The 144,179-nt window shown below is 46.7% G+C and overlaps 5 protein-coding genes across 9 annotated transcripts in view; 3 read left to right on the top strand and 2 right to left on the bottom strand.

Moving 5' to 3' along the window:
• Window positions 1-4,421, top strand: part of EHMT2 (euchromatic histone lysine methyltransferase 2) — an 18,420-nt gene extending 13,999 nt beyond the window's left edge. For all 4 annotated transcript variants that reach the window (XM_069746395.1, XM_069746393.1, XM_069746394.1 and 1 more), the window contains 4 exons: window positions 213-299; window positions 3,250-3,328; window positions 3,591-3,766; window positions 4,031-4,421. In XM_069746395.1, coding sequence (XP_069602496.1) covers window positions 213-299; window positions 3,250-3,328; window positions 3,591-3,766; window positions 4,031-4,211 — 523 coding nt within the window. In that variant the 3' untranslated portion in view covers window positions 4,212-4,421. The remainder of the gene's footprint in view (window positions 1-212; window positions 300-3,249; window positions 3,329-3,590; window positions 3,767-4,030) is intronic.
• Window positions 4,422-26,812: 22,391 nt separating this feature from the next.
• On the top strand, window positions 26,813-89,598 carry SLC44A4 (solute carrier family 44 member 4). Its single transcript, XM_069746390.1, has 22 exons — window positions 26,813-26,906; window positions 51,818-51,866; window positions 51,980-52,053; window positions 57,988-58,066; window positions 59,937-60,036; window positions 60,120-60,236; window positions 61,884-61,944; window positions 68,673-68,790; window positions 69,015-69,098; window positions 71,738-71,850; window positions 78,349-78,471; window positions 79,203-79,302; window positions 79,384-79,476; window positions 82,132-82,234; window positions 82,691-82,947; window positions 84,263-84,357; window positions 85,030-85,133; window positions 85,526-85,599; window positions 87,128-87,198; window positions 87,440-87,534; window positions 87,689-87,773; window positions 88,141-89,598. The coding sequence occupies exons 1-22, from the start codon at window positions 26,891-26,893 to the stop codon at window positions 88,260-88,262; spliced, it is 2,133 nt and encodes a 710-aa protein (XP_069602491.1). The 5' UTR covers window positions 26,813-26,890; the 3' UTR covers window positions 88,263-89,598.
• Window positions 89,599-90,692: 1,094 nt separating this feature from the next.
• Window positions 90,693-105,852, bottom strand: LOC138661580 (coiled-coil alpha-helical rod protein 1-like). The gene is made up of 11 exons (XM_069746389.1): window positions 105,686-105,852; window positions 104,079-105,241; window positions 102,088-102,195; window positions 101,407-101,481; window positions 101,221-101,325; window positions 98,278-98,415; window positions 97,885-98,064; window positions 97,592-97,798; window positions 95,172-95,369; window positions 93,132-93,225; window positions 90,693-92,714 (listed from the first exon to the last, which is right to left on the bottom strand). The coding sequence occupies exons 2-10, from the start codon at window positions 105,237-105,239 to the stop codon at window positions 93,133-93,135; spliced, it is 2,265 nt and encodes a 754-aa protein (XP_069602490.1). The 5' UTR covers window positions 105,240-105,241; window positions 105,686-105,852; the 3' UTR covers window positions 90,693-92,714; window position 93,132.
• A 5,378-nt stretch (window positions 105,853-111,230) lies between these two features.
• PPT2 (palmitoyl-protein thioesterase 2) lies at window positions 111,231-122,020 on the bottom strand. Of its 2 annotated transcripts, none has more exons than XM_069746387.1 (9): window positions 120,983-122,020; window positions 116,799-116,969; window positions 116,210-116,366; window positions 115,394-115,489; window positions 113,433-113,540; window positions 113,220-113,303; window positions 112,984-113,068; window positions 112,837-112,891; window positions 111,231-112,511 (listed from the first exon to the last, which is right to left on the bottom strand). In XM_069746387.1, exons 1-9 carry the CDS (start codon window positions 120,995-120,997, stop codon window positions 112,368-112,370), a joined length of 915 nt encoding a protein of 304 aa, XP_069602488.1. In that variant the 5' UTR covers window positions 120,998-122,020; the 3' UTR covers window positions 111,231-112,367. The 2 variants fall into 2 exon arrangements, with proteins under 2 accessions (XP_069602488.1, XP_069602489.1); XM_069746388.1 differs by having other exon boundaries at window positions 121,198-121,869.
• A 20,825-nt stretch (window positions 122,021-142,845) lies between these two features.
• Window positions 142,846-144,179, top strand: part of LOC138661576 (carnitine O-acetyltransferase-like) — an 18,227-nt gene continuing 16,893 nt past the window's right edge. The window contains exon 1 of the mRNA XM_069746386.1: window positions 142,846-142,997. Within this exon, the coding sequence (XP_069602487.1) occupies window positions 142,953-142,997 (45 nt within the window). The 5' untranslated portion in view covers window positions 142,846-142,952. The remainder of the gene's footprint in view (window positions 142,998-144,179) is intronic.

Raw genomic sequence — 144,179 nt, 5'->3', positions numbered from 1 at the left:
GAATGAACCCAGCCACCGCCACAGGGCACAATTTCCTTATTTTGCTGATGATGTCTCCATTTGTGATTATCGCTGTGGATTGTTGATAATTTGTTCACACTTTTTATTTTAAAAAATGAATCCCTGTTAAAGGTTGGAATATTTATAGGGGGGGGTCATTCCTTTCTAGTTACGGAAATTTGACAATGAAATAACCGAAATTTCCATTCCAGGGTTCGGCTACAGCTGTATCGTACAGCGAAGATGGGTTGGGGAGTGCGAGCGCTGCAGACCATTCCCCAGGGATCCTTCATCTGCGAGTGAGTATCCGGCTGACGATGCTCCTTATAATGTAGGAATCCCAGAGTCCTGGATGGTCAATCTCCGTTATTATTCTGCTTTTATTAAGCACCGTGGATGAGGATTTGCAGTTTAGAGCACAATTTAGCGAGGCTGCAGCATTAGCCGACACACACATCCTCTAAACTGAACTAAAGCTGAAAAACAGCAGAATAAAATTGTGGCCTCCCCACAAAGAACGACTGAGCGGAGCCTTAAATGTACCAGGAACTTCAGACTGAAGTGGTTATCTTCCGTCTCGGGCACTATGGACCTTGTGGCGTCTGTGGCTGGGGATCTTGTGTCGTCTGGGGACCTTGTCTGGAGCTGCGGACCTTGTGGCGTCTGTGGCTGGGAATCTTGTGTCGTCTTGGGCTTGCGGACCTTGTGGCGTCTGGGGCTGCGGACCTTGTGGCGTCTGGGGCTGCGGACCTTGTGGCGGCTGGGGACCTTGTGGCGTCTGGGGCTGTGGACCATGTGGCGTCTGGGGCTGCTGACCATGTGGCGTCTGGGGCTGGAGACCTTGTGGCGTCTGGGGCTGCGGCCCTTGTGGCGTCTGGGGCTGTGGACCATGTGGCGTCTGGGGCTGTGGACCATGTGGCGTCTGGGGCTGGAGACCTTGTGGCATCTGGGGCTGCGGCCCTTGTGGCGTCTGGGGCTGCGGACCATGTGGCGTCTGGGGCTGTGGACCTGTCTCTTCTGGGGACCATGTGTCGGCTGCGGACCTTGTGGCATCTGTGGCTGTGGACCATGTGGCGTCTGGGGCTGTGGACCATGTGGCGTCTGGGGCTGGAGACCTTGTGGCGTCTGGGGCTGCGGCCCTTGTGGCGTCTGGGGCTGTGGACCATGTGGCGTCTGGGGCTGGAGACCTTGTGGCGTCTGGGGCTGCGGCCCTTGTGGCGTCTGGGGCTGTGAACCTGTCTCTTCTGGGGACCATGTGTCGGCTGCGGACCTTGTGGCATCTGTGGCTGTGGACCATGTGGCGTCTGGGGCTGTGGACCATGTGGCGTCTGGGGCTGGAGACCTTGTGGCGTCTGGGGCTGCGGCCCTTGTGGCGTCTGGGGCTGGAGACCTTGTGGCGTCTGGGGCTGCGGCCCTTGTGGCGTCTGGGGCTGCGGCCCTTGTGGCGTCTGGGGCTGCGGCCCTTGTGGCGTCTGTGGCTGTGGACCATGTGGCGTCTGGGGCTGGAGACCTTGTGGCGTCTGGGGCTGCGGACCTTGTGGCGTCTGGGGCTGCGGACCTTGTGGCGTCTGGGGCTGCGGACCTTGTGGCGTCTGGGGCTGCGGACCTTGTGGCGTCTGGGGCTGCGGCCCTTGTGGCGTCTGGGGCTGTGGACCATGTGGCGTCTGGGGCTGGAGACCTTGTGGCGTCTGGGGCTGCGGCCCTTGTGGCGTCTGGGGCTGTGAACCTGTCTCTTCTGGGGACCATGTGTCGGCTGCGGACCTTGTGGCATCTGTGGCTGTGGACCATGTGGCGTCTGGGGCTGCGGACCTTGTGGCGTCTGGGGCTGCGGACCTTGTGGCGTCTGGGGCTGCGGACCTTGTGGCGTCTGGGGCTGCGGACCTTGTGGCGTCTGGGGCTGCGGCCCTTGTGGCGTCTGGGGCTGTGGACCATGTGGCGTCTGGGGCTGGAGACCTTGTGGCGTCTGGGGCTGCGGCCCTTGTGGCGTCTGGGGCTGTGAACCTGTCTCTTCTGGGGACCATGTGTCGGCTGCGGACCTTGTGGCATCTGTGGCTGTGGACCATGTGGCGTCTGGGGCTGCGGACCTTGTGGCGTCTGGGGCTGCGGACCTTGTGGCGTCTGGGGCTGCGGCCCTTGTGGCGTCTGGGGCTGCGGACCTTGTGGCGTCTGGGGCTGCGGACCATGTGGCGTCTGGGGCTGGAGACCTTGTGGCGTCTGGGGCTGCGGCCCTTGTGGCGTCTGGGGCTGCGGACCATGTGGCGTCTGGGGCTGCGGACCATGTGGCGTCTGGGGCTGGAGACCATGTGGCGTCTGGGGCTGTGGACCTGTCTCTTCTGGGGACCATGTGTCGGCTGCGGACCTTGTGGCATCTGTGGCTGTGGACCATGTGGCGTCTGGGGCTGTGGACCATGTGGCATCTGGGGCTGGAGACCTTGTGGCGTCTGGGGCTGCGGCCCTTGTGGCGTCTGGGGCTGTGGACCATGTGGCATCTGGGGCTGGAGACCTTGTGGCGTCTGGGGCTGCGGCCCTTGTGGCGTCTGGGGCTGCGGACCATGTGGCGTCTGGGGCTGCGGACCATGTGGCATCTGGGGCTGGAGACCATGTGGCGTCTGGGGCTGTGGACCTGTCTCTTCTGGGGACCATGTGTCGGCTGCGGACCTTGTGGCATCTGTGGCTGTGGACCATGTGGCGTCTGGGGCTGTGGACCATGTGGCGTCTGGGGCTGTGGACCATGTGGCATCTGGGGCTGGAGACCTTGTGGCGTCTGGGGCTGCGGCCCTTGTGGCGTCTGGGGCTGTGGACCATGTGGCATCTGGGGCTGGAGACCTTGTGGCGTCTGGGGCTGTGGACCTGTCTCTTCTGGGGACCATGTGTCGGCTGCGGACCTTGTGGCATCTGTGGCTGCGGACCTTGTGGCGGCTGGGGACCTTGTGGCGTCTGGGGCTGTGGACCTTGTCTCTTCTGGGGACCATGTGTCGGCTGGGGACCTTGTGTCGGCTGGGGACCTTGTGGCATCTGGGGACCTTGTGGCATCGGAGGCTGGGGACCTCGTGGCGTCAGGGGTGGCGGACCCCGCAATCCTTGTGGATTGTGAACCTCCCTGCATCGTTTTTCATTTCTGATTCCGTTTCCATTTGTAAATGCAGTTATATTTCCAGCACTGATCCTGGATTACACTCCAGAGCTGCACTCATGATTCTGCTCCCTTTCTCTGCGCTATAGCCCCTTAATCTCTTCTTCCACCTGCAGATACGTGGGGGAGCTGATCTCCGATGCAGAAGCTGATGTGAGAGAAGACGATTCCTATCTCTTTGACCTGGATAACAAGGTTAGAGCCCTAGACTGCGGTCTTTTCCATAGATGTTTAGGTCTTGGCAGCGCTGATTCATATATATTGGGTAACCACACATGTACATTACAGGGGGCACGGGTGGTCTGGTACCCTGTATATCTGTCGTGTAGATGGAGGGGATCACACGTCTGGGGATTCTGGGACCTTGTGCCCTAAATAAGGTGTATGATGGTTATCCTGTCGCCGGTGGTGCGCCACGTCTGCCGTCAGCGCTGACCCCCTCGCTCTTCTTTCTCAGGATGGGGAGGTGTACTGCATAGACGCCCGGTACTATGGTAATGTCAGCCGCTTCATCAACCACCTGTGTGAGCCCAACCTGATCCCCGTGAGAGTTTTCATGTCCCACCAGGATCTGCGCTTTCCCCGGATTGCATTTTTCAGCGGAAGAGAAATCCGTGCCGGAGAGGAGCTGGGGTAAGCGGAAAGTGACAGATTACATGTAATTTGGGTTATTCCTTTTTCTCAGCCCTCGGAGACCTCCACCGCACATGTATGGTAGCTGAGCCGCCGTCCGCTGATATCCTCGGCTATTCCCGCTGTCACCAGGAGGTGGAAAAACAAAATCTCCTGCAGACTTGAGTTAGCCTTGGTGTGTCGGAGGCAGACCTCCCCACTCTGCAGGTCGCCCTGTTATTAACCCCTGGCACTCTGTTTTCTTCTTCTATCTTCCCTCTCCAGGTTTGATTATGGCGACCGTTTCTGGGACATCAAGAGCAAATACTTCACGTGTCAGTGCGGCTCGGAGAGGTGCAAGCACTCGGCAGAAGCCATCGCCCTGGAGCAGAGCCGCCTCGCTCGGATTGAGGTTCCCGATTCTGTGCCTGTCTCTGCGGCTGCACCTCCTCAGACTGTCTTATAGGTTAGACTGCTTACCAGAGCCTAGATGAAGTTACCCTGCAGACGTCAGAGATCCTGCAGAGCATCACACCGTTCACCACTGTCCTGTCCGAGGATAAAGTCATCATCATGCAGAGCTTTTCTCTGCTCGCCATTCTCCTGCCTGATCATTGTCTTGTAAATCGTCCAACCTCATGAGTACAATAAAGATGTTGACTTTTTTATATATATACATAGGATGGTATGCGCCATGTAACGCTCCTTTTGTGATTGTCAGCAGCAGCTGCGAGCAATCCACGGATGTACGGGACGGCCGTGTTGTGTGCAGAGCAGTCAGCTCCGTTGTTTGCAGAGCGCTCTTCCGCATCGGTCGTTTCTATCAGTTTAGATTCCCTTCAGTTGTGAAATAAAGTAGATGGTGAGTAGGTAGGAAATGTTTCTTTCAGCAGCGATTATTTCATCCGCTACAGTTGTGAGTGAGGAGCGCGGGCTCTGCATCCTACATGTGTACACGGGAATATCGCCGCGGGCTCTCCATCCTACATGTGTACACGGGAATATCGCCGCGGGCTCTGCATCCTACATGTGTACACGGGAATATCGCCACGGGCTCTGCATCCTACATGTGTACACGGGAATATCGCCGCGGGCTCTGCATCCTACATGTGTACACGGGAATATCGCCGCGGGCTCTCCATCCTACATGTGTACACGGGAATATCGCCGCGGGCTCTGTATCCTACATGTGTATACGGGAATATCACCGCTGGCTCTGCATCCTACATGTGTACACTGGAATATCACCGCAGGCTCTGCATCCTACATGTGTACACGGGAATATCACCGCTGGCTCTGCATCCTACATGTGTACACGGGAATATCACCGCTGGCTCTGCATCCTACATGTGTACACGGGAATATCACCGCAGGCTCTGCATCCTACATGTGTACACTGGAATATCACCGCTGGCTCTGCATCCTACATGTGTACACGGGAATATCACCGCAGGCTCTGCATCCTACATGTGTACACGGGAATATCACCGCTGGCTCTGCATCCTACATCTGTACACGGGAATATCACCGCGGGCTCTGCATCCTTCATCTGTACACGGGAATATCAGGAATATCACAGCGGGCTCTGCATCCTACATGTGTACACCGGAATATCACCGCTGGCTCTGCATCCTACATCTGTACAGGGGAATATCACCGCGGGCTCTGCATCCTACATGTGTACACGAGAATATCACCGCGGGCTCTGCATCCTACATGTGTACACGAGAATATCACCGCAGGCTCTGCATCCTACATGTGTACACGGGAATATCACCGCTGGCTCTGCATCCTACATGTGTACACGGGAATATCACCGCGGGCTCTGCATCCTACATGTGTACACGGGAATATCACCGCTGGCTCTGCATCCTACATGTGTACACGGGAATATCACCGCGGGCTCTGCATCCTACATGTGTACACGGGAATATCACCGCGGGCTCTGCATCCTACATGTGTACACGGGAATATCACCGCTGGCTCTGCATCCTACATCTGTACAGGGGAATATCACCGCGGGCTCTGCATCCTACATGTGTACACGAGAATATCACCGCGGGCTCTGCATCCTACATGTGTACACGAGAATATCACCGCAGGCTCTGCATCCTACATGTGTACACGGGAATATCACCGCTGGCTCTGCATCCTACATGTGTACACGGTAATATCACCGCGGGCTCTGCATCCTACATGTGTACACGGGAATATCACCGCGGGCTCTGCATCCTACATGTGTACACGGGAATATCGCCACGGGCTCTGCATCCTACATGTGTACACGAGAATATCACCGCGGGCTCTGCATCCTACATGTGTACACGGGAATATCACCGCGGGCTCTGCATCCTACATGTGTACACGGGAATATCACCGCGGGCTCTGCATCCTACATGTGTACACGAGAATATCACCGCAGGCTCTGCATCCTACATGTGTACACGGGAATATCACCGCTGGCTCTGCATCCTACATGTGTACATTGGAATATCACCTCGGGCTCTGCATCCTACATGTGTACACGAGAATATCACCGCGGGCTCTGCATCCTACATGTGTACACGGGAATATCACTGCGGGCTCTGCATCCTACATGTGTACACGGGAATATCACCGCGGGCTCTGCATCCTACATGTGTACACGGGAATATCGCCACGGGCTCTGCATCCTACATGTGTACACGGGAATATCACCGCAGGCTCTGTATCCTACACGTGTACATGTTTCACTCTAAATAGACACTGCGTCTAAGAAGAGCATTTTATTTAACTTTTTTCTACACCAGATTTGCATCTGAGAGACTGTATCTGCGCTGCCACTGTGCCCAGATGATCGAGCGGGGTCTTTATGTCTATCTAGATTTTCTATCTACTGGCTAACACGGTACCAAGATATACAGTGGGGCAAAAAAGTATTTAGTCAGTCAGCAATAGTGCAAGTTCCACCACTTAAAAAGATGAGAGGCGTCTGTAATTTACATCATAGGTAGACCTCAACTATGGGAGACAAACTGAGAAAAAAAAATCCAGAAAATCACATTGTCTGTTTTTTTAACATTTTATTTGCATATTATGGTGGAAAATAAGTATTTGGTCAGAAACAAACAATCAAGATTTCTGGCTCTCACAGACCTGTAACTTCTTCTTTAAGAGTCTCCTCTTTCCTCCACTCATTACCTGTAGTAATGGCACCTGTTTAAACTTGTTATCAGTATAAAAAGACACCTGTGCACACCCTCAAACAGTCTGACTCCAAACTCCACTATGGTGAAGACCAAAGAGCTGTCAAAGGACACCAGAAACAAAATTGTAGCCCTGCACCAGGCTGGGAAGACTGAATCTGCAATAGCCAACCAGCTTGGAGTGAAGAAATCAACAGTGGGAGCAATAATTAGAAAATGGAAGACATACAAGACCACTGATAATCTCCCTCGATCTGGTGCTCCACGCAAAATCCCATCCCGTGGGGTCAGAATGATCACAAGAATGGTGAGCAAAAATCCCAGAACCACGCGGGGGGACCTAGTGAATGAACTGCAGAGAGCTGGGACCAATGTAACAAGGCCTACCATAAGTAACACACTACGCCACCATGGACTCAGATCCTGCAGTGCCAGACGTGTCCCACTGCTTAAGCCAGTACATGTCCGGGCCCGTCTGAAGTTTGCTAGAGAGCATTTGGATGATCCAGAGGAGTTTTGGGAGAATGTCCTATGGTCTGATGAAACCAAACTGGAACTGTTTGGTAGAAACACAACTTGTCGTGTTTGGAGGAAAAAGAATACTGAGTTGCATCCATCAAACACCATACCTACTGTAAAGCATGGTGGTGGAAACATCATGCTTTGGGGCTGTTTCTCTGCAAAGGGGCCAGGACGACTGATCCGGGTACAGGAAAGAATGAATGGGGCCATGTATCGTGAGATTTTGAGTGCAAACCTCCTTCCATCAGCAAGGGCATTGAAGATGAAACGTGGCTGGGTCTTTCAACATGACAATGATCCAAAGCACACCGCCAGGGCAACGAAGGAGTGGCTTCGTAAGAAGCATTTCAAGGTCCTGGAGTGGCCTAGCCAGTCTCCAGATCTCAACCCTATAGAAAACCTTTGGAGGGAGTTGAAAGTCCGTGTTGCCAAGCGAAAAGCCAAAAACATCACTGCTCTAGAGGAGATCTGCATGGAGGAATGGGCCAACATACCAACAACAGTGTGTGGCAACCTTGTGAAGACTTACAGAAAACGTTTGACCTCTGTCATTGCCAACAAAGGATATATTACAAAGTATTGAGATGAAATTTTGTTTCTGACCAAATACTTATTTTCCACCATAATGTGCAAATAAAATGTTAAAAAAACAGACAATGTGATTTTCTGGATTTTTTTTTCTCAGTTTGTCTCCCATAGTTGAGGTCTACCTATGATGTAAATTACAGACGCCTCTCATCTTTTTAAGTGGTGGAACTTGCACTATTGCTGACTGACTAAATACTTTTTTGCCCCACTGTATATCTTTCCTGTATGTCTATCTAGGAAGTGAGGGCGGGCCTTTCTGTCTACAGGAAGTGAGGGCGGGCCTTAGTGGCTACAGGAAGTGAGGGCGGGCCTTAGTGGCTACAGGAAGTGAGAGCGGGTCTTTGTGTCTACAGGAAGTGAGGGCGGGCCTTTGTGTCTACAGGAAGTGGGGGTGGGGTTTTGTGGCTACAGGAAGTGGGGGTGGGGTTTTGTGACTACAGGAAGTGGGGGTGGGGTTTTGTGACTACAGGAAGTGAGAGCGGGCCTTTGTGTCTACAGGAAGTGAGGGCGGGCCTTTGTCTACAGGAAGTGAGGGTGGGCCTTTGTGTCTACAGGAAGTGAGGGTGGGCCTTTGTGTCCACAGGAAGTGAGGGCGGGCCTTTGTGTCTACAGGAAGTGAGGGCGGGCCTTTGTGTCTACAGGAAGTGAGGGCGGGCCTTTGTGGCTACAGGAAGTGGGGGTGGGGTTTTGTGTCTACAGGAAGTGAGGGCGGGCCTTTGTGGCTACAGGAAGTGGGGGTGGGGTTTTGTGTCTACAGGAAGTGAGGGCGGGCCTTTGTGGCTACAGGAAGTGGGGGTGGGGTTTTGTGTCTACAGGAAGTGAGGGCGGGCCATTGTGTCTACAGGAAGTGAGGGTGGGCCTTTGTGTCTACAAGAAGTGAGGGCGGGCCTTTGTGTCTACAGGAAGTGAGGGCGGGCCTTTGTGGCTACAGGAAGTGGGGGTGGGGTTTTGTGTCTACAGGAAGTGAGGGCGGGCCTTTGTGTCTACAAGAAGTGAGGGCGGCCCTTTGTGTCTACAGGAAGTGAGGGCGGGCCTTTGTGGCTACAGGAAGTGGGGGTGGGGTTTTGTGTCTACAGGAAGTGAGGGCGGGCCTTTGTGTCTACAGGAAGTGAGGGCGGGCCTTTGTGTCTACAGGAAGTGAGGGCGGGCCTTTGTGTCTACAGGAAGTGAGGGTGGGCCTTTGTGTCTACAGGAAGTGAGGGCGGGCCTTTGTGGCTACAGGAAGTGGGGGTGGGGTTTTGTGTCTACAGGAAGTGAGGGCGGGCCTTTGTGTCTACAAGAAGTGAGGGCGGCCCTTTGTGTCTACAGGAAGTGAGGGCGGGCCTTTGTGGCTACAGGAAGTGGGGGTGGGGTTTTGTGTCTACAGGAAGTGAGGGCGGGCCTTTGTGTCTACAGGAAGTGAGGGCGGGCCTTTGTGTCTACAGGAGGTGAGGGCGGGCCTTTGTGGCTACAGGAAGTGGCGGCAGGGTTTTGTGGCTACAGGAAGTGGGGGTGGGATTTTTGTGTCTACAAGAAGTGGGGGTGGGTGTATTTTTTCTATACAGGAAGAAGGGACGGGTCTTTTTCTATACAGGGCTTTGTGTCTCCAGGAAGTAGGAGTAAGCCTTTGTTCTTATCCATGAATTAGGTGCAGGGTTTTGTGTGTTTAGGAAGTGGGGGTAGACCTTTTTTTCTAAAAAAAAAAAAAGGGGGTGAGGCTTTATGTCTACAGGAGTAGGGGTGGGCCTTTGTTTTTATATGAAGTGGGGATGGGCCTTTTTTTCTAGGAAGTGGGGATGGACCTTTGTTTTTATATGAAGTGGGTGTGGGCCGTTGTTTAGGAGGGGACGGGCTTTGTATCAACATGAAGTAGGGGTGGGCCTTTCTATAGAGGAAGTAGGGGCGGGGCTTTGTGTCTACAGAAAGTGGGGGTGGGCCTTTGTTTCTATACATGAACTAGGGGTGGGCCTATGTTTCTATCCTTGAAGTAGGGATTGGCCTTTGTTTCTCTACTGGAAGTAGGGGCAGGCTTTGTGTTTACAGGAAGTGGGGGTGGACCTATGTTTCTATCCTGGAAGTAAGGGCAGACTTTGTGTCTACAGGAAGTGGGGGTGGAGCTATGTTTCTATACAGGAAGTAGGGATGGGCCTATGTTTCTATCTTGGAAGTAGGGGCAGGCTTTGTGTCTACAGGAAGTAGGGGTGGACCTATGTTTCTATCCTGGAAGTAAGGGCAGGCTTTGTGTCTACAGGAAGTGGGGGTGGACCTATGTTTCTATACAGGTGGTGGTGGTTAAGAGCACTGAAAATGACCTGATAGTTACTAATAACATAGGACGAGCTCTGAGACGTGGGAACTCTGCTGACCGCAATCCTTAATCCTATCACACCACACTAGAGGTAGCCGTGGAGCGCTCCTGACCAGACCTAGGCGCCTCGGGCACAGCCTGAGAAACTAGCTAGCCCTGAAGATAGAAAAATAAGCCTACCTTGCCTCAGAGAAATTCCCCAAAGGAAAAGGCAGCCCCCACATATAATGACTGTGAGTAAAGATGAAAATACAAACACAGAGATGAAATAGATTTTAGCAAAGTGAGGCCCGACTTACTGAATAGACCGAGGATAGGAAAGATAGCTTTGCGGTCAGCACAAAAACCTACAAACAACCACGCAGAGGGCGCAAAAAGACCCTCCGCACCGACTAACGGTACGGAGGTCCTCCCTCTGTGTCCCAGAGCTTCCAGCAAGCAAGACAAACCAATAAATGAAACAATGAAAACCCTATATTAAGGGTCACCAATCTAACCCAAGAAGAGGTGCGAAACCGGCTAAATAAGATTAAAATAGATAAATCTCCGGGTCCGGATGGCATACACCCACGAGTACTAAGAGAACTAAGTAATGTAATAGATAAACCATTATTTCTTATTTTTAGTGACTCTATAGCGACAGGGTCTGTTCCGCAGGACTGGCGCATAGCAAATGTGGTGCCAATATTCAAAAAGGGCTCTAAAAGTGAACCTGGAAATTATAGGCCAGTAAGTCTAACCTCTATTGTTGGTAAAATATTTGAAGGGTTTCTGAGGGATGTTATTCTGGATTATCTCAATGAGAATAACTGTTTAACTCCATATCAGCATGGGTTTATGAGAAATCGCTCCTGTCAAACCAATCTAATCAGTTTTTATGAAGAGGTAAGCTATAGACTGGACCACGGTGAGTCATTGGACGTGGTATATCTCGATTTTTCCAAAGCGTTTGATACCGTGCCGCACAAGAGGTTGGTACACAAAATGAGAATGCTTGGTCTGGGGGAAAATGTGTGTAAATGGGTTAGTAACTGGCTTAGTGATAGAAAGCAGAGGGTGGTTATAAATGGTATAGTCTCTAACTGGGTCGCTGTGACCAGTGGGGTACCGCAGGGGTCAGTATTGGGACCTGTTCTCTTCAACATATTCATTAATGATCTGGTAGAAGGTTTACACAGTAAAATATCGATATTTGCAGATGATACAAAACTATGTAAAGCAGTTAATACAAGAGAAGATAGTATTCTGCTACAGATGGATCTGGATAAGTTGGAAACTTGGGCTGAAAGGTGGCAGATGAGGTTTAACAATGATAAATGTAAGGTTATACACATGGGAAGAGGGAATCAATATCACCATTACACACTGAACGGGAAACCACTGGGTAAATCTGACAGGGAGAAGGACTTGGGGATCCTAGTTAATGATAAACTTACCTGGAGCAGCCAGTGCCAGGCAGCAGCTGCCAAGGCAAACAGGATCATGGGGTGCATTAAAAGAGGTCTGGATACACATGATGAGAGCATTATACTGCCTCTGTACAAATCCCTAGTTAGACCGCACATGGAGTACTGTGTCCAGTTTTGGGCACCGGTGCTCAGGAAGGATATAATGGAACTAGAGAGAGTACAAAGGAGGGCAACAAAATTAATAAAGGGGATGGGAGAACTACAATACCCAGATAGATTAGCGAAATTAGGATTATTTAGTCTAGAAAAAAGACGACTGAGGGGCGATCTAATAACCATGTATAAGTATATAAGGGGACAATACAAATATCTCGCTGAGGATCTGTTTATACCAAGGAAGGTGACGGGCACAAGGGGGCATTCTTTGCGTCTGGAGGAGAAAAGGTTTTTCCACCAACATAGAAGAGGATTCTTTACTGTTAGGGCAGTGAGAATCTGGAATTGCTTGCCTGAGGAGGTGGTGATGGCGAACTCAGTCGAGGGGTTCAAGAGAGGCCTGGATGTCTTCCTGGAGCAGAACAATATTGTATCATACAATTATTAGGTTCTGTAGAAGGACGTAGATCTGGGTATTTATTATGATGGAATATAGGCTGAACTGGATGGACAAATGTCTTTTTTCGGCCTTACTATGTTACTATGTTAACTATGTTAATATAGCAAGCTGGACAGAAAAAATAGCAAACAAAAGTAACACAAGCAGAACTTAGCTTATGCAGGGCAGACAGGCCACAAGAACGATCCAGGAGAGAGCAAGACCAATACTGGAACATCGACTGGAGGCCAGGAACAAAGAACTAGGTGTAGTTAAATAGAGCAGCACCTAACGACTTAACCTCGTCACCTGAGGAAAGAAACTCAGAAGCCACAGCCCCACTCACATCCACCAAAGGAAGCTCAACTACAGAACCAGCCGAAGTACCACTCATGACCACAGGAGGGAGCCTGACCACAGAATTCACAACAGGACCTATGTTTCTATACAGGAAGTAGGGATGGGCCTATGTTTCTATCCTGGAAGTAGGGGCAGGCTTTGTGTCTACAGGAAGTGGGGGTGGACCTATGTTTCTATACAGGAAGTAGGGATAGGCCTATGTTTCTATCCTGGAAGTAAGGGCAGGCTTTGTGTTTACAGGAAGTGGGGGTGGAGCTATGTTTCTATCCTGGAAGTAAGGGCAGGCTTTGTGTCTACAGGAAGTGGGGGTGGACCTATGTTTCTATACAGGAAGTAGGGATGGGCCTATGTTTCTATCCTGGAAGTAAGGGCAGGCTTTGTGTTTACAGGAAGTGGGTGTGGACCTATGTTTCTATACAGGAAGTAGGGATGGGCCTATGTTTCTATCCTGGAAGGGCAGGCTTTGTGTTTACAGGAAGTGGGGATGGACCTATGTTTCTATCCTGGAAGTAGGGATGGGGCTATGTTTCTATCCTGGAAGTAAGGGCAGGCTTTGTGTTTACAGGAAGTAGGGATGGGCCTATGCTTCTATCCTGGAAGTAGGGGCAGGCTTTGTGTCTACAGGAAGTGGGGGTGGACCTATGTTTCTATACAGGAAGTAGGGATGGGCCTTTGTATCCTGGAAGTAAGGGCGGGGCTTTGTGTCTACAGGAAGTGATGGTGGGCCTTTGTTTCTAAATAGGAATTAGAGGCGGAGCTTTGTACAGGAAAGTGGGGGGTTGTCTACTGGAAGTGGTGGTGGCTCTTTGTCACTCTACAGGATGGGGGAACCATTCTTTCTAAAACTTGGGGCAGGTCTTTGCTGTTCTGCTCCTGTTTGTCAAAATGAACATGAGCGTTACAGTGTCCTGAACTGAACGGTAATGCAGATAAAGCCCCAATACTGAACCTTAAAGGGGCGTTACTATCTCACATTGTATATGGCAAACCTGCAGGAACATGGCTGAATGGAGAGGGGGTGCTCAAATCTCTGCGCTCACATCTATGGGGTCCTGATAAAACCCGCGCAGGTTGTGGATCGGCAGATAGGAGAATAATGGAGCATTCACATAACTGTATACCAGCCGTATGTTACGGTCAGTATTAGGGCCGCCATTCCTGGGCCAGTCACATATGAGGCTGTGAATTATGTCTGTATCACAGATGGTTAAATAAGGCTCCTTAAAGGGATAGTCGCATCTTAAAAGTTTATTGCTTAGCGCTTGTAAATACGATTTTGCATTTTAAGGAACATTAAAATTTTCAGCCTTTTGTGCGAAAATACTTATTACAGCTCGTCGCAGGACATGCACTATTTTTGGGCGTCTTCTATTTGCCCCTCCTTGTAGTTCTGTGGCCACATCCTCTGTTAATAAGTCAGCGATCAGCCCTCAGTCCCGGGATCGAAGTCATCTGCACTTTATGGTAGATGAATCTAGGGCATGACATCCGCGCCGCTCTTCTCTTCCTTGTTGGGACTTTTGTTGGTTTTGGACTTTGCTTATTTTGTGTTTTTATACGAGAAGTTAACATAGTAATATAATAATGCACGTACAATGCACGTATGACCCAACGTCAGGCCGAGCCAGATACATGCTGCTCCCCTGTATGTGGCTGCATGATAGCGAATACATCCTGTAGGATAGACAACGGTGGTCTCGAAAGCTGAGCAAAAATATTTGCATGACTCTGGTCCAGTGGTCATGTCAGGAGTCCGAGGCCACCAGATGTGGCCACCCAATGTGGATAAACAAAGAAGTAAGACAGGCAATTAACAGTAAAAAGAAAGCATTTGCACTACTAAAGCAGGATGGCACCATTGAAGCTCTAAAAAACTATAGAGAGAAAAATACTTTATCTAAAAAACTAATTAAAGCTGCCAAAAAGGAAACAGAGAAGCACATTGCTAAGGAGAGTAAAACTAATCCCAAACTGTTCTTCAACTATATCAATAGTAAAAGAATAAAAACTGAAAATGTAGGCCCCTTAAAAAATAGTGAGGAAAGAATGGTTGTAGATGACGAGGAAAAAGCTAACATATTAAACACCTTCTTCTCCACGGTATTCACGGTGGAAAATGAAATGCTAGGTGAAATCCCAAGAAACAATGAAAACCCTATATTAAGGGTCACCAATCTAACCCAAGAAGAGGTGCGAAACCGGCTAAATAAGATTAAAATAGATAAATCTCCGGGTCCGGATGGCATACACCCACGAGTACTAAGAGAACTAAGTAATGTAATAGATAAACCATTATTTCTTATTTTTAGTGACTCTATAGCGACAGGGTCTGTTCCGCAGGACTGGCGCATAGCAAATGTGGTGCCAATGTTCAAAAAGGGCTCTAAAAGTGAACCCGGAAATTATAGGCCAGTAAGTCTAACCTCTATTGTTGGTAAAATATTTGAAGGGTTTCTGAGGGATGTTATTCTGGATTATCTCAATGAGAATAACTGTTTAACTCCATATCAGCATGGGTTTATGAGAAATCGCTCCTGTCAAACCAATCTAATCAGTTTTTATGAAGAGGTAAGCTATAGGCTGGACCACGGTGAGTCATTGGACGTGGTATATCTCGATTTTTCCAAAGCGTTTGATACCGTGCCGCACAAGAGGTTGGTACACAAAATGAGAATGCTTGGTCTGGGGGAAAATGTGTGTAAATGGGTTAGTAACTGGCTTAGTGATAGAAAGCAGAGGGTGGTTATAAATGGTATAGTCTCTAACTGGGTCGCTGTGACCAGTGGGGTACCGCAGGGGTCAGTATTGGGACCTGTTCTCTTCAACATATTCATTAATGATCTGGTAGAAGGTTTACACAGTAAAATATCGATATTTGCAGATGATACAAAACTATGTAAAGCAGTTAATACAAGAGAAGATAGTATTCTGCTACAGATGGATCTGGATAAGTTGGAAACTTGGGCTGAAAGGTGGCAGATGAGGTTTAACAATGATAAATGTAAGGTTATACACATGGGAAGAAGGAATCAATATCACCATTACACACTGAACGGGAAACCACTGGGTAAATCTGACAGGGAGAAGGACTTGGGGATCCTAGTTAATGATAAACTTACCTGGAGCAGCCAGTGCCAGGCAGCAGCTGCCAAGGCAAACAGGATCATGGGGTGCATTAAAAGAGGTCTGGATACACATGATGAGAGCATTATACTGCCTCTGTACAAATCCCTAGTTAGACCGCACATGGAGTACTGTGTCCAGTTTTGGGCACCGGTGCTCAGGAAGGATATAATGGAACTAGAGAGAGTACAAAGGAGGGCAACAAAATTAATAAAGGGGATGGGAGAACTACAATACCCAGATAGATTAGCGAAATTAGGATTATTTAGTCTAGAAAAAAGATGACTGAGGGGTGATTTAATAACCATGTATAAGTATATAAGGGGACAATTCAAATATCTCGCTGAGGATCTGTTTATACCAAGGAAGGTGACAGGCACAAGGGGGCATTCTTTGCGTCTGGAGGAGAGAAGGTTTTTCCACCAACATAGAAGAGGATTCTTTACTGTTAGGGCAGTGAGAATCTGGAATTGCTTGCCTGAGGAGGTGGTGATGGCGAACTCAGTCGAGGGGTTCAAGAGAGGCCTGGATGTCTTCCTGGAGCAGAACAATATTGTATCATACAATTATTAGGTTCTGTAGAAGGACGTAGATCTGGGGATTTATTATGATGGAATATAGGCTGAACTGGATGGGCAAATGTCTTTTCGGCCTTACTAACTATGTTACTATGTTACTATGTAGAATCTCCTGCCTGAAGCATCGACAATGCCTCTTCCACTTAGTAGGTTGGGTCCAACATAACAGTGGGGGGCCGACTATTCATAATAGGTGCTAGGGGTTGCTGAGGTGGCTGGACCAGGGGCGGCTGACATGGCTGGACCAGGGGTGGCTGATGTGGGATGACCAGTGGCGTAGGAAGGGGGGTGCGGGGGGGGCGGTCCGCCCCGGGCGGCACAATGCTGGGGGCGGCCGGCGCTGCAGAAGAAGATAAAAAAAAAAAAAAAAAAAAGACGCCCCTTTAAATCTTCGGGCGGCGCCGTCCGCCGCCACGACCAGGGCCAGCTCCCCCCACCCCCGGGTCCCGCCCCCGCCCCCCGCTCTATACTCACCTCTCCTGGTTCCTGCGGCGCCGGCAGCTGCAGCCTCCTCTGACTCTGCGACGTCTCAGAGCAGAGGGCGCGATGACGTCACTACTGTGCGCGCCGCTCTGCCTCTCTGTCCTGAGCGTCGCAGAGCCGGAGAGACGCTGACTGCACCGGACCTGCGCTGGGAACGGGAGAGGTGAGGATTTTACTTTTTTTTTTTTTTCTTTATTTCTGACTGTCTGGGGCTGGGGCAATGCTGGAGACCATGGGGCAGAATGCTGGACACACTGGGGCAATACAGGAGACCATGGGGCAGATTGCTGGACACACTGGGGCAATACTGGAGACCATGGGGCAGATTGCTGGACACACTGGGGCAATACAGGAGACCATGGGGCAGATTGCTGGACACACTGGGGCAATACAGGAGACCATGGGGCAGATTGCTGGACACACTGGGGCAATACAGGAGACTATGGGGCAGATTGCTGGACACACTGGGGCAATACAGGAGACCATGGGGCAGATTGCTGGACACACTGGGGCAATACAGGACACCATGGGGCAGATTGCTGGACACACTGGGGCAATACTGGAGACCAGTGGCGTAGGAAGGGGGGTGCGGGGGGGGCGGTCCGCCCCGGGCGGCACAATGCTGGGGGCGGCCGGCGCTGCAGAAGAAGATAAAAAAAAAAAAAAAAAAAAGACGCCCCTTTAAATCTTCGGGCGGCGCCGTCCGCCGCCACGACCAGGGCCAGCTCCCCCCACCCCCGGGTCCCGCCCCCGCCCCCGCCCCCCGCTCTATACTCACCTCTCCTGGTTCCTGCGGCGCCGGCAGCTGCAGCCTCCTCTGACTCTGCGACGTCTCAGAGCAGAGGGCGCGATGACGTCACTACTGTGCGCGCCGCTCTGCCTCTCTGTCCTGAGCGTCGCAGAGCCGGAGAGACGCTGACTGCACCGGACCTGCGCTGGGAACGGGAGAGGTGAGGATTTTACTTTTTTTTTTTTTTCTTTATTTCTGACTGTCTGGGGCTGGGGCAATGCTGGAGACCATGGGGCAGAATGCTGGACACACTGGGGCAGTACTGGAGACCATGGGGCAGAATGCTGGACACACTGGGGCAATACTGGAGACCATGGGGCAGATTGCTGGACACACTGGGGCAATACAGGAGACCATGGGGCAGATTGCTGGACACACTGGGGCAATACAGGAGACCATGGGGCAGATTGCTGGACACACTGGGGCAATACAGGAGACTATGGGGCAGATTGCTGGACACACTGGGGCAATACAGGAGACCATGGGGCAGATTGCTGGACACACTGGGGCAATACAGGACACCATGGGGCAGATTGCTGGACACACTGGGGCAATACTGGAGACCATGGGGCAGAATGCTGGACACACTGGGGCAATACTGGAGACCATGGGGCAGATTGCTGGACACACTGGGGCAATACAGGAGACTATGGGGCAGATTGCTGGACACACTGGGGCAATACTGGAGACCATGGGGCAGAATGCTGGACACACTGGGGCAATACTGGAGACCCTGGGGCAGATTGCTGGACACACTGGGGCAATACTGGAGACCCTGGGGCAGATTTCTGGACACATTGAGGCAATGCTGGAGACCCTGGGGCAGACTTCTGGACACACTGGGGCAATGCTGGACACTGGGGCAGATTGCTGGACACACTGGGGGTAATATACTGGACACACTGGGGCAATGCTGGACACTGGGGCAGACTGCTGGACACACTGGGGAAAGGCTGGACACTGGGGCAGATTGCTGGACACACTGAGGGCAGATTGCTGGACACACTGGGGGTAATATGCTGGACATACTGGGGCAGATTGCTGGACACACTGGGGGTAATATGCTGGACACACTGGGGCAGATTGCTGGACAACATGGGGGTAATATGCTGGACACACTGGGGCAGATTGCTGGACAACATGGGGGTAATATGCTGGACACACTGGGGGCAGGACTTGAGGCATGGGCAGAATGTAGATACGGGGCATGATTGGAGACACGGGGCAGGATTGGATCATGGGGCAGGACGGATACGATGGAGGCTGGTGGGGCAGGATGGGGAGATCATATGGGGTAGAATGGATACTCATGAGGGCAGGATACGACAACATATGGCTGGAGCCAGGAATGAGATAAACGGGGCCAGGGTGGGGAATATTATTACCATAGGGGATAATTAAGGGATATTGTTACTGCAGTGATGTATTTATTTTATTTTTTGAGTATACTGTTTTAAATGGGGGGGCTGTCCTGTTACTGTGCAGAGTGACACTATATCACCTTTTTTTCTTCATGTGGTGTAATGTAGAAGTTGTGAAAAATTAAGTAATGTGTTCTGCAAGCGGAGCTCGAGATAACTGTGTTATTTCCTGCAGAAACGAGTCCTGGCTGGAAGGAATGATGGCGGTCTGTGCTGGATAAAAGATGAAGGACTTCACCTAGAGACGTCACTGGTGAGTCAGTGTTACCTATACACTGACACTATACACTGTATACTATATAGAGGTCCTGTGTATAATGTCACCAGTGATCTCTGTATTACCTCTACACAGACACTGCATACTAAGTACAGATCTCCTGTGAATACTGGCACTTATGGTGATAGTATTGTGGTTTTTTTTTTTATTACTGATCAGTATTGTAGTATTCAGTCACTATGTGGTGGTAATATGTGGTCTGGAAATGGTGCGGTGGTATTTGTCCCTTGTATGTAGTATTATTCGGTCACTATGTGGCCTGGTCATGGTGTGGTGGTATTAAGTCACAGGTGTGGCATGTGGGGGTGACACCATTAGGCCCAGTTTAAGTTCTACAAAACAGGAAAACCATTTTTGGTAACCTTTGTGTGTATTGAGCTGGAGGGGGGGTGGGATGGGGGGGGGGGGCGCCAAACTCGGGAACAGCCCCGGGCGGCAAAAGCTCTAGCTACGCCTCTGGGGATGACCAGTGAAGGCCAACACAGCTGGACCAGGGGTGGCCAATGAGGCTGGACAGGGGTGGCCGACGGGCCTGGACCAGGGGTGGCCACCGGGCCTGGACCAGGGGTGGCTGATGTGGGATGAACAGGGGAGGCCAATGCGGCTGGACCAGGGGTGGCCAACGTGGCTGGACAGGGGTGGCCGATGGGGCTGGACCATGGGTGACCCTCGTGGCTGGACCAGGGGTGGCCGACAGGGCTGGACCAAGGGTCGCGGACAGGGCTGGACCATGGGTGACCCTCGTGTCTGGACCAGGGGTGGCCGACAGGGCTGGACCATGGGTGACCCTCGTGTCTGGACCAGGGGTGGCCGACGGGGCTGGACTATGGGTGACCCTCGTGACTGGACCAGGGGTGGCCGACGGGGCTGAACCATGGGTGACCCTAGTGACTGGACCAAGGTCCTGCAATTTTTTTACGTTCAGCAACAGGGATGGCCCAGCGCTGTACTTGGCTTTCACCCATGGACAATGACGGGTGCTCCGGTGAGCATGCGTGACCGCCGCTCCATTCCAACGGGCGCTTCCGAGGACAGTGAGGGTCCCAGCGTTCAGACCCCACCACCGATCACCAAGTTATAGGGGACTTGTAATGTCGGGAATCATCAAGTGTGTTTCCAGAATTACAACTTATCCTGATGGAGATGGATCAGAGCTCGGTTGTCCCCGTCAGACCCAGAGCCACTATGTGACCGCAGCTCAAGAAATAAATAATAGGGGAGGACATGGGACCCCATGTTGTGTGATATGATAGAAATGTTGCGATTGATGGATCATCCCTTTAAAAAGGTCCCATCAAGTCCATGTGTGTTATTAAGACATATGGCTGTCATAGATGGGGGTCACCATTCCGGTCTCCCCTTTATGACCCAGGGTGCAATAGAGCCCACCCTGTTATAGAGCAGCACATGATGTTGTAAAGTGCTGCGGAATATGTTGGAACTATATAAATAAAAATTATTAAAGGGGTTGTCTTATCTTGACCATCTTGACTACGGTACATGGATATTGGCTACCCAGGTCTCCCCGATGCTGGCACCTGAGCTGGCAGCGCACAGTTCCTGGTAAATTTCCTAGTTAATGTGTCACAACTTTCTCTTTTTAGAATCGGGCGGCTCCGGCTCCTTCTGCCTGTAATCATTGACATGGTCATAAATATGGCTCCGTCTGACTGTACACATCTTATACACAGGCAGTTTAGGGGGCAGATCGGCTGCAGCCCCCTAAGCAGGAGCTGCTGCTCTTTATGCCTACGATGGATAGGACTTGGCTTATAAATGATGGCAGCTATTGGGTTAATCAGCCACGGAGAAATATAATGCGGATAATGATGTCATAGAATACGGTGATGTCACAATAAATGGATAATAAAGCAAAGGCTCGAGCCGCTGTGTGCTGAAAGATACGAACAAAGAGTATGAAGGAGAAACCGTCACATAGACTGTACCTATAGAATCTGTCACATAGACTGTACCTATAGAATATGCCACATAGACTGCGCCTATAGAAATCATCGCATAGACTGTGCCTATAGAAATCATCACATAGACTGCGCCTATAGAAATCATCGCATAGACTGCGCCTATAGAAATCATCGCATAGACTGCGCCTATAGAATCTGTCACATAGATTGTGCCTATGGAAATCATCGCATAGACTGTGCCTATATAGAATCTGTCACATAGATTGTGCCTATAGAAATCATCGCATAGACTGTGCCTGTAGGAACTGCCACATAGACTATACCTATATAATCCACCACATAGACTGTGCCTATAGAAATCATTGCATAGACTGCGCCTATAGAATCCACCACATAGACTGTGCCTATAGAATCCACCACATAGACTGTGCCTATAGAATCCGCCACATAGACTGTGCCTATATAATCCACCACATAGACTGTGCCTATAGAATCCACCACATAGACTGTGCCTATATAATCCACCACATAGACTGTGCCTATAGAATCCACCACATAGACTGTGCCTATAGAATCCACTACATAGACTGTGCCTATATAATCCACCACATAGACTGTGCCTATAGAATCCACCACATAGACTGTGCCTATATAATCCACCACATAGACTGTGCCTATAGAATCCACCACATAGACTGTGCCTATAGAATCCACTACATAGACTGTGCCTATATAATCCACCACATAGACTGTGCCTATAGAATCCACCACATAGACTGTGCCTATATAATCCACTACATAGACTGTGCCTATAGAATCCACTACATAGACTGTGCCTATAGAATCCACTACATAGACTGTGCCTATATAATCCACCACATAGACTGTGCCTATTGAATCCACTACATAGACTGTGCCTATATAATCCACCACATAGACTGTGCCTATAGAATCCACTACATAGACTGTGCCTATATAATCCACCACATAGACTGTGCCTATAGAATCCACCACATAGACTGTGCCTATAGAATCCACTACATAGACTGTGCCTATAGAATCCGCCACATAGACTGTGCCTATAGAATCCACCACATAGACTGCGCTTATAGAATCTGCCACATAGACTGTGCCTATATAATCCACCACATACACTGTGCCTATAGAATCCACCACATAGACTGTGCCTATAGAATCCACCACATAGACTGTGCCTATAGAATCCACCACATAGACTGTGCCTATAGAATCCACCACATAGACTGTGCCTATAGAATCTGCCATAGACTGTGCCTATAGAATCCACCACATAGACTGTGCCTATAGAATCCACCACATAGACTGTGCCTATATAATCCACCACATAGACTGTGCCTATAGAATCCACCACATAGACTGTGCCTATAGAATCCACCACATAGACTGTGCCTATAGAATCCACCACATAGACTGTGCCTATAGAATCTGCCACATAGACTGTGCCTATAGAATCCACCACATAGACTGTGCCTATATAATCCACCACATACACTGTGCCTATAGAATCCACCACATAGACTGTGCCTATATAATCCACCACATACACTGTGCCTATAGAATCCACCACATAGACTGTGCCTATAGAATCCACTACATAGACTGTGCCTATATAATCCACCACATAGACTGTGCCTATAGAATCCACCACATAGACTGTGCCTATAGAATCCACCACATAAACTGTGCCTATAGAATCCGCCACATAGACTGTGCCTATAGAATCCACCACATAGACTGTGCCTATATAATCCACCACATAGACTGTGCCTATAGAATCCACCACATAGACTGTGCCTATAGAATCCACCACATAAACTGTGCCTATAGAATCCACCACATAAACTGTGCCTATAGAATCCACCACATAGACTGTGCCTATAGAATCCACTACATAGACTGTGCCTATAGAATCCACCACATAGACTGTGCCTATAGAATCTGCCACATAGACTGTGCCTATAGAATCCACCACATAGACTGTGCCTATAGAATCCACCACATAAACTGTGCCTATAGCATCCACCACATAGACTGTGCCTATAGAATCCACTACATAGACTGTGCCTATAGAATCCACCACATAGACTGTGCCTATATAATCCACCACATAGACTGTGCCTATAGAATCCACCACATAGACTGTGCCTATAGAATCCACCACATAGACTGTGCCTATAGAATCCACCACATAGACTGTGCCTATAGAATCTGCCACATAGACTGTGCCTATAGAATCCACCACATAGACTGTGCCTATAGAATCCACCACATAAACTGTGCCTATAGAATCCACCACATAGACTGTGCCTATAGAATCCACTACATAGACTGTGCCTATAGAATCCACCACATAGACTGTGCCTATATAATCCACCACATAGACTGTGCCTATAGAATCCACCACATAGACTGTGCCTATAGAATCCACCACATAGACTGTGCCTATAGAATCCACTACATAGACTGTGCCTATAGAATCCACTACATAGACTGTGCCTATAGAATCTGCCACATAGACTGTGCCTATAGAATCCACCACATAGACTGTGCCTATAGAATCATAGTAACATAGTAACATAGTTAGTAAGGCCGAAAAAAGACATTTGTCCATCCAGTTCAGCCTATATTCCATCATAATAAATCCCCAGATCTACGTCCTTCTACAGAACCTAATAATTGTATGATACAATATTGTTCTGCTCCAGGAAGACATCCAGGCCTCTCTTGAACCCCTCGACTGAGTTCGCCATCACCCCCTCCTCAGGCAAGCAATTCCAGATTCTCACTGCCCTAACAGTAAAGAATCCTCTTCTATGTTGGTGGAAAAACCTTCTCTCCTCCAGACGCAAAGAATGCCCCCTTGTGCCCGTCACCTTCCTTGGTATAAATCCACCACATAGACTGTGCCTATAGAAATCATCACACAGGCTTGAAAAATGCTCAGTGTGCCATAGGGGGTCACAATAAAATCCACATTTTTTCAAAAGTTTAAAAGTTTATGGAGTGCTGCCTTCCTTTTTAATTTTATCTATCTATCTGTTATCTATCTATATATTATCTATCTATTATCTGTCTATTATCTATCTATCTATCTATCTATCTATCTATCTATCTATCTATCTATCTATTATCTATTATCTATCTATCTATCTATTATCTATCTATTATCTATCTCATATCTAATATCTATCTAATATCTATCTATCTATTATCTATCTATCCATTATCTATCTATCTATCTATTATCTATCTAATATCTATCTATCTATCTATTATCTATCTATTATCTATCTATCTATCTATTATCTATCTATTATCTATCTATCTATCTATCTATTATCTATCTATTATCTATCTCATATCTAATATCTATCTAATATCTATCTATCTATCTATCTATTATCTATCTATTATCTATCTATTATCTATCTATTATCTATCTCATATCTAATATCTATCTAATATCTATCTATCTATTATCTATCTATTATCTATCTATTATCTATCTATTATCTATTATCTATCTATCTATTATCTATCTATTATCTATTATCTATCTATCTATTATCTATCTATTACCTATCTATCTATTATCTATCTCATATCTAATATCTATCTAATATCCATCTATTATCTATCTATCTATCTATTATCTATCTATTATCTATCTATCTATTATCTATCTATTATCTATTTATTATCTATCTATCTATTGTCTATCTATTATCTATTATCTATCTATCTATTATCTATCTATTATCTATTATCTATCTATCTATTATCTATCTATTATCTATCTATCTATTATCTATCTCATATCTAATATCTATCTAATATCCATCTATTATCTATCTATCTATCTATTATCTATCTATTATCTATCTATCTATTATCTATCTATTATCTATTTATTATCTATCTATCTATTGTCTATCTATTATCTATTATCTATCTATCTATTATCTATCTATTATCTATCTATCATCTATCTATCTATCTATTATCTATCTATCTATCTATCTATTATCTATCTATCATCTATCTATCTATCTATCTATCTATTATCTATCTATTATCATCTATTATCTATCTATCTATCTATCTATTATCTATTTATTATCTATTTATTATCTATCTATCTATCTATTATCTATCTATTATCTATCTATCTATTATCTATCTATCATCTATCTATCTATCTATCTATCTATCTATCTATCTATCTATTATCCATCTATCTATCTATCTATCTATCTATCATCTATCTATCTATCATCTATCTATCTATCTATCTATCTATCATCTATCTATCTATCTATCTATCATCTATCTATCTATCTATCTATCTATCTATCTATCTATTATCTATCTATTATCTATCTATTATCTATCTATCATCTATCTATTATCTATCATCTATCTATCTATCTATCTATTATCTATCTATCTATTATCTATCTATCTATTATCTATCTATCTATTATCTATCTATCTATCTATTATCTATTATCTATCTCATATCTAATATCTATCTAATATCTATCTATCTATCTATCATCTATCTATCTATCTATCTATCTATCTATCTATCTATCTATTATCTATCTATTATCTATTATCTATCTATTATCTATCTATTATCTATCTATCATCTATCTATTATCTATCATATATCTATCTATCTATTATCTATCATCTATTATCTATCTATCTATCTATTATCTATCTATTATCTATCTATTATCTATCTATCTATTATCTATCTATTATCTATCTCATATCTAATATCTATCTATTATCTATCTATCTATTATCTATCTATCTATCTATCTATTATCTATCTATTATCTATCTCATATCTAATATCTATCTATTATCTATCTATCTATTATCTATCTATTATCTATCTATCTATTATCTATCTATTATCTATTATCTATTATCTATCTATCTATCTATTATCTATCTAGCTATCTATCTATCATCTATCTATCTATCTATCTATTATCCATCTATCTATCTATCTATTATCTATTATCTATCTATCTATCTATCTATCTATCTATCATCTATCTATCTATCTATCTATCTATCTATCTATCTATCTATCTATCTATCTATTATCCATCTATCTATCTATTATCCATCTATCTATCTATCTATCTATCTATCTATCTATCTATCTATCTATCTATCTATTATCTATCTATCTATCTATCTATCTATCTATCTATCTATTATCTATCTATCTATCTATCTATCTATCTATTATCTATCTATTATCTATTATCTATCTATCATCTATCTATCTATTATCTATCTATCTATCTATTATCCATCTATCTATCTATCTATCTATCTATCTATCTATCTATTATCTCTCTCTCTATCTTTCGCTCTCGCACTCAGTTCTTCTCGTGGACGGGCTCTGGGCGTGGTCAGCAGCCGTAGTGGGCGGGGCGGAGCACAGGTGTGAGCAGGGGGCGTTGCCAGGTGACCACAAGGATTGAGGAACGGAGACAACTGCTGAGCGGCCGGAGAGCGGAGACAGCGGGCGCCGGGGAAGATGGCGGAGGAGTACGGTAAGCGGAGAGCAGGCTCCGGGAGCGCTGAGCTCACCTGTGTGACCGCCACAGACCGCGGGTCCGCCCCTGTATATGTGTAACCTGTGTGCAGTCTAATCTCCGCGTACAGCGGCACCTGCCCCAGTGTGTACAGGGACTGAGGGAGGAGGAGGATAGGAGACAGCACTGATATATAGGAGGAGGAGGATAGGAGACAGCACTGATATATAGGAGGAGGAGGATAGGAGACAGCACTGATATATAGGAGGAGGGGGATAGGAGACAGCACTGATATATAGGAGGAGGAGGATAGGAGACAGCACTGATATATAGGAGGAGGGGGATAGGTGACAGCACTGATATATAGGAGGAGGGGGTTAGGAGACAGCACTGATATATAGGAGGAGGAGGATAGGAGACAGCACTGATATATAGGAGGAGGGGGATAGGAAACAGCACTGATATATAGGAGGAGGATAGGAGACAGCACTGATATATAGGAGGAGGGGGATAGGAGACAGCACTGATATATAGGAGGAGGATAGGAGACAGCACTGATATATAGGAGGAGGGGGATAGGAGACAGCACTGATATATAGGAGGAGGGGGATAGGAGACATCACTGATATATAGGAGGAGGGGGATAGGAGACATCACTGATATATAGGAGGAGGGGGATAGGAGACAGCACTGATATATAGGAGGAGGGGGATAGGAGACAGCACTGATATATAGGAGGAGGGGGATAGGAGACAGCACTGATATATAGGAGGAGGATAGGAGACAGCACTGATATATAGGAGGAGGGGGATAGGAGACAGCACTGATATATAGGAGGAGGGGGATAGGAGACATCACTGATATATAGGAGGAGGGGGATAGGAGACATCACTGATATATAGGAGGAGGGGGATAGGAGACAGCACTGATATATAGGAGGAGGGGGATAGGAGACAGCACTGATATATAGGAGGAGGGGGATAGGAGACAGCACTGATATATAGGAGGAGGGGGATAGGAGACATCACTGATATATAGGAGGACGAGGATAGGAGACATCACTGATATATAGGAGGGGGATGGGAGACATCACTGATATATAGGAGGAGGAGGATAGGAGACATCACTGATATATAGGAGGGGGATGGGAGACATCACTGATATATAGGAGGAGGAGAGGATGGATAACACGGTACCGTACCAGTAGTGGCTTTATACCTCTTTGCTTGTTGTGATGCCATGGCCTGTAATACCCGCTTGGTGCCAGGCCTGGTTGTGCTCTTGTGCGCGCCGTGTGAACGTTTCTAGGTTAGTCATCCATGATGGAACTCCCACTTTCCCATGGTTGTGTTTGCTGATGTTGTTGCTGGTGTAACTGTAGTAAATACATCTGATGTTTGGCGTTTGTGCCCTGGCATGTGTATGGTGTATATATAGTGTGTATATATATATATATATAGTGTGTATGGTGTATAGTTTATGAAAAAGTTTGGGCACCCCTATTAATCTTAAGCTTAACGTTTTATAAAAATTGGTTTTTTTTGCAACAGCTATTTCAGTTTCATATATCTAATAACTGTTGGACACAGTAATGTTTCTGCCTTGAAATCACGTTTATTGTACTAACAGAAAATGTGCAATCTGCATTCAAACAAAATTTGACAGGTGCATAAGTATGGGCACCCTTATCATTTTTTTGTTATAAATACCTAGTTTTTACTGACTTACTAAAGCACTTTTTTGGTTTTCTAACCTCATTGAGCTTTGAACTTCATAGCCAGGTGTATGCAATCATGAGAAAAGCTACTTAAAGTGGCCACTTGCAAGTTGTTCTCCTGTTTGAATCTCCTCTGAAGAGTGGCATCATGGGCTCCTCAAAACAACTGTCTAATGATCTGAAAACAAAGATTATTCTTCATAGTTGTTCAGGGGAAGGATACAAAAAGCTGTCTCAGAGATTTAACCTGTTAATTTCCACTGTGAGGAACATAGTAAGGAAATGGAAGAACACAGGTACAGTTCTTGTTAAGGCCAGAAGTGGCAGGCCAAGAAAAACATCAGAAAGGCAGAGAAGAATGGTGAGATCAGTCAAGGACAATCCTCAGACCACCTCCAGAGAGCTAGCATCAACTTGCTGCAGATGGTGTCACTGTGCATCGGTCAACTATACAACGCACTTTGCACAAGGAGAAGCTGTATGGGAGAGTGATGCAAAAGAAGCCGTTTCTGCAAGCACGCCACAGAGTCGGCTGAGGTATGCAAAAGCACATTTGGAGAAGCCAATTTCTTTTTGGAAGAAGGTCCTGTGGACTGATGAAACTAAGATTGAGTTGTTTGGTCATACAAAAAGGCGTTATGTATGGCGGCCAAAAAACACAGCATTCCAAGAAAAACACTTGCAACCCACAGTAAAATTTGGTGGAGGTTCCATCATGCTTTGGGGCTGTGTGGCCAATGCCTGCATCGGGAATCTTGTTAAAGTTGAGGGGCACATGGATTCCTCTCAGTATCAGCAGATTTTTGACAATAATGTTCATGAATCAGTGACAAAGTTGAAGTTACGCAGGGGATGGATCTTTCAGCAAGACAATGGTCCAAAACACCGCTCCAAATCTACTCAGGCATTCATGCAGAGGAACAATTACACTGTTCTGGAATGGCCATCCCAGTCCCCAGACCCGAATATCATTGAACATCTGTGGGATCATTTGAAGAGGGCTGTCCATGCTCAGCGACCATCAAACTTAACTTTACTGGAATTGTTTTGTAAAGAGGAATGGTCAAAAATACCTTCATCCAGGATCCAGGAACTCATTAAAAGCTACAGGAAGCGACTAGAGGCTGTTATTTTTGCAAAAGGAGGATCTACTAAATATTAATGTCACTTTTCTGGTGGGGTGCCCATACTTATGCACCTGTCACATTTTGTTTGAATGCAGATTGCACATTTTCTGTTAGTACAATAAACCTCATTTCAAGGCAGAAACATTACTGTGTCCAACAGTTATTAGATATATAAAACTGAAATTGCTGTTGTAAAAAAAAACATTTTTTTTATAAAACATTAAGCTTAAGATTAATAGGCGTGCCCAAACTTTTTCATATAACTGTATATATAGAGTTTCAATGGGACAGTAACCCCCTGCTGTGATGTGGCAGTGACTGGTGATGATCGGGCACTGAATGCCCGTGTGCTCAGCACTCGGATCGAGCAGGTCAGACGCTTGGACGGGCTCAACCCAAGTATAATGGAAGTCAATGGGAATCGCAATCATTTTTCCAGCAGACCCGAAGAGGAGGTCAGGGGAGGCTAGGAAAAAATTGCTGAAATGGCTAGAAACAGAGCTGAAATGGCACGGGAACATCATGGGGAAGACCCCCGGACCGGACGCATGTCTGAATCCCAGGTCGCTCCTGGGAACATTGTGGTCAGAGTATTATCACACTTTTACAGACTGATAATAATACAGACAAAACTGAAGATAAAAGGGATTTTATGGGATAAAGTTAGGAAACATTCTTTCCTGTATAATGACTTGTATACGGAGGCTTGCAAAAGTATTCAAACCCATCCACCCCCACTTTGGCATTTTTTGCGTTTGCTACCCCCAGAACAATGGACAAAATAACTGAAAACTTCAGTGTGCATAACTATTCCCTCCCCTAAAGTCAGTACTTTGTAGAGCCTCATTTTGCTGCAATTACAGCTGTAAGTCGCCTTGGATAAGTCTCTCTGAGCTTGTGACACTAAGGCTGTGTGCACACGTCAGGTTTTTTCATGTTTTTTCGGCGGTTTTCTGCTATAAAAACGCTCACATCAAGCATCCTATTATTTGAATGCAATCTGCATTTTTTTGTGCACATGCTGCGTTTTTTTTCCACGGCGGAATCGCATTCCGGAAAAAAACGCAGCACGTTCATTCTTTGTGCGGAATCGCGGGGATTCCGCACACCTAGGAATGCATTGATCCGCTTACTTCCGCATATGGCTATGCCCACCATGCGCAAAGTAAGTGGATGATGTTCGGTTGGTACCTAGCGTGGAGGAGAGGAGACTCTCCTCATGGGTCTGGGCACCATATACCTGTGTAAAAAAAAAATAAAAAAATAAAAAAGAATTCAAATAAAAATCGTGATATTCTCACCTTCCGACGGCCCCAGCAGTCCTCCCGCTCCTCGCGATGCTCACGTTCCCAGGGATGCTTTGTGGCAATGACCTGTGATGACGTAGTGGTCTCGCGTGATGCTACATCATCTGGGGTCATTGACGCATTACTGAGAACGGGAGCATCGCGAGGAGCGGGAAGGCTGCTGGGGCCGTCGGAAGGTGAGAATATCACGATTTTTTATTTTATTATTTTTAATATATTATCTTTTTTATTATTGATGCTGCATAGGCAGAATCAATAGTAAAAAGTTGTCCACACTTGTCAAACACTATGTTTGATAAGTGTGACCAACCTGTCAATCAGTGAATTGGGAAAGCTCCGGAAAAAAACCCACAAAATATCCGCAAAAAAAAAAAAAACCTGCAGAAAAAACGCATGCGGATTTACTGGGAAGGGTGTCCGGTTTTGCTCAGGAAAATTCTGCACACATTACTGAACGTGTTCACTTAGCCTTAGGCTTATTTTTCACTTGCCGCAAAAACAATACATTTCTATGGGGCCGCGAAAATTTGTCAGAGCGCCGTATGGCCGTGAAAAAATATCGAGCCTGCTCAATATTTTTCACTGCTTATGGACACGGCCCCCATTGAAGATCACCGTGAATACCGTTTTTGCCGAACGTCGTTTTTTTGTTTTCAATACTTTTTCCCTAGTATTCGAAGCCAGAAAAACGTCGATCTACAAGATTTTTGCAAAAACGGGCCGCAAAAAGCACGGCAAGTGTAAAAGGAAGCTTTAGATTGCACACAGAGGGACGCCCTCTCACAAAGCCTGTGACTTATGAAGGGAATTGCTTGAAACAGAACTTTGTAGGGGTGAATACATATGCACACGCCAATTTTTAGTTATTTTGATCCCATCAATTTAGTTTATGCCTATATTTCTCTCACTTCACCTACTCTTTAGTGCTGATGCATCACACACAAATCTGATTACAAAAATATTTAAATACGGGTTGTAATGTCATAAAATAGATAAAAGGCCAAGGGGGTGAATACTTTCACAAGCTATTGTATGAGGCAAAATTAAAAAGAGAAAAAAAACGCCTCCTCCTCCCCTTCATACCCGGGCCATGTCTCACCATAGTTCCCCGTCACCTATGACTATAGTAGACAGGGCCGGCGTCAGCACCCGGCGTACCCGGGCAAGTGCCGGGGCCCTGGCGAGACCCTCTCCCAGGGGCCCTCAGCTAGCGGCAAGTCACACAGCTGCTATGGGGCCCCTGTGAGGCAGGGGGCCCACCTGTCGCAAGCGCCAACTCCCCCGCAGCCGCTTTGAACTTTACCGGCGTCTGCCGGTAACGTTCAAAGCAAATGATGGAGGAGAGAGCGTCACCTGCGTGCACCATCAGCAGCACGTCCACTTCCCCGTCTCTTACCGCACGTCTTGAGCATTTTAAATTAGCTATATAATATATGCCTGCAAACTTTCCAGTAGTAATACAGAAAAGAAAATATGTAGCCCTGAAAAGGACTTTTTTGTTTTTAGGGTGTAGCAGTAGTATACCCATAGAATGACTGTAAGGCAATAAACCCTGTCTATATGCCTCCATTCCAAAACCTTCCCTCCTCCGCCAGCTATCCCTACACTGAATGCAGGTAACAGCACTTTTACTAGAGAAAAGACTGAGGTCGTGGAATACAACTAATACTCCCCCAATTCGGGGACTGTCTGTCACTGTGTATGGGGGCACAATGTGGTTAGCACTGGTTTATGAGGGTGGTACTGTATTGGGATGGACTTGGGTGGATAGCATTGTATATCGGTGCACTCTGTGGCCAGCAGTGTGTAAGGTACCACCCTATAGTTGGCAATCTGCGCCCAGTAGTGTATAAGTTGGCACTCCGACTGGTACTGTTCATAGTGGTAATCTGTGTGTAATGTACACAGGGGCTTCTCACAAAATTAGAATATCATTAAAAAGTTAATTTAAGTTCTTCAATACAAAAAGTGAAACTCATATTCTATAGAGTCATTACACAGAGTGATCTATTTCACGTGTGTTATTTCTGTTAATGTTGATGATTATGGCTTACAGCCAATGAAAACCCAAAAGTCATTATCTCAGTAAATTAGAATACTTTATAGCACAAGCTTGAAAAAATGATTTTAAAATCTGAAATGTTGGCCTACTGAAATGTATGATCAGTAAATGCACTCAATACTCGGTCACGGCTCCTTTTGCATCAATTATTGCATCAATGTGGTGTGGCATGGAGGCGATCAGCCTGTGGCGCTGCTGAGGGGTTATGGAAGCCCAGGTTGCTTTGATAGCAGCCTTCAGCTCGTCTGCATTGTTGGGTCTGGTGTCTCTCATCTTCCTCTTGACAATACTCCATAGATTCTCTATGGGGCTAAGGTCAGGCGAGTTTGCTGCCAATCAAGCACAGTGATACTGTTGATTGTAAACCAGGTATTGGTACTTTTGGCAGTGTGGACAGGGGCCAAGTCCTGCTGGAGAATGAAATTTGCATCTCCAAAAACTTGTCTGCTGAGGGAAGCATGAAGTGCTCTAAAATGTCCTGGTATACGGCTGCGCTGACTTTGGTCTTGATAAAACACAGTGGACCTACACCAGTAGATGACATGGCTCCCGAACCATCACTGATTGTGGAAACTTCACACTAGACCTCCAGCAGCTTGGATTGTGGCCTCTCCACTCTTCCTCCAGACTCTGGGACCTTGATTTCCAAATGAAATGCAAAATTTACTTTTATCTGAAAACAACACCTTGGACCACTGACAACAGTCCAGTTCTTTTTCTCCTTGGCCCAGATAAGACTCTTCTGGCGTTGTCTATTGGTCATGAGCGGCCGGACACAAGGAATGAGATACTTGTAGCCCATGTCCTGGATACGTCTGTGTGTGGCGGCTTTTGAAGCAATGACCCCAGCAGCAGTTCACTCCTTGTGAATCTCCCCCATATTTTTCAATGACCTTTTCTTAACAATCCTTTCAAGGCTGCGGTTATCCCGGTTGCTTGTGCACCTTTTTCTACCGCACTTTTTCCTTCCACTCAACTTTCCATTAGTATGCTTGGATACAGCACTCTGAACAGCCGGCTGCTTTAGCAATGACCTTTTGTGGCTTCCCCTCCTTGTGGAGTGTGTCAATGACTGCCTTCTGGACATCTGTCAGGTCAGCAGTCTTCCCCATGATTGTGGAGCTACTGAAACAGACTAAGGAACCTTTTTTTAAATGCTTAGGAAGCCTTTGCGGGAGTTTTTTTTTGTTAGTTATTCTAATTTACCACGATAGTTACTTTTGAGGTTTTCATTGGCTGTAAGCCATAATCATCAACATTAACAGAAATAAACACGTGAAATAGATCACTCTGTGTGTAATGACTCTATATAATATGAGTTTCACTGTATTGAAGAGAACTGAAATAAATTAACTTTTGATGGTATTCTAATTTTGTGAGAAGCACGTGTGTGTATATATAATATATATATGTGTGTATACTATCACTGGATTAGTTTTGGCTTACGTCTGAAGATTTGGATGTGTGCCCTGACGGAGTCACTGCCTATTACTCCAGTATGTCCCAACACAGTGTATTATTAGACACTTCTATATTACCGTAATTAAACACCATAATTACAGCAATTAGCCGTCAGATATGAACAGATTCTAAATAGAAAAATGTAAAACATGATATGTTATTATTAATTATTAATTTAAAAGACAAATACATTTAATAAAAAAGGCCTCCAAAGAAGGGGGGAACACAGCAAATTAAATCAATTATGTGCCAGAAAATATAAATAATTGCACTATATTATATATCAGGCGTAAGAGGAGGGGGCACATACTAATGCATAATCCAGCAAAAAACTGCTATTAGACCTAACCGGCCTAACCAGTAAAGTGCAAATGCCAAAAAAAGGTATTGTTCAATCTACAGGCTGAAGAGATGATCAGTGGGGAGATGGAAAGCGGGATATTCAAAGGGGTAAGATGAATCCCTATTATAAGCATATGATATGTATCCTGCATCGCCATCACTTCACCTTAACCGACAAATCCAGACGAAAGACATCCCTGACACGACTGAAGCAAAACTGCATGAAAAACCAATGGTATATTACCTAAGGGTAAGCTGAGTCGGGGAGGAGAAGAACAGGCTGTCCTCCTCACACCCGACGGATGCTGTTTCGCTACTCACTTCTTCTGGGGTGTATGGGGTGGATTTTACAGTTTTTTTAATTTATTTGTCTTTTATATTAATAATTAATAAAATATTACATTTTCTAGTTAGAATGTCTTCATATCTGATGGCTAATTGCTGTAATGGATTATGGTGTTTTTGGAGTCACTGCCTGCAGTGTAAGGTGTCATTTTTCTGTTTGAGATGAGCTCCAAGACATGGTCAGCTGCATCTTGGCACCTCATCACATGAATAGTTCTGTGCGTGGGGGCACTCTGTGGCTGGCACGGTGCGTGGGGGCACTCTGTGGCTGGCACGGTGCGTGGGGGCACTCTGTGGCTGGCACGGTGCGTGGGGGCACTCTGTGGCTGGCACGGTGCGTGGGGGCACTCTGTGGCTGGCACGGTGCGTGGGGGCACTCTGTGGCTGGCACGGTGCGTGGGGGCACTCTGTGGCTGGCACGGTGCGTGGGGGCACTCTGTGGCTGGCACGGTGCGTGGGGGCACTCTGTGGCTGGCACGGTGCGTGGGGGCACTCTGTGGCTGGCACGGTGCGTGGGGGCACTCTGTGGCTGGCACGGTGCGTGGGGGCACTCTGTGGCTGGCACGGTGCGTGGGGGCACTCTGTGGCTGGCACGGTGCGTGGGGGCACTCTGTGGCTGGCACGGTGCGTGGGGGCACTCTGTGGCTGGCACGGTGCGTGGGGGCACTCTGTGGCTGGCACGGTGCGTGGGGGCACTCTGTGGCTGGCACGGTGCGTGTGGGCACTCTGTGGCTGGCACGGTGCGTGGGGGCACTCTGTGGCTGGCACGGTGCGTGTGGGCACTCTGTGGCTCGCACAGTGTGTGGGGGCACTCTGTGGCTGGCACGGTGCGTGGGGGCACTCTGTGGCTGGCACGGTGCGTGGGGGCACTCTAAAATACAGAGCTGGGGTCCATTGTACTGGGTTCTTGCCTCACTTGTACCTTATCACCTCTTGGTGGCCGCTTGTGGTCGGTGCTGAGCGGTGCCCATCGGCAGGCTCCATTCTTCCTGACCCTGTTTGACCAGTTTTACTTGCCCTCCTCTCCTGTTCTTTGCTATACTGGATTCCCTGGTTCGTTCTTTTGTATATTCTCCTCTGGAGATTTCGGATTTGTATATCCAGTGACCTGAGTTTCTTATATTAAGCTGTGGGGCCACCAGGCACACCCCAGATACTTTGTACCTACCGAGGAGGAGACGCCTGTGACCTGCAGCTACGAGAGCATCCAGGATTTCTAATGCTCCACATTCATTAAAGGTTGTGAGACCACAGACGCTGAAGTGTCAGCCAATACTGGAGGCATTTGGGTGCTTGGAACTGCATTACAGTGGTCTGCAACTATCTCCTAGCATGCTGGAAGTTGTAGTTCTGCAGTATCTAGAGAGGCACAAGCTGCAGACCGTTGCCGTAACCATAGTGTTGTACCAACAAACTTATAAGTGTTTAACCAGCCATAGAGTAGGCAGTGCCAGGGTTAAATTCCTGTGAGCTGACCCCCATGGTAACGCTTCTTCCTGGTACTGTGGTTATGGAAATCCAAAAAGCTTATTCAAATGTCCTCAATAAAAACAATGTGACACCATTCACTCTATCTCTGCCAGTAAGTTTTTGCTATCTGGTGCCATCTTTATGCTTCGTCCCATCATTCATTTCCCCAGAGGTCAGGGTCTCATGGCAATTTCGGATCTTGGACCCACCACTCTTCCATCAGTGATATCTGAAGGTCGTGCAGCTGTGGTGGTCTACATGTCACCTTCCTAACTCACGCAGATGGTCAGGGCACCAGTAAAACCAGAGGTTTGGCCTAATCTCCAACCCTCCAAGAATTGCACATAACCAATTTTTGGTGCCATTTCTTAGTTGGGGTGCTTGTGGACCTCGTCTCGCCCCTCCCCCATAAATAGGGGTCAGTTCTGAGTTTACTTCATCTTGCAGTCCAATCTTTGCCCCCCCCATAGGAAGTCGTTTCGCTCTGGCAACCCATGGTTAATGCATCAACTATTTTTACGAGGCCATTTTGCAGTAAAGTAACAGCTCTGGCTTAATATCTAACTCCGTACAACACCCGTAATGACCCCGATCCTCACATTTCCTGTCTCTGGATTTCCTTTAATACCAGGCAGAAATTTCTATTCTTGTCGGGTGTCTACAGGCATAGAAAAGCCTTGTTTTTCCTGTTCTACATCTCCTTAAACCCATTAATAATCTCGCATAAAAACCTCTTTACTTGGAGGAAGGGGCTATTGTTCTATCATTAATCAAGATGATGACTATGCGGCCCCCTGCATCTCAGGAGTCAGTTGTACAGAGGACTGCACAATAGGTTTTTGGATCATGGAACACCTATAAAGTAAAGAGAATTATTTTTTTTTTCACTTTATTTCATTTTTTTTTTTGCAAACATTTTTGGTTTTTAGCATTTCATTGTTTTTAGGAAACTTTTATTAAAAATTTCACAAAATATCAATAACTGTGCTCCAAAAATGTACTGATGCTAATCCCTACATCCTTTACTGTCCTAGTAGACGTTTCCTAAAGAATAGCATCCTCTTCTTGAATCCTGCACAACTTTCCAGGTCCAAAATTTTCATCTGTAGCCATAACCATGCCCCCATGACTATTCTCCCCCATAGCACCACATTTTATATAATCTTTGGATTCCCGATGGTTTGGGATGTTTCCAGAGAGGCACGTAAGTTTCTGACTTTTTTGATAGCCCTCAAGGTGTCCCCATTTTTCGTGAAGTTGCTGGACTTCCCAGGAGAATTGACAATTATAATTCAACGTCAGTTTAAGGCCCCTTCACACATCTGCTTTTTGTGTCCATATGCGTTCCATTTTTTACAGACACACGCACACCCACTGTATTCAGTGGTGGTGCTCACATGTTAGTTTTTTCACACGAGCCATGTGTCCGTGTGAAAAACCCGCAGACATGTCCTTTTTTTTTTTTTTTTGCGCAGCACAAACAAAATACATGCGGCACACCTGCATAGCGATGACACACGGATAACATCTGTATGACAAGTACCAACACCTGGGAAAAAGCGGTACAGTTTGCGCTGATCCCAGGCATCGGGTTCTGAAGGCAGCTCTCATCATTGTCGCCTGGTCTCCCTGAGATTAGTGCAATGAGGTGACAATGATGGGAGTTGTATTCAGCAGTCAGCACCCGCTGTCTACATCTTGTGTAAAATTAAGAATTACATTAAAAAAAAAAAAAAAAAAAGTAATTGGCTCCCGTGTAATTTTCATAACCAGCAGAGGGAAAGCCCATGGCCGGGGTCTGATGTTAATAATCTAGAAAAGGGGACCATATCCCAAAAGGCTCCCAAGCTGTTAATAACAGCTCAGAACTGTTTGCTTAGCCTTTACTGTTTAGTTTATGGGGGACCTCAGAAAAGAAATGACGTAAAGTCCCCTTATAAATTCAAACAAGCAAAGGCTAAACAGATAGCTGTGGGTTGATATTAATAGCCTGGGAAGGGGACAGGAATATTGCCACCTCCTCGCAGGCTACTAACCTCAGCCCTCAGTCACCGCAGAAATGGTTCATCCATAAGATGCACCAAATCTGACGCTTAGCCTCACATTTCTCACTTGCCCCTTTGCAGTGGCAAGTGGGGTAATAGTGTTGGGGTTGATGTCACCTTTGTATTGTCAGGTGGCATCAAGCCCAGGGGTTAGTAATGGAGAGGCATCTATAAGACGCCCTCATTACTAAACCCATAGTAAGTTTAGAAATAAAAAATATTTCCTGACCATCTTTACCCATTTATTACTGTAAAAAATGAAAATAATTAAAAAAAACATACTCCTCACCTGTCCAGTAAGATTCATTTTTCTCACACCGTAATCCATCTCTAATGCATCTGATGTGACATGATGTGACCATTCACCTTGACATCCAGGAGACACTGAGCAGAACTTGGGGCGCAGCTTCAATGACAAGCGGTAATGTCATAGAGATTACCGCCAGTCACTGCCAGCTGTTCCCACGCTCAGTTCACTGTGAGCAGCCCGATGAACTGGGGTCACCTTCATGATGTCACCACTAGCACAGTGAGAATTTTCCCTGGCAATATCTCTAGCCCCTTCCCAGGCTATTAATATCAACCCACAGCTGTCTGTTTGGCCTTTGCTGGTTTGAATTTATAGGGAGACTTTATATAATTTTTTTCTGGGGTTGTCCGTAAATTCATCAGGAAAGGCTAAGCAAACAGCTCTGAGCTGTTATTAATAGCCTGGGAACCTTTTTGGATATTGTCCCCTTTCCCAGATTATTAACTCCAGCCCCTGGCCATGGGCTTTCCCTCTGCTGGTTATGAAAATTACGCTAGAGTGTGCTGAATACAACTCCCATAATTGTCGCCTGGTTGCACTAATCTCGGGGAGATCAAGTGGCAATGTTGAAAGCTGTCTTCAGCACCCGGCGCCTGGGAACAGCGTGAACTGTACTGTTTTTTTCCCAGGAGGTGGTACGTGTCACACAGGCACATGGACAGCAAACCGATACACAGATGTCGCATATGGATGGCACACTGACACAGACCACAGATCTCACCAGGACTGTTTTTTTCCTGTACAGGAATCACCAGGACATGTGAAGGAGGCCTAATGGTGACATTCCTGGGGCTAATCATGCCATTGCTCTCATTTCCTATCATTTCTCCTCTTCTATACTCAATGTACTTGATGACCGTTAACAAGCAATTTCTAATTAAAGGGAATGTCCTACTAAATAAAATTGAAAAAAAGGGAGAGTGGGGGGTCACTCATACCTTGGAAATACAGGGGAAATGTTGGCTACTCGCAATACAAAGCTTTTCACTTCTCCTGCCGGTCTCTATACTTCCTGCTCAGTCAATGCAATAGTTATGTGTTGGTCACCCCTGTGCCCAGTGATTGTCTACAGTGGTCACATGTCCATTGGAAGCAGAAAATAACTCTTAACTCCCTGGTCCGTCTGCATAGACATGTGACTGCTCTAGCCAATCACTGGCCGTAGTAGTGACGTGTTGGACTCTACTGAGTCCGGCAATTGGCGTGAGCTACTTGAGATCTGTCCTATTCGAGCAGGAAGTAGAAGAGACCGGGAGGGGACCTGGGAAGGGTCCATGGCTGGAATATGCTAAAAATACATCTGCTTACAAAGAATTTTGGAATTTTATGACTTGTTCCTGTAGATAGAAGCAACCATGGGAAAACTGATAGCAAGAACCCGTCCTAATATCATGATGGTGGGGCTGCAATATTTTTTATTTATTTATTTATTTACTTTGGGGGTGCAATTTTTTTTCCTTAGCATATTCTAAAAAGCGGCTTAGAAGCATGAGATTTACAGATCCAGCGCCCCACAGGAAACCAAAATGTGTCTACATGACCAATCAAAGGAAGTAGATTCCATGGAAAGTGACGAGCATACATGTTATGAAAATCATAATATTGGGGTCAGGCAGCCGGGACCCTCATAAGGATAATGAGCGTTTTTGTTCCCTTGGTCTATGGGAGCACATTATATATATATATATATATATATATATATATATATATATATTTCCTTTGATCTATGGGAGCACATAAAAAAAATGGCCTCTCCTAGCGACAACTATACAGTAGTGTGTATACTATTAGATATATTTCTGTCTATAAACAGCGCCCCAGTTGTTCATTGCTTTGGTCTGGTATTGCGGCTTCACTTGGCAAGTTATTACGTGTCCGTATGATCGGTGATACTTTACTGTTTGTAGGGTTCGGACCAATGTCACCCCCACCGATTGCGGGGAAATGCCCCATTTAGAATGGACTGGAGATCTCACATAATTGCTCATTTCTCCCTTGCGTTAGTTTTGCTAAATCTTCCCTATGCTCCCTAATACTCATGAGGCGTTGCCTGTTAAGCAATTTTCTGACATATACTGAATAGTACAAGGAATTGATGACCGTGGATTAATCACGAAGCTGCAGGTCAAGTGGGAGGACAAGGACCACATTGTGCTCGGTCGTGGGAGGTTATCAGTTTTGCAAATCAGGAGCCCGGCTACTCGTTTTCTAGGAAAATTAGACAGCGACGGTCTGCCGCGAAAACGGAATCGGACACCGACTCCATTGTGGTCACAAACCAGCTCTGCAGGAAGCTCCGCACATTGTGTACAGAGAGGAGCAGATATCCGAGCGCTGACTACTGAGATCTGAGCCGTAGCCGTCACTCGCAGGGCATCACCGAGGCCCCGGGGAGCGGCGCTGCCATGGTGCGGCTTGTTAGTCTTAATTATTGCTTCCAGGAATAATGCTGGTGGTGACATTGTCAATAGTTCCAGCTCTGAACTAATTACTGGGTCAGTGGGATAGATCCAGCGTACATTGTGTTGTGATATCACAGATTTTATTTAGAGGGATTTTCCAAAACACATCTGCACCGACTGCAGCTTTAAAAAAAAAAAAAATCAAACTGCAGTATTCACCGACCAATAGAAAACCTGCATCGAGACACAAGAAAAGACAAAACTCCACCGTTTACGCATTTCAGGCTCACATATAGGGCCAAACTGGCCTGAAACGCGTAGACTATATGGAATTTTGTCCTATTTTTTTTGAGTAATGGCTCGAGTTTTTTAAGAAGCTACATAAAAGTATCAAGAATTGTTATTGCTCCTGGTTGCCGGCTTTGATCTCTGCTGCAATCTGCAGTACAAGTCCTCCATGCGGGTTATGCTGACACTTGTCTCTCTTCTACGAATCTGCTCCTTTCACCTTTCCCCAGTTTAGCGCTGAATCTCCGCGGATGGTACTGATCGATGTCTGTTATTGTCTGCAGCGCTGATATCCTATCAATAGTGCTGCAGTCAGTATCTGAGCTCAGAGCCTCAAGCGGTCAAGGTGACAACATGAACCACTGAGATCAATGATTGGCTGCAGCGCTGATGTCATATCAATAGCGCTGCAGTCAGTATCTGAGCTCAGAGCCTCAAGCGGTCAAGGTGACAACATGAACCACTGAGATCGATGATTGGCTGCAGCGCTGATGTCATATCAATAGCGCTGCAGTCAGTATCTGAGCTCAGAGCCTCAAGCGGTCAAGGTGACAACATGAACCACTGAGATCGATGATTGGCTGCAGCGCTGATGTCATATCAATAGCGCTGCAGTCAGTATCTGAGCTCAGAGCCTCAAGCGGTCAAGGTGACAACATGAACCACTGAGATCAATGATTGGCTGCAGCGCTGATGTCATATCAATAGCGCTGCAGTCGGTATCTGAGCTCAGAGCCTCAAGCGGTCAAGGTGACAACATGAACCACTGAGATCAATGATTGGCTGCAGCGCTGATGTAATATCAATAGCGCTGCAGTCAGTATCTGAGCTCAGAGCCTCAAGGAGTCCAGGTGACAACATGAACCACTGAGATCAATGATTGGCTGCAGCGCTGATGTCATATCAATAGCGCTGCAGTCAATATCTGAGCTCAGAGCCTCAAGCGGTCAAGGTGACAACATGAACCACTGAGATCAATGATTGGCTGCAGCGCTGTCAACGTGACATCAGAGCTGCAGATGATCACAGACATTGGATGAAGCGCTGGATCTGGGCAGGGGGAGTAAAGATTTTTTTTTTTTTTTTAAACAAACTGTAGTTGGGAGATAGTTTTCCAAAACCAGAAAGAAAAAAAAAACATTTTAAAGAGGACCTGTCATTTGCCATAAATATGTAATTTATTTGTAATTTGTAAATGTTGCTGTTCTCCTGAATCCGAGGATATTTTCCTTTCTTTCCTGCTCCTCTCCGTTCCTGTTGTTGGTGAAGTGGGCGTGGTCTTCAATAAAACTTCTGATGAGAAGACTTGAAGGCAACACCCACTTAGCTAACAAGCCTAGATTTGCATAAAAGGAAGAGGGGGTCGTATGTCAGGAACGGAAAAGAGCAGGATAAAAAGAAAAACCTCGCCGGATTCAGGAGAACAGCGGCATTTACATATATTTATGACAAGTGACCGTTCCACCTTTCCTCAAAACCTTACATTTCGGAAGTGACTGAATTAAACGCTAATGTCGGTCATTTCAGCTCAGGAAGATATGAGGAGCCCACCTGCCTCTTATACTCTCTGCCCCAAGCGAATGCCCTCAGTGCCCACAGCTCCTCCACCTGCTCCACCCTGCAGTCATTGGTCCACTAAGGCCAGCCTTCATGGCTACCTGATGTCGGACCTTTGTACTGGGACCCTGGGCACATCCCTCTCCCTTTTGTCCTGGCACAGGATGCCACCCACACACTCAGGCGCACTGGCACATTTGGTAAGTGCCATTTAATCCCTCTCGGACTTCTTGCCCCTTGAACAAATCTTGACCTGCCCCTGAGGAACCCCATTACACACCTTATGGCCACCAATGGTCTTTCTTTAGGGTCCGATCACTTGCCTGGAAGACCCCGCAGAAGATCTCTCCATTTTACTCCATCGACCCGCTCCCAGTCACTTCCATAATCTGTAGGAAGTCTACCATGGCTGTAGGCCGTCCTCCGACATTCAGCATTGCTTACTGATAAGAAGTTGTGTTACACTAATCCCACAATCCTTTGCCCTATGCACCTCTTCTATATTGAAAGGATTCTCCAGAAACAAGCGAAGTCCAGACCTCCAGCGATCTGCTGTGTACTGTGGGGGATAGTAAGGGTTTCATTTCCCTACAGTGCCCCCGCAGGAGAAACAAAGTATTGCACCTTTCCTATTGAAATCAATAGGCTGTACATTGATTTTCCCACAGTGAGGTTATCTGGTGTTGGTGTATTGTCTCATGGTTGATCTTGGGGCTTGAACTTCATTGATTATCTTCAGGCAAACGTTGTTATAAAGGAGACACTTTGTGATCCCGCCAGGCCTCCCCGTCCGCACATCCACACAAATTTCAGGGTTTCCAAATCTAAGATCAAGGCTCATATTAATTTTTGCTAGAGGAATTTATATGGGATAGTGGGCGCCCCCTGTTGGCAGCTTAGGAATTACTTAAGAGCGCTGAGCCTTTTTAAAGTAAGGGGCAATTAGGAGGGAGGGACCCCAGTAGATCTCTTCCCTGTCACCTTTTGGGCATTTCACTATAATCCATAGAGCATTGCTCCATCATCCACCCCTCCAATACCGATAACCATGCAGAGCATTGCTCCATTATCCACCCCTCCAATACCGATAACCATGCAGAGCATTGCTCCATCATGCACCCCTCCAATACTTATAGCCGTGCAGAGCATTGCTCCATCATCCACCCCTCCAATACCGATAGCCGTGCAGAGCATTGCTCCATCATCCACCCCTCCAATACCGATAGCCGTGCAGAGCATTGCTCCATCATCCACCCCTCCAATACCGATAGCCGTGCAGAGCATTGCTCCATCATCCACCCCTCCATTACTCATAGCCGTGCAGAGCATTGCTCCATCATGCACCCCTCCAATACTGATTGCCGTGCAGAGCATTGCTCCATCATCCACCCCTCCATTACTCATAGCCGTGCAGAGCATTGCTCCATCATGCACCCCTCCAATACTGATAGCCGTGCAGAGCATTTCTCCATCATCCACCCCTCCAATACCGATAACCATGCAGAGCATTGCTTCATCATCCATCCCTCCATTACTGACAGCCATGCAGAGCATTGCTCCATCATCCGTCCCTCCAATACCAATAACCATGCAGAGCATTGCTCCATCATCCATCCCTCCATTACTCATAGCCGTGCAGAGCATTGCTCCATCATCCACCCCTCCATTACTCATAGCCGTGCAGAGCGTTGCTCCATCATCCACCCCTCCAATACCGATAACCATGCAGAGCATTGCTCCATCATCCACCCATCCAATACTGATATCCACGCAGCGCGTTGCTCCATCATCCACCCCTCCAATACTGACAGCCATGCAGAGCATTGCTCCATTATCCACCCCTCCATTACTCATAGCTGTGCAGAGCATTGCTCCATCATCCATCCCTCCAATAACCATGCAGAGCATTGCTCTAACATCCACCCCTCCAATACGGATAGACGTGCAGAGCATTGCTCTATTCGCTGGAGCCTTGTTCAATTTACCCAGGCAACTCCAGTTATTCTGCAGAGTTTTACTACATTTTTCCTTAGAGCAATGCTCTGCCAGCCCTACCAGTACTGATAACGCTGCAGAACATTGCTCTATTCATCCTGCAGAGCATTGCTGCAGCAAACTCGCTGTTAAGCATAACCCTAAATATGCCCCCAATACCCAAGTCCTTCCATGTGTCCAGGTATGAGGCTGAAGCCTCTGGTGACAGGTGAAGGGCTCAAGACTTATGTCCTCGGGGTATAAAGAAAGGTGCAAGGTGAGAAAACGCCTGGGGCAGATGGGGTAATAAAGGGGCTGCAGGGGCAGGTTACTGGTGACGGCCAGGAGAGGAACGTGCGTCTATATTTGGCATTTTCACGACGTGTAATATTACTCCGAGCTTTTGTTCTTGCTGACGGTAATGTCCCACACCCACATTATACACATTGTGCAAACACGGAAATGTAGGTTTAGTCTTTATCTCGTTGACAAAGGCTGAAATGAAGAGTGTGGCCGGTGGGGCGGAGGCGAGGACGGCGGACAATGCGAGAACTAAAATGCCTGTAAACCTCACTATAATTACAGTAAAAGAAAAAAACTTTGAAAAGTGAAGATTTCAGTATTTTCCCGGTGGAATCGGACAATTATGAAACTGGACCCCCCATGCTTGGCGTAAGCTTTACACATGTATTCGATGTGATAATCCATTATGTGAATCACGGGAAATCTGCACTGATGACCATTAGAGACGGTAGATAGACCCGGTCGATCGCTGAAGAGGAGCCCTGAGAATCGCCTCTTCTCTTTTTATTCGGCGTGATGTCATCATTGCCGTGCGATGCACATGTGATGTCACACCAGGCTGGCTAATCAGAAGAAGAGCCACGGACGCTGTCAGGTCACAGGCGGTTCTGAAGGCTCCCATCCAGCAGCCAATGTACCAGGTGTTGAGAATCGATTCGCCCCAACTCTTATTATTATGATATCTCTTGATTCTGGGTGAAGAATTAACCATCTGTGATCACTCAGAAGGCCACCTCTTCCTTTCGTAGACATCATTGCCGTAGTTTAAGGCTATGTTCATGGGGACACCGAATATACCGGATATACTGCAAATTCCATGCCCTTATCTGGACCACAAATTAGATGCTCTGATTTTCTCATGGACCTGAGCTCTGTGTGAAGTATGGCCCATGCGAACTAGTACAAGGTGAACGTTGGGTACGTTCGTTGTCCATTTTCGTATGGAAATACTCTAACTCCTGCCCCAGGACTGTCCAAAGTCAGATGTGACCACCCAATTTTTAGGCAGAACTGTTATCAAATATTTGAGAGCATGCCGGCAAATTTGGAACTGTCGGCACCTATGAGTAGTGAAGTGAACACTAAGGAGAAGTATGAGCCATACTGGGGTAGATGTGAGGAGCGGGCCTTGTTCTAAGGACCACTGGACTGATGCACGTAGAGCGGAATCCGCTGCTCTAGGGGACGCAGACTTTTCCAAGCACAAAGCATCGGTTACATCAATCTTATTGTTGTGTTCTTGTTGTTTTATTAGAGATTTACTTGCTGATCAGTTTAGCCTCCAGAATCAATGTTTCCGTTCAGTGACCGTAAGCAGAGGAAGACGTGCGGGCTGGATCCTATGCATACATAAGGCCAGACCCAAGATTGGAAATCGGAGAAAGCGGTCATTCCATTACTCTCCTTGGTGTCTCAGGGACCGCAAGCCAATGTTCCCCCAGTCACTAGTCCCATTGTATGGATGAGGTTAGTAGACCCAGTGGAGTGGTCACCACAGAAGGATCTCACCTGCAGTCCTAGGTGATGGCTGTAGCCTGAGGAAAATACCTCCACCAATGCACAGTTGACTTTGGGGGAGAGTGTGAACACTACTGCCCATTCTGGGGCTGACCCCAGGAGAGGGAGAACAATAAGCCACATGTTTAGCGAGTTGGTGCAGTGACTTCGAGGGGCGAGGATCTATTGCTGAGGTTCTGGTTCCCATGTATGGATGGCCTATGGAGTTTGGAGATCGGTAGCCAGCTGGGCTAGTAGTTCTCCCTGCCACGGTCGTGGGATCTGTCGTCCGGAATAGAGGAACTATTTTAAGGACTGTTCCGGCTGGCTGGAGCTGGATACATGTGCTATAGTCTTATCTGTGTGTGTGGACTGTGACTGCAGACTATACTGGCAGGAGATACAAAATCTGTGGGTCAACCAAAAATTGGGAGACAGTGAGTATCACCTGTAACTACCGGCTCCAGGGTGGGGATCTTGTCGACTAGGGGCAATGTATTTTGGCTATCTACCGGGAGTGGTTGTAAAACCATGTACGTAAGTAGTAAAAAAACAATTGCATCGTTAACCTGCCTATGTGATTATTACAACTCGCAGCCTCAGATCTTCACAGCATTTATGAGCCTTAAGACATTGACCTCTTTATATATTTTTTTTCAAAAACGTGTACAAGGGAAGGTAAGAACATTTCTAAAACAATCCACAGTGAGGAGATTGGAACAAAACAAAATCCTCTAAACTGCATGCTCGCAAACGCCAGAAGCCTGACAAACAAGATGGAAGAACTAGAAGCAGAAATATCTACAGGTAACTTTGACATAGTGGGAATAACCGAGACATGGTTAGATGAAAGCTATGACTGGGCAGTCAACTTACAGGGTTACAGTCTGTTTAGAAAGGATCGTAAAAATCGGAGAGGAGGAGGGGTTTGTCTCTATGTAAAGTCTTGTCTAAAGTCCACTTTAAGGGAGGATATTAGCGAAGGGAATGAGGATGTCGAGTCCATATGGGTTGAAATTCATGGAGGGAAAAATGGTAACAAAATTCTCATTGGGGTCTGTTACAAACCCCCAAATATAACAGAAAGCATGGAAAGTCTACTTCTAAAGCAGATGGATGAAGCTGCAACCCATAATGAGGTCCTGGTTATGGGGGACTTTAACTACCCGGATATTAACTGGGAAACAGAAACCTGTGAAACCCATAAAGGCAACAGGTTTCTGCTAATAACCAAGAAAAATTATCTTTCACAATTGGTGCAGAATCCAACCAGAGGAGCAGCACTTTTAGACCTAATACTATCTAATAGACCTGACAGAATAACAAATCTGCAGGTGGTCGGGCATTTAGGAAATAGCGACCACAATATTGTGCAGTTTCACCTGTCTTTCACTAGGGGGACTTGTCAGGGAGTCACAAAAACATTGAACTTTAGGAAGGCAAAGTTTGACCAGCTTAGAGATGCCCTTAATCTGGTAGACTGGGACAATATCCTCAGAAATAAGAATACAGATAATAAATGGGAAATGTTTAAGAACATCCTAAATAGGCAGTGTAAGCGGTTTATACCTTGTGGGAATAAAAGGACTAGAAATAGGAAAAACCCAATGTGGCTAAACAAAGAAGTAAGACAGGCAATTAACAGTAAAAAGAAAGCATTTGCACTACTAAAGCAGGATGGCACCATTGAAGCTCTAAAAAACTATAGGGAGAAAAATACTTTATCTAAAAAACTAATTAAAGCTGCCAAAAAGGAAACAGAGAAGCACATTGCTAAGGAGAGTAAAACTAATCCCAAACTGTTCTTCAACTATATCAATAGTAAAAGAATAAAAACTGAAAATGTAGGCCCCTTAAAAAATAGTGAGGAAAGAATGGTTGTAGATGACGAGGAAAAAGCTAACATATTAAACACCTTCTTCTCCACGGTATTCACGGTGGAAAATGAAATGCTAGGTGAAATCCCAAGAAACAATGAAAACCCTATATTAAGGGTCACCAATCTAACCCAAGAAGAGGTGCGAAACCGGCTAAATAAGATTAAAATAGATAAATCTCCGGGTCCGGATGGCATACACCCACGAGTACTAAGAGAACTAAGTAATGTAATAGATAAACCATTATTTCTTATTTTTAGTGACTCTATAGCGACAGGGTCTGTTCCGCAGGACTGGCGCATAGCAAATGTGGTGCCAATATTCAAAAAGGGCTCTAAAAGTGAACCTGGAAATTATAGGCCAGTAAGTCTAACCTCTATTGTTGGTAAAATATTTGAAGGGTTTCTGAGGGATGTTATTCTGGATTATCTCAATGAGAATAACTGTTTAACTCCATATCAGCATGGGTTTATGAGAAATCGCTCCTGTCAAACCAATCTAATCAGTTTTTATGAAGAGGTAAGCTATAGGCTGGACCACGGTGAGTCATTGGACGTGGTATATCTCGATTTTTCCAAAGCGTTTGATACCGTGCCGCACAAGAGGTTGGTACACAAAATGAGAATGCTTGGTCTGGGGGAACATGTGTGTAAATGGGTTAGTAACTGGCTTAGTGATAGAAAGCAGAGGGTGGTTATAAATGGTATAGTCTCTAACTGGGTCGCTGTGACCAGTGGGGTACCGCAGGGGTCAGTATTGGGACCTGTTCTCTTCAACATATTCATTAATGATCTGGTAAAAGGTTTACACAGTAAAATATCGATATTTGCAGATGATACAAAACTATGTAAAGCAGTTAATACAAGAGAAGATAGTATTCTGCTACAGATGGATCTGGATAAGTTGGAAACTTGGGCTGAAAGGTGGCAGATGAGGTTTAACAATGATAAATGTAAGGTTATACACATGGGAAGAGGGAATCAATATCACCATTACACACTGAACGGGAAACCACTGGGTAAATCTGACAGGGAGAAGGACTTGGGGATCCTAGTTAATGATAAACTTACCTGGAGCAGCCAGTGCCAGGCAGCAGCTGCCAAGGCAAACAGGATCATGGGGTGCATTAAAAGAGGTCTGGATACACATGATGAGAGCATTATACTGCCTCTGTACAAATCCCTAGTTAGACCGCACATGGAGTACGGTGTCCAGTTTTGGGCACCGCTGCTCAGGAAGGATATAATGGAACTAGAGAGAGTACAAAGGAGGGCAACAAAATTAATAAAGGGGATGGGAGAACTACAATACCCAGATAGATTAGCGAAATTAGGATTATTTAGTCTAGAAAAAAGACGACTGAGGGGCGATCTAATAACCATGTATAAGTATATAAGGGGACAATACAAATATCTCGCTGAGGATCTGTTTATACCAAGGAAGGTGACGGGCACAAGGGGGCATTCTTTGCGTCTGGAGGAGAGAAGGTTTTTCCACCAACATAGAAGAGGATTCTTTACTGTTAGGGCAGTGAGAATCTGGAATTGCTTGCCTGAGGAGGTGGTGATGGCGAACTCAGTCGAGGGGTTCAAGAGAGGCCTGGATGTCTTCCTGGAGCAGAACAATATTGTATCATACAATTATTAGGTTCTGTAGAAGGACGTAGATCTGGGTATTTATTATGATGGAATATAGGCTGAACTGGATGGACAAATGTCTTTTTTCGGCCTTACTAACTATGTTACTATGTTACTATGTTACTATGTTACTATGTTACTATGTTACAACACCATGTGCGCATCATTCACAGTGTCCATCCTCAGAATGTGAGGCTGGTGGAGGCCCAGTGGGCATTTGTTCAATTTGCCTGACCTTCGACACGAGTCTGTTCCTCCTCCCCGTTTTCGAGCGGCCGTTTGTGTAAACAAGCCATGATGTTCGATACCTGAGGAAAGTACATGTCATAAAACGCATAGCCGGGAATGTGACAAATCAAGGTCGTAAACAAGCATCAAGGTGAAGTGTACAATTTCCCTCATAATTGGCTGATAAGAGTAGTAAATATGGCGCAATTAACACATTTCTCTGAAGATAACCCTGCCCTGTGACAAGGAAGAAAGCGGAGGAAGCGCGCGGGGAGCGATCCCAGGGGGCAACGTCGCACATTACACAGTCAGTGCTGGGATTTCCCAATATCAGAAGTAAATCAGTGTCCGAACTACAAAATATCTAATGTTTGGGGTACAAAACCTTATGGCCAGCGCAGGACCATTACATAGAGCAACAATGGAGCCCCCAGATCAGGATAGAAGGGTCCAATAGCTCCAAGGCCCACGATTTCCTAAGGCAAGTAGACCTCTGAAAAGGGCCAGACAAAGGCCAATGGCAGCCCCCTCAACAATATACTGTGTATGAAGGCGCGCAATGCATCCTTGGGAATGGAAGCCGCCGCATGCGTCGTGGAGAGCTCCGGGGGTCGTCGGAAGGTAAGTATACGCGTATATCCATATATATATATATTTTTTTTACACAAATATGGATCCCAGTGCCTGAGAGAGAGTCTCCTTTCCTCCAGACCCTGGGAACCATCTGGGGCCGTATAAGACGACACCCGGTGTATAAGATGACCCCCGAAAAGTTGGGGGTCGTCTTATACGCCGAAAATACGGTACATAGAGCCAGGTGGAAGAGCCCTCTTTATCCTCCCTATAACAAGTGTGGGATAAAGCGGGAGCGAGAAGGATCCAAAGGGAACGTCAACCGTGCCAAATGCCAGATCGCCATATTCGTCTCCTACCAATGTCTTCAGTCTCCAGCTGTTAACCCTTCTTTCTTCTCCTCACAGGTGAACCAGAGAAATATGACCCGAAATTTAATGGACCTATCAAAAATCGGTGAGCGATCTGTCATTGCTGCATCATAGGTGTCAGTGACCCTGATTTCTGGATTTATCCGGGAGGCCACGGTATGTGTGTTGTCTTATTGACTGTCTCCATTCTTCACGCAGGGGCTGCACAGACATCATCTGCTGTGTCCTGTTCATGGTGTTCATTCTCGGATACATCGTGGTCGGAGTTCTGGGTAAGCGCGGAAATAAAAAATGTCTAAAGAAATAATATAATAGGTGGAATGATGTATAATAGGGGGAACACTAGAAGCTCCGACTCTACTATACAGCAACGAAAACGTGGACATCTCTACCATGTGTGAACACGGCCGTAAGGTGGCCAACGCTGCCGTGCTCCTTCAGGACTTCTATCTATAAAGTTTTATAAGAAATATAATAATAATAATCTTTATTTATATAGCGCCAACATATTCCGCAGCGCTTTACAGTTTAACAGTTTCAAACATAAAAGTCATAAGTAACAACGTTAACAATACAATAATTAAAGCAAAGTAAGCCGCCCCTGCTGGTGAGAGCTTACAATCTACAATGAGGTGGGGGAGATACAAAGTGCAAGTGTATATTTACAATGATGTATTTACAATGATGGTCCAGCCATCTTCAGGGGGTGGGGAATAGATGGAGATAGTGAATGGGCTACACACACACAAACATAACATAACTTTGATTAGTGAACGTGATAGGCCGCTCTGAACAAATGTGTTTTGAGCGAGTGCCTAAAACTATGCAAATTATGGATGGTCCTTATATCTTGGGGTAGAGCATTCTAAAGGATTGGCGCAGCACGGGAGAAGTCTTGGAGTCGGGAGTGGGAGGTACGGATTAGTGCAGAGGTTAATCGAAAGTCATTTGCAGAGCGCAGTGGTCTGTTAGGCCGATAGACAGAAATGAGGGAGGAGATGTAAGGGGGTGCCGCACTGTGGAGAGCTTTGTGGGGGAGAAGAAGTACTTTGAATTGTATCCTGTAATGAATGGGCAGCCAGTGTAACGACTGGCGAAGAGCGGACGCGTCCGAGTAACGATTAGCCAGATGGACGACCCTGGCTGCTGCATTAAGGATGGACTGGAGAGGGGAAAGTCGAGTGAGGGGGAGGCCAATTAATAGAGCGTTACAGTAGTCCAGGCGGGAGTGGATCAGGGCGACAGTGAGGGGTTTAGCTGTCTCCATGGTCAGAAAAGGGTGGATTCTAGAGATGTTCTTTAGGTGTAAGCGGCACGAGCGGGCAAGAGATTGTATATGGGAGGTGAAGGAGAGATCGGAGTCAAACATAACACCCAGACAGCGCGCCTGCTGCCGGGGTGTTATTATGGTGCCACCCACGGAGAGGGAAATGTCAGATTTAGGGAGGCAAGTAGATGGTGGGAGCAGAAGAAGTTCAGTTTTGGAGAGGTTGAGTTTCAGAAATATGCAACCGACCGTGCATTACCCTGTTATTCTGTATCTTGGGGCCCAAAGCTCCAGGCAGGACTGTGTCTGATTACATGGAGACCATCGAGAGTCACCGACCACGTACATACATGCCAATAACCCCGGGCTCTAAGGATTAGAGTCCCTGGCCTGAATCCAGGCTTGTGGTGGATAACAAAGAACAGCGTCTTGGCGAATGATAAGGAGCCTCGCAGGACGGGGTGTGGGGCCGAGGAGAAGTTCTCAGGAACTTTGCAGTTAACTTTGTTTTTTTTTTTAAAGGTGCACACACTGAACCAGAAAATGTAAAAGCGATACTACGTCTTTAAAAGACCTTGCATGTACATATGCCATAAAGGGATCAGTAGTGGCTTATTATCACCGCTGAGCCTTATCACCATTGCGATAATTTGCTGTGAAAATATGAAAACTACTGTGTGTCCACGAAAAAAAAATGTCAGCCGTAAGCCTGTTACCGTTATCAGACAGAGATAAGTTTATCTGCGGGCGCTGAGTGATAACAGCCTCACTACTACCCCTACGTATGGCTATATTCACACAGTATACAGCGGGCTCCGGTGTCAGGGGTGCGGAAGTGACAATCTCACCTGGTTCGTCAAGTCTGGAAAACCATACCGGAATCATGGAAACAAAAACCTCTCTGGTCATTCATTAAAAACTGATATGCAAATTAGCTTGCCTCCAAAATAATGAAATCTGGAGCTCTAGTGCCACCTATTGGAGGCAGCGACCCTACAAGCCAATATTTGTCCCTTTAAGAGGCCTTGCAACATGGTGACCATAGTCACAAGATGGCGGTCGGCCAAGTACTCGCACCCAACTCCCCTCTGGGAGGTGAAAAAGGGCTGGTGGACTTCTCTGCCAGTGATCGGGGTTTAAATTAAGTGTCCAAATCTTTCCTCTCCCTACCTTAATTATTTTGCGACCTCCATCAGAAAATCAGCCTAAAATCAGTCAGTAAATCCGAGTTTTGGTTAATGGTGGATAATATGCCAAACCAGGGTCTCCTCCAAAAGAAAGGAGGAGAAGCCGCCCCCATGTACCATCATGGTGGCATTAGTGAGGCACGACTGTTGTGAATTCTGTTTTGGAACTCCCTCCTGTGGTCATGAATGGTACTTCGGCGAGTTCTGTCCATGGACTCCCTCTGGTGGCTGTGAGTGGAGCTGCTGGTTCTGAGGTTCCTTCCACAGGTGACCTGGTTAATTCTTAGGCTGTCTGCTCTATTTAACTCCACCCAGATCGTTACTCCATGCCACCTGTCAATGTTCCAGTACTGGTTTAGTTCGCTCTTGGATCTTTCTGGTGACCTGTCTACTCCAGCAGAAGCTAAGTCCCTGCTGGTTTATTTTGTTGTTCTTGTTTTCTTGTCCAGCTTGCTAATATGATTCTGTCTGGCTAGCTGGAAGCTCTGGGAGGCAGAGGGGCACCTCCGCACCGTGAGTCGGTGCGGTGGTCTTTTTGCACACTTTGCGTGGTCTTTTGTAGTTTTTTGTGCTGACCGCAAAGTTACCTTTTCTATCCTCTGTCTGTTTAGGTAGTCTGACCTCCCTTTGCTGAAACCTCTTTCATTCCTGTGTTTGTGACTTTCATCTTATCTCACAGTCAATATTTGTGGGGGGCTGCCTTTTCCTTTGGGGAATTTCTCTGAGGCAAGGTAGGCTTTACTTTCTATCTCTAGGGGTAGCTAGCCCTTAGGCTGTGCCGAGGTGTCTAGGCCTGTTAGGTACTCTCCACGGCTATTTCTAGTGTGTGTGATAGGATTAGGGATTGCGGTCAGCAGAGTTCCCACTTCCCAGAGCTTGTCCTGTGAGTTTAACCATCAGGTCTTTCCGGGCGCTCCTAACCACCAGGTCCATAACACACGACGCTCTGTGCACCTCATCGACTTTATAGCACAAAAAATGGTTGGAAACAAGACGACTGATTCTTTTACATCGAACTGCCCCAGGGAAAGAAGCATATCTGAGCTGGGTAAACATGAAACATCGTCGTCTGTGTGGTGCCGATACGTCACAGCGGAGCTGCTCGATCACTGATGTAGATAAAGTCCCGGGAAAAGTATATAGAGAAATAAACGATCAGGGCCTGATGCCAAGAACTATCCTAGAAGATAACAAGGACCTTATCAAGGACCTGAAATCCTGGCCTCCCAAAGTATACACTTCAAAGAATCCATCCAAGCAGGGCCGGGCATAAAGTCAGATGAGGGTCTCCCCGAGTCGGTCATAAAAGGGCAGATATGGGATATCACAGCACTCGCCATGGCATTTCCGACCATGCCTGGTTTGCTTTTACATTTAAACAGGACCTGTCTCTCGCTATAAATATCTAACATTTCCCCCTGTTGTAATTGCCACTGTTCTCCTGAATCCGGTGTAGTTTTTCTTTTGTTTCTACGCCTCTCCGTTCCCGAGATATGGCCTCCTCTTCATTGTAAGTAAATACATTCTTGTCATACAAGTGGGTGTGGTCCTCAGCTCTTCATGGAGGAATCGCCCACTTGGTCAACAAAGACTAGATTTACATATCGGGAAGATGAGGCCATATCTCCGTAACGGAGAGGCGCAGGAGCACGAGGATAACATCGCCGGATTCAGGAGAACGGCGGCATTTACACCGAGGGGGAAAAAAAACGTATTTATGGCAAGTGACAGATCCCCTTTAAATGGTTGTAGCTTATTATTTGAATAAAATAAATATAAAGATCTACAACTAAAAAGCAGCCCTACAGCTCGAGTAATCGACGCCTCTCTGGGAGTGTTCTCATGGGGACACGGGCAGAGTAAAAGTAAGAGTCGGACCTGGCGCTTCAAGCTCCGGTACCTCTATTATGTATTCATACTCTTCAGATCAGATTATAGATGCTATCCATCATAATGTGGAGGAATTTACTGTGAAATCTCCAATCCCCAAGCTGCAGAACTGGAGACCAGGAGATGTAAATGTAGAATAGATGTGAAGCCATCCCCATGCCGCTGTTTAGCCACGCTTCCTTGTTCCTTATCAGAAAAGAAATTAACACTTTCTCTACCAGCCCTTACAATGCAAATGTCGCCAATAGCCACAAACCCCATTATTTTATAAAATTCTTTATAAACCAGATTAAAGTTATCCCACTGGGATTGATTGTTCCCTTTCCTCCAATCCAAGTTCTGCCATTCAGTTAAAAGTTATTGCACATGTTCCTACTGTAAGCACTTAGTCCTAAACTACAGGGAAAAACTGCAGCAAAACCGTGTGGTTTTATGACATGGATTTGACCGATGGCAAAAAAAATAGAATAGTTGATGTAACCCATTGTCTGTTTCTGGAGGACCTGTGCTGTTCGGCATTACCCAGACAACCCATTTGATCTGCTTCGTGTCAGGGGAAACTTCTTACAGGTCGCGATTGACCAAAGTGGAGAACCCCTTTAAGCCGAAGCCGGCATCTTAGACATCCAAGAAGTCGATTGTTACTGAGCAGAGGCCGATTGACAAATGTCCACCCCATCGATTGGAGCCAAGGCCAAGGATCTGTCACTTGTTGGCCCCATATCATTGTGACATGACTTGAATTAGTCATTGTATGACGGCTCCTGGCTCGTCACTCCATTGTTCACTGTAGGAGACTTTTTTTTGGAAGTTTCATCTTTGAACTTGTAACTATGCAGAAAGTGTCCCCTTGGGGCAGCAATGACAACATCGGAAGGGACCGGTCACACAACACGAGTGTGGAATGCGGCCACCAAAACACAAGGTAGCGACAAAACCAGTTAAGGCCAACATTTTAAAAAGAAAATGTTGAATACTTGCTCGATATCGCAATTGCGAAGGTGACATTGTGAATGGACCAGGAGAAATACAGGAGTCAGTGACAAGTATTGACATTTTTCCGTTACGTGAGAATTTATGTTGAGTTTGGGGAAAAGAAGAAACCTGAAGCTCCTAGTCCCAACGGAAAATCTGCAATGCCCCCATTCCTCGATCACGTGCCACTTAGTTCTGGTGTCTTCCCTCAAGAGAGGGACCTATGGATCTCATCAGGCACCAATGCACGTTATGGCTGAACTTGCCATCCCTCCAACCATTAGATGAATGGTGTGAACATTTTTAGTCAATACCACTACCCTTCTGGAGTCACACATCTGTAACATGTCCCCATTTCTTCTCATTCCACAAATGAATATAGCTGCCTCAGGTTTCTCAGAGACGTTGAGCAGTCTTCTCGGGACCTTGGAGATTTGCCAACATTTCTAGGAGTCTAGGAGGTCTCCCCCAATCCTTAGAGCCTCCTGGACATTGGAACTGGCCAAGATGCCTCCAGCTATGCTATGATTTGGATAGATCTGTGTAGAGGCAGGAAGCCTTACATATGGCTTGGTGGTGGGTAAAGTGGTCAGTGTCCTGCCTGGGTGCTGTGCTCATTTTTGAGGTAGTTGTAGGGTTCCCCTTGGTTGGAAACTTTTTTTTATTGGATCCACAATGGTTGGAGTCATCATCGGGTTTGTGAGGAAACCATATTGGGGCTTGGGCTTACAATCTTTGCCAGTTCTTTCCTTTTAGTAAAACCAAGCTCAGTGGTTCCCACAAAGTCACCCTTGCTCTACAACCTTGATTTCTTCAGTAAATCACCAGTAATAGTAGAATTTCTGCTTCCAGTTATTAACTGTCTGTTGTGTCCTCTTATCCTCTAGCCTGGGTGTATGGAGATCCTCGCCAGGTCATTTATCCCCGAAATTCTACTGGAATGTACTGTGGGGTTGGGGAAAACCAGTAAGTATTCTCTCTATGCAGGTAAAACGTGTAGAAAAGCCTGTCAGCTACCTGCCAGTCATCAGGTCTGAGCCTGTGTATGGATCTCCTAAAAGCTGGTCTCATCTAACCAGCAACTCTGAATAGACCATTAATCAGGAAGCCCGAAAGCCGTCAGCCTCCAATGACCTGTGCATCCAAAAGCATTTTTTGTGACTGATGTAATCTGTACCTAAAAAATGTGTTTCTAGTCTAGTATATATATTACCTGCTGAGCAAGTAGATCTGCTGGAAAAGCTGTAGGCAGCTACCATTAGGGGAACAGGCTACCTAAGTATTTCTATTGCTTTCATTGACTTCACTGGAAGCTGCAGATGTATGTATGCAGTGCGCTCTCCCTAGTGGCTATGTCTGTAGTGAGCTCCCCCTAGTGGCTGTGTATGTAGTGAGCTCCCCCTAGAGGATATGTATGTAGTGAGCTCCCCCTAGTGGTGGTGTATGCAGTGAGCTCCCCTAGTGGCTGTGTATGCAGTGAGCTCCCCCTAGAGGATATGTATGTAGTGAGCTCCCCCTAGTGGTGGTGTATGCAGTGAGCTCCCCCTAGTGGCTGTGTATGCAGTGAGCTCCCCCTAGTGGCTGTGTATGCAGTGAGCTCCCCTAGTGGCTGTGTATACAGTGAGCTCCCCCTAGTGGCTGTGTATGTAGTGAGCTTCCCGCTAGTGGCTGTGTATGTAGTGAGCTCCCCCTAGTGGCTGTGTATGCAGTGAGCTCCCCTAGTGGCTGTGTATGCAGTGAGCTCCCCCTAGTGGCTATGTATACAGTGAGCTCCCCCTAGTGGCTGTCTGTAGTGAGCTCCCCCTAGAGGCTATGTATGCAGTGAGCTCCCCCTAGAGGCTATGTATGCAGTGAGCTCCCCCTAGAGGCTATATATGCAGTGAGCTCCCCCTAGAGGCTATGTATGCAGTGAGCTCCCCCTAGTGGCTGTGTATGCAGTGAGCTCCCCCTAGTGGCTGTGTATGCAGTGAGCTCCCCCTAGTGGCTGTGTATGCAGTGAGCTCCCCCTAGAGGCTATATATGCAGTGAGCTCCCCCTAGAGGCTATGTATGCAGTGAGCTCCCCCTAGTGGCTGTGTATGCAGTGAGCTCCCCCTAGTGGCTGTGTATGCAGTGAGCTCCCCCTAGTGGCTGTGTATGCAGAGAGCTCCCCCTAGTGGCTGCCTGTAGTGAGTTCCCCTAGTGGCTGCCTGTAGTGAGCTCCCCCTAGTGGCTGTCTGTAGTGAGCTCCCCCTAGAGGATATGTATGCAGTGAGCTCCCCCTAGTGGCTATGTATGTAGTGAGCTCCCCCTAGTGGCTATGTATGTAGTGAGCTCCCCCTAGTGGCTGCCTGTAGTGAGCTCCCCCTAGTGGCTGTCTGTAGTGAGCTCCCCCTAGAGGATATGTATGTAGTGAGCTCCCCCTAGTGGCTATGTATGTAGTGAGCTCCCCCTAGTGGTGGTGTATGCAGTGAGCTCCCCCTAGTGGCTATGTATGCAGTGAGCTCCCCCTAGTGGCTATGTATGCAGTGAGCTCCCCCTAGTGGAGGTGTATACAGTGAGCTCCCCCTAGTGGCTATGTATGCAGTGAATTTAAATCCCACCCCCAGGGAGCAGCGCGACCCTGAGCCGGACCACCCAGTCTTGGGCGGTTTTACTTAAATCCTGGCGTCTTACAGTCTGTTTCCCTCCTGGTAAATTGAGGACTTTTGGCGACTACTGTGCACAGACCAACCTGCGCCCTTCACTGCTGTATGTCTCCAGACGATCCATGCTTTACACCTCGGCGTCTCTCTTGGAGGGTGCGTGCTCTGCGTTCGCTCCGCTCTGCGTCTTCTCATGTCTTTCTCTCCGCGCAGGGACAAGCCCTACCTGCTGTACTATGACCTGCTGAAGTGCATCACGGGCACCAGCATCTTGGCATCAGCCATGAATGGGTTACAGTGCCCCACCACCCAGGTACGTGTCCGTGACCACCGTCCTCCCATACCCCTCATATCCTGCCATCCTTAACCCTTCCCTGCCTGCTCCCTACATTTCAGGTCTGTGTGAAGGAATGCCCGCAGGATTTCAGGGGCACGTCTTTCTGGGCCGCCCCTAAAGATGCCTTCATCCAGGAGTATTGTCAGCCCAGCATCAATCTGACCACCACACAGCTGGTCAGTATGCGGAGGACATCAATGGTTCATAGAAACATGCGTATGATGTAATAATGTATGTACACAGTGACTGCACCAGCAGAATAGTGAGTGCAGCTCTGGAGTATAATACAGGATGTAACTCAGGATCAGCAATGTAATGTATGTACACATGTACACAGTGACTGCACCAGCAGAATAGTGAGTGCAGCTCTGGAGTATAATACAGGATGTAACTCAGGATCAGTAATGTAATGTATGTACACAGTGACTGCACCAGCAGAATAGTGAGTGCAGCTCTGGAGTATAATACAGGATGTAACTCAGGATCAGTGATGTAATGTATGTACACAGTGACTGCACCAGCAGAATAGTGAGTGCAGCTCTGGAGTATAATACAGGATGTAACTCAGGATCAGTGATGTAATGTATGTACACAGTGACTTCACCAGCAGAATAGTGAGTGCAGCTCTGGAGTATAACACAGGATGTAACTCAGGATCAGTAATGTAATGTATGTACACAGTGACTGCACCAGCAGAATAGTGAGTGCAGCTCTGGGGTATAATACAGGATGTAACTCAGGATCAGTAATGTAATGTATGTACACTGTGACTGCACCAGCAGAATAGTGAGCGCAGCTCTGGGGTATAGTACAGGATATAACTCAGGATCAGTAATGTAATGTATGTGCACAGTGACTGCACCAGCAGAATAGTGAGTGCAGCTCTGGGGTATAGTACAGGATATAACTCAGGATCAGTAATGTAATGTATGTACACAGTGACTGCACCAGCAGAATAGTGAGTGCAGCTCTGGAGTATAATACAGGAGGTAACTCAGGATCAGTGATGTAATGTATGTACACAGTGACTGCACCAGCAGAATAGTGAGTGCAGCTCTGGAGTATAATACAGGATGTAACTCAGGATCAGTGATGTAATGTATGTACACAGTGACTTCACCAGCAGAATAGTGAGTGCAGCTCTGGAGTATAACACAGGATGTAACTCAGGATCAGTAATGTAATGTATGTACACAGTGACTGCACCAGCAGAATAGTGAGTGCAGCTCTGGGGTATAATACAGGATGTAACTCAGGATCAGTAATGTAATGTATGTACACTGTGACTGCACCAGCAGAATAGTGAGCGCAGCTCTGGGGTATAGTACAGGATATAACTCAGGATCAGTAATGTAATGTATGTGCACAGTGACTGCACCAGCAGAATAGTGAGTGCAGCTCTGGGGTATAGTACAGGATATAACTCAGGATCAGTAATGTAATGTATGTACACAGTGACTGCACCAGCAGAATAGTGAGTGCAGCTCTGGAGTATAATACAGGAGGTAACTCAGGATCAGTGATGTAATGTATGTACACAGTGACTGCACCAGCAGAATAGTGAGTGCAGCTCTGGAGTATAATACAGGATGTAACTCAGGATCAGTGATGTAATGTATGTACACAGTGACTTCACCAGCAGAATAGTGAGTGCAGCTCTGGAGTATAACACAGGATGTAACTCAGGATCAGTAATGTAATGTATGTACACAGTGACTGCACCAGCAGAATAGTGAGCGCAGCTCTAGAGTGTAATACTCAGGGTAATAATGTATATGCACAGTGACCTAATACATGTAATTACTTTTTCTATTTTTCCTCAGTCTGTGTATGCTATCGTGGCCAAGGAGCTGTGTCCTGCGTTTCTGATTAAGAGCGATCCATGTGAGTAATGGTAAACCCACTTTTTCCTGAGCTAACAAAACTTGAAGAACCATCCTAGATAAGGGGCACTTACTAGTTTATGTTTTGGGAATATACCATAGAAAAAGACTCTGTGGCTCCTACAGCAATGTTAGAGAGAGGCCCCATACTTCAGCGGCCACACCGCTTCAGAACATTATTAACTTGTAGATTAACCCCATATCTGCAGGTTAATTGCTGTCTTTTTTTTATACATGACAGGTTCCCTTTAAACATGACATTCTGACTACCTACAGCCACCACTAGGGGGAGCTCTCTGCATACAGTGTTATTACTGACTTCAACCTGGAAGCAGTACAGTTTATGCAATACTCTCACGCACTCCCCCTAGTGGTGGATACTTGGGATTTTTTTTCTAATCTCTTTGATGTACGAGGATTCGGATCTTTATTTCAGAAAATCACATACTGTATTATGGAATTTAAAAGGATAATCTGCCTGTTATGAGGCCATTCACTGGGTAATATTCCTGGGCTAATGGGCTGATACTAGTGACATCATTGCGCCAAGTGTGATTTCATTCGATGCACATTTAGTTGACAAGCTGTGTCAGGAGCTGCTAATGGTGCTGATAAATTTTCACCCTGTGTTCTTTTTTTTTTTTTTTTTAATAAACAAAGTTAAAAATTGTGTTTCAAACCCTGAGTACGGGGCAAATTGCTTTGTACTGACGTTTTCTGAGACCCGTACATTTTTTACCTTCCACCAATGACTGATGAGCTGTAGATTTTAATGGTATCATTTTGGGTACATTTGACATTTTGATCATTTTTTGTATTATTGTTTATGCAGAGGAGCATTGACTAATTAATGGTAATTTTTGACATTCTTTTTTTTTTTGCCTAACAATGTCACCATACGGGTGAAACAATTTTATATTTTGATAGATCGGCCCTTTACGGATGCGACAGTACCAATTTTTTTTTTTAAATCTTTTACATTTTCTTTTTTTTTAAACTGGGGAAAGACTGTTGATTTACATTTTTATCTTTCTGAGTACCAACATGGCAGCGGTGGGGGATCTTCAACAGGCGATCACATTGTGGGGAGGGGAGGACCGCGATGGGGACGAACACCAGGCCCGGTTTGCACAGCTTAATTGTAGCTGTAAGCTGTAAGAGGTGAGATCGTTCCAATTTTTTTTGGCACTCGTTCGCATTTACTGCATCTCCATATGACAGGTGGGGGCAGCTGACATGCGATAGGTCACAGATATATGAACCTTGTGATTTATGTTTGTGTTCAAATACTCCCACACAGGAGTGTATACCATACCCCCCGTGCTGCTGACACACTAAGGTGTGTTTAGAGACTTTGGGGGTTGGATTTTGATACTATTCCCCTAGTTTGGGAATCTTTCTTTGTGGAGTCTTCTATGTTTTTTACTCAGTTGGATATACCAACTTTTTAGTATATATGAATTAAAAGTTAATTTTTATACCATTGGTCACACCCTGCTTCCGATATCATTTAGACTGGTGTATATTATAAAAAAAAAATTTTTTTTTATCTATTTTTTTCTTGGGGCATGGCTGGTTTCTTGGCGAGAGGAGTTGATACTGAGTTGTGGGCAGTCGAGGCCAAGGAGGTCTTCTCGGAGCGTAATTTTGTACAGCCCAAATATACACTGACATATAACAATGCTTTCAAGGAATTGACCAAAATTTACAAAAATCAGATCTGCAGTTGGTGGGAGGTACAAAGCCTTGATAATTACATAAAGGCGGGTATAGTTCCCCGCCATTTGAGAATCACACTTCAACCCGGATTCAGGTATAAAAATTCGAGTTTGAGTGAACAGTGGGAAAAGGAAGCCACTGCAAGCTCCTTAAGGTTTATGAACCTTCTCTTGGAGGAAGAGAAAAAAAACTCTAATAAATCTTAATGAGAGTCTCAGAGAACAAATTAACATTACCAAAAAGTTCTCTGCTGAACCAGACTTTTCCTCCAAGGAGACTGTTCTACAAAACTCTGTAGAAAGGTATCAGTTCCATCTAAAAGAGAGGAAACACCGGAACTTTGTAAGAGACTTGCAGGAGTTTAAAGATAACAAGGCATATCATCTTCCACTAAACAGACAAACCACTAGGACATTTGAAACTGATATATCATCCACAGACACAGATTTGTCTGATTCAGATACACGTCCACGAAATACGAAAGGTAAATACAGAGGTAGAGGTAACCAAAGGGGACGGCCTAACGAGAGACCGGGAGGGGCTCGTTTTTTAGACCGAGACTACTTCCTGAGGAACCGGTCCAACCCCAACACCAATTGACTCAACCTTTAGCTCCACAAGTAATTAACCTCTCTGTTAGGAGTCTCAGTGATCTGGAAATTGGGGTCCTTAATAAGGGGTTAAACTTCATACCCACTTCAAGCTTTCAAACTTTTGAGTGTGTGAAGGATTTGCACCTCTTCACAAGAAAACTAAGGTGGAAGAAGTTTTTTATAAGAGAGGATAAGAGAACTTGTAGGGAGATGGACATTCCGGATACATTATTAGCAGATGTTAGATTTTTGTATAATTTGGCAGATTCCACTCAAGAAAACACGGGGAAGGGCCCATTTACCAAACTTAAAAGCAAAAGCAAAAAATTGCCCCCAATACAAGGTGATCGATCGGCAATAGACATCTTTGAGGAGCTGGCGACCAGATACTTGGAAGATCTAGAGAAAGAACCAATGAAGAGGAAGTATAATCTATCCAAAGTAGAGATGGAGACTTTAAAGGGCTTAGAGAAGGACCCCAAGATCATAATCAAACCCTCAGATAAAGGGGGGAACACGGTGGTTATGAATCATGGGGAGTATGTAAACATGTGTGAAAAGATTCTTAATGACCCAGAGAACTATGAAAAGCTCTCCTCAAACCCCACCGCTATATACAAAAAACAGCTTAAAACGATTCTAGATGGAGGTTTGAACAATGATTTGATTGACAAGAATGAATTTGAATTTTTACTTCCACAACATTCGGTGATGGCAACTTTCTATTGCCTCCCAAAGGTCCATAAGGGTCTGACCCCACTGAAGGGGAGACCCATAGTCTCAGGAATCAATAGCCTTAGCCATCATGTAGGAATCTACCTGGACGAGGTTCTTAAAACATATGTCACATCATTGAATTCATATACCAGAGACTCAATGGATTTGCTGAGAAAAATAGAGGGGTTGACCCTAGAACCAGGGGCCCTCCTCTGCAGCATTGATGTCGAGGCGCTCTACTCGTCTATAAGACACAGGGATGGCTTAAGAGCAGTGGAATACTTCATTAGAAGCAGGGGTCAACAATTCCTGGGACATAACAGATTTATTCTGGACCTGTTGGAGTTTTGTTTAACCAAAAATTATTTCCTGTTCAATGGCTCCACCTACCACCAGCTCAGGGGCACCGCGATGGGTAATTCCTGTGCGCCTGCCTACGCGAATTTGCTCCTGGGCTGGTGGGAGGAAACTGAGGTTTTTGGGGACCCCTTTACGGAGGAACAGACCAATATAGCCTTTTGGTCCCGTTATATAGATGACGTCCTGCTAATCTGGAACGGAGACATTGGCACCCTAACAAGTTTTGTGGCAAAACTGAACAACAACAATTTAGGACTGTCTTTTACTTTTGAATGCCACAGAGATGAATTACCTTTTCTGGATCTGTATATCCAAAAAAGACCAGATGGACATCTGGACACCAAGACATACAGAAAGCCTACCTCTACTAATGCCCTCCTCAGGTGGGACAGCCACCACCCGGTACCCCTGAAAAGAGGCATTCCAAAAGGCCAATACCTCAGAGCAAGACGCAACTGTTCCTCGGATGAGGAATACAAGAGACAGGCAGACGACCTGCAAACACGGTTTTTGGCCAGAGGTTACCCCAAGGGCATTCTGAAGAAGGCCTATAATGAGGTGAAGAAGGTGAATAGGGACAGTCTCTTGGTGCCAGCTCCAAAGGGAGAAGAAGTGCCGACTTGCCGATTTATCACCACCTACAACAACGGGGCTCAAAAAGTACGGACAATATTACAGAAACACTGGTCCGTTTTGAGCATGGATGGGGACATCGGAGAGATGGTGGGGGATTCCCCACAAATCACTTTCAAAAAAGGGTAGATCTGTTGGAGATAGACTCGTACACAGTCATTATTCCCCGCCGATAAAAGATACATGGCTCCCTAATCCACCTAAAGGCTGCCATAAATGTAGCGGGTGTATAGCCTGCCCGGTACTCACAGTAGGATCAAAGTTTCAAAGTGGAGTGACTGGGAAAGAATACGAAATCTACCATTTCATTAATTGCAGGTCCAAGGGAGTAATCTACAGAGCAGCGTGCATATGCGGCTTAGAATATGTTGGCAAGACTATACGCAAATTTAGGAGACGTGTAGGGGAACATCTGAGAGACATTGCACTTAATAGAGATACACCCCTGGCTAGGCATATTAACACTGAACACAATGGTGACAGTCGAGGAATTAGATTCATGGGGATTGACAAAATTGGTGCACCCAAGAGGGGGGGGCAATTGGGACCAGATGTTACTACAATGTGAGACAAGATGGATCTTCCGCTTACGAACACAAACGCCGGAGGGCCTAAACGAAATTCTCACATACACCTGCTTCCTGGAAAATTAGCCCAAATATACATCATAGGGACCCTTTCCTTTCTTCCTCCTTTAATTTACATTAGGGTTTCTTTAGGACCAATAACAGGGACAGCCGTCGTGGAATGGGGGCGCCAATCTTGCGTTTTCTCTATCCTAGGGTGCCAACCTCCATTGCCAGGCAGGTATTGATAGGAGTGAATTAGGGACATTGGGTGTGTACATAACCCTATCTCTCCATCTATGTTTTTTCTGGTGCACCTCCCCCATGAGTCCCCCCTTCATCTCTCCGTGTCAACCACTCCATGCTCAATTTTTCCTTATCATTATTTTTGTAACTGTGTTTGGCCGTTTTGCTCCCCCTCTTTTTCCCAACAGAGGTTGGGCTTGTGTCTTCACTGACCTCTAATTGCGGTTTCATTCCAGCTCGCAGGAGACAACCAGCATGTGCTCTTTTATTGCGATCCTCCCTTCAATGTTAAGGATATGTTAGGATCGGTGATATGAATTGTAGTCCATACCCTGTACAAATGGTGGGATGCTATCTATTGTACTTAGCAACCATGGAGGGGTTAATAACATTCTGTGTTTATCACTGCATCTGAGCTCGTGTAGAGACTGATGCAGGGTGATTACAAGACTCCGGAAAGTGGCTTACAACGTGAACGCCTGGACTTGAGGTTACGGTCGGGTGTCACGTTGTTATGGCAGCTGGACAGGGCCAGGGCACCACTTGGTGATATACACGGCCCCATTGTTTGCTTTAGGACACGAAAAAGCACGCTACCATAGCAACCTTACCTAACATACACCGCCGGAAATGATGTGGGCGGTACGGGACTTAACTCTAAGAGCTGCGATAGGAGTGGATAGTGTGCCAACCTCAGCAACCTGACGAGCACGCGCGGCCGGAAGTGACGCGTGCGGTCCAGCATTCGCGTTCCAGAGGGGGCGCCTTGAACCTACGTCACGAATGGATAGTGTGCCACCGTAGCAACCTGACGAGCACGCGCCGCCGGAAGTGACGCGTGCGGTTCAGCACTAGCGTTCCAGAGGGGGCGCCTTGAACCTACGTCACGAATGGATAGTGTGCCACCGTAGCAACCTGACGAGCACGCGCCGCCGGAAGTGACGCGTGCGGTTCAGCACTAGCGTTCCAGAGGGGGCGCATTGAACCTACGTCACGAGACCCAGCCCAGAGGATTCAGGGCGGGTTATTTAAAACACGCGCAACGCTGACTAACAGTGATTGCCGATATACCCCTATATTGCAGATCCCCCACGGAGCGGGCGAGGATCCTTTTCTTACTTTCCCCTGATGAGTTGATCATAACGAAACGCGTAGGGAAACATGCGGTGATTATTGGGGTCTATACTACTTGCTCAAACAGTGTGGACGGGTTGATGTGCGGCCAGAATCACAGGCCCCCCCTCTGTATGCTGTTACCACGAGAACTCTCACCCACATTACAGGATATTTCGAGGTGAGATCGTTCCAATTTTTTTTGGCACTCGTTCGCATTTACTGCATCTCCATATGACAGGTGGGGGCAGCTGACATGCGATAGGTCACAGATATATGAACCTTGTGATTTATGTTTGTGTTCAAATACTCCCACACAGGAGTGTATACCATACCCCCCCGTGCTGCTGACACACTAAGGTGTGTTTAGAGACTTTGGGGGTTGGATTTTGATACTATTCCCCTAGTTTGGGAATCTTTCTTTGTGGAGTCTTCTATGTTTTTTACTCAGTTGGATATACCAACTTTTTAGTATATATGAATTAAAAGTTAATTTTTATACTATTGGTCACACCCTGCTTCCGATATCATTTAGACTGGTGTATATTATAAAAAAAATTTTTTTTTGAGCTGTAAGCGATTGACAGCACCATTTTAGGGGTTAACGGCAATGATCGGAGCTAGCTTTGATCGCTGCTGTTAGAAAGGTGCTGGCTGTGTATCAGTCGGCACCGGCCTGTTATGGAGGGCACTTCACACACTCGGCTGATCCATTACGATCTATCCATCATGGGGTGTTTCCACTCCGAAAACAATATGTTTAACAGGTCTCTCTCTTTCAGTGTTTAACAGGTGTTTCCCCAGTACGAATTTCTCCATTCCTCCTAACTTCTCAATCATATATGGAGGAAAGAATTTGACCGGGAACGAATCCAGAGATTCTATACTCAATGCAACCAAGTAAGTTTTGGCGTCCCCCTTTTTACTTCTAGGTACTTTGACTTGTTTCAGTCTTTACAATCCTCCATCAGGTCCACAACTCCATGTTTTCTTTCTCTGCCGAATCCACCGTCTGGCAATCTGTCGTTAATTCTTTGCCTCTTACCTGAGTTTTTCAGGTGACTTGATTTTCCTCCCTGTACCACGGTTTCTAACTCCTTTCTCTCCACCTTTTCATTTTTTAGCCAAATATTTGATTCTTTCAACTTCCAGAACCTGGGAAAGAAAATATTTCAGGACTTTGCCAAGTCATGGTCCTGGATCCTCATGTAAGTCATAAGGGAATGTCCCACACACCCCATATCTATCCATTCATGATATCTGGGGGTCCTTCTGCTGAGACCAACACACCGATCACAGGGGGACCCAAATCTCCCTGAGTGACAGAAGTGGTAATGAGCAGGTGTGACGACCACGACTATAGACCTTGGATGGAGCGTAGTGAGCGTGTGTGACCACCACTACTATAGACCATGGATGGAGAAGTAGTGAGTGTGTGTGACCACCAATACCATACACAGTGAATGGAGCGGTAGTGAGGGTGTGCGACCACCAGTACTATACACAGTGGATGGAGAAGAAGTGAGCGTGTGACCACCAATACCATACACAGTGGATGGTGAAGTAGTGAGCGTGTGCGACCACCAATACCATACACAGTGGATGGAGCGGTAGTGAGGGTGTGCGACCACCAATACTATACACAGTGGATGGAAAAATAGTGAGCGTGTGACCACCACTACTATACACAGTGGATGGAGAAGAAGTGAGTGTGTGACCACCACTACTATACACAGTGGATGGAGAAGTAGTGAGTGTGTGGGACCACCACTACTATACACAGTGGATGGAGAAGTAGTGAGCGTGTGTGGCCACCACTACTATACACAGTGGATGGAGCAGTAGTTAGCGTGTGTGACCACCACTACTATACACAGTGGATGGAGAAGTACTGAGCGTGTGCGACCACCACTACTATACACAGTGGATGGAGAAGTACTGAGCGTGTGCGACCACCACTACTATACACAGTGGATGGAGAAGTAGTGAGCGTGTGACCACCACTACTATACACAGTGGATGGAGAAGTAGTGAGCATGTGTGACCACCACTACTATACACTGTGGATGGAGAAGTACTGAGCGTGTGCGACCATCACTACTATACACAGTGGATGGAGAAGTAGTGAGCATGTGTGACCACCACTACTATACACAGTGGATGGAGCAGTAGTGAGCGTGTGTCGCCACCACTACTATACACAGTGGATGGAGAAGTAGTGAGCGTGTGACCACCACTACTATACACAGTGGATGGAGAAGTAGTGAGCATGTGCGACCACCACTACTATACACAGTGGATGGAGCAGTAGTGAGCGTGTTTGGCCACCACTACTATACACAGTGGATGGAGAAGTAGTGAGCGTGTGACCACCACTACTATACACAGTGGATGGAGAAGTAGTGAGCATGTGCGACCACCACTACTATACACAGTGGATGGAGAAGTAGTGAGCATGTGTGACCACCACTACTATACACAGTGGATGGAGCAGTAGTGAGCGTGTGTCGCCACCACTACTATACACAGTGGATGGAGAAGTAATGAGCGTGTGACCACCACTACTATACACAGTGGATGGAGAAGTAATGAGCGTGTGACCACCACTACTATACACAGTGGATGGAGAAGTAGTGAGCGTGTGACCACCACTACTATACACAGTGGATGGAGAAGTAGTGAGCGTGTGTGACCACCACTACTATACACAGTGGATGGAGCAGTAGTGAGCGTGTGTCGCCACCACTACTATACACAGTGGATGGAGAAGTAGTGAGCGTGTGACCACCACTACTATACACAGTGGATGGAGAAGTAGTGAGCATGTGCGACCACCACTACTATACACAGTGGATGGAGCAGTAGTGAGCGTGTTTGGCCACCACTACTATACACAGTGGATGGAGAAGTAGTGAGCGTGTGACCACCACTACTATACACAGTGGATGGAGAAGTAGTGAGCGTGTGACCACCACTACTATACACAGTGGATGGAGAAGTAGTGAGCATGTGTGACCACCACTACTATACACAGTGGATGGAGCAGTAGTGAGCGTGTGTCGCCACCACTACTATACACAGTGGATGGAGAAGTAATGAGTGTGTGACCACCACTACTATACACAGTGGATGGAGAAGTAGTGAGCGTGTGACCACCACTACTATACACAGTGGATGGAGAAGTAGTGAGCATGTGCGACCACCTCTCCTATAGACAGTGAATGAGCCAGTGGTTACATGCGCTCACTATCGCTTCATTCACACAGGGAACTTGGGAGCCTCTTGATTGGTAAATTGGAGGCAGTAGCTCTAGGAACATTGTAAGTGGTCTGACTAGGAGATGGCGGTAGCTGAAGGTGGAGATATAAACGTCAGTGTGAACAGAGAGTGAGCGAGGCATATATGGCACCATGGAAGGTGTTGAGGTGATGGGGCAGCAGCTGCAGGGTCAGATGGAGAGTATAGCGACATGGTCATTAAGTATTTATCAGTAACTAGATGTTGGCCCGATTCAAACGCATCGGGTATTCTAGAATATGTATGTATGTTGCGCTGTCAGTGGTGTTTAAATCCCGCACTAATATCGCTGATTGGCTGATATCCGAGACAGACAGACAATTAGACCCTTAGACAACACAATGGCGGCACTTGACAGCAGTGGAGGACAATGATGATTCCAGAATTCGCGGCAGACTGTGCCTGTCGCTGATTGGTCGAGGCCTGGCGGCCTCGACCAATCAGCGACGCAGGATTTCCAGGACAGACAGACAAACCCTTAGACAATTATATATATAGATCTGAGTAGAAGAGCTGACACTCTACAATCTTCCATCTCCTTGTATTGCAGAGCTCTGGCTATAGCTATGTTGACGAGCTTCCTCTTCCTCATCCTATTGAGGTTCATTGCCGGCATCCTGGTGTGGCTGCTCATCATCGGCGTAATAGGGGTTATTGGTTACGGTGAGTCTAAGGAGCGCGACTGCTCCACCAGGATCTGTAACACATAACTATGTCTCCACCAGCAGAATAGTGAGTGCAGCTCTGGAGTATAATACACAATGTAACTCAGGATCAGTAATGTAATGTACAGTGGGGCAAAAAAGTATTTAGTCAGTCAGCAATAGTGCAAGTTCCACCACTTAAAAAGATGAGAGGCGTCTGTAATTTACATCATAGGTAGACCTCAACTATGGGAGACAAACTGAGAAAAAAAATCCAGAAAATCACATTGTCTGTTTTTTTTATCATTTTATTTGCATATTATGGTGGAAAATAAGTATTTGGTCAGAAACAAAATTTCATCTCAATACTTTGTAATATATCCTTTGTTGGCAATGACAGAGGTCAAACGTTTTCTGTAAGTCTTCACAAGGTTGCCAGACACTGTTGTTGGTATGTTGGCCCATTCCTCCATGCAGATCTCCTCTAGAGCAGTGATGTTTTTGGCTTTTCGCTTGGCAACACGGACTTTCAACTCCCTCCAAAGGTTTTCTATAGGGTTGAGATCTGGAGACTGGCTAGGCCACTCCAGGACCTTGAAATGCTTCTTACGAAGCCACTCCTTCGTTGCCCTGGCGGTGTGCTTTGGATCATTGTCATGTTGAAAGACCCAGCCACGTTTCATCTTCAATGCCCTTGCTGATGGAAGGAGGTTTGCACTCAAAATCTCACGATACATGGCCCCATTCATTCTTTCATGTACCCGGATCAGTCGTCCTGGCCCCTTTGCAGAGAAACAGCCCCAAAGCATGATGTTTCCACCACCATGCTTTACAGTAGGTATGGTGTTTGATGGATGCAACTCAGTATTCTTTTTCCTCCAAACACGACAAGTTGTGTTTCTACCAAACAGTTCCAGTTTGGTTTCATCAGACCATAGGACATTCTCCCAAAACTCCTCTGGATCATCCAAATGCTCTCTAGCAAACTTCAGACGGGCCCGGACATGTACTGGCTTAAGCAGTGGGACACGTCTGGCACTGCAGGATCTGAGTCCATGGTGGCGTAGTGTGTTACTTATGGTAGGCCTTGTTACATTGGTCCCAGCTCTCTGCAGTTCATTCACTAGGTCCCCCCGCGTGGTTCTGGGATTTTTGCTCACCGTTCTTGTGATCATTCTGACCCCACGCGGTGGGATTTTGTGTGGAGCCCCAGATCGAGGGAGATTATCAGTGGTCTTGTATGTCTTCCATTTTCTAATTATTGCTCCCACTGTTGATTTCTTCACTCCAAGCTGGTTGGCTATTGCAGATTCAGTCTTCTCAGCCTGGTGCAGGGCTACAATTTTGTTTCTGGTGTCCTTTGACAGCTCTTTGGTCTTCACCATAGTGGAGTTTGGAGTCAGACTGTTTGAGGGTGTGCACATGTGTCTTTTTATACTGATAACAAGTTTAAACAGGTGCCATTACTACAGGTAATGAGTGGAGGAAAGAGGAGACTCTTAAAGAAGAAGTTACATGTCTGTGAGAGCCAGAAATCTTGATTGTTTGTTTCTGACCAAATACTTATTTTCCACCATAATATGCAAATAAAATGTTAAAAAAACAGACAATGTGATTTTCTGGATTTTTTTTTCTCAGTTTGTCTCCCATAGTTGAGGTCTACCTATGATGTAAATTACAGACGCCTCTCATCTTTTTAAGTGGTGGAACTTGCACTATTGCTGACTGACTAAATACTTTTTTGCCCCACTGTATGTACACAGTGACTGCACCAGCAGAATAGTGAGTGCAGCTCTGGGGTATAATACAGGATGTAACTCCGGATCAGTAATGTAATGTATGTACACAGTGACTGCACCAGCAGAATAGTGAGTGCAGCTCTGGGGTATAATACAGGATGTAACTCCGGATCAGTAATGTAATGTATGTGCACAGTGACTGCACCAGCAGAATAGTGAGTGCAGCTCTGGGGTAAAATACAGGATGTAACCCAGGATCAGTAATGTAATGTATGTACACAGTGACTGTGGAGCGCCCCAGACACAGGGCCACAGGTTACTCGGTACCGGTCCTCTCTGTCTCAGTTCAGTTAGGTGATGTAAGGTAGACAGCCAATCTATAATTAACTGTCCTGCGGTATTTAAAGTAAGCCATAAAGTCAGTTACTTCCTCGGTGTTCCGGTCACCGCCTACGCGCCTCAGTAGGATGTTGCCGCTCTCCGGGCACGACTCCTACTGGCTCTCCTTTGTGCTTTGATCTCGTTTCTCACTGTCCACAATATCCTTCGCTTCGTGTCCTTTCTTTAGATGCCGCCGCAAGGTAATGCAGGCGCGGCTCTGTAACGATCTGTCCTTGTCGCTAGGTGCCTGCCAGGTTCCCACGCCTGACAGGGACCCCCCTGAATCTTCCCCCCAACACCCCCTGCCACGGGATGTTGCCTGGACAAAACCCAGTCAGCTTCTCCCTAACTTCCTATCCAACCCCTAGTGTGAGGAGTGGCCTAATAAATAAAACCTTTTGCTCCCCCTAGTGGCCGGAGTGTGAAGTGTAATGTGTGCTGGTGATACCTGGTCAGATGAACTCCTTTAGTGCCATCAGACGTACCATCACTCCCCTTAGCGGCAGAGCGACATTACTGCAACGACCAGGTCTCTGGGGCGCTGCAACTGCACCAGCAGAATAGTGAGTGCAGCTCTGGAGTATAATACAGGATGTAACTCAGGATCAGTAATGTACAGTTGTGGCCAAAAGTATTGACACACCTGCAATTCTGTCAGATAATACTCAGTTTCTTCCTGAAAATGATTGCAAACACAAATTATTTGGTATTACTATCTTCATTTAATTTGTCTTAAAGGGCCACTGTCACCCCCCTCCAGCCGTTATAAACTAAAAGAGCCACCTTGTGCAGCAGTAATGCTGCATTCTAACAAGGTGGCTCTTTTAGTTTTTGTTTCTGTTATTCCCACAATAAATGTATTTATAATTCTGCTGAAATACCCGTCTTTGTCCATGGAGGCGGGACTGAAGCCTCCTCTTAGAAGCGCCCAACTGCCGTCACTCATCTCTTATGTAGATTTTCGCCGCCCCCTCAACGCTGTTATTGTGTGAATTCCGGTGCCTGCGCTCTGCTCTTCTGCCTTGCGCAGGCGCATACAGCATTATCCGTCCGAGCGCTGGTGCCGGGTTCCTTTCTGCGCCTGTGCGGTCAGTGCGGCCAGCCTGTTACTGAATCCCCGCCCCGCACTGTGTTATGCAGTATGCACAGTGCGGGGCTTGGATTCCTGGGCATGCGCACTGCGCTTGTCAGACGCTCCACAGGTCCCCCGCCTTCCAGCGTTGTTCTGTGCGGCTGTTCCAAACGCCGGCAAGGATACCTGTATATTCCGGCAACGCTGAAAGGCGGGGGACCTGGGGAGCGTCTGAGAAGCAAAGTGCGCATGCCCAGGAATCCCAGCCCCGCACTGTGCATAATGCATAACACAGTGCGGGGCGGGGATTCAGTAACAGGGTGGCCGCACTGCCCGCACAGGCGCAGAACGGAACCCGGCACCAGCGCTAGGATGGCAAATGCTCTATGCGCCTGCGCAAGGCAGAAGAGCAGAGCGCAGGCGCCGGAATTCACACAATAACATCGCTGAGGGGGCGGCGAAAATCTACACAAGAGATGACTGACGGCAGTTGGGCGCTTCTAAGAGGAGGCTTCAGACCCGCCTCCATGGACAAAGACGGGTATTTCAGCAAAATTATAAATACATTTATTGTGGGAATAACAGAAACAAAAACTAAAAGAGCCACCTTGTAAGAATGCAGCATTACTGCTGCACAAGGTGGCTCTTTTAGTTTATAACGGCTGGAGGGGGGTGACAGTGGCCCTTTAAATGAAAAAAACACAAAAAGAATTGTCCTAAAGCCAAATTGGATATAATTCCACACCAAACATAAAAAAGGGGTGGACAAAAGTATTGGCACTGTTGGAAAAATCATGTGATGCTTCTGTAATTAGTGTAATTAACAGCACCTGTAACTTACCTGTGGCACCTAACAGGGGTTGACAATAACTAAATCACACTTGCAGCCAGTTGACATGGATTAAAGTTGACTCAATCTCTGCCCTGTGTCCTTTTGTGTACCACATTGAGCATGGAGAAAAGAAAGAAGACCAAAGAACTGTCTGAGGACTTGAGAAACCAAATTGTGAGGAAGCATGAGCGATCTCAAGGCTACAAATCCATCTCCAAAGTCCTGAATGTTCCTGTGTCTACCGTGCGCAGTGTCATCAAGAAGTTTACAGCCCATGGTACTGTGGCTAACCTCCCTAGATGTGGACGGAAAAGAAAAATTGACAAGAGATTTCAACGCAAGATTGTGCGGATGTTGGATAAAGATCCTCGACTAACATCCAAACAAGTTCAAGCTGCCCTGCAGTCCGAGGGTACAACAGTGTCAACCCGTACTATCCTTCAGGGTCTGAATGAAAAGGGACTGTATGGTAGGAGACCCAGGAAGACCCCACTTCTTACCCCGAGACATAAAAAAGCCAGGCTGGAGTTTGCCAAGACTGAAAAAGCCTAAAACGTTTTGGAAGAATGTTCTCTGGTCAGATGTGACAAAAGTAGAGCTTTTTGGGCAAAGGCATCAACATAGAGTTTACAGGAGAAAAAAAGAGGCATTCAAAGAAAAGAACACGGTCCCTACAGTCAAACATGGCGGAGGTTCCCTGATGTTTTGGGGTTGCTTTGCTGCCTCTGGCACTGGACTTCTTGACCGTGTGCATGGCATTATGAAGTCTGAAGACTACCAACAGATTTTGCAGCATAATGTAGAGCCCAGTGTGAGAAAGCTGGGTCTCCCTCAGAGGTCATGGGTCTTCCAGCAGGACAATGACCCAAAACACACTTCAAAAGCACAAGAAAATGGTTTGAGAGAAAGCACTGGAGACTTCTAAGGTGGCCAGCAATGAGTCCAGATCTGAATCCCATAGAACACCTGTGGAGAGATCTACAAATGGCAGATGGAGAAGGCACCCTTCAAATATCAGGGACCTGGAGCAGTTTGCCAAAGAAGAATGGTCTAAAATTCCAGCAGAGCATTGTAAGAAACTCATTGATGGTTACCGGGAGCGGTTGGTCGCAGTTATTTTGGCTAAAGGTTGTGCAACCAAGTATTAGGCTGAGGGTGCCAATACTTTTGTCTGGCCCATTTTTGGAGTTTTGTGTGAAATGATCAATGTTTTGCTTTTTGCTTCATTCTCTTTTGTGTTTTTTCATAAGACAAATTAAATGAAGATAATACCAAAGAATTTGTGTTTGCAATCATTTTCAGGAAGAAACTGAGTATTATCTGACAGAATTGCAGGGGTGTCAATACTTTTGGCCACAACTGTATGTACACAGTGACTGCAGCAGCAGAATAGTGAGTGCAGCTCTGGACTATAATGCAGGATCAGTATAGGATGAGCGCAGGATAAGTAACAATTCTTTTTATATATGGCGCACAGGTTTTTTTTAAAATTTATTTTATATATACCTGCTTTTTGCATTTAATATAGTGTGCCCGCAATAAGATCATAAAAGACATTTGGGATTCGTTTCAACATTTAAAAGGAATCTGCCCCCGGGTTTTTGCTCTCCCATCTGACAGCAGCATGATGTAGGGGCAGAGATGTGGATTCCAGCGATGTATCACTTAAAAAGTGTTTCATCTTGTGCAGATCTAGCAGCGCTCGGAATGCTGAGCTGTTTATAACCCCGCCCACACCCCTGTGCAGACACAGAAAGCTGCCAATCAGTGGTGGGGGCGGGGCTAGACTACCTGGCAGAAGGTTTACTAGTCCTCTAGTAATAATCTCCTGCTGATTAAACCAGTGATTTTATAACTAGTCCAGCAAGCAGCCCAGTAAGTGACACATCGCTGAAATCAGGATCTCTGTGCCTACATTATGCTGCTGTCAGATTAGGTGGCAAAACCTGGTGACAGATTTCCTTTATTTTTTTTTTTTTCTTTATTATACCTGATTTCCCCTGTAACTGGTACTGGTATATTAGGCCTGGGTTACAGGGGAAATTCTGCCTCCTGGATGTATAGCTGAGGTGACAGGTTCCTCTTGGACTCAGCAGCTCCTGCTCCCTTCCTAAAAGCGGAGACCGTAATAAACAGCCTTACCTTCTCTATGGGGAGTCTGGCTGTGTCTGACAGTCTGCCCCCGCAGCTGGACATCACATATAGAGCAGAATGCAGGCTGCCCGGATGATTATTATCTAGGGGCGAACTGGGAGTAGCTTAAAACGTTGGATCTTTTTGCCTTCTGTAACATCTGTGTCGCACTGTTTATTGCTGGCTGCAGACTGAGTTAACGGAGGATCCATCAGTGAGCTCGTTCTGACTCTCTTCTTGATCCTTTGAGTTAATTTGTGATCCGCTGGACCTCCCACCAGAATGAGCTCACTGACCGGTTCTCAGTTAATTCATTCTGCACCTTTTATGTTCTCTCATGTTCCTTCTTTTCTTTCCCAGGCATTTACCACTGTTACATGGAGTACGACACCTTCAAGAAGACGGGGGCGACGATCAACAATGTGGGCTTCACCACCAACCTGAGCGCCTATTTCAGTGTGCAGGAGACCTGGCTGGCCTTCTGTATGTCCCTACCCGCCTATAGTCTGCAGTAACCCACACATGTCCATCAAAGCTTAGGAAGAATCATTTAAAGGGCCAGTACACCATTTTAAGAGCCTCTGCGAGCAATTTACTGGGGAAAGCTTCAAACAAACAGACATTCACCCTACAGGACAATTAATACTTGGCGGCTCTGATAAATGGCCATAGGTAGATGCAGCGGCATCCTAACGGCTGATAACAGTGAGAGCTAGAGCATTAGGCTTGGTGTTCTGTATGAGTGTTTGTCAGTGCCACCATCTAGTGGCCATACACGGGACTGCAGCAGCTGAGAACTGATGTATAATGGGAAAAATTAAAAATATATATATTTTTTTTTCACTTATATAGCGCCATTCAGATAACGGCACGGATCACTTATCTGATCTGATGTCTTCCATAGTCTTCATCTAGATTTTCACCTGATTAGTAACAGCCGCACATGAGATATCGGTCAGACGAGTGTTAGCGCACATTCACACCGGCCGCTATACGGGAACAGTAATTACACAGCGCAAATAAGCAGAGACCTCGCTCGTCAGTCTGAAGTGATTATACAGTTGTTTAAAAATGTTAATTCTCGGCAGCACATTGTCCCGTGTAAACAGGAGATGTGCTGCCGAGCGGTGTCAACAATCGTCCTGTGCTCGTAGATGTGCTGCCGAGCCTTTCTGTACATCTGCCGCTCTCTAATGCTGTGTTATCACCCGCAGTCATCATCCTCCTGGTGGTGGAGGTCATCCTGCTCCTACTCCTGCTCTTCCTGCGGAAGCGGATTCTCATCGCCATCGCGCTGATTAAAGAAGCCAGCAAGTGAGCGGGGGAGGGGAAACGACCCAGCGGCCCCGGGGGTGTAAAGCGTTTGTCGGTGACCGCCTCTTTTTGTCTCCACAGGGCGATCGCTCACATCATGTCCTCCCTGTTTTATCCCCTCGTCACCTTCGTTCTGCTGGTGGTGTGTGTGGCGTACTGGGGCATGACCGCTTTGTATCCTTCATCAGCAGCCGGCATATACCTTCCTGATAGAGAATCAGCCCCTGGGATGACAGAAAGGGGTTAATAGTGTAACGTTCTCCCAGACAGCGCCCCCTCTGAGCACAGGTTGTGGCTGGTATTGCAGCTCAGTCTCATACAGTGGAGCTGATCTGCGCCATCACACACACCAGGTATCGAGCCGCGGCACTGGTCTTGGGGAGAGCAGCCATGTTTCTTCACTTCCGGAAGAGTTGTAATTGTGGTCCCAAAAGTCCTTAAAAGCTCCAGCACTTCGAGGCAAAAAGTACAAAGCTCGGAAAGTCTGACCCCTCATCTGGTCCCGTCCTTCATACTGATTCTTATCACTGCCTTGTTACCTAAATAATAGAAGATCTTCTTAAAGGGGTTGTGTCACCCACAAGGTGTGATTACAGGATGGATGGGAAATGTGATCATAAGGCCCCAATGGTTATAGAAATGAGGTCATAAAGTCCCCTGTGTGTATAAGGCAGTAGAAATCATGTGCAACCACTGCTCCATGCACTAGTTATGTCTGCACATGCTCAGTACCACTCCATCTACAGTCTACAGCAGTGGTGGTTGCACATGCTCAGTACTGCTCCTTGTACACTCTACAGCAGTGGTGGTTGCACATGCTCAGTACTGCTCCTTGTACACTCTACAGCAGTGGTGGTTGCACATGCTCTATCCACAGTCTACGGAAGTGGTTGCACACGCTCAGTACCGCTCCATCCACACACTACAGCAATGATGATCACACATGCTCAGTTCTGCTCCATCCACAGTCTACAGCAGTGGTAGTCACACATGCTCAGTACCGCTCCATCCACACTCTACAGCAGTGGTGGTTGCACATGCTCAGTATCGCTCCATCCACACTCTACAGCAGTGGTGGTTGCACATGCTCAGTACAGCTCCATCCACACTCTACAGCAGTTGTGGTTGCACATGCTCAGTACCGCTCCATCTACACTCTACAGCAGTGGTGGTCACACATGCTCAGTATCGCTCCATCCACACTCTACAGCAGTTGTGGTTGCACATGCTCAGTACCGCTCCATCTACACTCTACAGCAGTGGTGGTCGCACATGCTCAGTATCGCTCCATCCACAGTCTACAACAGTGGTGGTCGCCCATGTTCAGTACCGCTCCATCCACAGTCTACTGCAGTGGTGGTCGCACATGCTCAGTACCGCTCCATCCACAGTCTACAGCAGTGGTGGTCGCACATGCTCAGTACCGCTCCATCCACAGTCTACAGCAGTGGTGGTCGCACATGCGCAGTACAGCTCCATCCACACTGTACAGCAGTGGTGGTCACACATTCTCAGTTCTGCTCCATCCACACTCTACAGCGGTGGTGGTCACACATGCTCAGTTCTGCTCCATCCACACTCTACAGCGGTGGTGGTCGCACATGCTCAGTTCTGCTCCATCCACACTGTACAGCGGTGGTGGTCACACATGCTCAGTTCAGCTCCATCCACACTGTACAGCGGTGGTGGTCACATATGCTCAGTTCTGCTCCATCCACACTGTACAGCGGTGGTGGTCACACATGCTCAGTTCTGCTCCATCCACAGTATACAGCAGTGGTGGTCGCACATGCTCAGTACCGCTCCATCCAAACTCTACAGCAGTGGTGGTCACACATGGTCAGTTCTGCTCCATCCACACTCTACAGCAGTGGTGGTCACATATGCTCTGTTCTGCTCCATCCACACTATACAGCAGTGGTGGTCGCACATGCTCAGTACCGCTCCATCCACAGTATACAGCAGTGGTGGTCGCACATGCTCAGTACCGCTCCATCCAAACTCTACAGCAGTGGTGGTCACACATGGTCAGTTCTGCTCCATCCACACTCTACAGCAGTGGTGGTCACATATGCTCTGTTCTGCTCCATCCACACTATACAGCAGTGGTGGTCGCACATGCTCAGTACCGCTCCATCCACAGTATACAGCAGTGGTGGTCGCACATGCTCAGTACCGCTCCATCCAAACTCTACAGCAGTGGTGGTCACACATGGTCAGTTCTGCTCCATCCACACTCTACAGCAGTGGTGGTCGCACATGCTCAGTACAGCTCCATCCACAGTCTACAGCAGTGGTGGTCACATATGCTCTGTTCTGCTCCATCCACACTATACAGCAGTGGTGGTCGCACATGCTCAGTACCGCTCCATCCACACTTTACAGCGGTGGTGGTCACACATGCTCAGTTCTGCTCCATCCACACTCTACAGCAGTGGTGGTTGCGCATGCTCAGTACCGCTCCATCCACACTCTACAGCGGTGGCGGTCACACATGCTCAGTTCTGCTCCATCCACACTGTACAGCGGTGGTGGTCACACATGCTCAGTACCGCTCCATCCACAGTATACAGCAGTGGTGGTCACACATGCTCAGTTCTGCTCCATCCACACTCTACAGCAGTGGTGGTTGCACATGCTCAGTACCACTCCTTTCACACAGGGGACTTTTAGACCACCTGTTCTTGTGATCGGTGGAGCTCCACTGAGTGAGTGGCAGCTGTTGGGGCAGATCCTACAGAATCTCATGTTAGAAGTGCCATTCCGGGGTTGGGAAGCGTCTGATGTGCAATAGACATGGTGGCGGCGCAGGATCCTTAACTTCCCCAGATATCTGGCAACCTCAGGAACTCCAATATATGTGATATCCACCCCGAACAGCAGCATCGCAGGGTGCACCAATATAACTGGGAACGAGACCTGTGACCCGATGGTGAGTATGGGGCACGTCTGCGCTCAGGGCAATGTGTGCCCTATCACAGGGCTGGCACACTGTGTACAATGGCCGTGTGTTACGAGTCATCCGTGACCATAGACGAACACCCCCCAGGAAAACCTGCCATCAGTTGTAATCAGGGGGACAATCTGTCAGGAAGTAATCAATTTCCTGCAGCGCCCCCTCAGGAGAACTGAAGCATTGCACATTTGCATTGGAGTGTGGTGGGTAGTGCAGGATAATGGCGGCTCTTCCAGAGCGGGAGCCTCCTGGCGCAGCACAGCGTACGTGGCCTCTACCCGCTCAGGTACAACACTGTACTGTGCTGCTACACTGTGACGAGTCCTCACCTGTGCATGCTGCCATGATCCAGCCCAAGCAGAACACTGGTGAGGAGTAATAGCCAGCGCGCATTATAGGCGGCTGTTATATCTCGTGTCCTCCCTCTCACAGGCCTTTAACGCCTCCAGTACCGGCTGCCCCGAGGCGCGATGCATCTTCTACAAGTATAACACCGAGGGAATCTTCCAGCAAAACCTCTTCAACCTGCAGATCTACAACGTGATCGGCTTCCTCTGGTGCATTAACTTTGTCATCGCCCTGGGCCAGTGCGTCCTCGCCGGGACCTTCGCCTCCTATTACTGGGCTTTCCACAAACCAAAGGACATCCCGTACTTCCCCGTGTCCGCCGCGTTCATGAGGACCCTGAGGTGAGAGCCTTCTCCACAGGGGAACCAATAATCACCGGTGGCTTCACCAGGGGCCATGTTACATCTATATATTAACATGTGGCAGGAGGGGGGATGTCTCCATATCACTCTATAAATACAATTAGAAATTTAGCAATTTTTAATGAAACCTAGGTCTAATACCAGACTCATACTTCCTGCTCTGTACAGAAGACTTTTCAGCAGCCTCAATTATCATCACAGACAATGATTACAATGACTGATAACACCTCTACATACAGTAGATCACACAGCATCCACCATTCACAATAGGAGATGTCACAGCTCACCTCCTCCTCCTATACAATGACTGATAACACCTCTACATACAGTAGATAACACAGGATCCACCATTCACAATAGGAGATGTCACAGCTCACCTCCTCCTCCTATACAATGACTGATAACACCTCTACATACAGTAGATAACAGAGGATCCACCATTCGCAATAGGTGATGTCACAGCTCACCTCCTCCCCCTCCTGTATAATAACTGATAACACTTCTATATACAGTAGATCACACAGCATCCCCCATTCACAATAGATGATGTCACAGCTCACCTCCTCCTCCTCCTGTACAATGATTGATAACACCTCTATACACAGTAGATAACACAGGATCCACCATTCACAATAGATGATGTCACAGCTCACCTCCTCCTGTACAATGACTGATAACACCTCTATACACAATAGATAACACAGGATCCACCATTCACAATAGGTGATGTCACAGCTCACCTCCTCCTCCTGTACAATGACTGATAACACCTCTATATGCAGTAATAACACAGGATCCACCATTCACAATAGATGATGTCACAGCTCACCTCCTCCTCCTGTACAATGATTGATAACACCTCTATATACAGTAGATCACACGGGATCCACCATTCACAATAGATGATGTCCCAGCTCACCTCCTCCTACTGTATATAAAGGTGTTATCAGTCATTGTACAGGAGATCATACGGGATCCGCTGTTAACAGTAGGTGAAGGTATGATATCAGTCTATTGTTAATTTCCACCTAAAGAACAGGATGTAGGCGTCTAATATTAGGTCTCGTTTTACCATGATGACACATAAGTCTGCATAGGAGCTGTATACGCAAAATGGTAGGAGATTTTTAATGAACTTTTTTTTTTGAAAGTTGCTTCAGTTTTATGTCGGAACAGTTTTGATGACCTGGCTGTGGATATGGACTTTTCCTTTAAATATCTCACACATGATGCCAATGAGCTACTGTATTTATCTCTGTAATAGTTTGTGTCCCCTGTGACTGTCGCCCCCCAGGTATCACACAGGATCGCTGGCGTTTGGGGCGCTCATCCTCACCATTGTCCAACTGATCAGAATCATCCTGGAGTATCTGGACCACCGGCTGAAAGGTAAAGCGTTCAGGAGACACCTCGCCATCCGGTATGTGGCGCACCATCCGGTATGTGGCGCACCATCCGGTATGTGGCGCACCATCCGGTATGTGGCGCACCATCCGGTATGTGGCGCACCATCCGGTATGTGGCGCACCATCCGGTATGTGGCGCACCATCCGGTATATTGCGCACCATCCGGTATTTGGCGCACCATCCGGTATGTGGCGCACCATCCTGTATTTGGCGCACCATCCGGTATATTGCGCACCATCCGGTATGTGGCGCACCATCCTGTATGTGGCGCACCATCCGGTATGTGGCGCACCATCCGGTATATTGCGCACCATCCGGTATGTGGCGCACCATCCGGTATGTGGCGCACCATCCGGTATGTGGCGCACCATCCGGTATTTGGCGCACCATCCGGTATATTGCGCACCATCCGGTATTTGGCGCACCATCCGGTATGTGGAGCACCATCCGGTATGTGGCGCACTATCCGGTATGTGGCGCACTATCCGGTATGTGGCGCACTATCCGGTATGTGGCGCACTATCCGGTATGTGGCGCACTATCCGGTATGTGGCGCACCATCTGTTATGTGGCGCACCATCCGGTATGTGGCGAAGGATGGCGCCCGGCCGATACAAGTGTCCACCTCCGTCTAATGGCCGCTCTCTCCCCTAGGGGCACAGAACGCCTGCACGCGCTTCCTCCTCTGCTGCCTGAAGTGCTGCTTCTGGTGTCTGGAGAAATTCATCAAGTTCTTGAACCGAAACGCGTATATCATGGTAACTCCCGATCTATGAACGCTGCACATCGGCCCTTAGGAAAGTGCAAGGAAGAACTATGTATTTTCTTGTTTTTACTTCTTCTCTCCATTCATACCCAAAGCAACGTTCACAGTTCTCCTGACGACTTTTGGAAACAGACGGCAGTTTGGCTCCTCGCCATTCAGCCTTACTGATGGTTTCCTTCCATCAGAGAGCAGTGCATTGTGGGAGCTTAGACCAGAATAACAATTCAGCTTTGGCTGTGAATGGAGAAGAAAATAAGATTTTCACCAATACCGGTGAAAGGGCCAGCTGTCAGATTGTTGGTGTGAACGCGCGCCGGGGTCTCCTGCTCACCGCCCCCTGCATACTGGCATTATAACTGATCCGCTCTCCTCCTTCCTGTGCAGATTGCGGTTTACGGAAAGAATTTCTGCGTTTCCGCCAAAAATGCCTTCAAGCTGCTGATGAGGAACATTGTGAGGTGACCGCACGCCGCCCCCCGGCCCCCAATGTTATACATCTGTACATACATGTGTCTCCTGCTTATTACACAGGGTCGCGTCTCCTCGGATGAGTGTATATCTATCACTAATATGACTCGTGAGTAATGAGTGGTGAGCTGGCGGGAGTAGACGGGGCGGCATGTCGTGGGCAGTGTGTGGCGAGGATCTGGCACCATGACCAGGACTTGGTGGGTTTACGTGGAGTTGGCAGATGATCAGTGACTCAACAGATTGACTTGGATTTGGTATATGTGGAGTAATATATTCCTTGGCTTTTTGAGTTGGACTTAAGTGTAACATATGGCTCGGTGCCCTGAACCGGGCCTGGCATGTTGAGCTAGACTAAGACTTTGCTTGTACTGAGTAATGTCAGAACTGGACAAGGACTTTGAGCTAGACTTGGATTTTACATCTGCTGAGTAATGTGTGAGCTTGACTAGGCCTATGTTAAGTAGTATGGAACCTAACACTTTGAGCTGGGCTTAGCACATTGAGCTAGATCTGGACTTCCATATTCTGAGTAATGCAGATTGGTGATCTGAGCTGGGCTTAGAATATGGAAAGTCCAGGTCTAGCTCAATGTGCTAAGCCCAGCTCAGATCACCGATCTGCATTACTCAGAATATGGGAAGTCCAGGTCTAGCTCAATGTGCTAAGCCCAGCTCAGATCACCAATCTGCATTACTCAGAATATGGAAAGTCCAGGTCTAGCTCAATGTGCTAAGCCCAGCTCAGATCACCGATCTGCATTACTCAGAATATGGAAAGTCCAGGTCTAGCTCAGAGTAATGCAGATCGGTGATCTGAGCTGGGCTTAGCACATTGAGCTAGACCTGGACTTTCCATATTCTGAGTAATGCAGATCGGTGATCTGAGCTGGGCTTAGCACATTGAGCTGGACTTGGACTTTCCATATTCTGAGTAATGCAGATTGGTGATCTGAGCTGGGCTTAGCACATTGAGCTGGACTTGGACTTTCCATATTCTGAGTAATGCAGATGGGTGATCTGAGCTGGGCTTAACACATTGAGCTGGACTTGGACCTTCCATACTCTGAGTAATGCAGATGGGTGATCTGAGCGGAGCTTAACACATTGAGCTGGACTTGGACCTTCGATATTCTGAGTAATGCAGATGGGTGCTCTGAGCTGGGCTTAGCTCATTGACCTGGACTTTGCACGTGTTCACTATGAGTTGGCGAGTTCTAAGTGACTGAACATATTGAGTTGGACTTGATTTGTGATCTGGACTTGACAGCAGTACCGTATGTCTTGGCTTGTTGAGTTGGACTTGGATGGTGGAATGTAATGGAGGATTTTGCATGTTCTCCTGGCCTATGCATGTTGTGGATATCATGTGCACCTTGGTGCTGACCTGGCTTCCCGTGTGGTTTTGGAGTATTCGGCACGTCCTCGGTGTGTTCAGCCTCCCCTGTCTGGTTGGAGTGTCCTTTCTGCGGTGGAATATGTTATCTGCTACTTCTGACATCTGTGCTTGTCTCCGCAGGGTCGTTGTGCTGGATAAGGTCACAGATTTGCTGATCTTCTTCGGGAAACTGATTGTGGTCGGTGGAGTAGGTGAGGAAACCAAATGACCACAACCATGAAATCTGTACTGGCTGCCACCAATATTTGTAACTTTCCTCCCTTGTGCTACCTGTGCCTCCACATGTGACCCCTTACGGTGATCTTCTGCCACCACCACCTCCCTCATCATGGCACTACATGACAGTCTTTCGTTGTCATCACCATGGCCTCCGAATTCCTTCATCTCTGTTGTGTAGATCTCACACTTAGTGCTGTGTCTTCTTCTCCTCAGGAGTCCTCGCGTTTTTCTTCTTCTCCGGCCGTCTGCCGATTCCAAACGATGCCTTCAAGTCGCCGACTCTGAATTACTACTGGATACCCATTCTGGTGAGGAGCTAGGGGGGCACGTTACCGATGTGGACACTGATGGGACAACCTGGTCATATCAATGGCTTCACAAATAGCGGTCCTGGAGCCCTTGAAGAACTCTTCTCGGTGGTCGGGTTCTCACACGTTATGTCCCTTTTTTTTTTTCTTGCAGACGGTGGTGTTGGGGTCATACATGATCGCGCAAGGCTTCTTCAGCGTGTACACTATGTGCGTGGACACTCTCTTTCTCTGCTTCTGTGAGTATACATTACCATTTACGAAGATGTTAGCTGTTGACCTACAGATGTCTGATTTGGCCCAGTGGTCAGCTTGGACCTCAAGTCAGGCAGCTGAACCATGGAAACCTTCCAAATTTCATGAGGCCGGCTAGTCCATAAGATCTCAACCTCGTAGACGCCATCACGGCTCTACTGTATCTCCTGTGCTCGGAGGAGGGTGGATCGATGGGTCTGAGACGACTAGACAGAGAGACATCAGTGACTGACGCTCGGGGATCTACTCAAACCTTGTGACCAGGATGATTGCCTCTATCGTCCTTATCAGCCCAACCATAAAGTGGCATCACCGTCCGACCCGCTGACCTCTCCTCTCCATCTTTTCCAGTGGAAGACTTAGAAAGACACGACGGTTCCCCCGAGAAGCCATATTACATGTCCAAGTCTCTGATGTCCATCCTAAACAAGAAGAACCGGGCTCCTAAGGGCCAGGACAAAAAGAAGAAATAATCACTTGTCCGCAGAGATTCGCGGCCGATTCTCTTATTGATAACATTATTATTATTGATTTAGTTTGGTGCCCTCCACAGATTTCAGGGCGGCCATTTTGTTTACATTTTTGACCACCGCGCCCATCAAAGGTTTATTGACTGCTGTGCCGAACCAAAGAGAATGGCTGCATCTGGCTTCTGTTGCCGCCCATAAATGACCTGGTTTGGTCGAGAAGCGTCACATTGATGGTCACCGAAGTCCCCCTCTACACCATTCGGCAGCCATTATACCAGGATTCCATGAGTGAGGAGAATCGGTCACAATGTCCGACTGTTCCTCCTGTGACCTCTCAGCTGAGAATCTGGCTTCTTGTTTCTCCTGGCAGCCATTAGTAAGTCCAGTAGAAGGCACAACTACCTGAAGATGGGCAGGAGCAGCCTATCGTGACGTCATGTTTGCCTGGAGCATAACTATGGCCGCCAGATATCATTGTCATCCATTGTTCTAAAACGATGGCTACTTCGAGAGAGTTCAAGGGTCAAAAACTACTCTAGAAAGAAATGCTTAGAAGTTTCCGTGGGATCAGCTGAAGTTCAGGATCTATTATGGTCCTTACAAGCCTAAGTAGTTTTCCAGTAGTCTTCAAGGGGAATATTGAGTTTTTTGATTCGCAAGTAACAGGCAGTGCGCTTTGAAAGGACATATTAATATTAGGGGGGGGGGGGTTAGGTATTTAATAAGAAATTTATAACGGACAACGTGGTCTGCGACCATGGAGCCATTTTTAATATATTTATAGTGTACTGTTATTACCACATCCTCCACTAGGGGGAGCTCCTATTCAAATCAGTATAAATGTATGCGCAGTGAGCTCCCCCTGGTGGCTTCATTATATATTACAATGTTAGGTCACTATGGTTGATCTAAATCTGAGAGGTGATAATTTCTTACGCCACGTACAGACAGATGATGTACGGAAAGAAAAAGCGCAGATAGATGGTCGCGTAATAAGTCCCGACTTTTCTATCCTCAATCTCCGTTACTTAGTTCCTGTTTAGATCATCCCCGTATGCAGTTTCCCCATCTATATTCAGTCTTGGTGACCTTAGAGAAGGAACTAGAGGCGTCTCCAGCAATATCCTAAAAAAATAGCCAAAGAGGAGGGGTTAGCCTGAGGCGTAGCCTCCACTAGAGCGCACTTTACAGTGTATATAATTCTTTGATTACATCTTCTGCTTTTAGATTTTTATATGTTTTATATCCTATGTACATAATCCTGTATATTGTGTGTCCATAGATTTCCAGTAAATAAATATTTTCATAAGAGTTTAATAAACTGAATTATAAAAAATAATCTGACTTCATGATTACGTCGTATGTGAAACTGTTAAAAGAAAATGCATAAATGCAATCTGATTAAAAAAAAAAAAAAAATCTGCTTCTTTCTTCACTTAGGAGCCACTTCTTTCCCCACTGCCTCCTGAACTCCTCAGTTATTCTTAAAAAAAAAAAAAAAAAAAATCTAAAATCTTTCCTAGTGAAGATAAGACATGGCCAGGGCTCATTGACTTTAATAGGCAGCTGTAATCTGTTCCCTCAACATAGAGGGGTGAGTGAGGTAGACACACACACAGATGGTGATCCTGCTTTCTAGTAAGCGTTTGTTTTACTGTGGAGCAGGATTCACAGCTACACTGCTCAGTGCTGCTGTATATGGTTTTTCATGCTGCTGCTTCTGAACATGTGCTGTGTACGGGAGACATCGGAGCAGCAAGTCTCCACCCAGTAGCTCAGAGACAACGAAAATAGAGCTAAAGCCTGTAGCAGGGAAAACTGGATCAAGTTACGTTTCGGTAAAGTTTTACAGGAGTGATCTGTGTAGAAAATTCAGATTTTCTGCTTCACTTCTAGAGACGCCTAGTGGTGGGATTTGTCATGGCAAGCAAATTTTATTTTACTACACAGTAAAGGAAATGTCACCACCCAAACTGCACTGTTATGATTAGATATGACGCATATCTGACTAGTTATTAGTAAACTTTTCCAACGCCAACTCCAGTTAGGAGTCTGGACACAGGAAGAGTCATGAGACGTAAATCCACCTAGTTGACATTAAACAGTTCCCCTGCCTGTAAGATGCACTGAAATCCTGAGCATGATCATAAAAACTAAAAAAAAAATAATTAAAAAAAAAAAAAAGTTATCAGCCTATATCTGTTCCTATTTTTATACGTTTTGCTTCTTTCTAGTAAGTGTTTCTTAAACTGGATTCACAGCTACACTGCTCAGTACTATGTTCGGGATATGTGCTTAATTGAAATAGGTGAGCAGGAATCCTGTGTGTGTGTGTGTGTGCGCGCTATTTTTTTTATACTTCTGATAATTTTGAACACTTGATAATCCAGCACCTTCCCGATCCAGTAGAAATAAATTCCAGGACATCACATGTGCTTATTATAGACCTTTTATTAACAGAATCGTAACAAATGTCGGAATCGGAACATAAATAATTACAACCAATTAGAGCATTAGTTCAGTAGATCCGAGCGCCAGCGTTATGGCAGTCAGGCTGGCAGCGGAGACGCAGTCAATCACTGATGGGCAGCACCCGGCACATGAGCGATGGCCATAAACCCCATGTCCTGAGCTGAGGATGTGAGTAATGTGAACCTTTACAGGCTCATAGTAAACTTCCCAGTGTCTAGATGGCGTTCTCTCTCGTTGTGGCACTGGACACTTATAGCATGGCAGAAGTCACAAATGTGATGCATCTAGAAAGACAACCGATGCCAACACCAGGAGGACCCATAAAATACATAGATACCCGTAGCAAATCACACGGCAGTGGTGGGTCACAAAGCTCTCAGCATATTATCAAGAGTAAGACCAAAAACAAAGCCCAAACGTTCTAATATGTCAAGAAATATCAGAAAGTCTAACATTGGTCACGATTTTCCAGGAGACCTTCAGCACCGCCCCTTTAATAAGGGCCCAGTTTGTAGTTAGTATGTACCAGGTACAACCACCATCACTGAAGACCTGAACACGTAGCCACACCGAAACATTCTGCTCCTCCCAGGTCCACGAAGCTGAGATCTGAGGAGCTATTTGCCATCTTAGATATTTCTGGTGCTCCTCCGTATTGAGAAGACTGTGACCAGAGAAGCTCGGCAATAGGAAAAAAAGAAACATTCTAGTGTATTAATGCATCACACGATATGATCGATTGTAAGCGAGCTGCTAGAAATCACTACATGATTTGGATCAGGGAGGAGAGATCAGGACATTATGGTCTCCTCTGTATATGGCGTAATGACCTGTAATCCAGGCACTGGTGGCCTTACTGGACACCCGGGAACAATGGTGGATTATCGGTCCTGAAGTCGTCCACACAGTAGAGGAGTGTGGGCAATTAATGTCACCTCCAGCATATTCGGCCTCTACCAAGGAAAGATGAAAGCGAAGGATCACATCATGGCAGAATAGGTTTCAACAGCCTCCATAAAATCCTGGCCCTCAAATCAGGAGAACTCCATAAAGTCCTGGCCTTGAGATCAGGAGAACTCCATAAAGGCGTGGTCCTCAGATCGGGAGAACTCCATAAAGGTGTGGCCCTCAGATCAGGAGAACTCCATAATGGCGTGGCCCTCAGGTCAAGAGAACTCCATGAAGTCCTGGCCTTCAGATCAGGAGAACTCCATAATGGCGTGGTCCTCAGATCAGGAGAACTCCATAAAGGTGTGGCCCTCAGATCAGGAGAACTCCATAATGGCGTGGTCCTCAGATCAGGAGAACTCCATAATGGCGTGGTCCTCAGATCAAGAGAACTCCATAAAGGTGTGGCCCTCAGATCAGGAGAACTCCATAATGGCGTGGTCCTCAGATCAGGAGAACTCCATAATGGCGTGGTCCTCAGATCAAGAGAACTCCATAAAGGCGTGGCCCTCAGATCAAGAGAACTCCATAAAGGCGTGGCCCTCAGATCAAGAGAACTCCATGAAGTTCTGGCCTTGAGATCAGGAGAACTCCATAAAGGCGTGTTCCTCAGATCAGGAGAACTCCATGAAGTTCTGGCCTTCAGATTAGGTCACGATGATACTTTTGACCCAAAGATAACAGGACATAGGAGGTCTTGGATCATCGTTCATGACTTCTCCATGATCATTCTGTAGGACATCACCATAGTAGATCCATCTGATATATTCTCTGAAGTAGAAGATCTCTAACATTCCAAATCTCTCTCGTCTTCATTTCCATCGTGTTTTAGACATTTCCAACTTCCCTGATCCCATAAGATACATAACCTCCTGTTTCCTCCACAAACATTTATCAAGCCTCCCAAAAATAATCCCAAGTTACTATAACCCTCCCCACCCACCCCAACCCGGAAAAAAAAATGATTGCAATTCTGAGTTTCCAGCTGGTAAACAATTTGTTTCATCCCATTAGAAAAGTAGCGAAGAAGAAGATCTGGAAGAGAAGACGGGGGCAAAAATTAAAGGAAACGTGATGGGAGACACTAAGTCATATCTAATCATATAATCCTTACAGTCCTTTATGGGCTCAGCCTGAAATCTGGAAAAATACATCCTGCAGAGGGCGCTGTACACAGTTCACAAAGAACTCATTGGTAGCTGTATGACTGTGGGGAGCTTCCCCTAGTGGTGACTTCAAGTAACTAATATTTAATTTGATGCCCATGTGACAGGAGGACAAACCACAAACGGTACCTGCCTCATTACCCGCCACATGCACCAGGTAAAATCCTTCTCCACCTGTACAATTCATTTATGTCACCAGGATCCGGAGCAGTGCACCTGCCCATCACCCGCCAGTACCACACCACATCACCGGGCATCTGTGCAGAGTCACAGGAACCCCGCTCACCTCACAGCGTGCCCATCATTCCCCCTCCCAGGCTCAGTCTTTCTTGAAGCTTCTTGATGATCTGATCTCTGTTCTCCGCATCCTGCAGCAATTTCTAGAAGACAAGAATATTAAGAGTAAATTGTGAGAGTGATAGCAGCTGCAGTACCTGAGAACAGCCACAAGACAAGTGCGGCGCTGTGCTGTTCTATACACTGCTTCCTCCCAGAGAATGCGGGACTTTGTAACGGATGCTTAATTTGGGTGCTGGTTGTCGGACCCTCAGAAATCTGAAATAATGAACTTTTCTAAGGATATTTGTAAGTAGTGAGCTCCCCCTAGTGGTGGCTGTATAAATCTGTATATAGTAAGCTCCCCCTAGTGGTGGCTGTATAAATCTGTATATAGTGAGCTCCCCCTAGTGGTGACTGTATAAATCTGTATATAGTGAGCTCCCCCTAGTGGTGACTGTATAAATCTGTATCTAGTGAGCTCCCCCTAGTGGTGGCTGTATAAATCTGTATATAGTAAGCTCCCCCTAGTGGTGGCTGTATAAATCTGTATATAGTAAGCTCCCCCTAGTGGTGGCTGTATACAGGGCCGGCTCCAGGTTTTTGAGGGCCCCGGGCGAAAGAGTCTCAGTGGGCCCCCCTCTTAAACACATACCATGCTTCATGATGCTCAGATACAGCAGAGAAATATACCACAGCCCACGTAGCATATAACACAGCCCACGTAGCATATAACACAGCCCACGTAGCATATAACACAGCCCACGTAGCATATAGCACTGGCCACGTAGTATATAGCACAGGCAGCCCACGTAGCATATAGCACAGGCAGCCCATGTAGCATATAGCACAGGCAGCCCACGTAGTATATAGCACAGGCAGCCCACGTAGTATATAGCACAGGCAGCCCAGCTCACCCACCACCACGCCATCGCCCCCGACCGTTGTGGATACAGGATCTGAGCACATGCACTGATGAATGCTGCTCGTCTTCTGCTGCTCGCTGCGCTGGAACTGGACCGGGTCCCAGACCATGTCGCGACGTGATCTGTGTGTCAGCAACAGCGCTGCTCTTCTTAGTGATGAGCTCATCACTCTCACCCGGAAGTGACGACCACCGGCCTGGAAGTTACTCTTCTATCCCCATGGACGGTGATTGGTGAGTATTCCTGCTGCAGTGAGTCCCAGTCAGTGAGTCCCACCTCCTGTTGCTGGGAATCATATATCTGCTCCAGCTCCGCCTCCAAGTCCTGGCTGCAATCAGACACAGCACACAGCACACTAACACAGGGAGGGAGAGTTGAACTCGGGAATGTAGTCCAGCTTCGGGGGCCCCCCAGGAGCGCATGATGCGCTGCGCATCAGTGTCGGCAATGCCGGCATAATAAGTGTCTTACTGTTATGGGCCCCCCAGTCTCGCCAGGGCCCCGGCATTTGCCCGGGTGCGCCGGGTGCTGACGCCGGCCCTGGCTGTATAAATCTGTATATAGTAAGCTCCCCCTAGTGGTGGCTGTATAAATCTGTATATAGTAAGCTCCCCCTAGTGGTGGCTGTATAAATCTGTATATAGTAAGCTCCCCCTAGTGGTGGCTGTATAAATCTGTATATAGTAAGCTCCCCCTAGTGGTGGCTGTATAAATCTGTATATAGTAAGCTCCCCCTAGTGGTGGCTGTATAAATCTGTATATAGTAAGCTCCCCCTAGTGGTGGCTGTATAAATCTGTATATAGTGAGCTCCCCCTAGTGGTGGCTGTATAAATCTATATGTAGTGTGCTCCCCCTAGTGGCGGCTGTATAAATCTGTATGTAGTGTGCTCCCCCTAGTGGCGGCTGTATAAATCTGTATATAGTAAGCTCCCCCTAGTGGTGGCTGTATAAATCTGTATGTAGCGAGCTCCCCCTAGTGGTGGCTGTATAAATCTATATGTAGCGAGCTCCCCCTAGTGGTGGCTTCAGATTTGTCTAAAATGTTAATGGGTGAGGACACTACAGCCTGTAACACCCCATGGGGGTGGCAGTGGACCAGGATCTAGGCTTGTGTGGTCCTCACCTTAGTCGTCCGGTCCTTCTCCCTCTCCGAGTCTTGTAGTTGCAGCAGTTTGGCCTGGACTTGGTGCCGGTCAGCGTTCTGCCTCCGTCTCTCTTCCTGCACCTCGCCCTCCTTCACCCTCAGCGACTCTCGCAGCATCTTCTGCTCCTGAGCGCCGTCCTGCAGGCGTTTCTTACAATGTCGCAGCTGTTCCTGAAGGTGAAGGACAAGGTTATGGAGATAGATGAGGTACAGGCACGACGTAAAGCAAGGACATACCACAAAGCCCTCTATAGCCGCCAACCACTGACGTCCTGCGCAGCTTATACACAGCAGCCATCTAAACACGCAGAGCTGCAGTGTAAAGCATGGTGGAGGTGGATTTCAGACTATGCAGGAGTCAATTAGGGAAAGGCTGAAATAACATTCATCAGGCCTCCCAGTTCTGCTACACTGCACAAACCGAATTACCGGATCCATCTAACCAAGCATTTACATGGGACTTCCAAAAAAGTGATCCACTGTATAAAACCAATCAGAAACTAAATCTCCCTCCCATATAGGAGATGCCACATTGCATTCTGGACTCAGAGGAGACAGAAGCCTCCTTGTTACTGACTCAGCGCCGAGTGTCAGAGTCTATCGGAAGCCACTGGGCCGACACTAACACTGCTGGGAATCACTCACACGTGAGAGCGACCAGAGACCCCCAGAGGCACCGAGAGGACAGTACTGGGGAACATTACCACAGCGCAGAGGTCCTAACACTGTGCAGGGAACAACACATACAGAGGCTAATGGCCAGAGAGAAAGCAATGTATTATATGTATATGGGGGCAGTATTATAGTAGTTATATTCTTGTACGTAGGGGGCAGTATTATAGTAGTTATATTCTTGTACATAGGGGGCAGTATTATAGTAGTTATATTCTTGTATATAGGGGCAGTATTATAGTAGTTATATTCTTGTACATAGGGGCAGTATTATAGTAGTTATATTCTTGTATATAGGGGCAGTATTATAGTAGTTATATTCTTGTACATAGGGGGCAGTATTATAGTAGTTATATTCTTGTACATAGGGGCAGTATTATAGTAGTTATATTCTTGTACATAGGGGGCAGTATTATAGTAGTTATATTCTTGTATATAGGGGCAGTATTATAGTAGTTATATTCTTGTACATAGGGGGCAGTATTATAGTAGTTATATTCTTGTACATAGGGGCAGTATTATAGTAGTTATATTCTTGTACATAGGGGGCAGTATTATAGTAGTTATATTCTTGTACATAGGGACAGTATTATAGTAGTTATATTCTTGTGCATAGGAGCAATATTATAGTAGTTATATTCTTGTACATAGGGGCAGTATTATAGTAGTTATATTCTTGTACATAGGGGGCAGTATTATAGTAGTTATATTCTTGTGCATAGGAGCAATATTATAGTAGTTATATTCTTGTATATAGGGGCAGTATTATAGTAGTTATATTCTTGTACATAGGGGGCAGTGTTATAGTAGTTATATTCTTGTATATAGGGGCAGTATTATAGTAGTTATATTCTTGTACATAGGGGGCAGTATTATAGTAGTTATATTCTTGTACATAGGGGCAGTATTATAGTAGTTATATTCTTGTACATAGGGGGCAGTATTATAGTAGTTATATTCTTGTACATAGGGGCAGTATTATAGTAGTTATATTCTTGTGCATAGGAGCAATATTATAGTAGTTATATTCTTGTACATAGGGGCAGTATTATAGTAGTTATATTCTTGTATATAGGGGCAGTATTATAGTAGTTATATTCTTGTACATAGGGGGCAGTATTATAGTAGTTATATTCTTGTACATAGGGGCAGTATTATAGTAGTTATATTCTTGTACATAGGGGGCAGTATTATAGTAGTTATATTCTTGTACATAGGGGCAGTATTATAGTAGTTATATTCTTGTGCATAGGAGCAATATTATAGTAGTTATATTCTTGTACATAGGGGCAGTATTATAGTAGTTATATTCTTGTACATAGGGGGCAGTATTATAGTAGTTATATTCTTGTGCATAGGAGCAATATTATAGTAGTTATATTCTTGTATATAGGGGCAGTATTATAGTAGTTATATTCTTGTACATAGGGGCAGTATTATAGTAGTTATATTCTTGTATATAGGGGCAGTATTATAGTAGTTATATTCTTGTGCATAGGAGCAATATTATAGTAGTTATATTCTTGTACATAGGGGCAGTATTATAGTAGTTATATTCTTGTATATAGGGGCAGTATTATAGTAGTTATATTCTTGTACATAGGGGGCAGTATTATAGTAGTTATATTCTTGTACATAGGGGGCAGTGTTATAGTAGTTATATTCTTGTACATAGGGGCAGTATTATTGAAGTTATATTACAGTCAGAGCTCGTGACTCGCCTGGAGCAGTGTCTGACTCTCATTGAGAGCATTGAGTAGATCCTGGATGTCTCGCTGGTGCTGAACACTCTGGCGTTGATTTTCCGCGTGGGCCTGGGATAGCAGACGACCTTTCTCCTGGATTTGGGATACTAGAGGATTAGGGGCAGAAAATCCAGGAACTGAGGTACTAAAGTCATCGAGTCCCTGGGATAAGAGAGAGTCTGCGAGTGCCTGAAACAAAGATGGAGACATCCATGATGTGATGACAGATGATATTTTACACGGAGGTTTGAGGTTCGGACGCCCCTCACACGCACCTCGACATCTTGATTGCTGCTGCTCAGAGCTCCTTGTATTGCTGCGATCAGGGCATCTTTCTCCCGCAGAGCGGAGAGGCGCAGAGCATCCTGAGAGGCTGCGGAGCGATTTGCAGAGTCCAGGGCCACCTCCAACCTCTGAATCGTGAAGTCCTTCTCTCCCAGGATGTCACGCAGAGCCTCCATGATTATATAGAAGATAGCATTAGAAAAGCTGGGTGACAACCCCTGAGGGAACGGCAGAGGTGATAGTGCTCACATTGGGTGTCAGTATGTTTTTGTAGCAGAGGAAACAAGAATCCTACATGAATATAGTCGGAATATAGAAACTCGATGCCATGATTGATTATCAGGATTCCAGAGTTATAGCCCCGCCCCCGAGGAGCCACTCACAGTTATGATGTCCTGATTGTCACGAAGAACCTTCGAGAGATGTGCGATGTCCTCCTCTCTCGCCGTCAGCTCTTCCTGCAGACGTTTCTGTTCTGTTTCTCTTTGGCGTTTGAGTAAAGCCAGCTCATCCCCTTCTCTCTGCTCAGACAGGTCACAGTGTCAGAACGAGAGACCAGGCCCTAAGAAATCAGATCTTATGGATCTACTAGGATCCCCGGGGCAGAATTCCCTCTATAGAGCAGGACAGATTGCTAAGTTAGTGGCCTTTCTTCCTACTAACATATTTGCCCTGCATTAGAGCACCAATATGTAATGTATGTACACAGTGACTGCACCAGCAGAATAGTGAGTGCAGCTCTGGGGTATAATACAGGATGTAGCTCAGGATCAGTAATGTAATGTATGTACACAGTGACTGCACCAGCAGAATAGTGAGTGCAGCTCTGGGGTATAATACAGGATGTAACTCAGGATCAGTAATGTAATGTATGTACACAGTGACTGCACCAGCAGAATAGTGAGTGCAGCTCTGGAGTATAATACAGGATGTAACTCAGGATCAGTAATGTAATGTATGTACACAGTGACTGCACCAGCAGAATAGTGAGTGCAGCTCTGGGGTATAATACAGGAGGTAACTCAGGATCAGTAATGTAATGTATGTACACAGTGACTGCACCAGCAGAATAGTGAGTGCAGCTCTGGGGTATAATACAGGATGTAGCTCAGGATCAGTAATGTAATGTATGTACACAGTGACTGCACCAGCAGAATAGTGAGTGCAGCTCTGGGGTATAATACAGGATGTAGCTCAGGATCAGTAATGTAATGTATGTACACAGTGACTGCACCAGCAGAATAGTGAGTGCAGCTCTGGGGTATAATACAGGATGTAACTCAGGATCAGTAATGTAATGTATGTACACAGTGACTGCACCAGCAGAATAGTGAGTGCAGCTCTGGAGTATAATACAGGATGTAACTCAGGATCAGTAATGTAATGTATGTACACAGTGACTGCACCAGCAGAATAGTGAGTGCAGCTCTGGAGTATAACACAGGATGTAACTCATGATCAGTAATGTAATGTATGTACACAGTGACTGCACCAGCAGAATAGTGAGTGCAGCTCTGGAGAATAATACAGGATGTAACTCAGGATCAGTAATGTAATGTATGTACACAGTGACTGCACCAGCAGAATAGTGAGTGCAGCTCTGGAGAATAATACAGGATGTAACTCAGGATCAGTAATGTAATGTATGTACACAGTGACTGCACCAGCAGAATAGTGAGTGCAGCTCTGGAGTATAATACAGGATGTAACTCATGATCAGTAATGTAATGTATGTACACAGTGACTGCACCAGCAGAATAGTGAGTGCAGCTCTGGAGTATAATACAGGATGTAACTCAGGATCAGTAATGTAATGTATGTACACAGTGACTGCACCAGCAGAATAGTGAGTGCAGCTCTGGAGTATAATACAGGATGTAACTCAGGATCAGTAATGTAATGTATGTACACAGTGACTGCACCAGCAGAATAGTGAGTGCAGCTCTGGGGTATAATACAGGATGTAGCTCAGGATCAGTAATGTAATGTATGTACACAGTGACTGCACCAGCAGAATAGTGAGTGCAGCTCTGGGGTATAATACAGGATGTAACTCAGGATCAGTAATGTAATGTATGTACACAGTGACTGCACCAGCAGAATAGTGAGTGCAGCTCTGGGGTATAATACAGGAGGTAACTCAGGATCAGTAATGTAATGTATGTACACAGTGTCTGCACCAGCAGAATAGTGAGTGCAGCTCTGGACTATAATACAGGATGTTACTCAGGATCAGTAATGTAATGTATGTACACAGTGACTGCACCAGCAGAATAGTGAGTGCAGCTCTGGAGTATAATACAGGATGTAACTCAGGATCAGTAATGTAATGTATGTACACAGTGACTGCACCAGCAGAATAGTGAGTGCAGCTCTGGAGTATAACACAGGATGTAACTCATGATCAGTAATGTAATGTATGTACACAGTGACTGCACCAGCAGAATAGTGAGTGCAGCTCTGGAGAATAATACAGGATGTAACTCAGGATCAGTAATGTAATGTATGTACACAGTGACTGCACCAGCAGAATAGTGAGTGCAGCTCTGGAGTATAATACAGGATGTAACTCAGGATCAGTAATGTAATGTATGTACACAGTGACTGCACCAGCAGAATAGTGAGTGCAGCTCTGGAGTATAATACAGGATGTAACTCAGGATCAGTAATGTAATGTATGTACACAGTGACTGCACCAGCAGAATAGTGAGTGCAGCTCTGGGGTATAATACAGGATGTAGCTCAGGATCAGTAATGTAATGTATGTACACAGTGACTGCACCAGCAGAATAGTGAGTGCAGCTCTGGGGTATAATACAGGATGTAACTCAGGATCAGTAATGTAATGTATGTACACAGTGACTGCACCAGCAGAATAGTGAGTGCAGCTCTGGACTATAATACAGGATGTTACTCAGGATCAGTAATGTAATGTATGTACACAGTGACTGCACCAGCAGAATAGTGAGTGCAGCTCTGGGGTATAATACAGGATGTAGCTCAGGATCAGTAATGTAATGTATGTACACAGTGACTGCACCAGCAGAATAGTGAGTGCAGCTCTGGAAGATAATACAAGATGAGTGATGTAATGTTATTTCTCCTCTATTATTTGCAGAGTAATGTCACTTTCGTCTTATCCTCATTCAGGACGCAGCAGGATGTATCTTGTAGTTTATTAGTGACAAATCAGACATCAAACAATAATAATTTCAGTAATTTCAGTAGCACTGATCAGTCAGTGTCTGTGCCTCCTTCTCCGCCTTCTGCTGCTGGGGCTCATGTCCCCCTGTCGTGGTCTCTAATTTGGGGTCATTATTAGTCACCTGTATCTGATCTTCTCGTGCCCTTAACTTCTCAACAAAATCTGTAATAAGTTCCCCCGATGGGTCACAGGCTCCAGGGAGCGCCAGCAGCAAAGTCAGGGAGTCCTGAGGATTAGAGGACAGGGGCCAGTGAGCCAGAACATGGTTCCATAGCCCACCCTAGGACAGACCTGCGCGGGCGCCCACCTCCAGGAACTCCTCCTTCAGCGTCAGGCTCTTGATTAAATCTCGGATTAGTTCCTGCTGTTCGATCATTTGGTCCTGGAAGGGAAGGAGCATTGAGAGTAAAACCAAAGCTCCAACAAGTGCAGGGAGATGCAACACTGCAGCATTAAAGGGGAGGTCTCCTAAAGACCAGACTGTTATATACCCAATTATGGAGAGTCTGTATAAACAACCACATGCCGAGAATGGCTTTCCCTAGAAATATTCGGGATGGAAACAGGACTTGGATTATCGCAGACTCTGATGCGACCATCCCTTTAAGGAAAAAAAAAAAAAAGTTTTTCTAGCTTCACTTTCTAGATATTTATATTGTAGATCACGTCACAGCTCACCTCCTCCTCCTCCTGTACAATGGCTGATAACACCTCTATATACAGTACATAACACAGGATCCACCATTCACAATAGCTGATGTCACAGCTCACCTCCTCCTCCTGTACAATGACTGATAACACCTCTATATACAGTAGATTGCACAGGATCCACCATTCACAATAGGTGATGTCACAGCTCACCTCCTCCCCCTCTTGTACAATGACTGATACACCACAGGATGACATCACATTGTGGATTTAGGGTCATTATGACCGTGGACACAGTAGCACAGTGATGACAGCCACCGATCACACGTTGGCGTCTTACCTGCTGCCGTGACTCGGTGCAGCCGTTCTGCGCCATCTTCAGCTGTGTCTGCAGCCTGCTTATGGTCTCCCGGATGTGGAGAGAACGAGACGTCTGAGTCTTGCAGACCTGGAATTCAGATGCGACAGGAATATGGAGATAAGAAGTATAAAGTGTATGATCATTAATATCAGAGAAGAGGCCTACAGGACAAGTGATGAATGTCTGACCATAGAGGACGAGTGATGAATGTCTGACCATAAAGGAGGAGTGATGAATGTCTGACCATAAAGGAGGAGTGATGAATGTGACCATAGAGGACGAGTGATGAATTTCTGACCATAGAGGACGAGTGATGAATGTCTGACCATAGAGGACGAGTGATGAATGTCTGACCATAGAGGACGAGTGATGAATGTCTGACCATAGAGGACGAGTGATGAATGTCTGACCATAGAGGACGAGTGATGAATGTCTGACCATAGAGGACGAGTGATGAATGTCTGACCATAGAGGACGAGTGATGAATGTCTGACCACCGGGGGGATATGTTTCATGGCAGGAGCCCATCAACCCTTTCACACTGGCCAAACTCCCATTACAGGTCATTGGCCCAAGGTAGAGACCAGCAGACGCTCAAACATTCATGGGCAGATTGCGTCTTCTGTGCTGCCTAAAAGTCATTGTTGTCGGCAGCACAACTTCCACTACACAGGTGGACAGTCTCGCAGTCCTTCCGCCTCGTAGTCCACCATTCCTCAACACTAGCCAACATGACTATATTAATGGCCGGGCAATAAAACGTTCATTGTCATCGAGGGTGAAACACCCTGCACATTACCGTCGTCTGCACATTTACTGGAATGACTCCGGTTTACTAGGACGCCTCATTCCTCACCATTTATTATATAAGGGACATTCCTATCGGATCAGGGTATATATAGTTATAAGATGCAGGTGGACTCCTTCTTAAATGCCTCGCGCCTCAGTCACCAACTCCGGAGTGTTGACCGTCACCGATATTGACTCATCTCTCCGATATGTTACCTCCATTAATGGGGCAATTATAAAGAGGTGGCATATGCCAATCACCCTCGGGCACACGTGCGGATTCCTCCCCTGTAATTTCACAGATTATATTGTGGCACACCGGGTGGAGTTAGACATGCCATTATTTAGATTATACAGATTGTCTGGAGTAATGTTTGCCTTTGGCTGGGACACGCCCAAGACATCTGTACTTTGTTGTGAAGGGAAGCCATAGTTGGGCAGATAAAATATTGCCGCCTGCCCATGGACTGACTAGACTGACAAGCCGAGTCACCACCAGGCTGTCCTTCACCCAGGGCTAGAGTTCATTTCCGTGCCCTCATTTCTTGGCTTGTTGGTGCCGTTCCTTGCACCCAGAACATCAGGAACCAACGTGATCTCCCTGGTGTCACGATGGGTGAAATCCACGCTCAAAACTTCTAAAACCACTAACTCCACAAAGAATATGGTAGAAAAGCGATGCCTCTTATCAGTGAAGAGGAGGTAATCAAGATGCTTCAATTTTTTATAGGTAGGTGAACGTAACAATACCTTTCAGGATTACCCTTGTCCCAAAACGCATTGAATTTACTTGCACCAATGAGTAAAGGTTGAATCATCTTCACATAGAATGATTTGGTTTCTCTAGATAACTGGAGTCATTCTTCTACCATTTTTTGTTCACTGATAAAACCAAAGGTGTACCTCGTGAAAAAATTAGGACAACAGTGTTCACAGTTTTATGCACAAGGCCGGGCTGGTGACCAAGCCTCATGTGACGATACTGGATAGCGGGCAGAACAAAACACTGCCCTGGTCCGGCTGCCACATAGGACCAAACTGGATGCCGGACCAGGGTAGTTTGAGTCTTGCTCATCTCTTTGCACCTTCCATTAGCCACCGAGCCCGTGAAACACTATCAACTCTCGAGAAGGCCACATAGGTGTGCTCATACTCTAACATACCCATCTACTATCACGTACCTCAGGTCCAATGCCCATGTAAGCATCGATGTCTCGCACAGGTTCTTCGACCTGCGGCCTCTCGTAGTCCTCTTCAATATGCATCTCCACATTTCCCGCCGTCATTCTCTGTTGACCCCTGATGGGTATCTTGCTTTTTGTTGGTGTTTTAATGGGACTATACTTAATTTCCTTCAAGCTTTTCAACACTTCTCCCGCCATCGGCTTGGGTAAAGAAAATGACGAAGGAGGAGATGAAGCTAGAGGAGACTTTGCTTCCCAAAACACTACTCCATCTCCTTCTTCACCAGCATAAGAAAGAGAATCCAAAGAAGAGGCAGATAAGGAGAGGAGGGAACCCTTACTGCTGGTGCTCTCTCCACCAACACTCCCTAGAGATTTGCTCCTTAGAAGAACCGAGCCATCATCTTCGCTTCGGCCGTGCTTCTTCCTCCGAGGGACGGTACACACAGACTCGTAATTGGCATCGGAAACTCTCCAGGAGGAACAAGAATGGCACTTCTCGCCCCTGATGCAACGAGAGCAGCCCCTGTGATGGTCGTCCCACCAGCTCTCATGCTCCCACATTGAGCGGTCATGGTCCAGAAGATTTTGGTAAGATTTTGAAGGAGTTCCCGAAGACAAAGAACCCAAAGAACTATGCAAGGACACTGGGCGGTCCGTAAAAGGAGATGTTGGACATGAACTTTGGTATCCCGGAGAAAGGGAATTATTCCGAGACTTAGAGTAACCCGGAGATCTGAGATCATTATAAGAACCCCGATACCCATAGGCATTACGGTCTTGCAGATGCCCAAGGTACTCCGGTGCTGGAAGCCCCCAGGCCCTGGCGTGAATAGTACGTAGGGTAAACGAAAGCTTCTCCTTCTCCTTCACCAGGCGAATAGACCTCTGCTCATACAGCTCACGCATACGAGACAACACCTGGTCATAGCGGTGGTAGACATTCAGTGAGTGGCAGCACTTTCCGCAGATGAACTCCGCATCTTCCGGCCTTCCTTTCCCTTTTCCCGATCTGGGGGATGATCCAGGTGGATTGCGGAGAACTTGGGTCCCTAACACATGGGAAAATAAGGCCGGGAGAGATCCGGAGCCCCCGAAGAGCCACTTACGACGTGATCCACGAAGTTGTGAGGAACAGAGGCGGCAAAGATCCGACATATCTAGAAGAGGAAACCGAGAAACAATACTAAGCGGTACAATTATTTTGAAAAATAAAAAAAAAAATAAAAAATTACTTTTTAGCCCTGAGGGACCTGATGCTCAGAGTTTTACATGTCACCGGCTGAATGTTTCGCACACAACATACAAGGGGAGCGTGTCCACGTTTTCACGGCACTGACTCATCTGTCACAACACCCTGCAGGAAGGGAAGGCGAGGAGGAGGCCGGCGGCAGCAGCAGCAGCAGCCAGGGATTACCGGATTCTTCCACTGATACTTTCTACTAAAACTTTTCCTCAGTTCCCGTGACCCCAGATCCTCTGCTATAAAAGACCCTCTGCTATTCCCCTACAGCTGCTCCAGTCTGTCCTCTGCCAACCAGTAAGTCACCGCCACCCCCCCCCCCCCCGCTGTCACCACCACCATGCCAGTCGTCACCACCCACCTGCGCTGTCGCTGGCACTGACGAGGCCCCTAGGTCTCCTTGCACTTGCAGAACTAGTCAGAGCTTCTTCCAAAGCTCCTATGCCCCCATGGCAGACTGGTGTCCAGAAGAGAGCTCAGGAGCAGGACAGGACCCTCCTCTGCCAGCTCACCTCTCCTTCCAGGAAACTCCCCAGAGGGAGGAGTGGAGGTGTGCACCCAGGACACTACCTGACTTAACCCTTTCAAGGTAGAAACACCTGAAACAAAGGTGGATTTGTTTTTTTGGTTTTTTTTTTCAGGCTTGCTACAATGTATCAATTTTCTTCTCCCCCCCCCCCCCCCCCCCATACACACCGACGAGACTCATAGCAACAAATGGAAAATATTTGCCATGTGAACTCCCTGGCATTTAGAGGGTTAAAGAGCAGCTTTGTGAGATTATACTGGAAATAGCTCCTGTAATCTCCAGCAGAATACCACCACCACCTCTCCTAGGAGAAAAGCGGCACACTACAAGTCCCAGCATGTCCTATTCAGGAAGAACTGGAGAACGGATAATATTTCGCTCGACCCCCCATATCATGAGATAAAAACTTTTTTTTTTGCTCCGGAGAGGAAAGAGTTAAAGGGATTTTGCAAATGAGGATTTTTTTTTGTTTGTTTTCTTTGGCTGGAGCTTTCACCTGCACAGGTTATTATGGGGGGATGTTAACACATTCAGTTCCAGAGGGAGCAGAGGACTGTGTGTTTTGTATATGGGTGTCTGGCAGTTCAGGGGTTAATGACAACTTTTCAGGCTGCAGTGAAGTTGCTGAAACTTTGGAAGATTCCAGACAACTTTTCTTCCACCCCCCTCCTGTGTGGGATGTTGGTTTGCTCTGTTTACAGATGTTTATCTATGGGTGGGGTCCCACCTACATCTACAGGTGAGAAGTCATGCCACGCCCACTTTTAAAGAGACAGCACACTAAAAAAAAAAAATCTGTAGCCATTTTGGGCTGATTTTTAAAACCTTCCTTTTTCTTTTTTTTTTTTTTGCTGGGGGCGAATTTATAACACCCCTTATTACTTTGTCTTTTCTCAAGTATAGGTAATGTTAATAAATTAATGCTTTTAAAAACTTTTTTTAATTATTTGAGTCTGCTTTTCAATTTTTATTTTACCATTACAGCTATAACATTTTTTTTTTCCTTTCCATATTGCTGTGCGAGTGCTTGTGTTGTGCGAAACGAGCTGATGTTTTTACAAGTGCCATGTTACGGGGTACCGCCTCACCCCCACTGAATGATAAGCGGCACACTACAAGTCCCAGCATGTCCTATAAAAGCAAGATCTGCAGCACGGATATTAATATTTAACTTTTCGTTAATTACAGCCCCCATATCATTGGGATAAAGACTTTGCTCCCTTTCAGCTGCACAACCTGGAGATGAAAGAGTCAATAAGACTTCACCAATGATGATTTTTATTTATTTATTTTTTCTGTGTACAGAAGGTTCAGAAAATCTCTGTATCATTTTTTATTACTTTTTATTTTTTCACTAGAAAACATCAGTTCTATTTTTTTTTTTTACATTTTTAACAGATCAATTGCAAAATAGGAAAGTAGCCGGCATTTTATTATATTTACATATATTTTATATAAAATGTTTTAGATTGTATATATTAATGTTATCATTTTTTTTAATAATTTATATATTTTTATATAAAATGTTTTACATCCTATTTTTATAGTTAATATAAAATATTTAACCCCTTCATGACGCAGCCCTTTTTCATTTTTGCGTTTCTGGTTTTTCGCTCCCCTTCTTCCCAGACCCATAACTTTTTTATTTTTCCGTCAATATGGCCATGTGAGGGCTTCTTATTTTGCGGGACGAGTTGTACTTTTGAGCGACATCATTGGTTTTACCATGTCGTGCGCGCAAAAATTTTGTTGAAGTTTCAAAAAAAAAAAGTGCAATCCCACACTTTTTTTGTTACTACGTTCACCAAATGCTAAAACTGAGCTGTCATTATGATTCTCCAGGTGATTACGAGTTCATAGACACCAAACATGTCAAGGTTCTGTTTTATCTAAGTGGTGAAAAAAAATTCCAAACTTTGCTAAAAAAAAAAAAAAAAAGAAAAAGAAAATTGCGCCATTTTCCGATACCCGTAGCGTCTCCATTTTTGGCGATCTGGGGTCGGTTGAGGGCTTATTTTTTTCACGATGAGCTGATGTTTTTAATGATACCATTTTGATGCAGATGTTTTTTTGATCGACCGTTATTACATTTTAATGCAATGTCATGGCGACTAAAAAAAACGTAATTCTGGAGTTTTGACTTTTTTCTTATTATGCCATTTAGCAATCAGGTTAATTCTTTTTTTTTTTTATTGATAGATCGGGCGATTCTAAACTCGGCGATACCAAATATGTGTAGTTTTCATTTTTTTGTTTTATTTTGAATGGGGCAAAAAGGGGGGTGATTTAAACTTTTATTATTTTTTAAAACATTTTTTTTTTACTTTTGCCATGCTTCAATAGCCTCCATGGGAGGTTAGACGCTGGCACAACTCGATCACCTCTGCTACATAGGAGCGATGTTCAGATCACCTATATGTAGCTGAATTACTCACTTGCTATGAGAGCCGACTACTGCGCGGCGCTCACAGCAAGCCGGAAGTGACAACCTCTGGTTGTCATGCCAATGAACCGGTGATGCCGGGTGGGGGGGGGGTCAACGGTGGGTGGGTTTCCAGCCCGATGGCCGTAAGTGCGCATTAAATGCCGCTGTCAGAGTTTGACAGCGGCATTTAACGGGTTAATAGCCGTGGGTGGATCTTGATTCCACCCGCGGCTATTGCGGGCACATGTCAGCTGTTCAAAACAGCTGACATGTACCCAGAAAGATGTGGGCTCACCGCCGGAGCCCACAGCAAAGGGGGAGACAGGACATGCGCCGTACTAGTACGGCGCATGTCATGAAAGGGTTAAAATAAACTCTAAAAAATATTTCAAATATATTATAAAAATGATAGTAGAAAAAAATATATAGATGTAAAATATAAAAATACAGAGATTACATATAAATAATTTATATAAATTATAAACAAAAAAAGAATACAATTTTATACATGAAAAGATACACAAAAAAATAAAATATTTGCATTTTAATATGTAATCTTAATTTTTTTATTTTTTTATATATTTTCTCTAGTTTGTATTTTTAAAATGCGATATGTAATCTTTTATATTTAATATTTTCGTATTTTATCATATATATATATCTACTATATAATTGTCTAAGGGTCACTTCGGTCTGTCTGTCTGTCACGGATATTCATTGGTCGCGGCCTCCGTCTGTCATGGAAATCCAAGTCGCTGATTGGTCGTGGCAAAACGCCCACGACCATTGCCACGACCAATCAGTGACGGGCACGGTCTGGCGGCAAAATGGCCGCTCCTTCCTCCCCGCAGTCAGTGCCCGCTCCATACTCCCCTCCAGTCAGCGCTCACACAGGGTTAATGGCAGCGTTAATGGACCGCGGTGTAACGCACTCCATTAACGCAGCTATTAACCCTGTGTGATCAACTTTTTACTATTGATGCTGCGTATTTCTCACCCTCCGACGTGGTGCGCTGTGCTCGGCAGTGCAAGCGGCGGGTTCCGATGCCAAGGATGCTATGCGAGGACCTTCCATGATGTCACAGTCATATGACTGCAACGTCATCACAGGTCCTGCGCTCATACCAACCCTGGGACCAGAAGCTGCCGTGTGCACCGCACAGAGGGCCAGGACTTCAATTGGCCTTCGGATGGTGAGTATATGTTTATTTTGTATTTTAAGTCTTTTTTAACCACGCACATAGTGCCCACATTGCTATATACTACGTGGGCTGTGTTACATACTGCGTGGGCTGCGTTATATACTACATGGCTGCTATATACTGCGTGGGCTGCGTTATATACTACATGGCTGCTATAAACTACGTGGGCAATGTTATATACTGCGCGAGCTGCGTTATATACTACATGGCTGCTATATACTACGTGGGCAGTGTTATATACTATGTGGGCAATGTTATATACTGGGTGGGCTGCGTTATATACTACATGGCTGCTATATACTACGTGGGCAATGTTATATACTGCGCGAGCTGCGTTATATACTACATGGCTGCTATATACTACGTGGGCAGTGTTATATACTATGTGGGCAATGTTATATACTGGGTGGGCTGCGTTATATACTACATGGCTGCTATAAACTATGTGGGCAATGTTATATACTGCGCGAGCTGCGTTATATACTACATGGCTGCTATATACTACGTGGGCAGTGTTATATACTATGTGGGCAATGTTATATACTGGGTGGGCTGCGTTATATACTACATGGCTGCTATATACTACGTGGGCAGTGTTATATACTATGTGGGCAATGTTATATACTGCGTGGGCTGCGTTATATACTACATGGCTGCTATAAACTATGTGGGCAATGTTATATACTGCGCGAGCTGCGTTATATACTACATGGCTGCTATATACTACGTGGGCAGTGTTATATACTATGTGGGCAATGTTATATACTGGGTGGGCTGCGTTATATACTACATGGCTGCTATATACTACGTGGGCAATGTTATATACTGCGCGAGCTGCGTTATATACTACATGGCTGCTATATACTACGTGGGCAGTGTTATATACTATGTGGGCAATGTTATATACTGGGTGGGCTGCGTTATATACTGCATGGCTGCTATATACTACGTGGCCAGTTTTATATACTGTTTGGGCTGTGTTATATACTGTTTGGGCTGTGTTATATAATGCTTTGGTTGTGTTATATACTGCTTGGCCACTGTTATATACTGCGTGGCCTGTATTAACGCATCGGGTATTCAAGAATATGTCGTGGCCTCTGCTATATACTATGTGGCTGCCATATACATACATATTCTAGAATACCCGATGCATTAGAATCGGGCCACCAGTGTGTGTATATATATATATATATATATATATATATATATATATATATATATATATATATATATATATATATATATATATATACACATATATACATATACACACACACACACACACACAGAATAGTGTAGATAAGCCGCTGATGCTGGTGGGCTTAGCTCAACTTCGAATTTGGGGGTGACAGGTTTCCTTTAATGGGTGCAGAAAATCTACAACATCAAAAACGCACCAAAAAAGCCCCTTGTGGGAATGTAGGCTAACAGAGCCGGCCCCCGGTGTGTAATAAGTCTTGGGACAGAACGCAATAGCTTTACCGGGAGTGGGAAGGAAGCAGGTAAAGGACTTGTACAGAATTATTATAATATAGGCGCCTCCTTCTAGAAACAGCGCCACACACGTCTATTGGTTGTATCTGGTACTGCAGCTCATTGAATTAATAGACTTGGGCAGCAATACCAGGTATCGCCTCTAGACTGCTGATCAGGAATAAAGGCACAGATCAGCAATTTCTTGCCCCCTTCCTATTATTTCCTTGCCTGGGACGGATCTACGGTGACGGTTAGCTGCAGTCACACAAGGTTTATAAATCCACAAATGTTTTATTGAACACAACAAACAGCAATAAAAAAAAAGGCAGAAAAAAAAAACCACAATTACAAGTCTAACGGGGCGGTAAACTTCCTGACGTAACCGGGCTGACGCCGTCCCTCGTGTCCAGGAGTGTCAGCTCTTGTGCCTTGGGATTATAAATACATAAATAACCATCGTCCTGAGTATCCGGAGTCCAGAACCCGACAATCTTCTAAGAAAGGTAAAAAATAAAAAACAATATTTGCTGCCCTGATTTCTATGGACATTGCATTGATGACGGCTTCTTTTTTGCAGCAGATACAGGGATATTTCAGCTCCAGGTTAACCCTGCGGAGGAGGCCAAAGCGATTTTGCGAGTCCACCCCTCCCCAATCGTGCACAAGCAGGGCGGCCGTAGTACCTTTTTGGCATTGGTTGGTTAATAGAAAAAGCTAAAACACCATCCACTACCGTTTTGTGTATACAGCTTCTATGCAGATTTATGCGTTTCTACAGTTGCAGACTACAAACTATGTCGTTTCATTCTGATGTTATGCGTTGCTCCTTCTCTTCTGCATGGGTGCTGTGTACACAAAACAGCAGCCTTCAGTTTAGATGCATTGGAGTGATAGCAAGAAATTGGACAATGCATACATCCGATCGGTGGGAACACAGTATGCAAGTGACGACTATGGTGTAACCAGAAAGTCCACGCACGGGGCAGGCAGACGCTTAGCAAAAAACTACGAGGTTCGCCCCATAAAGGTAAAAAGCACCCTGATCGCCCATAATGTAATAGCAGTGGATTGGAGGAGCAGGGGTAGAGGATCCCACTTTGTACCCTTCCCCAAAAATTGTGCAAATGGTCTCCCAAAAAATGAAATTTTCCATTAGAAAAAGGGGTACAACCAGAAAACGTTCTACCTTCCAAAAAAGTCAGGGGAGGGATATAAAAGTAGCCTACGTGTTCCTCCTATGGTTACACAATGGAGACTGATGGCGGGAGGTAAAAATGGCAGGAGGTCTAGAGTTCATGGCAGGAGGCGGCCGACGAGGAGGCAGGAAGGGTCATGGATCCGGGTCCATCTGCATTAAGGAGGGAGGAGAAGGTTCCCATGGTGGAGCAGACGGGAGGCGTGCGGAGCGTTAGGTCAGCCACTTCTCGATGCATTCCTTGTACACCGTCTCGTTGGAGTGCCACATTGTGTGAACCACGTTGGCCACATTGTACACCGTGACGGCTCCTCTCTTATCCAACGTGCGGAGGCCAAAGCTGTCGTCCGTGTAGACCTGAGGGGGGAACGTTAGATATGAGAGGAGCTAAATGTGCGGCTCACACAGGGGCAGGGCTCGTTACAGTGTATCAGAGAGCTTTGGGTCCACAGGACGGGATATGGTGGCGTGGCGCAGGACGGGATATGGCGGCGTGGCGCACCATGGCCTTATCTGTGGCACCTGTAATACTAAGCAGCCATCCTCCCATGGATGATGGGAGTGTGAGTAATTAGTATTGGGCACTTGTGCTACCTCCCTATTTATCATGGTGGTCCGCTGCATCCTGCAGTATAATGGTGAGAACAAACCCCCCCAAAAGAGATTTCCAGGGAGAACCAACCTTCTGGCATCTCATCTCCTGCACCGTCTCATTCTCATCGTAGAATCCAAAGTGGCTGAAAAGGAAAAAAAAAACAAACGTAACATGAGACGGCGTCGCCGTGTGCGGGAACAGATTCACGGACGCTGCAGACCACCGTCTCTGTACCTGGACTCCCAGGGGGTGATGACGCCATCACTGGGACCGCCGATGAGCACTAACTTCCGAAGGCGCAGGAAGTTTTTCCTCCATTCTGTAAGTAAGAAAATTAATTCTTGACATGATGCACACACACGGTACGGTAGACATTAAGGATTGCTCTGCCGAACAAATATTGGGGACCCCATGGATATTTATGGGGGTGGGATGGGGGCACAGAGGCAGCCATTTTCGCACCACAGCACCTGTCGTGTTTGGCTCCGGCCGTTCGGAGTTTATAGGCGCCAGGAACTTGCTGTTGTTGATGTACATGTCGTGGTGATGGGGATCTGAAAACGGAAAAAAACGCCATTAATAAAAAACACTCAATGGCCACATCAGTCCGCGCCATCTGATGGACATGCGCGTCAGCATTCTTTCACGTCACCCCCGTCACCTCACCCGCTGCCGTCACTTACCGTTCCAGAAATTACAGATGGAGATGCTCTGCCCGAACTGCGTGTAGCAGAATCTGTAGAGATTGGCCTTCACATAGGTGGGGAACAGATAGCGCAGATAATCCGTGTCTGCAACATAGGAAGTAGCAGCGTTACCGCACCACAACTAAACCCAATGTGCAGAGCTGGACGGGAACAAACACCCCAAAAGTGACACGTACAGCCGTCTGCACCACATCTCAGACTTTCCTCCACTACTCTTTTTTTATCTTCCCCTTCCTCTAAGAGCAATACTTTATTTTGAGCCTTAGATTTTTTTTTCTGCAGGACAAGTTGTCTAAATAACGCCATTGACTCTACAATATAAGATCGTGAAAAAAGTACTTCAGTGAATGAACCACATGTGATCCCGTGCTGTCCTGTCTGTATACTCTTTTGCCCCCCCCGTGCTGAGCTTTCTGTATACTCTTTTGCTCCCCCCTGTGATCCCGTACTGTCCTGTTTGCATACTCTTTTGCTCCCCCGTGATCCCGTGCTGTCCTGTCTGTATACTCTTTTGCTCCCCCCTGTGATCCCGTGCTGTAATGTCTGTATACTCTTTTGCTCCCCCGTGATGTCCTGTCTGCATACTCTTTTGCTTCCACCGCGATCCCGTGCTGTAATGTCTGTATACGCTTTTGCTCCCCCGTGATCCCATGCTGTTCTGTCTGCATACTCTTTTGCTCCCCCTATGATCCCGTGCTGTCCTGTCTGCATACTTTTACTCCCCCGTGATGTCCTGTCTGTATACTCTTTTGCTCCCCCTTGTGATCCCGTGCTGTAATGTCGGTATACGCTTTTGCTCCCCCCTGTGATCCCGTGCTGTCCTGTCTGTATACTCTTTTGTTCCCCCCTATGATCCCGTGCTGTAATGTTTGTATACTCTTTTGCTCCCCCATGATCCCATGCTGTCCTGTCTGTATACTCTTTGCTCCCCCCTGTGATCCCATGCTGTCCTGTCTGCATACACTTTTGCTTCCCCCTATGATCCCGTGCTGTAATGTCTGTATACTCTTTGCTCCCGTGCTGTCCTGTCTGTATACTCTTTTGCTCCCCCCTATGATCCCGTGCTGTAATGTCTGTATACTCTTTTGCATCCTCCCCTGCTCAGGAGCTGGGGTATGATCAAATCATGTCCCTGTACGGTCAGACACAGCCACTACACAGTACACAGCAGGGACACATTTATAAGATTATCTCAGCACAGGAACATTTTATTTACACACATCCAATTGTGGAAGTTATTATTCCAAGATCTATTGATTAAAATCAACTTTTTTTCCTTGAGAAAAAAACCTTTATATAATTTTATATTTTCACTGATCTGACTTTTCCGGATGCAGGGACACTGGACGCTGTCATCTCTGCTGTTTGAGGAGATGCTGGCTGTATAACACAGCTGCCCCCCACCATCCACAGAGCCACCTCTGCTCTGCTGCCTGCTCCATACACCCCCGTTTCGTATATTTATACAATAAGATAGTGAAGGGGTTAAGAGGCGGTAATGAGAGGCGGGAGGTCTGGTTATTATATATAGCATATTATATTAATAATGCATATGTTCTGCCATCACTATGCGAGGAGCGGAATAATATTTCCTGACATGGAGCGATGATCCTCTAGAGACACATGGTAAATATCTGCAGAACCGTCCTGCTTCATGTCAGCGAGTCTTAGCTCACCACCGTGGTAAAGATGGACCTCGAGGATTACTAATAAAGCAGCGCCACCCTTGTACATAGGTCGTATCTGGTACTGCACCAAGTAAATACTACAACACCAGACACAGCCCACAGACAAGAGTGGTAGATTTCATATACACCCTTTAAGCTGACCCTGGCGGTGCCATTAACTGTCCGAACCCCCCCTAAGATGTCAGGAGATGTCAGCGCCACGTGATCATATAGAGGAGAGCATAATGGATGTGGATGCATAACCCTCACCTCCATACTGTCCCATCTGCGGGGAAGACAACGAGATGAACGTGTCCACATTGTGGTCTGGCATAGTCTCCAAGATCCCCCGACAGATCAGTCCTCCTGACAGAAGGAAAGAGCGAGAAGGTAGGAATTAAATCAGCGGCCGACAAATGCCGGCACCACTTATCTCCGTAAACAACAGTAGATGATGGACTGAAATGTAATCGGTAGTGGGGTGGGATTCAGCAGCGGCCGACCATCTAAGGGGGGTGGGCGACTGGCCGTCTAAGGGGGCGACCGTCAGTAACATGTCTGTAGTGCTCAGCAAAATGGGTACGAGGCCGACGGTCCAAGGGGGCTGACGGCGTGGAAGCAGTGGGCCAGGCTGGGCAGCACTCCTGCCGGGGACGGGCGTCACCGTGTCCACTATACATGGGGCTCCTGCCTATACCAATCGGGGCCCCTGGAGATGACACCTACTTTCCGGTCACAATATATGCAGATCTGAGTGATGGTGTCCGTGTGTCTGGGCGTCTCCACTTCTTCTGTCAGATGACTGGGAACTTTGGAATGAAATTACCCTGAAGAACTGGATGTCTCCCAGGTGCATGTGATGTGAACAGAAGCCAAAAAATAAAGTGGCCCCGTGAACGAGGCTCGGTCTGCAGGTGGCTCTCAGCCAGTCGCTGGAGACATAGGTGACATTTCTGGCACAGAGCTCGCAATCATCTCTATGGAGCAATTCTGCCGTATCGCACAGCTCATGAATAGTCATACGAGCCGCTATTGCTGACGTGCCACGTGTCCGCCGCTGCCGGATGCTGGTAGAGTAGTCCTCACCTTGTGAATAGCAGAGCAGGTGCACCCCTTCCTTGCCAGCATTCTGCATTATGGGGTAGATGGCTTCCCGGAATCCCATCACTTGTTTCCAGAGAGGCTGCAGACTCGCCCTGTGGTCAAACAAGTCCAGCACCGAGATATTGGTGCCCGGGTGAGACTGTGGTCGGAGAAAAGGAAAGTCAGGATGGAAGATTCCCCCGGTCGTCCCATCAGTTCCGCAGCTGCCTGGATAATATCCCACGCGATAGCACGGCACAGACGGCGACCCGCGCGATAGCACGGCACAGACGGCGACCCACGCGATAGCACGGCACAGACGGCGACCCACGCGATAGCACGGCACAGACGGCGACCCACGCGATAGCACGGCACAGACGGCGACCCACGCGATAGCACGGCACAGACGGCGACCCACGCGATAGCACGGCACAGACGGCGACCCACGCGATAGCACGGCACAGACGGCGACCCATATAATCATCATGTGCACCAGGTTCACACACCAGCCGTGCCAGTCTCCCTTCTCCGTCCCTTCTCCCTGCCCGTTACAGGCCCCCGCAGTCTCTCGGGCACTGCCCGCTCCGCTCACCTTGTTGATGTACTCCACCAGGTATTTGAAGTTGGCAGAACTGTCGAAAAGGCCATGGACCAAGATAACCGGTTTGTATCCGTGCGAGGGGGCCACTAACCACAGTAAGAGGGGCACGAAGAAGAGCATCGGCGCTGTCCGGCGGCACATTTCAGCCATGTTTACAGTTACCTATAAACAAGAGACATGACCCGATGAGTCGAGGCGGCGCTCACATATATACAGCTGGCACCATTAGTCACACACGGCTGCTGACACCGGCCTGGAGGCATCTCCCAGCCATGTGAGGAATGACTTCCCTACACCACCTGTCAGTCTCCCAGTAAGCGCAGCGCTCACAACTGCACACAGGGGGCGCTCTCACTTCTCACTGGGTTTTCCTGGCAGCCTCAGGCTACATCTAATTTTATCAGCTTGAAGTCAGGTGACCACACACCCCCTCGTGTTAACCCTTCATCAGCTGCAGACACAACCTGCCGCCACCTAGCAAACCCAAAAGCTCGATTATTAATACATTACTTGCCAACTAATATGGGGGCTGCGCTAATAGAGTAAACTCGTCACCTGTTTCCGTATCAACCCATTACTCATTCATCTCTCTACTTTTTAATTCCACTGTATTAACCCATTAGGTGTCACTAGTGACGGTGGCTTCGTCACACCAACCCCGCAGACACAGAACTAAGCAGAGCTCCCGAGACTCCGGGCCAAATTAACCCCACAGATACAGCACCAGGCAAAGCCCCCGAGGCCCAGGGCACACCAATCCCACAAACACAGCACCAGACAAAGCCCCCCAAGATGCCGGGCCAAACTAACCCCACAAACACAGGACCAGGCAAAGCCCCCGAGGCCCAGGGCACACCAAACCCACAAATAAAGCACCAGACAAAGCCCCCCAAGATGCCGGGCCAAACTAACCCCACACATACAGCACCAGGCAAAGCCCCCCCGAGGCTCCAGGCCACACAACCCCCCAAAAAAACAGGACCAGGCAAAGCCCCCGAGGCTCCAGGCCAGACCAACCCCACAAACACAGCACTAAGCAGAGCCCCCGAGACTCCAGGCCAAGCTAACCCCACAGATCCAGCACCAGGCAAAGCCCCCAAGACTCCGCACTAAACCCACCCACAGATACAGCACCAAAGCCCCCAAGACGCCGTGCTAAACCAACTCCACAGATACAGCACCAAAGCCCCCAAGGCTCCAGGCCACACCAAACCCACAAACACAGCACCAGGCAAAGCCCCCCCAAGCCTCCGCGCTAAACCAACTCCACAGATACAGCACCAGGCAAAGCCCCCAAGACTCCGCGCTAAACCCACCCCACAGATACAGCACCAGGCAAAGCCCCCAGGACTCCGCGCTAAACCCACCCCACAGATACAGCACCAGGCAAAGCCCCCAAGACTCCGCGCTAAACCCACCCCACAGATACAGCACCAGGCAAAGCCCCCAAGACTCCGCGCTAAACCAACTCCACAGATACAGCACCAGGCAAAGCCCCCAAGACTCCGCGCTAAACCCACCCCACAGATACAGCACCAGGCAAAGCCCCAAGACTCCGCGCTAAACCCACCCCACAGATACAGCACCAGGCAAAGCCCCAAGACTCCGGGCTAAACCAACTCCACAGATACAGCACCAGGCAAAGCCCCCAAGACTCCGCGCTAAACCCACCCCACAGATACAGCACCAGGCAAAGCCCCCAAGACTCCGCGCTAAACCCACCCCACAGATACAGCACCAGGCAAAGCCCCCAAGCCTCCGCGCTAAACCCACCCCACAGATACAGCACCAGGCAAAGCCCCAGAGGCTCCAGGCCAAACTAACCCCACAGATACAGCACCAGGCAGAGCCCCCAAGACTCCGCACTAAACCCACCCACAGATACAGCACCAAAGCCCCCAAGACGCCGTGCTAAACCAACTCCACAGATACAGCACCAAAGCCCCCAAGGCTCCAGGCCACACCAAACCCACAAACACAGCACCAGGCAAAGCCCCCCCAAGCCTCCGCGCTAAACCAACTCCACAGATACAGCACCAGGCAAAGCCCCCAAGACTCCGCGCTAAACCCACCCCACAGATACAGCACCAGGCAAAGCCCCCAAGACTCCGCGCTAAACCCACCCCACAGATACAGCACCAGGCAAAGCCCCCAAGACTCCGCGCTAAACCCACCCCACAGATACAGCACCAGGCAAAGCCCCCAAGACTCCGCGCTAAACCAACTCCACAGATACAGCACCAGGCAAAGCCCCCAAGACTCCGCGCTAAACCCACCCCACAGATACAGCACCAGGCAAAGCCCCCAAGACTCCGCGCTAAACCCACCCCACAGATACAGCACCAGGCAAAGCCCCAAGACTCCGGGCTAAACCAACTCCACAGATACAGCACCAGGCAAAGCCCCCAAGACTCCGCGCTAAACCCACCCCACAGATACAGCACCAGGCAAAGCCCCCAAGACTCCGCGCTAAACCCACCCCACAGATACAGCACCAGGCAAAGCCCCCAAGACTCCGCGCTTAACCCACCCCACAGATACAGCACCAGGCAAAGCCCCAAGACTCCGGGCTAAACCCACCCCACAGATACAGCACCAGGCAAAGCCCCCAAGCCTCCGCGCTAAACCCACCACACAGATACAGCACCAGGCAAAGCCCCAAGACTCCGCGCTAAACCAACCCCACAGATACAGCACCAGGCAGAGCCCCCAAGACTCCGCGCTAAACCCACCCCACAGATACAGCACCAGGCAAAGCCCCCAAGACTCCGCGCTAAACCCACCCACAGATACAGCACCAGGCAAAGCCCCCCCAAGACTCCGGGCTAAACCCACCCCACAGATACAGCACCAGGCAAAGCCCCCAAGACTCCGCGCTAAACCAACTCCACAGATACAGCACCAGGCAAAGCCCCCAAGACTCCGCGCTAAACCCACCCCACAGATACAGCACCAGGCAAAGCCCCCAAGACTCCGCGCTAAACCCACCCCACAGATACAGCACCAGGCAAAGCCCCAAGACTCCGGGCTAAACCAACTCCACAGATACAGCACCAGGCAAAGCCCCCAAGACTCCGCGCTAAACCCACCCCACAGATACAGCACCAGGCAAAGCCCCCAAGACTCCGCGCTAAACCCACCCCACAGATACAGCACCAGGCAAAGCCCCAAGACTCCGGGCTAAACCCACCCCACAGATACAGCACCAGGCAAAGCCCCCAAGCCTCCGCGCTAAACCCACCACACAGATACAGCACCAGGCAAAGCCCCAAGACTCCGCGCTAAACCAACCCCACAGATACAGCACCAGGCAGAGCCCCCAAGACTCCGCGCTAAACCCACCCCACAGATACAGCACCAGGCAAAGCCCCCAAGACTCCGCGCTAAACCCACCCACAGATACAGCACCAGGCAAAGCCCCCCCAAGACTCCGGGCTAAACCCACCCCACAGATACAGCACCAGGCAAAGCCCCAAGACTCCGCGCTAAACCAACCCCACAGATACAGCACCAGGCAAAGCCCCCAAGCCTCCGTGCTAAACCAACCCCACAGATACAGCACCAGGCAGAGCCCCCAAGACTCCGCGCTAAACCCACCCCACAGATACAGCACCAGGCAAAGCCCCCAAGACTCCGCGCTAAACCCACCCACAGATACAGCACCAGGCAAAGCCCCCCCAAGACTCCGGGCTAAACCCACCCCACAGATACAGCACCAGGCAAAGCCCCAAGACTCCGCGCTAAACCAACCCCACAGATACAGCACCAGGCAAAGCCCCCAAGCCTCCGTGCTAAACCCACCCCACAGATACAGCACCAGGCAAAGCCCCAGAGGCTCCACCAGGCCAAACTAACCCCACAGATACAGCACCAGGCAGAGCCCCCCAACCCGGGTATAGGTGGGCACCATAAGACTTCACGTGCCCTATAAACCCACGCTGCCCCGAAAGATACAGACTGATATATAATATTAGGACTTTGACATGCGACTGCATAAGTTCTGGACAGGACCATAGTGAGTTAACCCTGCGCTTTCTGACCTCTACATCCTTTCAGAAACAAATCTAATCTCCCCATCGATCATCTGATAAATCCTACACTACACCCCCAAATCATCAGAGGAAGAATAAATGGAAGTGATAGATGGACAGACGGGGCGAGCGCTCTCATCTTACTCTCTGGCGTCTCATTCTCCTCCTGGGACCTGTGCGCTCTCTCTCTCGCACTAATTTCTTCTCTCTGGACGTCTCATTGTGGTATCCGGACACCTGGTCGCTACATAGAGGCTTCCCTGACAGTCTCTGACCTGTCACCCAGGAGTCCAGTATGGAAGGTCTCTAGCTGAGCTCTGTCCCTGCCTGCAGTCTCAGGTTATGTGACGGTCTCTTACCTTATGGTCTCAGGTATAGGAGCTCTCTCTATGGGAGCACCCGGGGCACTCACACAGGGTCTATACCTCTCTCTCCGCAGCACTGGCAGTCTTGTGGCTGTCACCATGCGGTCCCGTTACAGGATGTCTCTCCAGCACAGCACTCTCTTCACTCCTTGTCCTATTCTGTCATAATTGCACACATTCCCAGCAGTCTCTTCTCTAACCTCTGGGAGGAGGTCACCATTTAGGATGTCTCTCTCCAGCAGTGCACTAAGCACTCACTTATTAGTCCCTGCAGTCGCTCTAGTGAGACTGTCCCTCTTGTGTTCTCACTCTGGTCAGTGTCTGTATCTCGTCACTGTCTCTTCCCTGCCCTCTCTGTGCAGTCTCTCTCTGGCCAGTGTCTGTCTCTCCCCTGCTCTCTCTGGTCAGTGTCTGTCTCTCCCCTGCCCTCTCTGTGCAGTCTCTCTCTGGTCAGTGTCTGTCTCTCCCCTGCGCTCTCTGGTCACTGTCTCTTCCCTGCCCTCTCTGTGCAGTCTCTCCCCTGCCCCCTCTGTGCAGTCTCTTCCTGCCCCCTCTGTGCAGTCTCTCCCCTGCCCCCTCTGTGCAGTCTCTTCCTGCCCCCTCTGTGCAGTCTCTCCCCTGCCCCCTCTGTGCAGTCTCTCCCCTGCCCCCTCTGTGCAGTCTCTCCCCTGCCCCCTCTGTGCAGTCTCTTCCTGCCCCCTCTGTGCAGTCTCTCCCCTGCCCCCTCTGTGCAGTCTCTCCCCTGCCCCCTCTGTGCAGTCTCTTCCCTGCCCCCTCTGTGCAGTCTCTCCCCTGCCCCCTCTGTGCAGTCTCTCCCCTGCCCCCTCTGTGCAGTCTCTCCCCTGCCCCCTCTGTGCAGTCTCTTCCTGCCCCCTCTGTGCAGTCTCTCCCCTGCCCCCTCTGTGCAGTCTCTTCCCTGCCCCCTCTGTGCAGTCTCTCTCTGGTCACTGTCTCTCCCCTGCCCCCTCTGTGCAGTCTCTTCCCTGCCCCCTCTGTGCAGTCTCTTCCTGCCCCCTCTGTGCAGTCTCTCCCCTGCCCCCTCTGTGCAGTCTCTTCCTGCCCCCTCTGTGCAGTCTCTTCCCTGCCCCCTCTGTGCAGTCTCTTCCCTGCCCCCTCTGTGCAGTCTCTCTCTGGTCACTGTCTCTCCCCTGCCCCCTCTGTGCAGTCTCTTCCCTGCCCCCTCTGTGCAGTCTCTTCCTGCCCCCTCTGTGCAGTCTCTCCCCTGCCCCCTCTGTGCAGTCTCTTCCTGCCCCCTCTGTGCAGTCTCTTCCCTGCCCCCTCTGTGCAGTCTCTCCCCTGCCCCCTCTGTGCAGTCTCTCCCCTGCCCCCTCTGTGCAGTCTCTTCCTGCCCCCTCTGTGCAGTCTCTCTCTGGATACTGTCCCCTGCCCCCTCTGTGTAGTCTCTCTCTGGATACTGTCTCTCCCCTGCCCCCTCTGTGCAGTCTCTCCCCTGCCCCCTCTGTGCAGTCTCTTCCTGCCCCCTCTGTGCAGTCTCTCTCTGGATACTGTCTCTCCCCTGCCCCCTCTGTGTAGTCTCTCTCTGGATACTGTCTCTCCCCTGCCCCCTCTGTGCAGTCTCTCCCCTGCCCCCTCTGTGCAGTCTCTCCCCTGCCCCCTCTGTGCAGTCTCTCCCCTGCCCCCTCTGTGCAGTCTCTTCCTGCCCCCTCTGTGCAGTCTCTCTCTGGTCAGTGTCCGTCTCTCTCCCTCCCTTGTTTACACTGACTGCAGTCAGCAGATGCTCCTAGTAAGCCCCGCCCCCTGTATGGCTTCCTCACTTCCGGCTGACGCTCTATCCATCTGCCAAGATGGCTTCCTTAGTAACCAAGCCATAGCAACGCTCCCTGCAGTAGTGTAGAGATGGGGGGCGGACCGCAGATATCAGGGCAAATGCCACTGATAGTATGGCTGCCGTCACACCAGCAGTATGTGGTCAGTATTTTACATCAGTATTTGTGCCAAAACCAGGAGTGGAACAAATAGAGGAAAAGTATAATAGAAACATCTGCACCACTTCTGTATTTATCACCCACTCCTGGTTTTCGCTTACACATACTGATGTAAAATACTGACCAAATACTGCTAGTGTGACGGCAGCCTAAAGCTGTGGGGTCCTATGTGCAGCATGGATGTTATAATGCTGTTCCCCCATAACTGTGTGTACACGTCATATAAGATCATAGCTCACAACTTGGAAAGAAAGATGGACGCAAACTGCGGAGTGTGGACACGTTTATGTTAGGCCCCTTTCACACATCAGTTTTTTGCCATCAGTCACAATCCGTCGAATGTTGAAAGAAAGAGAAACTGATGCGACGGATCCGACTAGCTGATCCAGCTAATTTGATCCTAAAAAAAATTGGAGCATGCTCAGTTAAAAAAAACGGAATCCGTCGCCGGATTCCGTCATGTGACGGATCCGGCACCATAGGGTTCCATTGTAGCAAACGACGGACGGTGACGGATCCATCACTGTCCGTTTTTTCAACGGACACAAAAAACGTTCCTATGTCCGTTTTTTTCCGGCCACTGGAAAACCAATTTTCGACGGATCCAGCGAAAAACGGATGAAACGTGTGGCCATCCGTCGCAATCCGTCGCTAATACAGGTCTATGAGAAAAAAACGGACCCGGCGGCAACTTTTGCCAGATCCGTTTTTCTTTTTTTCAGAATTCGCCGGATTGTGACTGACGGCAAAAAACCGATGTGTGAAAGCAGCCTAACAGTCTGTTCCCTAACCTCGCTCAGTCCATTATGTACTCTACACATAAATAATCCACTAGTAATAGTGGGCTCATAGCCTGCTAGAATTCCCACACAGTGTGATACCCCTTTCATGACCCCCACACTCCACCCACACAGTATAATGCCCCCACAGCCTGCCACACTACAGTATAATGCCCCCACAGCCTGCCACACACAGTATAATGCCCACACAGTCTGCCACACACAGTATAATGCCCCCACAGCCTGCCACACACAGTATAATGCCCCCACAGCCTGCCACACACTCAGTGTAATGCCCCCACAGTCTGCCACACACACAGTATAATGCCCACAGTCTGCCACACACAGTATAATGCCCCCACAGCCTGCCACACACAGTATAATGCCCCCACAGCCTGCCACACACAGTATAATGCCCCCACAGCCTGCCACACACACAGTATAATGCCCACAGTCTGCCACACACAGTATAATGCCCCCACAGCCTGCCACACACAGTATAATGCCCCCACAGCCTGCCACACACACAGTATAATGCCCCCACAGCCTGCCACACACACAGTATAATGCCCCCACAGTCTGCCACACACAGTATAATGCCCCCACTGCCTGCCACACACACAGTATAATGCCCCCACAGTCTGCCACACACAGTATAATGCCCCCACAGCCTGCCATACACAGTATAATGCCCCCACAGCCTGCCACACACACAGTATAATGCCCCCACAGTCTGCCACACAGTATAATGCCCCCACAGTCTGCCACACACAGTATAATGCCCCCACAGTCTGCCACATACACACACACACAGTATAATGACCCCATAGTCTGCCACACACACAGTACAATTTCCCCACAGTCTGCCACACACAGTTTAATGCCCCCACAGCTTGCCACACACACAGTATAATTCCCCCACAGTCTGCCACACACACAGTATAATGCCCCCATAGTCTGCCACACACACAGTACAATGTCCCCACAGCCTGCCACACACACAGTATAATGCCCCCAGTCTGCCACACACACAGTATAATGCACAGCCTGCCACACACACAGTCTGCCCCCACAGCCTACCACACACACAGTATGTTGCCCCCATCAGCCTGCCACACACACAGTATAATGCCCCCCACATTCTGCCACACCCAGTATGATGCCCCACAGTCTGCCACACACAGTATAATGCCCCCATAGTCTGCCACACACACAGTATAATGCCCCCCTCAGCCTGCCACGCGCACAGTATGATGCCCTCACAGCCTGCCACACACACAGTATGATGGCCCCACAGTCTGCCACACACTCAGTATGATGCCCTCACAGCTGCTTATATGCAGTATGTCTCTACAGCTGCCTATATACAGTATGTCTCTACAGCTCCCTATATACAGTATGTTGCCCCAACAGCTCCCGATATACAGTATGTCTCTACAGCTCCCTATATACAGTATGTCTCTACAGCTCCCTATATACAGTATGTTGCCCCAACAGCTCCCTATATACAGTATGTCTGTACAGCTCCCTATATACAGTATGTTGCCCCAACAGCTCCCTATATACAGTATGCTGCCCCAACAGCTCCCTATATACAGCATGCTGCCTCAACAGTTCCCTATATACAGTATGTCTCTACAGCTCCCTATACACAGTATGATGCCCCATAGTCTGCTACACACACAGTATGCTGCCCCAAACAGTTCCCTATATACAGTATGTCTCTACAGCTTCCTATGTACACAGTATGATGCCCCATAATCTGCCACACACAGTATGATGCCCCAACCGCACCCTATATACAGTATGATGCCCCAACAGCTCCCTATATACAGTATAATGCCCTCACAGTCTGCCACACACACAGTATGATGCTCCCTCTATACAGTATGATGCCGCAACAGCTCCCTGTATACAGTATGATGCCCCCACAGCTCCTTCTATAGAGTATGATGTCCCAACAGCCCCCTGTATAAAGTATGATGCCCCATAGTCTGCCACACACCCATAGTATGATGCCCTCACGGCTCCCTATATACAGTATGATACAGGAAAGATATATATCTTGGTACCGTGTTAGCCAGTAGATAGAAAAATATTTAGAATTGAGAGTCCTCAGTGGTTGATACCTTTGGTCTTTATTAAAGACCTAGTGATGGTCGAAACGTCGCTTCACTTTATGGCAGAATAAAGCTTTCTTTTCTACTACACCTGGACAGATACAGCTGAAGTCCAGACATACCCCGACCTCCCAGGAAGGCAGGACAGCTCCAAAAATCAAGGATGATCCTGCAGAATCCAGGAAGGCTGGGAGGCATGATGATCACCGTTATGTGTACATGTATCATATACTATATGAACAAAAGTATGTGAACCCTCCATATTACACCTAGAGGAGCATTTGTGACATCCCATTCTAAATCTAGATTTAGGAGGAAGAAATTTCGTGGTCAGACTTGTTACTTTGGTGGCCCCTATTACAAGACCGCGCTGGTATCAGTGAGCTCTGCCCCACCGGCTGTTCTATCACATGATAATAAAGGCAGACTGCATGGCGGGGGGCTGGATCTTATATATCATGGGGGGAGAGGGGCTAGTTCTGGATGTTATACACTGGGAGTGAGAGGCTGGAGATCAGGGGTGAGGGGCTGGATGTTTTACTCTGTGGGCGAGGGTCTGGATGTTATACACCGGGGGGGGGGGGGGGGGGGGATGGCGGGGGGGGCAATGGGGCTTGATGTTATATACTAATGAGTGAGGGGACAGATGCTATACACCAGGGACGAGGGTCTGGATGTTATGCACTGAGGGGGCGAATGACTGGATGTCTTATATCAGGTGCAATGGGGCCGTATATTACACACGGGGGGGGGGGGGGGGGAAGGGTCTGGATGTTATGCACGGGGGGGGGGGGGGGGCGCACAGGGGGCTAGATGTTATACACTGGGGGTTGAGGGGCCAGATGTTATACACCAGGGACCAGGGGCTGGATGTTATACTACACAGGGGAGGGGGGGCGGATGTTGTACACTGGGGGGCGAGGGGCTGGACATTACACTGGGGGGCGACGGGCCAGATGTTATACACTAGAGGCAATGGGGCCAGACATTATAGACGGTTAGCGAGGGGCCAGATGTTATACACCAGAGGCAAAGGGGCTGGATGTTATACACTGGGGGGGGGGGGGGGTGAATGTTATATACAAGGGACAATGGGGCCGGATGTTATACACAGGGGGTGGAGGGGCATCGGGGCCAAATGTTATACACCGTGATCAATAGTGCCAGATGTTATACACCAGGGGCAAGGAGCCTGGTGATTATGCACCAGGGTAAACGGGCAGTATGGTATACACTGGAGGTAATGGAGCCTGACTTTATACACAGGGGGTGAGGGGCCGGATGTTATACATCAGGGTTGAGGGTCAGATTTTATACACTGGGGGCAGAACTAAATGAGAAGCCAGAAGCCCAGCGAGTAAGTCATACGCAGTGGATATAATCGGTGATGTGTGTACATGCTGCATATAATAACTGCCATGTACATGTTATGTATGATCCAGGCTGTATGTACGTGGATAATCAGCGCGCAGTGTCTGTATCTGCTGTCCTGTGTGACACATGGCTGCTGTCACTTATCTGGGGCGTTCTACTATTTGCATTTGACATCTTGGGCAATGTCAGCAGGATATTGCAGATACAGTCATGGCCAAAAGTATTGACACCCCTGCAATTCTGTCAGATAATACTCATTTTCTTCCAGAAAATGATTGCAAACACAAATTGTTTGGTATTATTATCTTCATTTAATTTGTCTTAAATAAAAAAACACAAAAAGAATTGTTCTAAAGCCAAATTGGATATAATTCCACACCAAACATAAAAAAGGGGGTGGACAAAAGTATTGGAACTGTTCGAAAAATCATGTGATGCTTCTCTAATTTGAGTAATTAACAGCACCTGTAACTTACAGTGGGGCAAAAAAGTATTTAGTCAGTCAGCAATAGTGCAAGTTCCACCACTTAAAAAGATGAGAGGCGTCTGTAATTTATATCATAGGTAGACCTCAACTATGGGAGACAAACTGAGAAAAAAAATCCAGAAAATCACATTGTCTGTTTTTTTAACATTTTATTTGCATATTATGGTGGAAAATAAGTATTTGGTCAGAAACAAACAATCAAGATTTCTGGCTCTCACAGACCTGTAACTTCTTCTTTAACCCCTTAGTGACCGAGCCAAATTTTTGAAATCTGACCAGTGTCACTTTATGTGGTAATAACTCTGCAACGCTTCAACAAATCCCAGTGATTTTGAGATTGTTTTTTCGTGACACATTCTACTTTATGATAATGGTAAATTTAGTTCAACATTTTTTGTGTTTATTTATAAAAAAAATCAAAAATTTGAGAAAAATGTTAAAAAATTAGCAATTTTCTAAATTTGAATGATTATCCCTTTAATCCAGATAGTCATACACCAGCAAACCATTAATAAATAACATTTCCCACATGTCGGCTTTACATCAGGACCATTTGTAAAATGTTATTTTATTTTGTTAGCATTTTAGGAGGTTTAAAAATGTAGCAGCAATTTTTCATTTTTTCAAAGAAATTTACAAAATTTATCTTTTTAGGGACTTATCCATGTTTGAAGTGACTTTAGGGGTCCCATATATTAGGAAACCCCCAAACGTGATACCATTTTAAAAACAGCACCCCTAACCATATTGAAAACTGCTGTCAGGTACTTTATTAACCCTTCAGGTGCTTTACAGGAATTAATGCAAAGTGGTATGACAGAAATGAAAATGTGTATTTTTACCACCTAAATGTTGCTAACTTCTAAACAGATTACTACAGCCATCAGACTCTAAAGCCGCTATTTGGTCATGAATTGCCACGGCAAACATCAGGACCGCAAAATCATGATCTGAGGGCACCAATTGGGATAAAGAGGAAGCCCCCACACTCTGTTAACCATTTATAATGATGTAGTCACTATTGACAGCAGCATCTAAGGGGTTAAACAGATTTAGAAGGTGCAAATACTGATCGTGGCTGATACAGCAAGTTGTCAGCTATTGTGTACAACCAACAGATGCTGGATTGTCATCTGTATGGGGAGGATATTCTCTTATATCTAAGGTCAGTTAAAAGACGTATTGGCGGTCATTAAGGGGTTAAGAGTCTCCTCTTTCCTCCACTCATTACCTGTAGTAATGGCACCTGTTTAAACTTGTTATCAGTATAAAAAGACACCTGTGCACACCCTCAAACAGTCTGACTCCAAACTCCACTATGGTGAAGACCAAAGAGCTGTCAAAGGACACCAGAAACAAAATTGTAGCCCTGCACCAGGCTGGGAAGACTGAATCTGCAATAGCCAACCAGCTTGGAGTGAAGAAATCAACAGTGGGAGCAATAATTAGAAAATGGAAGACATACAAGACCACTGATAATCTCCCTCAATCTGGGGCTCCACGCAAAATCCCAACCCGTGGGGTCAGAATGATCACAAGAACGGTGAGCAAAAATCCCAGAACCACGCGGGGGGACCTAGTGAATGAACTGCAGAGAGCTGGGACCAATGTAACAAGGCCTACCATAAGTAACACACTATGCCACCATGGACTCAGATCCTGCAGTGCCAGACGTGTCCCACTGCTTAAGCCAGTACATGTCCGGGTCCGTCTGAAGTTTGCTAGAGAGCATTTGGATGATCCAGAGGAGTTTTGGGAGAATGTCCTATGGTCTGATGAAACCAAACTGGAACTGTTTGGTAGAAACACAACTTGTCGTGTTTGGAGGAAAAAGAATACTGAGTTGCATCCATCAAACACCATACCTACTGTAAAGCATGGTGGTGGAAACATCATGCTTTGGGGCTGTTTCTCTGCAAAGGGGCCAGGACGACTGATCCGGGTACATGAAAGAATGAATGGGGCCATGTATCGTGAGATTTTGAGTGCAAACCTCCTTCCATCAGCAAGGGCATTGAAGATGAAACGTGGCTGGGTCTTTCAACATGACAATGATCCAAAGCACACCGCCAGGGCAACGAAGGAGTGGCTTCGTAAGAAGCATTTGAAGGTCCTGGAGTGGCCTAGCCAGTCTCCAGATCTCAACCCTATAGAAAACCTTTGGAGGGAGTTGAAAGTCTGTGTTGCCAAGCAAAAAGCCAAAAACATCACTGCTCTAGAGGAGATCTGCATGGAGAAATGGGCCAACATACCAACAACAGTGTGTAGCAACCTTGTGAAGACTTACAGAAAACGTTTGACCTCTGTCATTGCCAAAAAAGGATATATTACAAAGTATTGAGATGAAATTTTGTTTCTGACCAAATACTTATTTTCCACCATAATATGCAAATAAAATGTTAAAAAAACAGACAATGTGATTTTCTGGATTTTTTTTTCTCAGTTTGTCTGCCATAGTTGAGGTCTACCTATGATGTAAATTACAGACGCCTCTCATCTTTTTAAGTGGTGGAACTTGCACTATTGCTGACTGACTAAATACTTTTTTGCCCCACTGTACCTGTGGCACCTAACAGGTGTTGACAATAACTAAATCACACTTGCAGCCAGTTGACATGGATTAAAGTTGACTCAACCTCTGTCCTGTGTCCTTGTGTGTACCACATTGAGCATGGAGAAAAGAAAGAAGACCAAAGAACTGTCTGAGGACTTGAGAAACCAAATTGTGAGGAAGCATGAGCAATCTCAAGGCTACAAGTCCATCTCCGAAGACCTGAATGTTCCTGTGTCTACCGTGCGCAGTGTCATCAAGAAGTTTAAAGCCCATGGCACTGTGGCTAACCTCCCTAGATGTGGACGGAAAAGAAAAATTGACAAGAGATTTCAACGCAAGATTGTGCGGATGTTGGATAAAGAACCTCGACTAACATCCAAACAAGTTCAAGCTGCCCTGCAGTCTGAGGGTACAACAGTGTCAACCCGTACTATCCGTCGGCGTCTGAATGAAAAGGGACTGTATGGTAGGAGACCCAGGAAGACCCCACTTCTTACCCTGAGACATAAAAAAGCCAGGCTGGAGTTTGCCAAAACTTACCTGAAAAAGCCTAAAACGTTTTGGAAGAATGTTCTCTGGTCAGATGAGACAAAAGTAGAGCTTTTTGGGCAAGGGCATCAACATAGAGTTTACAGGAGAAAAAAAGAGGCATTCAAAGAAAATAACACGGTCCCTACAGTCAAACATGGCGGAGGTTCCCTGATGTTTTGGGGTTGCTTTGCTGCCTCTGGCACTGGACTGCTTGACCGTGTGCAAGGCATTATGAAGTCTGAAGACTACCAACAAATTTTGCAGCATAATGTAGAGCCCAGTGTGAGAAAGCTGGGTCTCCCTCAGAGGTCATGGGTCTTCCAGCAGGACAATGACCCAAAACAGACTTAAAAAAGCACAAGAAAATGGTTTGAGAGAAAGCACTGGAGACTTCTAAGGTGGCCAGCAATGAGTCCAGACCTGAATCCCATAGAACACCTGTGGAGAGATCTAAAAATGGCAGATGGAGAAGGCACCCTTCAAATATCAGGGACCTGGAGCAGTTTGCCAAAGAAGAATGGTCTAAAATTCCAGCAGAGCATTGTAAGAATCTCTTTGATGGTTACCGGAAGTGTTTGGTCGCAGTTATTTTGGCTAAAGGTTGTGCAACCAAGTATTAGGCTGAGGGTGCCAATACTTTTGTCTGGCCCCTTTTTGGAGTTTTGTGTGAAATGATCAATGTTTTGCTTTTTGCTTCATTCTCTTTTGTGTTTTTTTCATTTAAGACAAATTAAATGAAGATATTAATACCACAGAATTTGTGTTTGCAATCATTTTCAGGAAGAAACTGAGTATTATCTGACAGAATTGCAGGGGTGTCAATACTTTTGGCCATGACTGTATGTTAGATGTTACATGCAGTCTGTAATCTGTCGGGTTCCTACAGTCTAAAGCTCCATTTACATTGTACCATTACCGTTCCTAGAAACGCTCATTTCCCGGTAATTTTGCAGTGTAAAAGTGCCACAAAAGCTCCTCTGTGACGTGAAATGATCTTTTGGGCAGCACATCGTTCTGTAGGGAACAATGGCATCCTGTGCACACCGAACGATCTTGTCCCATTATTTGGGAATCATACAGACAGTATTATATTATCATTGTGTTGTTATATAGTTCTGTTTCATTGCTATTCAATAAGGTTTGCTCTTTTTAGAAGTTTGTCCTTCCTCTCTCCCTGTTTGTCTCTGATGTAGCTATGATGTCAGTAACCCTTCCTTTCTTCTTCATTCTTCCTCCTCATTCGCTGTCAATCAGCCATCTTAGAAGCTCATGTGTATGCAGTCTTGTTTCTGAAAAGTCTTTTTTACCTACCGTATGTGTAAAGATTTACAAGAATTCAGATGGAAAATAAACCTTCTTCAGTAAACTTCACACCTGCCTCCTACAGTCGAGTTCAAGCTATTTGAGGACATCACTACGAATGAGTACAAAAAAGAGACAGTCTAGAAATGGTGTCTCACAGTGCCCTTTGCTTGCAGCTTAGTCCTGGAAACAGAATAGATCTTTTACTGATCGTTCAATGCGTATCTGAAGCAAGGTCAGCCTGTGTAAACATGACTGTCCACCGACAAACATATTGCTGGTCATTTAATACTGCAATTCCCGCAGTGTACATGGACCATAATTTGCAGAACATTGATTTCCTCTCTAATAATTTAAAGGGCTTTTCCACTTCAACCAATATGTGATTGTACAGTGACAATAGGCTGATCACGTGGTGTCCTGTTGAAGAGACCCCATAAATTTTTGCAGCGCCCTCACAGGAGAAATTCATTATTGCACCCTCCCTACAGAAATCAATGGCCTGCCTAAGTAGCGCATATCTGTGCCGATCCTGCAATAACAACAGATGCTCTGTGTAGACTGTTTATGGATGATAGATGAAGGTCTTCAATAAAGGACACCAGCCTCTTTTATCTTGCTTAAAAACAAATGTATTATTTTCTTAAATATGCATTTTATTTTTACCTGATGTAAATGCCGCTGTTCTCCTGAATCCGGCGATGTTTTTCTTTTGTTCCTGCGCCTCTCCGTTCCTGAGATATGGCCTCTTCTTCCCTGCATATAAAGCTAGCCAAGTGGGCGTGGTCCTAATGAATACACCCACAGAGGGTCACGTTATGACCGTGCCCACTTGGCTAACACTGCCAGATATCCATACAGGGAATAGGGGGCCATATCTCAGGAATGGAGAGGCCCAGGAGCAAAAGGAAAACATTGCCGGATTCAGGAGAGCGGCGGCATTTACACCAGATTAGATAGATTACGTATGTATGACAAGTGACCGGTCCGTGTAACAACCCGTCTATAGAAGACTCCTGATCACAGGTCTCCTACAATTACTGTACTTTACACCTAATTGTGATATTGTTAGAAACGTCCTCTCCTCCCTTCAGCATTTCCCCGATACTCGCAGGATCACATGGGATTAATGTGGAATCTACTCCATCATTAGGATGTAACGGCTGTGCAGGCCCGATGCAGAGCGCACTGGGGGAGAGCGCGTACGGAGGAATTAAGAAATGTTGCCATGGCGATCAGGCTGGAAGAACCAAGGCTTAGATTTTTACGTGACTCCATGATGTGGTGAAGCGGCTGAGATTAAACACATTAATGGACGTATAAAGGTGTCTGTACTGTGCCTTATTGTCAGTCCTCAGCACACATTTATTCATGAAGCAGGGGGAACAGGCTGAGCGCTCCTATATGTTCTATATGTTCTATAAATGGCGCTATAATAATAAATAATAATAATAATGTTCTATCTGCTGTCCATCCCCTGACACTACTTAGGCTACGTTCACATTTGCGTTGTTGGGCGCAGCGTCATCGACGGATACCGACTCATGCGTCATGCGCCCCTATCTTTAACATGGGGGGCACATGGACATGCGCCGGTATGCGTTGTAATGCGTTTTACGACGCATGCGTCATTTTGACGCACAAGACAGGGCGCAGACGACGCTACTTGTAGCGTTTTTCCTGCGCCGAATTTCCTGATCTTTACTATCTTATGACAACGCATGCGTCACAAAACGCTGCGTTGTGTATATGCGTTGTGGGTTGCGTCGCCGACGCTGCACCCAACACCGCAAATGTGAACGTAGCCTTATGTGCTGAGGTAGCGAGATGCCGGTCTACGCTATTGGAACACAGTAATACCCTTCAGGCACTATTGGGCACCATATGGCGGTATTATGTGGGCTAAATACGGCGGCCTGAATAATGACAAAATCCGTACAAGAAAGCGTGGCCTCGAATCTCACAGGACGGGGACTTAGACCAGCATCCTCTTCATCTTATCTTCCAAGATGGCAGCAGAACGAGGCTTTGTTTGGAAGAGGTGCCCACAGGTAATAAGTAACCGGTGTGAAATACACAGTGTGTACAAGGCTGAGTGTGAGAGATAAGGATGTGTAAACATATTCAAGGACTCTTACACCGAGGCGCAGGCACACAACACAAAACACACACTTCCCGCTGACCTACACCGGGGTCAACAGCTGTGACGAGTACAAACACCTGTCAGGTAAAGATATTGCTTTATGTCAGCAAGTTTTACGAAGAGTTGAGCGCCGGATTATCAGAGATTATGGATTATTAGACGGTCATAGAAAAATAAGCACACTGCTCAAAAAAAATAAAGGGAACACAACACTAAAATCCGACATCCTAGATATCACTGAATGAAATATTCCAGTTGTAAATCTTTATTCATTACATAGTGGAATGTGTTGAGAACAATAAAACCTAAATATGATCAACGTAAATCACAACTAATATCCCACGGAGGTTTGGAGTTGGAATGATGCTCAAAATCAAAGTGGAAAATTAAGTTACAGACTGATTCAACTTCAGTGGAACTGCCTCAAGACAAGGAAATGATGCTCAGTAGTGTGTGTGGCCTCCAAGTGCCAGTATGACCTCCCTACAATGTCTGGGCATGCTCCTGATGAGACGGTGGATGGTCTCCTGAGGGATCTCCTCTCAGACCTGGACTAAAGCATGGTGCGAGACATGATGTTCCAGATGTGCTCAATCGGATTCTGGTCTGAGGAACGGGCGGGCCAGTCCATAGCTTCAATGCCTTCATCTTGCAAGAACTGCTGACACACTCCAGCCACATAAGGTCTGGCATGGTCCTGCATTAGGAGGAACCCAGGGCCAACCGCACCAGCATATGGTCTCACAAGGGGTCTGAGGATCTCATCTCGGTACCTAATGGCAGTCAGGCTACCTCTGGCGAGCACATGGAGGGCTGTGCGGCCCTCCAAAGAAATGCCACCCCACACCATTACTGACCCACTGCCAAACCGGTCATGCTGAAGGATGTTGAAGGCAGCAGATCGCTCTCCACGTCTGTGACATGTGCTCAGTGTGAACCTGCTTTCATCTGTGAAGAGCACAGGGCGCCAATGGTGAATTTGCCATCCTGGTGTTCTGTGGCAAATGCCAAGCGTCCTGCACGGTGTTGGGCTGGGAGCACAACCGACATCTGTGGACGGCGGGCACTCAGACTATCCTGATGGAGTCGGTTTCTAACCATTTGTGCAGACACATGCACATTTGTAGCCTGCTGGAGGTCATTTTGCAGGGCTCTGGCAGTGCTCTTCCTTTTCCTCCTTGCACAAATGCTGAGGTAGCGGTCCTGCTGATCGGTTGTTGCCCTCCTACGGCCCCCTCCACGTCTCCTGGTGTACTGGCCTGTCTCCTGGTAGCGCCTCCAGTCTCTCGACACTACGCTGACAGACACAGCAAACCTTCTTGCCACAGCTTGCATTGATGTGTCATCCTGGATGAGCTGCACTTGTGTGGGTTGTAGAGTCCGTCTCATGCTACCACGAGTGTGAAAGCACAACTGGGTCCTGGGCAGTGGGGTACTCGGTACCAGGCCCGGTCGCACTTAAAGGGGATGTCACGGTGGCTGCGACCCGGTCCGTGGCCCTGGAAACCCAAATAAAGGGATAGGTCTTTTAAGGGTTTAATCAAGTTTGTTCATGACGCCACCTGTGGTATTTGGTCAGTAGGGACCGACGCTGCTTAAAAGGGGTCCTCTGGGGTGATGGTATGGCAGGTGATTCGAGCCTTTTTATAGGGTCTCTATCATGACCCGGGCTCTATATGTCACTTTGCCTCCTGGGTGTAAGGCGGACAGGTAACTTGAAGTTCAGCTGTCCTGCCGGTTTCAGCTATGTCCCTTAGAGTCCGACACAGCCTCGGTCTTCTGGCTACCGGAATCTGCGCTCAGCCCGGGAGGTAGCCAAATTACTGCTCTGCTCCCGTGGTGTCACTCTCCTGTGCCTTCTCTCTCCTGCACACTTTTCACAAGTTGTTCTTTTCCTTTCTGTTCTCTTTCTCCAGAGGCTGTAGTACCTCAGACTACAGGGCCCCTTCAGACCTTCTGACACTCTATGTCTGTCTGCTCTTTTCTCTGTCCTCTAACAGTCGGACTGAAAATCTCTCTTTTCCTCCAGACCAGAATGTATTTATAGGGGAGTTCACCCTAAACCAGGTTTAGAGCTCCCCCTTCTGGCCTGGAGTATGAACGTGTTGTGTGTATGTATATATGTATATGTATATATCCTTCATCACTTCCAAGCGTGACATCACTCTCGCCAAGGGGAAAGTAATGCCACTGTGATGACTAGGACCCTGGGGCGTCACACAACCAACATTCAAAAGTGATCAAAACATCAGTCAGAAAGCATTGGTACTGAGATGTGGTCTGTGGTCACCACCTGCCGAACCACTCCTTTATTGAGGGTGCCTTGATAATTGCCAATAATTTCCATCTGCTGTCTATTGCATTGGCACAACAGCATGTGAAATTGATTGTCAGTCAGTGTTGCTTCCTACGGGGACAGTTTGATTTCACAGAAGTTTGATTTACTTGGAGTTATATTCTGTTGTTTAAGTGTTGCCTTTATTTTTTTGAGCAGTGTATGTCTAGAGAACTGTAGGCAGGAGAAGATGCTGGATCAGATATCCTTGGTTTGGCCACAAGGGGTCTGAATCTGGGGGTGGATTTGCTGGTTGTCACTTCCCTCGTTCTTCAGAAGAACACCGTCACGTGGGGTTTTAATAGTAAAAGAAGACAACCTTACTAATCACAACTGCAAATGCTGGACTTAGCAACCAAGCCACAGACTGGCCTATAGGGAAACCAGGCCTAAGTGCGCAACTGCCCAAAGGTACCAGGATCTGTCTCAGCCCCAGCCTAAGATCATCCACCCTAAGTCTGAGCACCCCACTACTCGCCCGCTGACTCAGTGTCCACATCCCTGCAGAACTCCATCCCTCAGCTCCAGTACCACAGCAGTGTGCCATCCCCCTAGACGATGGCCAGGTAGACTCATTCTGCTAGTCAAGGCCCAACCAGCTCAACATGGGATCCATGACGCTCACCACAACTCAGTATGATGCTTCTGTCTCAGACCCATGTCACTTGCTCTAGCCTCCAGTGCCCCTTCCTCCAGTCTTCCTGCCTCCAGCCCCTTGTCCCTAGTCAACCTACCTCCAAATCACCTACATCCAGGCTCTCTGCCTCCAATCCCCATTTACAGTTCCTCTGACATTAGTTCTGTCTCAAGCCCCATGCCTCAAACCCCTCTGCATCCAGTAACCCTGCGTCCAATCCCTCTGCCTGCAGTCCACCTATTTTTGGTCCCCCTGCCTTCAGTCCCACTGCCCTCAATCCCACAGCCTCCAATTCCCTTGCCTCCTGTTCCAATACCTCCAATCCCCCTGCCTCCAATCACTCTGTCTCCAGTCCACCTGCTTCCAGTCCCACTGCCTTCAGTCCCACTGCCTCCAATCCATTTGCCATCTGTCTCCCTGCCTCCAGCCTCCTACCTCATATCCCCCTGCCTCCAGTCCTATTGCTTGCAATCCTCTTTGCCTCCAATCTCACTACCTCCAGTCCCCATGCCTCCAAACCTTCTGCCTCCAGTCCTCCTGCTTCCAATCCTCCTGCCTCAATCTTCCTACCTCCAATCCCATTGTCTCCAGTCCTCCTGCCTCCAGTTCTCCTCCCTCTAATCCCTGGATCTCCAACCCCATTGCCTCCAGTCCCCCGGCCTCCAATCCTCCTTACTCCATTGCCTCCAGTCCCCTGCCTCCCCAATAGCTAGCTCTGTAAATAAATAGTCTCACCATGCCTATATCTCCACACAGGTTGATTAACACATATTAAAGACGGCGTTCCTCCTCCAATGATTGGCGCCGGTACTTCCTTTACTTGCTGTCATCTGCTCCTCCCTACTCTGTCGTGGTGCAAGGTAACGGTGGCTCCATGCTCATCTCTTAGGTCTCATCCTACTATTTCTGGACTGAGCCATTGTTGGTGTCCAGTCTGGTCTTCACGTGAGATCATGGGCCTAGTAAGCCCAAAAGGGGCCAAGAAATTGACGACGATCAGCTGCCACAGAGGACAACGGATTTACCACGGCATTTTATGACACAAGAACTTCCCTTCAGCATTTTTCCTGCCGTAATTCTACAGCAGAAATGCCCTAAGGGTTCACATAGTTTTATTTAGGCCGGGGTCACACTACAGCGTAATACGGATGAGTGTTGAGCGATAAAAACTCGCATTGCACTCGGACCAATGTTAGTCTATGGGGCAGCTTCCATCATCTATATATACAGTGGGGCAAAAAAGTATTTAGTCAGTCAGCAATAGTGCAAGTTCCACCACTTAAAAAGATGAGAGGCGTCTGTAATTTACATCATAGGTAGACCTCAACTATGGGAGACAAACTGAGAAAAAAAAACCCAGAAAATCACATTGTCTGTATTTTTATCATTTTTTTTTTGCATATTATGGTGGAAAATAAGTATTTGGTCAGAAACAAACAATCAAGATTTCTGGCTCTCACAGACCTGTAACTTCTTCTTTAAGAGTCTCCTCTTTCCTCCACTCATTACCTGTAGTAATGGCACCTGTTTAAACTTGTTATCAGTATAAAAAGACACCTGTGCACACCCTCAAACAGTCTGACTCCAAACTCCACTATGGTGAAGACCAAAGAGCTGTCATAGTAACCAGAAACAAAACTGTAGCCCTGCACCAGGCTGGGAAGACTGAATCTGCAATAGCCAACCAGCTTGGAGTGAAGAAATCAACAGTGGGAGCAATAATTAGAAAATGGAAGACATACAAGACCACTGATAATCTCCCTCGATCTGGGGCTCCACGCAAAATCCCACCCCGTGGGGTCAGAATGATCACAAGAACGGTGAGCAAAAATCCCAGAACCACGCGGGGGGACCTAGTGAATGAACTGCAGAGAGCTGGGACCAATGTAACAAGGCCTACCATAAGTAACACACTACGCCACCATGGACTCAGATCCTGCAGTGCCAGACGTGTCCCACTGCTTAAGCCAGTACATGTCCGGGCCCGTCTGAAGTTTGCTAGAGAGCATTTGGATGATCCAGAGGAGTTTTGGGAGAATGTCCTATGGTCTGATGAAACCAAACTGGAACTGTTTGGTAGAAACACAACTTGTCGTGTTTGGAGGAAAAAGAATACTGAGTTGCATCCATCAAACACCATACCTACTGTAAAGCATGGTGGTGGAAACATCATGCCTTGGGGCTGTTTCTCTGCAAAGGGGCCAGGACGACTGATCCGGGTACATGAAAGAATGAATGGGGCCATGTATCGTGAGATTTTGAGTGCAAACCTCCTTCCATCAGCAAGGGCATTGAAGATGAAACGTGGCTGGGTCTTTCAACATGACAATGATCCAAAGCACACCGCCAGGGCAACGAAGGAGTGGCTTCGTAAGAAGCATTTCAAGGTCCTGGAGTGGCCTAGCCAGTCTCCAGATCTCAACCCTATAGAAAACCTTTGGTAGGAGTTGAAAGTCCGTGTTGCCAAGCGAAAAGCCAAAAACATCACTGCTCTAGAGGAGATCTGCATGGAGGAATGGGCCAACATACCAACAACAGTGTGTGGCAACCTTGTGAAGACTTACAGAAAACGTTTGACCTCTGTCATTGCCAACAAAGGATATATTACAAAGTATTGAGATGAAATTTTGTTTCTGACCAAATACTTATTTTCCACCATAATAAGCAAATAAAATGTTAAAAAAACAGACAATGTGATTTTCTGGATTTTTTTTCTCAGTTTGTCTCCCATAGTTGAGGTCTACCTATGATGTAAATTACAGACGCCTCTCATCTTTTTAAGTGGTGGAACTTGCACTATTGCTGACTGACTAAATACTTTTTTGCCCCACTGTATATCTATATATATATATATAGACTGTATATATGTTTTCACGAATATTTGAGCCCATGGATCGATTCTATGTCCATTTTGCAAGCCGGTGAGATCTCGCTGTACGGATGATACACGGATATTTTTTAGAGAAAAAATCGCATCCTCGCGTTGAATACGCATCACTGTTCAGGAACTTTTCTGCGTATTATGCCTGTAAAAAATGGACCGTATTTCCCTACGCTAAGTGTGACCCCGACCTTGATTTTTTTTTTTTAGCAAATTCTGCTTCAAAATCCACATGAAAACCACTTAAATACACTTTGAATGAGTCTGCAATTATTTTCAATGGGAAAGCAAACGTCTAATGCCCATTGTGCTGGGGTTTATCACACGTGGCAAAACGAGTCAATGTCACTTCTAGAGGCATTTTGGATGGAAAAAAAATTTCTAATTTGTCTTCTGAATTCATAAAATTAGAAAAAGCCCAAAACACAAAAACAAGTAAAATGATGATTAAAAAAAGGTTTTCCTTTTCTCTTTTAACCATAGGTGTACCTGCGCTGTTTTTTTTTCCTGCTTTTATTTAATCAGTTGTCAGAGATGCCTGAAGAATTAACACGTTCCTTCCTTTTCCACTTGCAAAGAAAAACAAAAAAAAAAAACGCATTGAAAGTAAATAAAAAATAAAAGCACCGGGCGTTTTCCTCCATTGCAACGAACGGGAAGCTTTTTCAAAGACTTTAAAAAAAAAATTTTCATGTGGATTTCGGGGCAGAATCCGTTTTATTATACATAAGTCATACGCCATTATAACAATATGTGGATTTCGGGGCAGAATCCGTTTTATTATACATAGTCATACGCCATTATAACAATATGTGGATTTCGCGGCAGAATCCGTTTTATTATACATAAGTTATACGTCATTATAACAATATGTGGATTTCGGGGCAGAATCCGTTTTATTATACATAAGTCATACGCCATTATAACAATATGTGGATTTCGGGGCAGAATCCGTTTTATTATACATAAGTCATACGCCATTATAACAATATGTGGATTTCGCGGCAGAATCCGTTTTATTATACATAAGTTATACGCCATTATAACAATATGTGGATTTCGGGGCAGAATCCGTTTTATTATACATAAGTCATACGTCATTATAACAATATGTGGATTTTGGGGCAGAATCCGTTTTATTATACATAAGTCATACGCCATTATAACAATATGTGGATTTCGGGGCAGAATCCGTTTTATTATACATAAGTTATACGCCATTATAACAATATGTGGATTTCGGGCAGAATCCGTTTTATTATACATAGTCATACGCCATTATAATAATATGTGGATTTCGGGGCAGAATCCGTTTTATTATACATAAGTCATACGCCATTATAACAATATGTGGATTTCGGGCAGAATCCGTTTTATTATACATAGTCATACGCCATTATAATAATATGTGGATTTCGGGGCAGAATCCGTTTTATTATACATAAGTGATACGCCATTATAACAATATGTGGATTTCGGGGCAGAATCCGTTTTATTATACATAAGTTATACGCCATTATAACAATATGTGGATTTCGGGGCAGAATCCGTTTTATTATACATAAGTGATACGCCATTATAACAATATGTGGATTTCGGGGCAGAATCCGTTTTATTATACATAAGTCATACGCCATTATAACAATATGTGGATTTCAGGGCAGAATCCGTTTTATTATACATAAGTCATACGCCATTATAACAATATGTGGATTCGGGGCAGAATCCGTTTTATCATGCAGACGCCATACGCCAAAATAACTATGTGGATTTCGGGGCAGAATCCGTTTTATTATACATAAGTCATACGCCATTATAACAATATGTGGATTTCGGGGCAGAATCCGTTTTATTATACATAAGTCATACGCCATTATAACAATATGTGGATTCGGGGCAGAATCCGTTTTATCATACAAACGCCATACGCCAAAATAACTATGTGGATTTCGGGGCAGAATCCGTTTTATTATACATAAGTCATACGCCATTATAACAATATGTGGATTTCGGGGCAGAATCCGTTTTATTATACATAAGTCATACGTCATTATAACAATATGTGGATTTCGGGGCAGAATCCGTTTTATTATACATAAGTCATACGCCATTATAACAATATGTGGATTTCGGGGCAGAATCCGTTTTATTATACATAAGTCATACGCCATTATAACAATATGTGGATTTCGGGGCAGAATCCTTTTATTATTAAAACGCCATACGCCTAAATAACTGTGGATTTCGCTGCAGCCTTTCCGCTCCCCCAGGGGTAGATTTATGTGGAGTTTTTGGAGTGGATTCTGCTCCAAACTTCATGTCAGTATACACAGAGGGAGAGGCCCTGAGCATTTTAAACTTTTTAAAACTTGCAAAAACTGCACTTTATTGTATGCATGAATATTGCACACAGTGCACTCGGGGCAAGCTAGGACTTGCAGTTCCACAGCAGCTATATTATATAGACACCGGTCTCCACCCTATATGCAGGCTGCACATATCATATATCCATGCTCCACCCTGCAGGAAGTGTGGTTCTGCCCCTCCCCCCATGACACTTAGGCCTGGTCCTCTCCCCTACACTTCTTCCAGCTGCAGATTACCCCTAAGGTGTAGATTTCACTTTGTCCACAAGGGGAGGGGGGCAGCAATCCTGCAGGATGATCCGACACCTGACACGCTGCACAGCCCCCCTTAGGGCTACGGTGAGATCTCAGCACAGTTTAATTAACCCATTTTTATTTTTTTCAGAACATTACAAGTTCCTGACTTTGGGGGATTTGCTCCATATGTGCTCTGCACCACAGCAGGACTTATACGTGCTGATGTGTGTTTTTTAGGCTATGTGCACACGTTGCGGATTAGGCTTAGGAATTTCTGGTGCGGATTCTGCCTTTCCTGGCAGAAAACGCACCTGCGGATTTGTCGCGTTTTTTGTGCGTTTTTCTTGTGGATTTGCTGCATTTTTTACCCTTGCGGTTTTCTATAATGGAATGGGTACAAAAACGCTGCAGATTCACAAAAAAAGAAGTGACATGCTACTTCTTTTAAACCGCAGCGTTTCCGCGGCGGATTTTCCGCAAAGTGTGCACAGCATTTTTTTTTTCTCATTGATTTACATTGTACTGTAAATCAATTGCGAATCTGCAGCGTTTCTGTACCGCAAAAAATGCTGCGGATCCGCAGAGAATCCGCAACGTGTGCACATCCCCTTATTTAGGTTCCGCAGGGCATTGCGGCGACTTCTGCAAAGTTCATTCAGACTTGTGCGGTTTTGCAGAGCTTGATAATTATCACGTGAGGTTTAATTGATATCCGATATGTCAGGTGGGACAAACACAAGTCAGAAAAGGGTTAATAGACCCCAAACTATTTGTGCAGTTTGGATCTGTCCAAAGTTTTTTTTTTTTTTTTTTTGTCTGGCTGAAAAATCCACATATAAAAAGTTTGACTGTGCACACGATGCGGATTTGCTGCAGATTTTTCCGCGCAGAAATGCTGCAGATCCACACTGACTTACAGTATAATGTAAATCAATGGGTAAAAAAAAAAAAGTTGTGCACATGGTGCGGAAAAATGAGTGCGAAATTGCTGCGGATTTAAAAGAAGTGCATGTCACTACTTTTGTGCGGATCTGCAGCGTTTCTGCACCCCTCCATGATAGAAATCCGCAGTGGCAAAAACTTCAGAAAATCCGCATCAATTCCGCGGCAAATCCGCAGCTGCGGATTTTGTGCAGAAAATTCTGCACCACATTTCCTACGTGTGCACATAGCCTTAAAAACAATTTAATTTTTTTTTTTTTTGATTCATCAGTCCTAGTTTTGCTATTTTAGGGTACGTGTCCACTTTCAGGATGGCCGGCGGTTTGGTCGGAGCGGCAAACC

This window comes from Ranitomeya imitator, chromosome 2 (genome assembly GCF_032444005.1).
Source record: "Ranitomeya imitator isolate aRanImi1 chromosome 2, aRanImi1.pri, whole genome shotgun sequence".
NCBI classification, from domain to species: domain Eukaryota; kingdom Metazoa; phylum Chordata; class Amphibia; order Anura; family Dendrobatidae; genus Ranitomeya; species Ranitomeya imitator.
Note: the sequence above shows the minus strand (reverse complement) of the source record. Positions and strands in the feature narration are given on the sequence as shown.

What these genes read in the sequence shown, in the direction of transcription:
- PPT2 (XM_069746387.1), bottom strand. An exon ending in CCTGCTCTGCTATTCACAAG is followed by an intron (nt 115,490 to 116,209) that starts GTGAGGACTACT and finishes TCCTTCTGTCAG; the next exon opens with GAGGACTGATCTGTCGGGGG. An exon ending in CATCTGTAATTTCTGGAACG is followed by an intron (nt 113,304 to 113,432) that starts GTAAGTGACGGC and finishes TTCCGTTTTCAG; the next exon opens with ATCCCCATCACCACGACATG.
- SLC44A4 (XM_069746390.1), top strand. An exon ending in CTGATTAAAGAAGCCAGCAA is followed by an intron (nt 79,303 to 79,383) that starts GTGAGCGGGGGA and finishes TTGTCTCCACAG; the next exon opens with GGCGATCGCTCACATCATGT. An exon ending in TCTGGACCACCGGCTGAAAG is followed by an intron (nt 84,358 to 85,029) that starts GTAAAGCGTTCA and finishes TCTCTCCCCTAG; the next exon opens with GGGCACAGAACGCCTGCACG.
- LOC138661580 (XM_069746389.1), bottom strand. Translation starts at nt 105,239, where the DNA reads ATGTCGGATCTTTGCCGCCTCTGTTCCTCACAACTTCGTGGATCACGT. An exon ending in GCACCGAGTCACGGCAGCAG is followed by an intron (nt 101,482 to 102,087) that starts GTAAGACGCCAA and finishes CTTCCCTTCCAG; the next exon opens with GACCAAATGATCGAACAGCA. An exon ending in TCAATGAGAGTCAGACACTG is followed by an intron (nt 95,370 to 97,591) that starts CTCCAGGCGAGT and finishes CTTGTCCTTCAC; the next exon opens with CTTCAGGAACAGCTGCGACA.